This window comes from Canis lupus, chromosome 8 (genome assembly GCF_011100685.1).
Source record: "Canis lupus familiaris isolate Mischka breed German Shepherd chromosome 8, alternate assembly UU_Cfam_GSD_1.0, whole genome shotgun sequence".
Lineage (NCBI taxonomy): Eukaryota > Metazoa > Chordata > Mammalia > Carnivora > Canidae > Canis > Canis lupus.
The window spans coordinates 32511305-32655483 of record NC_049229.1 but is presented as its reverse complement, the minus strand read 5'-3'; the positions used below and the strand labels follow the sequence as shown (position 1 = coordinate 32655483).

Genomic DNA, 144179 nt, shown 5'->3' with positions numbered 1-144179 from the left:
AGCTGGGTGTAGAGATTACATAAAAATAAAACAACAACAACAAAAAAAAGTAAAATGGAACAGGTGAAATTAATAATACATTTTTTTGCCCCAATGTATGAAGAAATGATTATTTCAACATGTAATTGTGACATAATAAAACTGAGATATTTTACATTCTTTTTTGCATATGGAATCTTCAAAATCCAGTGTGTATTTTACATATACAGTCTATCCTGATTCAGTCCAGTTCAATCCAGCCACCTTGCAAGTGCTCAACAGTCACACATGGCTGTCCACAGTGGATAGCACTGGTCTAAAGCCCTGCCACTCTTATTTGTTCCCTCCTCACACTACCACCAAAAAGTTAACAACAACAACAACAACAAAAACTACTCTAGAATAAACTAGAATAAACACTCAGGCATCCTTGAAGGAGACAAGCCACCCAAGGATGTCCAGGTGAAGGAAAATTCTCCATGGTTACTTAGGCAGGAGTGGGATAGATTGAGGCCTGTTGGTACATTTTTCTCCAATTTCACACACCCATCCGCTTCTCAGTGGTTGTCTTTCCATGTCGGATCCCCAATCTATCTTAAGGAAAGCACTCTACATAAAAATTCAGATTTGCTAAGGAGCCAAGTGGCTATTCAATTTAAATAAGAGTCTGCTTTACCAAAGGATTCACTTTAGAATTGCTTAAGCTAGAGCATTTCTCTTGTGTATTCCAAATACGTCCATTTAATTTTAAAAGATTTAATCACATTTCACCGACATCTATTGAATGAAATAAATTATCCCTACACATGAAGGCTTCCTGACACTTGATTTTGGGGATGAGCATGAACAGAGAGGAAATACTCTAGAATGTTAGGGCTGCAAGAAAACTTTGAGCTCACAGACTCTAGTCCACAGATGGTGAATGCAAGCACCTGAGCCAACACTTCTCATGGGAGACAGCATGACACCCTCATGACACTCCAGTGTGGCCCCAGGCATCTTGTCTCCATCTCTCTCTAGGCCCCTGCTACCAACAAACCTACAGCAGCAGTGAAGTAAGATCTGCTCTGTTCTTATAGCACATAGGAGAGCTGTGGGATTACCTGCTGGGCCTCTACCAGTATTCTGAAATTCACCTGGGCTCCCATTCAGGGTTGATGGGTCTAGAGGGGCCACCTGACCTAATCTAGGCTGGAAAGCCCCTTCCCAAGAGTTCACACTTAGGAGACCGGAAGAGCAAGTCAGTGAGTCTCTGGTGGCTGAAGCTATGAGACAGAAAACTGAGGAACTGTCTGGGCTCTGCTTTTTCACCAGGGTAGGTCACGGCCTCTCATTTGTTCAACTCTCCCTTGGCTTCCATGATACCACAGTAACTTTCCACTAAATTATCTTTCTGAGGAATGAGTGTGACTTGGCTTCTCTCATTTGTAAGCCTAGAGTCATAACTGATGTATAGAGCTAACTTTATGGGTCTGCGACCTGGGCCTTTGCACAGGGCCCCATCCTTAGAAAGGCACTGTGCTGGGTTTAATGCTCTGCTGTCGCCATCTTGAAATTTTTTTTTTTTTTTAAGATTTTATTTATTTATTCATGAGAGAGAGAGAGAGAGGCAGAGACACAGGCAGAGGGAGAAGCAGGCTCCCCATGGGGAGCTTAATGGGGGACTCAATCCCAGGACCCCAGGATCACCATCAGAGTCAAAGGCAGATGCTCAACCACTGAGCCACCCAGGTACCCCACCATTTTGAAATTCTTACTTTTTAAATAAAGGGCCCTGCATTTTTATCTTGTATTGAGACCCATAAATTATGTAGTTGGTCCTATGAACATACTTTCATTTCATAAAACGAGGTAATTAAGACTGAGATGAAGTCAGTAAGTCATCCAAAGTCACAGAGCTGGGTACAGAACCCATGTGCAGTCCAGTGGAGTCCAGGTTGGGACTGAGAAACTGACATAAACAAGTAGAAAGGGGGAGAGGAAAAGAATTTTGTTTCTGTTGCTTTTTCCATGAAGCTCCCTAACCCCAAACCTTAATGACTATTGTTTTGCTTCTCAATTTTCCCATAAATAAGCAGAGAAAGGGTAAGTATGAGAAAGCTGGCTGGTGTCACAGACCGATTGTTCTGTTCGGAGAGAAGGAAACATTTACCATGTTGCCAAAGCCGACCTCATTTCCCAATTTCCCAAAGACCCAATTTCCCCAGCTGCTTTGTTGACATAGCAACAGTGAACTCTGAAAGGGTTGTTATAATATTAATATGTATTTCATGGTGGGCTGGCCCTGTGTTCTTTCCTAACCTTGTGATCCAGGGCTGAAAAGAGGCGCTTTTGGCATTTGGCCACTGAAAATAAGAAACCTAAAGCCCAATTCTCTGAGTGGGATAAGAAGTAAGTAAGGAGCAAGCGCCTCCGTCAGCACATTCAGACAACTAGTGGAAAGGTGGGGTACCCCAACCCCCCAGGCTTCTCAGCCTTCCCTAGGGTGAAGGGGCTGACTATGTAGATATTTTAAGTTAAAGCTGCACCTTGGGATACGTTTCCATCCTCCTACTACTCAGGGTGTTAAATGTAGCACCTGTGAGCCATTGTGTAGAAAATCAATTATACCTTGGGCCCAGTGATAAGAATTCATCCCCCCCTGAGCTCAATTTTCAAAAGGCTTCAAAAGGCCTCCCACCTCTTTCCTTTTTTCCAATGCAAATGAGCAACACTCAGGAAATTTGCATGCCAAATTCCAACAAGGGTTTCAAGCGAGTAAATGGTCATATTTATTAGTAATAGCGGTAGTAGATGAGTAAGAGGTATTTAATAAATGTATGTTCAATGCATAGCATTTTTGTAGCACTTAACAGTTTTCAAAGCTCCCCCACCCCCTGCCCGCCCTCTACATCATCTATTTGATTCTTAAACAAGCAAACAAACCAACCTAAAAGCTCTGCGATGAGTATAGAGGAAGATTATTATCCTCATTTCCCCATGAAGAAAATAAGGCCTGAGAAAGATTTTATCTTGGCTAATGTCACATAGCTGATTCATAATGGTCAGAGTTATGATTAGAAGTTGAGGGTGATTCCGGCTGGCATTGCATCACCACTGTACCATTGTACCACATGGTCTTTTAGAAGCGACAGAGGGACAAAACAGAAGTTGTATCAAGTAATTCCAGGAAAGTGCAATCAATAATAGCTAAAGAGTATTAAAGACTTACTATGAATCTGTCATGGACATCAACTCATTTAATTCTTTTAATTAAACTTTTTAGTTTGAGATAATTGTAGATGCGCATGTAATTGTGGAAAAAGAGGGAGAGCCTGTGTATCCTTTACCCACTTTCTCCCAGTGGTAATATCTTACAAAACTATAGAAAAATATCAGGGATCCCTGGGTGGCGCAGCGGTTTGGCGCCTGCCTTTGGCCCAGGGCGCGATCCTGGAGACCCGGGATCGAATCCCACGTCGGGCTCCCGGTGCATGGAGCCTGCTTCTCCCTCTGCCTATGTCTCTGTCTCTCTCTCTCTCTGTGTGACTATCATGAATAAATAAATAAAATCTTAAAAAAAAAAGAAAAAGAAAAATATCAGAACTAGGATATGGACATTGATACAGTGAAGATACACAATATTTCCATCACCACTCGGCCCCTCGTGCTGTCCTTTTATAGACACATTTACTTCCCCCTCGCCCTCTCCTCTCCTTAACCCCTAGCAACCACTAGTCTGTTTTCCATTTCTATAAATTTGTCATTTATATAAATGGAATTATGTAGCACAAAATCTTTTGTGTTTTTTTTTTCTTCCACTCGGCATAATTTTCTGGAGATTGTCCAGATTGTTTCATGTGTCAATAGTACTCTTTAGTGCTGAGTACTATTCCATGGTACGGATGTGCCACCATGTGTTTAACCATTCACTTGGTGAAAGAGATCTGGGTCGTTTCCAGCTTTGGGCTATTACAAATGAAGCTTCTATAAGCATTCGGGTACAAGTTTGTGTGTGAACATAGGTCTTCATTTCTCTGGGATGAATGCCCAGGAGTAATTATTGGGTTGTATGATAGTTGCATGTTCAGTTTCTTAAGCAATTGCCAGAATGTTTTATATTCCCATGAAGAACGTATGAGTGATCCAGTTTTTCCACATCCTCACCAGCGTTTGGTATTGTCACTATTTTTTATTGTTCTGGTAGGTGTGTACTGATATTTTATTGTAGTTTTATTTTACATATCCCTAATAATGGTTGGCAGAATTTCAGGTGCTTATTATCATATCTACATATTTTTGGATGAACTATCTCCTCAAGTCTTTTGTTCATTTTCCATTGAATTTTTTTTTTTTTTTTTTTTTTTACTGTGGAGTTTTAGATATTGTAGGTACTAGTCTTTTTTTTTTTTTAAGTTTATTTATTTTTAAAATAATCTTTATACCCAATGTGGGGCTTGAACTAATGACTCCAAGATCAAGAGTCACATACTCTACGGACTAAGCCAACCAGACACCCCAATACTAGTCTTGATTGGATACACAACTTGCAATATTTTCTCCTGTAACTTGTTCTTTCATTGTCTTAACAGGGTTTTGTGCAAACTTTAAAATTTTGATGAAATCCAATTTATCAATTTTTCCTTTTATGGATCATGCTTTTGGTATCAAGTCTAAGAACTTCTGGACTACCCTTAGATCCTAAAGATATTTTTCTTGGGTTTGCTTCTGAAAGTTTTATAGCTTTCCATTTAGGGCCAAGATCCACTTTAAGTTAATTTTTGTATGGGATGTGAAACAAAAGAAGGGCCTTCCCTGCACCCCATACCCAAAGGATGTCCAATTTCTTCAGCACCAGCAAATTTGAAAAGAGTACTTTCCTCCTTTTAGTTTTTCTTGTGTCTTTGTCAAAATTCAGCTGGGCATATTTGTGGGACTGTGTTGCTGGGTTCTCTGTTCCTCCTTGTTTTCCCTCTTGCACTAGGTATTATTGTTATTTCCACTTCACAGATGAATAAACTGAGGTGCAGACTGGAAGCAAGGCTTCTATCATCCAATATTTGCTACTGCAAGGGGTGATCAATGAACACTAGCAAACACTTCTGCTTATAAAGAGAGAAAACTATATTAAAAATGGGCTCAGGTTGCATTGGAAGTTTTTCTACAATGAATCAAATCAGAAAAAAGTGTCCATGCTTCCTTTGGAGACCTCACCCAGCTTATCAGAAAAGAACCAAGACACAAAATAACTAATCTTAGACACAATAAACTGACTGCAAACTGAATTTATCATTCTATTAGGCTCAATAAACATCACTTTGTTTTCCCTAACAAGCTAATGAGACCCATTATTTGTTCAATAAGGTAACCATCAAGTGAAGAAAAAAAAAAAAACATGTCAGCAGGGGGCCCTTACCTGTTGACAGACTGCTGTGATGTGAAACCTGGCACTGTGTTGTGATTACTTGAGAGACTATAAAAATCCAGATTATGGAGCCACATACTATAGCTATTCAAGCAGAGTCTCCAAACTGGAGCTGCTTCTATTTATATTTATTTATTTACATGTTCCCCCCTGTTTGTTTTAAAATCTTCTTCAAGAATTTTAATGCCGCTGATCACTGGATGGGTGAGAGGGCTAAAAGAAGTTTTAAAAAATGTGGCAGACGCTGCCTTTTGGAGAAGAGGAGTCCAGTTCCATTTTGGGAAATTTAGGAGACATGATGAACCCTTTACAGTGTCCTTGGTTTGGTTTTGTAGGAAAAAAAGAACTTCTGAATGTTGCCTGCCTGCTTCTTTCTTATATCCAGGCCTGGGTGTGATTGTAGAGATTTAATGGATTTTTAATTTAACAGAGATTGCTCTGCAGAGTCGAAAAAGCATATTTTATGGACTCTCAAATATTCAGTTATGAAATGCAAATGAAGTCTGATGTAAAGAAATCTGTATCTCCCAATTGAAATTATTTAGGCAGAAGGGACTTTTCAAGGTAGAGGGTGGTGGTGTGTTTAGGTAAGATTCTAACACAGGTACCTGGAATTGTCATTCTTTTCTCTGATGATCAAATTGAAGATTGGGTAATCAAATGTGTGGTCAAACCAGAACGACCTGCTCTTTGATTTCTGCATCATTTTTAAGACTCTCAAAGGTTTATAGTTGTTGTCTCCTTAGTATTCGAACTACCTGGAATAGATATATGGTTCAGTCCCTAACATCCATCCCATTCTAGATCAGCCTAATCTTGCTACACTGCTCGCCTCTCTTCGATCCCCTCACAAACTGGGCAGGATAATAGAGATAGACTTTCCAGCACCTTCCCTAAGTGGTTCTATAGGCCTTCCCTAGGGCATGAGAAGATCACACTTGTCGGCTTGTGGTTGGATGGGCTGTATATCTAATGCGCCGTGAAGGAAAGTGACAAGTATCAGCCCAGGGTTCAGCATTAGATTGTTGCACAAGACCTTCCACCACCCTCTTCCTCTGCCACAGTGATTGTGGAAGAATGTTTGGAGAAGCAGGCACCACAGGATTTCTGAGCCAACCCATGGAGATCACCCTTCTGGAAAGTCTCTGGACTCATGAAGCAAAAAGTAAATGTTTGCTCTGTGAAACCAGTGAGATATGAGGGTCTGTCGCCTCAAACAAAAGTATAGACAGCCAGACAGAAAAGAGAGAAATAAGCAAAGCACGCCCTAGAACCCGCAACGCAAAGCCGAGCCCCCCAGAGGGGCCGGTATTTTTCGTTTCTTGCGTTCTTTCTTTCTTCTTTCTTTCTTCTTTAGTCTTTTTCTGGTTCTTCGATTCTTTGACCTCCCTTGCTCCTCTTCTCCTCCCCCCCTCCTTCTTTCTTCTCTTTCTTTTTTCTTTTCTTCTTCTTCTTTCTTTCTGAGAAAGGCAGACTGCTCCATGCAGCGCCTTGTTTGGATGTATCTGCAATCTTAGAAGCTTGACTGACCTCACCTTCTACAACTGGACCTTAGAGCTTGTTTGGAAGTTCTAGCAGGGGAGTTACTGAAATACCTTTGAAGAACAATCCTCCTCTATCAGATAAGGTTGCCCTCTTCCACTGAGTGGGCAGCTTTGGGAAGGACACATATGGAGCCCTAAGGGAGAAAGGGGATAGCCAGATCAGCCAAATCAACCTTGGCCATCAATGGGGTGAGAGATGTCACAGCCAGGTCACCCTCACATCCTGGGGATTATGTCTTACTAGAGTACAATTCAGCTCAAGCTATGACCCTCTTCTAGATATGAGATATGAGATAAAGTCAGATGGGAGAGCTTTGGGAAATGTTTCCTTTCTCCTAAAAGAAACCACTGGATGAGGTTGTCTCTTTTTTTCCTCTGGATCACGGGCTCTGGGTGTGAAGCCCAGGACTGACTGCTACAACCTTCTCACTCCCTGAGATGAGGTCAACACTTACCACGGTGGAGTAAAGAGGACTTGGTCCTTGATGACATCTTTGAGCTGCTGACTCAACCAGCCCAGGAACTTAACATACCTCCATTATGTAAGGTAATAGATTTCTTATTTCAAATAGGCTTGATTTGGAATTTCTGTTACTTGCAATCAAAAGCATCCTATCTGATAAACCATGGCTGTTAGCAAGGCAAGATTAAATTTACTTCAATCTGCCACAACTACTCCTCTTGTAGCAGACATTGCTAAGAGCTTCCTTTCTTGTTTAGACGGGAACTAAATTTAAAAATAAGATCATGTACAAACTTGCTGTTGTTTCAAATGCTTTATAGTAAGTAAGCTTTAAGACACTTAAATGAGCGAGAGAATCTGACTTCCAGCTGTGGGACAAAGGTGCTGAGCCTTCCTGGCTACAGAGGGGTGTGTGGTCACCCCAGCTACATTCTCCCATAGAGGTCTGCCTCCCCACAAATGCCTGCTGAGCTCAGCATCTCTCTAGGGGTTGTTTACAGGTTGCAGAGGAAAAATCATCATGGTTGCTCAGAAGCTTCAGACCTGAACAGAGCTTGCTGGCACCCTGAGACACCTTTCAAGACATGTTTCTGTTCTTTGTGCCAGCTTCCTAGGATGACTTGGTCTTTTGTTACAGGAATTCAGATAAAATATGGGGGCCATATGTCTTGTCACCCCAGTTCTGGGTGATCCTAAAAATTCATAGAAGAACTGAAATTCTTGATATGACTCCCTTATCCCCTAGATGAATGTCTGAAGGAAAGGCTATGCAGATCCAAATTATACCTAAAGAATCGCCTGGGAAGGCAGATAAAAGATCAAGTTGGGACTGGCTACTCAGCTACAAAGCAAGAGGCTCAAGAATGATGATGATGAGGGAGGGGAACAAGTGATGACAAAAGTGTTCTTTGTGTATGTGAGTGTTTCTTCCCCTGAAAATGTACCTTAACTCTGTTAGACTATTTTCATATTATATTACGTCTATCTTTTGGGGGATGCAAATGTGGTTAGGTAGGGTGAATTGTCAACTACATGAAGTAATACAGGGCAACCATGGTTCCCTTGCACTCACACATCCATTCATTCTTCCATCTGTCAAGAATATGTTTATTAAGTATCTACTTCATGCCAGACATGGTGCTGGGCACATGGAGACAGAGGAAACACTGTCCCTGAATTCAGTCTATTGGAGGGACATACAAATAAGCAGGCCGTGACAATCTAATGTGACAAACGCCAGAAGAGATTATGCCTTGGTAACTCTGGGAGCACAAGGAAGAGCCCAGCCCCCAACATATATCCCACAGCACAGAAATTCTACCTATGGAGGTGTATTGTTTTAGATTAAGAGAGTCTTTGTTAGAAGGCCTCTGTTAGAAAGGATGTTTTGCCTTAGGTTCTCCCCAAAAGGAGTGTCTGAGATAAGGGCCGAGGTGCAGGTAGTTTATTTTGAGAAGCAAACTTGAGGATCTAGAGGGAGAATCAGAACAAAACAAGGAGGAAGGGAAAGGCAGTCCAGGGGGTGTATTTGGGAGCTGGCTACCACTGTGGGCAGGTGGCTCAGTCCCCTAGGGGGAACATCTGAAGAATCGTGAGAAAGACATGGGAAAGGAAGGTTTTACCCATGGCCTCTTGTCTCTGTTGGTCAAAGTCCGCTCTGGGTAGTGCTGACTCTGGTACACCTCCAGGTGTGTGCATGTGTGTGTATGTGTGCCTGTGAGGACAAGAACGTGCGTATGCATGGCTGGGCTGGTTCCCACAGGCAGCAAGGTGAAAGAAACCTGGGGGCAGAACTCAGAGGAAAGGAAGCATAGGTGAGGAAAGGGGCCACCAGGCTGCCACGGGACACAGGTAATGCCCCCGTCACAGCTGGAGCAAACAGGTGGCCTGAGTCCATGTGAGCAAAAGCACCAAACCTGTCTGGCATAAAGGAAACGTTATCTCTGGGGGAAGAAGTCCCTATTACATCCGGCTAGCACTGATGGCTGAATGAATGCATGCATTCAATTCTAATCAAGCTTTTATTAAGCTTTCTACTAGGGTGCCAGGATGCTCATTTAGGGTCCTCCTAAGAAAACACAAAGGACAAAGGACACGTAAAACTTGATAAGCCAATGGGAGGAGAACAGTTTGGGGGCAGTGAGTGATGATGGAGAGAGGAGACCCATGAGGCCGATTCAGGTCACCAACTGCCTGAGAAGAGCATGGCAAGAAGCCTGGGGTCCCCCGTGGAAAGTGGGAGAAGGCACCCAAAGTGAATCACTCCAACCTCACTCAGGAGGACTGCCTCTAGGAAGAGTTTGGATGAAGATGCTTAATGACAGGAGGGCTTTAAGGACTTCAAGGAGAGGTAGGCTGACAAGTTTTTGAGAGGTCTGAGAAGGCTGCGTCCTTAGCCTAAAGTAGGCTAACACCATGCTGCAAAACCAGGCCATTACACATGCCTGAAACATAAGACATGTTTCCCCAAAAGGTGAGGCCAGTTTCTATAAAGATTGGTCACGATGAATAGCCTTCTCATTGCTTCACCAAACTTGGGTTTCATTGGAGTTGAGTTACTCCACTGCTGCTTTGAACACACATAGCTGGGAGCTGACACACCGCCTCTGTAGCCATAACTCTGCATTATAATAGAATAACTGTCAGAACCACTAGGCATCAGTTCTGACTCCCCTTCCTTATTGGTGTTAGAAAATATCTTAGATGTGTTTCAAAATAAATGCCCTAGTATTTTGCCTCGGAAGGCTAAACATAGCCTGGAATTCCTCAAGCACCCTGGGCCCCCGCACATCCCACTTGGTTTGTTTTGTTGAATGTGCAAACCTATAGTTCCAATGATGCATATGCATGGCTATAATTCCCAAACCAGGAGAGCATAAAAGAGAGAAAATTATCCACAAAGAAGGAATCAGAGTTTCAAATCTCCCAAGCCATAGACATATTTATTAATTAGAGCTACTGTTTATCAAATACTTACTCTGGGCCAGGCCCACACAACTTGCACTCATCCCATCCCATTTGGCTCTCCCAAGACAGCATGAAGTAGGGTTAGTTTTACTTTTTCCTTTTTTTTAAAGAATATATTTATTTATTTTGAGACAGAGCATGAAGGGGAGGAGGTACAGAGGGAGAGAATCTCAAGCAGACTCCCCACTGAGTGAGAAGCTCACCTCAGGGCTCCATCCCACAACCCATGAATAAGATCATGACCTGAGCAAAAACCAAGAGTCTGATGCTTAGCTGACTGAGCTGCCCAGGCACCTCAATTTACCTATTTTACAATTAAGGAAACTAAATAAAGTAACTCGCCCCAAATTGTACAGTTTGAAGAGAAAGAGCCAGGACTCACACTTGGGTCTGATTCTGAAGTTCAGACTTCAGACATTGAGTTGGGAAAAAAGTGATTTTTATGGGCAGCCCCAGTGGCTCAGCGGTTTAGCGCCGCCTTCAATCCAGGGCATGATCCTGGAGTCCCGGGATCGAGTCCCACATCAGGCTCCCTGCATGGAGCCTGCTTCTCCCTCTGCCTGTGTCTCTGCCTCTCTCTCTCTCTCTCTGTGTGTGTCTCTCATGAATAAATAAAATCTTTAAAAAAATAAATAAAAAGTGATTTTTATAAATAAGAATAAAAATATAATCCATGAAAACTCTCTCTCTCTAAAGGGACAGAGTTGGTATTTCTGTATTCTTTTTTTTTTTTTAAGATTTCATTTATCTGAGAAAGAAAAGAAAGACAGAGAGCACTCAAGCAAGGGGAGGGGCAGAGAGAGAAGCAGACTTCCCGCTGAGCAGGGAGCCCCACGCAGACTCTGGCAGGATCCTAGGACCCTGAAATTAGGACCTAAGCTGAAGGCAGACACTTAACCAACTGAGCCACCCAGACACTCCAAGTTGGGACATTTCTAATAATTTGTCAAAACTGCTCCAGGTTTGGGACACCTGGGTGTCTTAGTGGTTGAGTGTCTGCCTTTGGCTCAGGGCGTGATCCTGAGGCCCTGGGATCGAGTCCCACATCAGGTTCCCCTCGAGGAGCCTGCTTCTTGCTCTACCTATGTCTCTGCTTCTATTTATCTCTCATGAAAAAATAAATGAAATCTTAAAAACAAAACAAAACAAAAAAACAAACCTGCTCCATGTTCTTGGCTTCATGAGCAGAGATGTAACCCTTTCTCCTCGATTATTCTTCTACAAAACCAGCCAACCAGCCACCACTCCCCTACCCCCCAGCCCCCCAAGCTATAGTCAATTAGTTCTACACACTCCGGCTAATTACACTGTTATTCAGGCCCTTTTGGAGCCAGAGAGAGTGGTGGGGCCAGCTGATCATAAAATCTCTTTTTCCATGAGGAATATTCCTCTCTGGGGCTGAAGACTATTCTTGGCTACCCAGAGCTGAGGACATAGTAATGTCCCTGAGCTGGGAAACTTTTCTTTCCTTTTTGACTTTAAGGGATGTTTGATTGCATCCCATGGTGCTGAAAGAAGAACGCACTGGGTAGATCCGTTGTCAATTTTGACTCTCCTTGCCGGTTCGGCTGTGGGATGATTGATTTGCCTCTCTTTATTACAGAGACTTCCTCTTTCACACACATGGATGCCTACTGAACCCTTTGGAGGCCACTTGTCAAGTAAAATGAGGCACTTGAAAACAACTGAGTGAACAACCTTCTTTTTCAAATTTTAATCGATTCTTTCATTTTGCCCTTGCCCTTGGTGGGTGACTTAGCATTTTAAATGCACACCTTTTCTTCATTGTACCCTCTTACCTGTTCTTGGTATCTTTCACCTCCTTCTCACAAGGCGGGATCAATAACCTGTTTTTCTCTGCCATTTGGATGTTACTTTGGGCAAACAGTAGGGTTTTTTTTTTTTTGGTTGTTGTTGTTTTAAATAACATCAGGAGCTCTGCTGTCCACACAAATCAACAACGAGAAACAAGAAGTGGATTACTACTGAAATCCTTTTTGTTCTAAATTGTAATCAACTATATTGGATGCGAGGTTTGTCCATTTTAAAAATTTAATAATGGGTTTTGGTCCTCTTGGTTCTATAAAAAGGGCATTTATAAATATTAATATGGAATACCAGGGAAAGAACAATACATAACAATAATGAGAATCACAAAATCCCATCACATTTGACACTGTCATATCACCAGCTTAAGGATTAGCAGGTTAACCTTAGAGTTAAAAATATTGCTTCATGATTAAAAAAAAAAATCTCAGCATTAAAAGAGCTCCTTGTTGCATTATATATTCCTTTTGCCTTCCTTATTTTTCTTCAGGTTATGGGATCACTGCTTCGATTAACATTTTTGGGGAGAGTGGGCTTAGGGGAAGGTGGTGGGTTGAGTTATCTGTGTTCTTTCTTGCCCACGTTGTGCTCAGCTTGGCTTTTGTATAATTCTAACCCCTGACACTGCTTGAGTCAAAGGCCTGGCGACTAATACCCCCAGTTTAGCGGTTTGGGTGTTCTTTTTTTTTTTTTTTTCTATCCACCCGAAGCACCATTTTAAATGATAAAGTTACCCAAGGTGTCAGTTTTCACCAGTATTTCTAAATACATCTAGTAAAAATGCAGCAATTTCATAGCAAATCCAAGCTATTGAGATCTAATCACGGCTTAAGCTGTGGCTTTATTCAAATCTGGATCACCAATATGGCTTAAGATGTAAATGAAGTGCAGAGAGAAATAAAGCAAGAAAATCTGCGATGGCCTTTCTCTCTGCTGTTTGATGCCCAGCCCTTATCTGTCAATTAATGCCGCTCAACTTGGCGGCAGCCTCGGCGGCACAGCCCCAGCCCCAGCCCCAGCCCCGGCCCCGGCCACCGCCGCCCTCCTCCAGCCCGAGCCAAACAAAACACACTTTCAGTAGCCTTAATAGGAAACGGGAAGAAGGTCAAAATAGACGGGCTTTGCCAAATAAATCCCGAAGATCCATTCTAATTTCCACCCGTGGATCTTTTAAGTCGTCCTGGATGCTCTTTATGATACGCTGATCCACACTTGGTTTCATTAAAACTTTGTGACTTGGTATTTTTCAACCTGATCGCGTCCCTAAACTAGTTCTCAGGGTGCTCGCTAAGCCGCTGTGCATAAACCGACTTTGCCGTCACGGTGGCTTCTAGTATCCCCTAACTGCAGGCCGCGGCCCTTCTGGAAATGAACCGGCTCTGCACGCATCCCGTCTGAGCTCGGGAATCACTGCTTTGGCTCTTCCCGGATGGCTTAGGAGCAAGAGGTGCTGGCCCTGCAGCCCCCACCCTGGCTCTCCTGAAACCCAATGCTAGATTATCTACCGCCCCGTATTTGTTCTGGAAGCCATCTACACAGAACACGGCTTTTATCTGCTAAGGTTTCCAACTGGGATTAACAGATGCTAAAACATTTGGGGAGGAGGGAGAGAAGGAGGGGCCCACGGAAGAGAAAAGAACGGGAGGAAGGTCTCTTCGGACAATGGCCTGTCCGGCGAGGGCCCAGGAGATTCAGACTCGGCTTAGGGAGCCAGGGGCTCCTCCGAGGGGCGCACCGCGAACCTGGCTTCACTGACATGAATTTTAAAACGGTGAAGGGAAAAAAAAAACAACCCAACACCCCCACTGGGGGCTCCCGGCTACCCTGAACATTACCTCAGAGCGGCTGGGTGTCCCTCCTGATTAACGCCACCTCGGCTTCCCTCTGCACCCTGACGTCTGACAGAAGCCTTTATTTCTTTATCAGTTGCCCGTGGCCAATCTACGTCACCGCAGCCAACAGAACTATTGGCAAAGGGCTTCAAAAGAGGTGGAGATCGTTTTTTGCCGGTGAGAAAGGGATCCGACATAAAATAAATAAATCAGCAAGGCAGGGTAACAGACTGCCAGCTCCAGGTGAGTGTGAAGTCCCGTGTTCAGGTAACACGGCGAACCCCCAAAGTTCCAGCCAGCACGACGGGAGGATGGCCCCGCTCAGCCCCCACCTACTGGGATGACGGGGGACAGAGCAGTCCTCCCTTGAGCTGGCCTTGCCTCCTTCCGTCAGCTTTGTCTCAGGCTGTGAAAGGTGTGGGCCAACATCCGACAGCAGGCCTGCACTTACATTCATAAATGGTCAGGCGTTGCAATCAAATCAACCCGGATCCGAAACCTGGCTCTTGGGGCTCCTAGCTTCTCTGGGCCTCAACTGCTTCATCTGGAGCTGAAGACCGGAACAGTGCCCTCTACTAGAGTAAGTTCAATGAGATATTTTGTGGGAAGCACCTCGACTGGTGGCTGGCACATGCTTGACGCCCCCTGACACTTTATGTCATGAAGGGTCTTAGTGTCCTGGTGTGACTCTGCGAGTACTGAGAGTACTGAGAGCTGGCCTGGGCATGACTGTCCACGAGGCCTACTGAAGAAGACGCCCCCCCCCCCCCCAGGCATAAACCTCCACTTTGCTACTGTTGTGAAAGGCTCTCACCATAACCACTCTGCCCCAGGTGTGCCCCCTTCCCTTGGGAGCCCAGGATATTTAATTCCATACCCTGCCCATGCCCTACCCCATCACAGGATGTGGGAGAAGGACAGGAGAGCCACGGGCAGGCTTGAGGACCCAGGAATACTGGGACAAAGTGAACAGGCCTCTAGAGGAACTCTGAGAACCCAGCACGCTGTGCTCTGCCTCCCTTCTGCTCTTCGCTCGGCCCAGGGCATCTTCCAAGATGCCACAGTTGCTCTGCTTACAGGACCCCAGCCCGCCAACAGTTGCAGATGATGCTCAGTTCTGCTCTCTTTGTTGAGCAGCTCTAAGCTCTGGGAAGCTGGTTCAGAAAAGTGATGAGAGATGGATGGGTGTAAGGGCCAGAGGGGTGGAGGAGGAATCAGCCACACGGTGTGTTTCCTATAATCCATAAGAATCCAGTTTGGAGGTGTGTCTTCAGGTTTCCAGAAAAGGGCACTGATTACCTTTACTGATGGATGAGAAAATGAGTTGCCTCCTTGTTGGTGGCATCAAAAAGTTTCTGAAGACCTGAGGTGCTGGTAGAGGCCTCCTTCGAAGAAGAGTAGGTGGAAAGAGCATTGGGCAGAGGAGTCAGGGACCCCTGTCCTTGCTCTGCCACAGAATCATGGACTTCAGCTCTTTGAAACTCTAGCATCCACATCTTGAAAATGAGGGTTTATCTCTGAAGGGTAAGATTACATGAAGAGCTTTCACTCCTCACTTTGAACACCTTTACTTGTTAAAAAATATATATATATTTTTAATAGCATACTTGGATTACTTTTACAATATAAACTTTTTTTTGAAGTATTTTATTTTATTTTTTTTTAGTATTCTCTACACCCAACTTGAGGCTTGAACTCATGACCCTGAGATCAAGAGTCACATGCTCTTCCAACTGAGCCAGCCAGGGGCCCCTACAATATAAACTTTCCATTGAAAATGAAACTAAAGTAAAAGGCTAGGACTAGGGATGCCTGGGTGGCTCAGCGGTTGAGCATCTACCTTTAGCTCAGGGCATGATCCTGGAGTCCGGGGATCAAGTCCTGTATCGGGCTCCCAGTAGGGAGCCTGCTTCTCCTTCTACCTATATCTCTGCTTCTCTCTCTCTCATGAATGAATAAATTAAATCTTTAAAAAAAATTAAATAAATAAAAGGCTGGGACTAAAGGTTTTAAGAGATCCAGATTAAATGGTATGTGTGGACTGCAGAGGTGACCAGGTAAAGATACAGTTTGGGATAGCTGAGGAAGCCATCTCTGAGCTCTTGTCAAGCCCGGACAAGGTAGGACCTGGAATATTAACACCAAGGTAATCAGATGAAAAATGGGTCTATAAAACCCAGGTCCTACTGAGACCTACTTCTTGCAAGCTGGACAATCGTTTGACCAACTCAGCCCCTCCCTTCAGTCTGTTGGTCCTTTTAAACATTCCCTGGTGCCATGAAATGGGATTTTAGAGAGAAGGGGACTAATAGGGCTGCAGCTGTCCTGCAGTCTCTCTTGGTTTGGAGAATGGCCCCTATTGCTGAGGCTGGGTTTACAGGATGATCATTTGAGGTGAAGGTTTGTTTGTGCTTTGCGAAGAATGACCCTGCTTTCCTGCAGCTTTGGTCTATGCTGAGAAGCCGAGGGCCTAACACCGTGTGATGAGCCTTTTCTGGTCCAAGGTAATCCTCCTGGGTACCCCTGCCTTTCTCCCCACTTCATGCCCATGCTCTTCATTGCCATGCTCCTGGGATCGAGTCCCACATTGGGCTCCCCACAGGGAGCCTGCTTTTCCCTCTGCTTATTTCTCTGCCTCCCTTTGTGTGTCTCTCGCGAATAAATAAATAAAATCTTTAAGAAATAAATAAATAAAAGGTCAGCTAATGGTTTAGACCAGTCATTCTGCCTATCAAACCTGGCTGCATAACAGAAGCACCTGGGTAGTGAGTTAATAACACAGATTCCTCTGAATCCTATCCCAGGAGGTTCTGGTTCAGTAGGTCCGAGTGGGACCCAGACATCTGCAGTTATTATGAAGTGCTCCAAGTATGTCTGACGCCACCAGGCCAGTATGGTGGTACCCATGTGCCATCACCAGATGCTTTCTTCAGGGCTTCCCGGGGGCGGTGGTCCGGGCCTGAAAACACAGTCACCCACGGACAAACCATCTGGGCAGGTGAACTGAAGACTAATCCCACCCGCCAGCAGCACACCACACTCAGGGGGGTATTGGTGATGGAAAGCACATGGGCCACGGATGTTTTGACTCTCCTGAATACCTCTCCTCTACCCCTTCACAGCACATCACCCCCCTTCTCTTTCCCTCCGCCCAATGGCAAGTTAACGCACAGATGGAACAAACCTCTGAAAACAAGCTCTGCATGAAGTGCCCTTGGCTTTGGAGAATTCAGTCCAATTTGCCACCAGTATCTAGGCTGGCTTTTGATTATGTTGATGATGAAGACTGTAAACAAAACAGCCTTTCTCTACTAATTAATTCCCTTCGAAGAACTCTAAAGATCTTTAATTACACAGTTTGAAAAGCAGCGGTTACCCGATCGGGCTGATGGGCCTCAGCACTCCTCTCCCTGCCCACCTGAACGAAATATTTTCTTGTTTTCTCTGCTTCACACACCTAGGATGGGCTGGCAGTAAATCCTGTCAACTAAACGCCTGACAAAAGTGCTCTGATGTCAAGTATAAAGAATGCCACCTACAGCTTAATGTCTGAAAAAAAAAATCCCAAGGGCTGCAAACAATGAAGGTTTTTGTCTTCTTAATGCCCAGTATGCAATCGAGTGGAAATGCTACTTCCATCCGTAATTTACAAATGAAATTAAAGTTGTTGAAAGACACAACGGTAAACCAGAAGCCTTTGTTTCTTTGCGGAACAGGAAAAATTTAAACCACTAAATGTTTTAGCAGATTTACTAAATTTCCAATTAAATCATGAAATCTATTATTGCAGAGCTCTGAGAGGGCAGTGTGTCTTCGCGCGCGCTCTCTCTCTCTCTCTCTCTCCCCAACACTCACATATGATATCAGCAAACTAAACTATGTCCCCCATAAATAGGCTCATTCTGTTGAGCGGGGGAACTAGGGAGCAGAGAGAGGCACACAAGCTCGAAGGGGAGTGAGGCCGGTTCAACCATGATCTGGGGGCACGGCCCAGGCCAGCTTTTAGGAAAAAACCCAGCAGTTTGCCCAAGTGAGGGTTTCAAGGCCCCCAGCTGGTGGAGGCAGCCCCGCCAGAGCGGGAAAGCAGGGGAAGAAAGCACCAGGAGTTCATTTGTGGGGAGGGAGTCAGATCTGCAATACAAGAGCACCCTCTGCCAGTTGGCACGGAGGGCTGGCTGGAGAGGCCTGTGGCCCAGAGGTGGGGAAAGGGCACAGGACCCTGAGCCTACAAAGCCAGCGGGGCTGGGGGCCAGGCAGGAGAGAGATTCTATCTTCCAAACTAGACCGAACAACTCACCTCTGGAACAATAGCTAGTGCAGGCAGGGTGGATGCTGATTTTCCAAGGGCTCTTCACGTTAATCCGCCCCACCAAATCCAGCCACTAGGAGCCTGAATGGTCCTCCAGACACCCATTCAGTAGAAAATGACGGGTGATTTTTGCCCTTGTCTCCGGAGATCTCTGGTGAGCACTGCTGCTCCGGCTGACATGTGTTTGTAAAGATAAAGCACCAGGCTACTTTGGGGGCCCTCCCAGGCTATTACAAAGAGCAAGTGGTGCCAACTCGGGCTCTGCATGGCTTTTTAGAATTGAGCTGTTAATTTTTTTTTTATACACACCTCTCTCTGAAAAGGATTTGAAGCAACTTACAATAAAGGCAAACACAATAAGGTCATTCAACTAAAATTAGAAAAGCAAAGCCATAGAAAGGAGAAAGAAGCAAGCAGTGACTGTCAGGTGTAATAGAGTTACTATGATTTAGCTGCAGATTAGGTCTGAGCTTCCTGGCAGCCAGGGCAAAAAAGGATACCCAGTTAGCCCATACAACCTACTAGTAGGAAGCAGAACAATTCTCCAAAAGAAGTGTCCTTTTTTTTTTTTTTTCCAGGCATTAAGTTGATCTAAGGAGATTTTGTACAGCAACTCTAAAAGCATCATATGGTGTGTTTTGACAATTTTTTATATAGCAAATATAGAGGCAATTCTTTTTTTTTTTAAGATTTATTTATTTATTTATTCATGATAGACATAGAGAGGGAGAGAGAGGCAGAGACACAGGCAGAGGGAGAAGCAGGCTGGCTCCATGCCGGGAGCCCGATGTGGGACTCGTCCTGGGACTCCAGGATTGCACCCTGGGCCAAAGGCAGGTGCTAAACTGCTGAGCCACCCAGGGATCACCATGTAGAGGCAAGTGTGATATAGCTATTTCTTGCTATAATCTTTGGCAATTGTCAAGAGCATACATCAATAATAACTCAATAATGGTAAATTTTAATGGTGGGGAACAAAATGGAATCGGGAGTAGCTAGACAAGTATTATTCAAATTTTGGCTCCTGGGGCACCTGGGTGACTCAGCGGTTTGGTGCCTGCCTTCGGCCCAGGGCGCAATCCTGGAGACCCAGGATCGAGTTCTGCGTCGGGCTCCCTGCGTGGAGCCTGCTTCTCCCTCTGCCTATGTCTCTGCCTCTCTCTGTGTCTCTCATGAATAAATAAATGAAATCTTTAAAAAAATTTTTTTGGCTCCTGAGTATTTCATTCACTCATCAATTCATCAGATATTTCTTACGTCAGGTTCGGATGTGGGGGATAGAGCAGAAAATAAGCAGGCAAAATCTTATTCTCAGATACTAAGAAAAAAACTTCGTATCCTCAGAGGGATGGGTGGATACATGGCAAGCTTCCTTTAGCTTACTTGCTGATAGGGGCAGTTTTAACAGATGAATGTACCTAACAGATGTAACTCTCAGAAATCCCACCTCAAACTGCCTTAAACAATGAAGAGATGTGGTTCTCTTGTTTCAGCGGCTCAATGACGCTCTCTCTATGCTATATCATCTTCAATGTTGACTCCATCTTCAAGCTGATAGCAATATGGCTATTGAAGTATTGAGAGTCACAAAGGTAGGACAGCCTTCAGAGCAAATCAAGAGGCTATTTCTTCTTGTGGCTTTCACTTAGGATGGAGGAAATGTTTTCCAGCCTCTGTACCCACCCCATTCAGCAGACTCTTTTGTCTCAGTGGCCAGAATTGGTGCACATGCTCATTCTCAGTCCAGTTCTGGTGACATGGGTGAGGTCACCCTTAGACCAATTCAGCCACTGCTGGAGTTCAGGATAGAGTAGCCTTCCCCTGTAGTATTTGGGCAGGTAGGAAAGGAAGGCATTTGAGCGAAATTGGTATTGTGTTAGGCAGGAAAAAAGGCAGAGAATAAATGGATGTTGAAGTAGGCAGCTAATACTGCCATTTTGATCTTTCAATGTCACCTCCCTTGATATATCAAGGCTTTTGGAAGGTCTGCTTGGCTTTCTCCAGAAAAGAAGATCCTTACTATTTGCTGTATTTTTCAAGCAGGACTAACCATTTCCCATACCTCCTTCTACTTCCTCAGGTCTTTATTCTTCTAGTACACATTAAAAAAAAAAAATTCTCTTAAGCAGCCTTCCTAGCTCCAATTTTATTCAAACTGAATCTGTCTTCCACATTGTTAGTAGAACAATCTTCTTTTTTAAAGAGTTTTTAAAATATTTTATTTATTTATAGACACAGGCAGAGTGAGAAGCAGGCTCCCCACAGGGAGCCCGATGCTGGACTTGATCCCCGGTCCCCAGGATCATGACCTGAGCCAAAGGCAGACACTCAACCGCTGAGCCACCCAGGTGCCCCAGTAGAACAATCTTCTTAAACATAAATGTACAATACCACTCCCCTCCTTAGCAACTTCTTTCACTTCCTATCATGTACAATATAATGTAAACTATCTTTGCGTTAGCACACAAAAATGAAATATTTAGGTATACAGTTAACAAATGTGTACGGGATCTATAAGAAAGGAACTGAAACAACTCCAATAAAAGAAATCAAATAAGATCTAAATCAATGGAGAGATATTCCATGCTCATGGATAGGAAGACTCAATATGATTAAGATGTCAGTTCTTCCCAACTTGATCTATAGACTTAATGCAATCCCAATCAAAATCCCAGCAAGTTATTTTGTGAATATTAACAAATTGATTATAAAGTTTATATGAAAAGCAAAAGACCCAGAAGAACCAATGCAATATTGATGAAGAATGAAGTTGGAGGACTAAACTTACCATAAAGCTATAGTAAATTGAGATGGTATGGTGTCAGCAAAAGATGAGGTAAATAGATCAATGGAACAAAATGGACCCACAGAAATAGACTCATACAAATATTGTCAATTGATCTTTGACGAAGGAGCAGAAGCAGTTCACTGGAGAAAGGACAGTCTTTTCGATAAGTGATGCTGGAACAAATGGATATCCACATGCAAAAAAAATGGATCTAGGGCAGATTTTATTTATTTATTTATAAATAAATATTAAAAAAATAAATCTAGACACAGCTTTACACCATTCACAAAAGTTAACTCAAAATAGATCATTGTCCTAAGTTTATTTTATTATTATTTTTTTTAGATTTTATTTATTTATTCCTGAGAGACACAGAGAGAGAGAGGCAGAGACACAGGCAGAGGGAGAAGTAGGCTCCATGCAGGGAGCCTGATGCGAGACTCAATCCCAAGACTCTAGGATCACGCCCTGAGCCAAAGACAAGCACTCAACCGCTGAGCCACCCGGGCACCCCCATTGTCCTAAGTTTATTTATTTTTTAAAGATTTATTTATTTATTTATTTATGATAGAGAGAGAGAGAGAGGCAGAGACACAGCAGGAGGGAGAAGCAGGCTCCATGCTGGGAGCCCGACACGGGACTCTATCCCGGGACTCTAGGATGGCGCCCTGGGCCAAAGGCAGGCGCTAAACCGCTGAGCCACCCAGGGATCCCCCATTGTCCTAAGTTTAAATGGGAAACTATGAAACTTTTAGAAGATAACATAGGAGAAAATCTAGGTGACCTTGGGTTGGGTGATGACTTTTTAGATATAATACCAAAAGTATGAATATGAAATAAAAAGATAAGTTAAATTTTATTGAAATTAAAAACATCTGCTCTGCAAAGGACATTGTTAAGAGAATGAGAAGGCAACGTACAGACTGGGAGAAATTTGCAAAACACATCCATGGTAAAGGACTTTACCCAAACTATACAAAGAGCTCTTAAAACTCAACAATAAAAAAACATACAAGTCGACTAAAAACAGGCAAAAGTTCTGAATAGACACTTCGCCAAAGAAGATATACAGATGGCAAATAAGCATATGAAAAGATGATCATATGCATATGCATATGCAAAGTAAAGTGAGCTACCACTATAAATCTATTAGAGTGGCTAACCACTGACAGCAGGAAATGCTGGCAAGGATGCGGAGCAACATAAACTCTCATTCATTAGTGATGTGAGTGCAAAATGGTACCGCCACTTTGGAAGACAGTTTGGCAGTTTCTTACCAAGCTAAACAAAGTCTTGCCACATGATTCAGCAATTGTGCACCTTGGTATTTTACCCACATGTACAGTTCCATGTGAGTAGCGTGCCCATTCTACAGGGTAGTAAGTGAGGCTCAGGGAAATTCAAGAATTTAGGTAAGGTGGCTAGAAGATGGCAGAGTTGCTATTCAAACTAAGGACTTTAGAAGAACAGAATTCCTAGTATTTGCTGGTGGCTTCATCACAGACAGCCCAGACAGTAGCCTGGTAGGGAGTTCATTTCTGACCGGGGGCTGGTCTGCCGGAAAAGCCGAGCTAAATCTAGTAAGGTCTGTCAAAAAAAGAGAAGGATTGAAAAGATTCTCCAACCACATGAATAAATGGAGACACTGGATCCAGTCTCCTTAAAACCTCCGTGTGGCAGAGGAGGCCATTGTTAGGTTTCACGCTACTGCATCCTCTCTGCCTAGTATCGTGTCTGGCCCACAACAGATGCACTTTAAATATCTGCTGGCTAAATGAAAATAAACAATATTTTATTTTCTAATATTATTAAGTGCTTACCTTTTTTAAGACACTTCCACCTGCATTGCATCTGATGTGCACATTAGCCATAAGGATGGTGTCAAACAGAATTCACAACTCTCATGCTGTGATGAAGGATCCAGGGCTCCTCCTGCCCAGGGCAGGGCACATCCCCTGTGTTTCAGAGCTGCCCTCGAAGAAGCAAAGGCTCAGTGAGTATAACAGGTCAAGAGAAGGCACCCGATATTGTATTACATAATTTAATGTTCATGCAATCCTGGGGTGGGGGTAGATATCAATATTGCCATTTTAGAGGTGAGAAAACTGAGGCGGGTTGGAGGTCATCACTTGCCTAAGGTCACAAACTTAATAGGTGCCAGAGTCTGGGTTCAAACCCAATTCTATTGGACTCTGAAACTCATGAATTTTCTTTATTTGACGTCAAGATACCTCCCAGTTTTCTAAGTTAGGAAAATTTGAAAGGGTTCTATAAAATAAGTACATTATTTTTGGAATGGAAACTGTCTTTCTGCTATTTATTTATTTACTTACTCTCTGCTATTTAAATAGCAGTGAGGCAGTGGTTAATGCTCTTGGCTGGGTGGAGAGTAGGTTCAGCTGAGGCTTGCTGATCTGACCCAGCAGTCAGCAAAAGGAGGGGCCAATTCACTGCCTACCTAGCCTCTGTGCTACTCAGCTTACACTTGTGGATTTGGATCCATTTCTGGAAGCCACCTTTCAAGCAGAACGTTGACCTTTAACCCCATGGCCCCAGAAGTGACCACGATGGGTGGTATGACCCTGTGGTCTTTTTTCTGGTCTTTTTTTGGTAAGGTGGAGGGAGGTGTGTATTTGAAGAGATTAGTTGTCTTTTTTTTTTTTTTTTTAAGATTTTATTTATTTATTTGACAGAGAGAGAGAGAGAGAGAGCACAAGCAGGGGGAGCGGCAGGCAGAGGGAGAGGGAAAAGCAGGCTCCCCACGCAGCAGAGAGCTCCACACAGGTTTCGATTCTAGGACCCTGGGATCATGACCTGGGCTGAAGGCAGACATCCAACCAGCTGAGCCATCCAGGTTCCCTGAGAGGAGTTGTGTCTTACCTGGAGAAGACTGAGGGAGGCTTTGTGCTTGATAAAATATGGAAAGTACTATCAGAAGCCCAGTAGTGGATTCACCCAGTGTGCTCCAGGAAGCAAAACTGTGACCAAGGTACAAGAATGCAAACTTCAGGCCACAGAGAAGGGTGCCTTCAAATTAGGGAGAAAGTGAGGATCAGTTCTAAGTTACTGGGGCCTCAGAGGCTACACCGCTCCCTGGTGGGCAGGGGCAGGCGTGAAGAGGGCCTGCGGCAGCTGGGGTGTCATATTCGGTCCCCAGAATGTGACCGGCTGGGTTTGGGGCCTCGGCTACCTGGCTCAGGACTTTGGGCTTTATCTCGCAGGCAGGGTTTGGAAAGAGGAGCGACATCATGGCAGCGCCATGTGCGGAAGCTGAACCTGGTGTCTCGCGGGACCACTTGGAGGCCGTGAGGCTGGTTGGGAGGTACGCGACTGCACCAGGGCTGGTGGCAATAAACATGGTGATGCTAGCCCCCCCCACCCCCCCAGGCTCCATCATTGTCTCCATTCTTCACCTGCTCCCCCCCTTCACAGCCTTGCCTTTGGGGGCTTAGTGTCTCTCCCCCCACCTCTTGACCTTGAGCTTGGCCAAGTGACTTGCTCTAACCCCGGGATGTCAGCAAAGGCTAGAACCTGCTTGTGCGGCTGGGCTCTCTCTGCTGGCTTCTGCCATTGCCATGAGAGCACCGTGCTCCCCCGGGCCCAGAAAAATGAGAGGTGCTCTGCACAGCCTGGATCGGAAGCCAGCAGTCTCCCACCTGATCAGCCGAACCCCAGTCTCATTGCAGATGCGTGAACGAGAAACAAGCCCTTACGGTTCCAAGCTGCTGCCCGTTTTTCTGCGACTCCTGCTCCGCGACTCGTGCTCCCCGGGAGGACTAGTCTCTGCCTCTCCCTGTTCTCTCTGCTGGCTCAGGCGCCTCAGTCTCAGCTGAATCCACAAGTTTCTCTTCACTTGCTCCTCTGCGGCACTCAAGCTGCCTCTGCCATCTCCTGTCGTTACACCAAAACCTCCCTGTTGACCCCTAGCCCTCCTCCAGGAATCGGCCCCCTTGCCTCCCGAGAGGCCCCCGTTCTTGGGCTGCTTCCCCTCCACCACACTTGACCATGGGCCCTTCCTCCCTGCCGTGCTCTCTCCCCTTGGTCATTTGATGCCACATGGGCTGCTGCTTCCTGGTCTCCTTCCAGGGCACCACTTTCTCCGCCCTTCTTTCAGGACCCTCTGGGCTCTGTCCTACTCTCCGCCCCACCTGCGGGAGATCACATGTGCCCCAGAGGCTTTTCACACCATCCAGGTGTCCACGGCCTCCAGGGCTCATCCTTAGCCCAGAACTCACTCCCAACAGCCAGACTCATTAATCCAGATTCCTCACGCAATCTCATTCCTTCATTCAACAAACATTTTCTTGAGGACTCCTAGCTGCCAGACACGATTGTCTGTACTGGATATGTAGTAATGAACAAAACAGACAGAAAGCCCTGATTTCATGGAGCATCTATTTTACCAGAGTAGAGGAAGCCAGGCAATAAATAGACAAAATAAATAGTATGCTAGAGCCACTGGAAAGTGGTGAGCAGAGGGCGATGTCATCTGCCCATGTTTTTAAAGGCTCATACTTGGGTGGCTCAGTCGGTTAGGCATCTGTCTTTGGCTCAGGTCATGATCCTGGGGTCCTGGGATCGAGCCCCACGTTGGGGCTCAGTGGGGAGTCTGCTTCTCCTTCTGCCCTTGCCCCCAACTCATGCTCTCTCTCTCTCTCTCAAATAAATAAAATCTTAAAAAAAAATATATATATATAAAGGCTCATGCTGGTTGCTGTATTACAAACAGATGGGGGCAGGGTGGAGGTGGAGTGGGGCAGACAGAAACAGGGATACCAGTTGGTTGGCTTCTATTTTTGAGTGGGCTAGCACCTCAGACTCAAAAGTCTGAAACTGAACTCATTATCTTTCCCCAAACTTGCTCTTCCAGTGTTCTGCAACCCAATGAAGGGTGCCCAAATCCCTGACTCTAGCCAAAACCTGGAATCCCTATCCCCTCCCCTCCCATCTAGCCAGTAATGAATCCTGTCCATTCTAGTGTCTGAATAGACACTCATCCATCCTTTCATTCATTTTTTCACCCATTCACCAAATATTACTAAACACTTACCAAGTTTCAGACCAGGATTAGAGAGGTAAACAGAAACAATCCCTGCCCTCTTGCTGCTTAAAGTTTAGGGTGGGAAAGAGCCGATAAAAACAAAAATGAGCCAATAAATACGTGATTTCCTCTCACGATTAGGGCTATAAAGAAAATGAACTAGTTTCAACAAAGAAAAAATACAAGAGAAATCTATAATAAAGTGGCCAGGGAGGACCTCCTGAGGAAGACACAGGGCTGAGAAGGGATGGGTCAGGGAAGAATGGGGTCTTCATTTCCTAGGGCTGCCATAGCAAATTACAAACTGGGTGGCTGAAAACGACAAAATTTTATTCTTATAGTTCTAGAGGCCAGAAGTCAGTAATCAAGGTGTCAGCAGGGCCATGCTCCCCCTGAAGGCTCCAGGAAAGGGTTTTCCCTCGCCTCTTCCCAGCTGCTGTGGTTGCTGGCACTCCTTGGCTCCTGGGCTGGTAGAGGCACCACTCTAATGTCTGCCTCCATCTTCACATGGCCTTCTCTGCTCTGTGTATGTATATTTGTCTGTTCTCTCCTCTTCTTCTAAGGACACCTGTCATTGGATTTACAGCCCACCTTAATCCAGGATGACTTCATCTTAATTACAGGCCCTCAGGCAGCAAAGGGCTTGGAACATTTGGAGCTAGTGAGGCTGAAATGTGAAAGGACCCAGAGGAGGGAGCTTGGAGAGAAAGGCAGAGCTGGATCATGGAAGGAGGGCAGAGAGAGAAAGAGAGACAGAGACAGAGAGGGTATGAGACACCAGTGATGCAGAAGAGACACTAAGGAGCAGAGTCCTGGAGAAGGCGGCCAGCACAGGATTTCAGGTTATCATGGGGTTGGCATGTGATGAGAGGTGGTGTCATGCCCATAAAAGGGGAAAATGGGCACAGAAGCAAGGTGGATCTGATGGTGATGGAGAGAGAAATCCTTTCTAATGCCTTCTGTTTTCTCAACTACATATTAGACAGTTAAGAGGTGGGGAAAGGGGGCTGGAGTTGAAAGGAGAGAAGCTCGTTGTACTGGGGGTGCGAGACCAAGCTTACGGGGGTTGCTGGAGGGCTTGTGGCTCCCCAGGACACGCACGTTCCGTTCATGCCCACTGCCCCCCAGCTCAGGCCATGCCCGAACCTCTACCCGATGGCAATCACCTCCCGTGGACTTCTCTTCTGCCCGCCCTGCCTCTGCTCCGGGGCTATTACCTCCACCGCTGTCACCGTGATCCCTCTACATTCACAAGGCATCCCACCCCAGTTTGCAACTTCCAGTAGGGTCCCTTTGCCCTCAAGATACAATCCAAACTCTTTAATGAGGCTCCTAAGATCCCTTCTGAGCCGATCCATGACACTGCTTCATGTTCCTTCCTGCCTCTTCCACTTCCAGTTCTGCATCTCACCAGCCAGAATTCTTTTACATTCCGGACAGCGCCATTCTCTGTCTCTCTCCCCTCCAAGGCTTTGCACTTGCTCTGCTCTTCCAGCAATACTCTGGGCAACTCTCCTGCTGCTCGAGCTGCCTCCCCTCCTCCGCTGGCTAACTCTCCTCCCCCAGGCCTCTCCCCCACCTCTTCCCAGGCCCCTCCCTGGCACAGCCTCCCACTCTGAGTCTGGGTAAGTGTGCCCCATAATTCTCTATGCTGCCTTTACTACAGCAAGTCACCACATTGTAATGTAATTGCTTCTTTGCTTACCTGTGGCCCTCTAAAACTATAAACCCCCTGATGTACCATTACCTTTGGTTTTCAAATTACTTGACATATAATGAATGCTCAAAAAACCCCACAATCTGTTAAATGAGTAAAACAGTTCATGCCTATGCTGAAGGCCTTAAGTAACTCGGAGCTTTAGAGGGGGTGATCCCACTTGCCCTCCAGGCACAATGCGACTGCACTTTATTCTGGTGACATCAGGCAACCGCACTCTGCGTGGCTGTCCAGACACTGCTGTCTGCTCTTGCTCTCGTTCTTGGATGGACTTGTGAGTGTCCATCTGAAATCACATTAAGCTTTGTGAGGTTCGCCCAGGATAATCTCTGCCGTGTCTTGCTGCATCCTTTGCCTCCTGTCTCTTCTGCGATCCTTGGTCTCTTTTATTCAGTTGTAGGTGTTGCTTTTCTTTTGAAGGGGCCTTCCAGCTTCTGAAAGCCTTGGGATGGTGTATGTATTGGAGTTTCTTGGTCATTTGATTTTGAGTTCCCAGAAATTCTTTTTTTAAGCTCTTCTTTTCCTGTAGCATCATCCTAGTTCTGATACTTGAGGGGTACTTCCTTAAGTACCTTCCAGCAATGTCCCAAGGATGGACTTCCACTCACTGCCCATGATGTCCTAACTTGGCTTCTCAAGTGACGATGGATGGGGAAGGAGCTCTGGTTTCTGTTTTGTGTTTCTTTCCTATAGGCAGGCCCTCTGATCTTTTTGGAAGCATGTTGATTCCATTGCTCACGCATGCAGACCCAATTCCTACGGACGGCCATGACCACTTTATATCTCTAATCCATTCCATAAACGATGCAATTGTTCCCTTTCTCACTTCTAGTCTTCACAGCGGGAAAGTACCCACCAGCCTCCATGTCATTAGTGGGTAAAATCAGCTGCTTCTTGCCCTTCTGCTCCATGTTCTCATCATGTACTGATTACCATCACAGAAAGAGACACAACACATTGATCTTTGCTAATTCCTCTATTGCTAGAACAGAGAAAATAAAATAATTCCCACCCCCCTCTGCCCTTTTTGTGCCGACCTCAGTACCTATAAATTCCTCTTGGAACAATCCTGCATTACTGGTTTGTCCATTTCTGAGTGCACATTTATTTTTTAGTTAAAAAAACCTATTTGTTCTTGTGTACAGTTTATTAATAAGCTTCTTAAAAAAAGCATGTCTTCTCTGTAATTGGAGTGTAGCAAATATAGTGTGTTAATGTTCCATATTTACTCCAACTCTACCTTCTCAAACGCTTTCTGTACTGTGGAGGCTGGGAAATAAAAACTGCATTTCCCAGATGCCCTTGCAGGTGGAGTTTCAGATGTGAGCATGGCTCAGCCTTTTAGATGCACTCCATGGGATTTGTAAGGCAAGAGCAAGACATAGCCCTCATTTCTGCTCATTTTGCTGGCAAGCCCAGTCAGGCACATTACGTTTCCCTGTATCTAATCACTAGCTTTTCGAATGTTGAGAGCAGCGGTGGGCCAGCCATTTGCTGACATGGATTCTAGTGGGCACTGGGGTGGATCCCGTTATAGCAGGTACAGGGACCTCCCGACCATGGTTGCTTCCTGAGGTTGACAGTGATGTTGAGGTTCTGGAGTTGAAGGCAGGAGTAGTAGCTTCCAATTTTGACAGAGAACTTCCTGGTTGTGGAAGACTATAGCTTTGATGGTGCTCAGGTTCTGCAGAGCAGTGCTGAGGTCATTCTGGAAAGTTAATGAGCCTGACTCTTCAGAACTCCCTGCAATCCTGAGAACCATTTAGTACCTGTAACAGTCCCTCTCTTGCTTCCCTAGCTGGCATGCATTCTGTCCTTTGCAACAGGAGCCCGATCATATGCCATGGGGGTACTTATTCTCAATATTAAATATAGTTTCTGATTAGAAAGATCTCAAAGGTCATCTAATTGGCAGCTGCAGCTATATAGAAGCCAAGGCTTTTGCCATTTTGGGTGTGTATATGATATTCTGTGACAGCACCACCACTAGAATTTTGAGGCATGAGTGGGAGGCAGAGCTCTGGAGACCCTAACTTTCACATTCCTTCAGTGTCATCAACTATTCCCACAACACATACACATGGGAGGAGTCCATTTGTAAGGAAACCTTGCACTCTAAATGACACACCGAAGTTTCCAAGGAGACATGATGGATCACAAGGTCTGCAGGAGAGCACATGCCCAGGAGAAAGGGCCATTATTCCTATATGAAAAGGAGAGAGTAGTTCCCACAGCAGGGGGAGAGGCTGACAAGAACAGGTCTAGGAATGGGCAAGTCTCTCCTTATCTGTAGGTGTGGGTTCCATTTCGCTACAATTTTAAGATCAGTCAACACTTGTTCAAGGCATAAACTTTGCAGCTGGAAAGGACACACAGCGAATCTCCCGTTACCCCTGAGCCCTCACTCCTGGTTCCCCCCACCCACCCACCCAGAGGCCAGCTCTGTGGTGAGTTTCTTCCCCAGCCTATTTCCCCACGGGGTGCCCCTGCGCTGGGGGTGTGTGCAAAGCTCCAAAATGGTGGGGAGGAGCTCTAGAGGGAGAAGAGTCTGTGGCGGGGCCTGGGGTGCCGGGCCCACCAGCTGATGCCAGATCACACATGTGGGCAGGACCCCTGCATTTGCCCATTCTTGGCCACCCCTAGGGAGGTGGCTGATGTGCCCGCAGGAGGCAGGCCTACGCCTTTCCCGTTAGCACCATGGCCTGTTGGGTTCCCTTCTGCTATGCCCCATCCCCACAGCTGTCCCTTTCGCTGCAGGTTACTGCACTTCTGGTGTTTGTTTGTATATGCCATGTCATTCATTGTCCTTTCAGGTCGCAAGGTGCATCTGACGCATAAAACCGTTTGTGTTTTAAACTAAGTGGAACTGCCAAACACCCTTTGCCTCCATCGTGGAAAGCTGCCCTATTAGGAGTTTACACAAGAAAAATCTGTGCCAGTTATAGCAGGTATTGAGAAGGAGAGAGAAGAAGAGAGAAGAAACCTGAATAATCCTTTGAAAATGCAGAGTGTGACACAAGATTCTCTTCCTTCTTAGCGATTCTGTGCCTCGCTCCTGATAATTTTAGGGTCTGCTATGTCTCTTGCTATGAGAATTAGCATCAGCAGCTTTCAAAATGACTTACCAGTTAACCCCTCCAGAAATCTTAAGACATTATTCTTTTCTTCTCCAAATTTCCCATCCCTAAGCCTTCTAATTCTCCTTCAAATTTCCATCTGTAAAGTTAATACAATCCAATAAGAAAATAATGTGCTCTTGAGACGTTGACATGCTCAGAGCCATTTTATCCTGCCCTAAAGCCTGGAAAGTTTGAATTTTCCTTAGGATAAAAAAGTAAGAAATAATAGAATAATTCACTGTACTGTAACAATTAAATCCAGCAATTTAACATTGCGCATTGGTAAATATAATGCTCGCAACAACCAAAAGTCTCCCATGTATTGACAGACAAAAACAGAGTTATAAATCTAAACCTCCTATTCTGAACCACATTCCTAAATGTAAATAAGCATCCAAGCATGTTGCTACATATCTTTACAGAAGCAATTACAAACAAGCCTTATCAGTCGCTAAGTCACCAACGCACACAACGCTTATCTGCTATGCCCTCTGCTGGATAGAGTACACAAGGCAAGTCGCATTATTTCCAATTAATTTTTGGCTTCATCACACTGCATCTGCTTTAGGAATGCAAGGCGTGAAATTTATAGTAGCAGGTTTAATATTCCATCCAGCCAAAATTATTTCGCTACAAGGACTTACCTTTGGTGGAATATTTGGGGTTGGATTTCTTTTTTAATACATCGATTGCTTCTCCCCTTCTTGCAACCCACTGTCCAAACTCTCAAGCTGTCACCAAACTCAGTACGTGGCAGGAATAATTTCATGCTGAGTAAAATGTGTTTAATTTCACATCCTGTAAGAATAATTACTTAGCATAATGCCACTTAAAATGTATTTCTATCTGCAAATGCTAATGAAGCTACAAAAACCTGAATCATCTTCGGAAAGAATTAGGGTATTAAGGGGGCTTCTCTTTCACTCCCTCTTCTCCTGTAGTGACTGCCTGAAGAGAGAAACCGGGACCACAGGAATAATCCGAGACTAGATCCTGCTGTCTTTAAACTGGGTGAGTCCAGTGGCTTGCAGGGAATTTAATCCCACAGACCTCTGCTGAGCCTCCCTAAGATGCTGGAAACCGAGCCAAAGGCTCCCTGGAGATGCCCAGTCCTCACCCAGGTGCCAATGGACAGCTGCTAGGGGGGAGCTCAGGGCCAGAGCCAACGAGGGCCACCTACCCTAATGGCAGGGCTGGTGGCATGCCTGTGGCCTCTGTCCTTAAAGAACTTGTCTCTTGATCATTGGTGAGCCCAAGTAGTAAAGACCACTGTTCTAAATGCTGTTCATCTTGAAGCTTAAAACAGGCAACACAGAATGATGAGGAGAAAGTGGGACTAGGAGCACTTTGCCTTTAAAGAAGTTAAAAAATAAAAAAAACACGTTTTTATTTTGAAATAATTTTAGAATCACAGAAAAGTTGCAAAGATAGTTCAGGAAGCTCTTGAATACCCTTCACCAAACTTTACCTAATTTAAGGTCTTACATAATCACAGTACAAGGAACCAAACCAAGAAACTGTTAGTGCAATACTGTTAACTATGCTACAAACTTCAATTCGAATTTCACCAATATTTCCACTAATATTGTTCTTCTGTTCTAGGACCCGAGCCAGATCCCATATTGCATTTAGCTGTCATGTCTCTTTAGTGTCCTTTAATCTGGAATATTCTGTCTTTCCTTGCCTTTCATGACTTTGACACTTTTGAAGAGTGTTGGTGAAGTGTCCCACCATTTGGGTTTGTGTGAGGTTTTGTCACAAGGTTATATATTTTGAGCAAGAACACTACAGAGGCGCTGATTGCTTCTCACTGCTCTGTAGACGTGGGACCTGTTCCTTTCCTGCAGTGAGGCTAACTGAGGGCACATGTGGAAGGTCCGAATGAATCAGTACACCTCTAGAAACTTAGTGGTGGGTCTCAGGAGAGGTAGGCACCCAGCCTAGGAACACTTGACAGGCTTCTCTGACCTCTCTCCTCCTTTCTCTGTTACTAAGGGTGGCAATGGAAGTGAGAACATTTCTTTGCTATATGTGGACAGCACTAGTCTTAGTTTAGTTTAGTTTTTTTTTTTTTTTAAGTCCTCTTTACACCCTACATGGAGCTCAAACTCACAATCTGAAGATCAGGAGTCCACATGCTCTACTGACTAGTGTTCCTTTAATCCGGTGCCATTGAAATTTGCAGGACAAGGGATAGCCAGGGAAGGCAGAGTATTGTGGCCAGTGGTGGGGTAAAGGGGTTTAGGAAGAGGAGGACCACATGGCAGTGGGTCCAGTGCAGCCCTCTGTGGACTCAGCAGGGCTCTAGATAACCTGAGAATGAGATGCAGACCTCTCCATGGGTGGGAACTTGTTCATTTGTATGGAGGGGGTGGCAGTAAACAGTTTCCAATCAGCATTTGTAACAGTGAAAAAACAGGTCTGATATTCTCAGTGGGGTTAAAGAATAGTAGTGGTGGAGAAAAAAGGATCCTTGGGCAGATTTTTAAGATTTGCATTTTGGCTTTCTTCTCCCTGCAAATGGAAGCTCCATAGGGGCCAGGTCCTTGTCTGGTTCCCCCCTCCCTCAGAAAACCTAGTACCCAGGCCTGGCACTTTGTAGGAACTCAAAAAATGTGTTTTGGTAAAAAAAAAAAAAAAAAAAAAAGTGAATGGATGCAGTACTCATCTGCAAAACATATTGATGGGCACTCCACTCATCGCCTCTGGGAACTCTATGACTCTGTCCCAAGCCTAGTTTTAAAAGCCCAGCAGCGGTCTTGAGTTCAGGACTCCAAGCTTTCTGCCCCATGTCAGTCCTCTAAGTGCTCTAAGAAGGTGTGTTGGGAGAAGACTATTCTTTGAGAGGTCTCTGGGACCAACAGAATCCACATTGGTTTTGGGGAAGGTAGAATCAGATCCATATCAAATGTGTAGATGGCAAAATCTAAGTTTTGGGAGAGAAGGCAAATGGTAGTAATGTTGAAGCTTCCTTCCATGGACCATGCTTTGGGGAAGCCAACAGGAAGAGGGAAGGACCATCATGATCCTGGAGTCACATGGAATAGGTTGTATTTGCATGTGTGCCCATGTGCATGCACACCTTCACAGGCTTAGATGTGTTGCTTATTAATGGTACTGATTTCAACTCTTCATCTGCTCAGTGCTTCTTGGTTATTCTCTTACAACTGCCAGTTTTCCATATAAATTAAATTAACACATTTATAGTTATCATTGTAATTTACTTAATTTTTAAAGATTTTATTTATTTATTTATTTATTTATTTATTTATTTATTTATTTATTTAAAGATTTTATTTATTTATTCATGAGAGACACAGAGAAAAAGAGGCAGAGACAGAGGCAGAGGGAGAAGCAGGCTCCATGCAGGGAGCCCGACGCGGGACTCGATCCTGGGTCTCCAGGATCACGCCCTGGGCTGAAGGCACATGCTTAACCGCTGAACCACCCAGGCTTCCCAAGATTTTATTTATTTATTCATGAGAGACACAGAGACAGAGAGAGGCAGAGACACAGGCAGAGGGAGAAGCAGGCTCCATGCAGGGAGCCTGACATGGGACTTGATCCCGGACTCTAGGATCACGCCCTGGGCTGAAGGTGGCGCTAAACCACTGAGCCACCAGGGCTGCCCTATCATTGTAATTTAAATTGAACTATTTAAGTTTTCCAGACACATATTTAGTGAGGACTTTTTAAAAATATACAAGAGAGAAGCAAAGCAGCATGAGGCTCTTTAGACTTGTTTTACTCTGGTGTAATAAATGGATGAGAGCTGGTTTTACTGGGGTGTTAATGACAACAGCTGGCACTGAGTAGTTGGACTGTGCCAGGTACTCTTCGAAGCACTTTATACATAGCAAGCCACTTCATCCTTCATTCACCAGACCTATCATCAGGTGAATCAGGTGAATCTCTTAGATCCCCATTCTACAAAAAAGGAAATTAAGGCACAGAGACACTTGCTCCAAGTCATCCAGCTAGTAAATGGCAGAGCTGGGAGTCTAGCTCTGGACACGATACCATATAGTGCCTCTAGTGCAATTTGCAAAAGGCCTGTGCTTTCTGGAACAATGTGTAACCTAGGAGAGTGAATGAAAGAGTCGGGAAGGACTAAGCTTCTGCTCTTTGCTCTTTTAGGGACAAAATGAGCACACCAGGCACACATCCTTGCACGTTCCTCTTCATCCAATCAGAACTAGGGCTGCCCTTCCCTTAGTGGGAGGCCATCGCAAGTTCCTGGGAGAAATGACACATTGTGATGGATGCTTTTGGGCGCAAGACAAAAGTTTTTGCTAAGGTATTTATTTAATCCTGTAACAATCCTGCACTGTAATAAAAAAGGAACATAGAATCTCCATCTTACCAACATTTCATGAAACTGGTTTAAAATAAAGTTCTAGTTTTGATTCTTGTGTAGCTTCCTACAATTGCTTTGTTCACACATTACCTTGTTATTAGCTCATAGAATTCAACAGCTTCTGGTTCTGTAGATCAACTACCTGTTCACACTGGCAATGGAAAAGGAGAAAAGTACTGTCACATAAATGCTGAGCCTGTGACATGGGTCACCTTTATCACATGCCAAGAGTGCATGCAGCATGGTTTGTGTGGTCTTTGTCTCATGGGTCATACCAAATGTATTTGCCTCCCAAAGACAAAAGGCCAAACTACTTCCTTTTTTTTTTTTTTAAGATTTAATTTATTTATTCATGAGAGACACACAGAGAGGCAGAGAGAGAAGCAGGCTCCATGCAAAGAGCCTGATGTGGGACTTGATCCCTGGACTCCAGGATCACACCCTGGGCTGACGGCAGGCGCTAAACCGCTGAGCCACTCAGAGATGTCCTGCCAAACTACTTCCAACTCTGACAGTAACTGCAGGAAATTTAGGTGATTTCAGATTGCTGCAGTCATTCAATGGATACTAAATAGAATTAATTGTTTTATAACCAACAATAATATTCATATTACTGTTATTATATATTTTTTACAAATCATATATATGACTCAAGAGCCAATTTGGAAGAAATCACTTTTACCTAAACACTGAATCGGTAATGTTCACAATTAGGAAACCAGACATTTAGGTCTCCAAAGAAGAGTGTGCCTTTCTAGACACTTTAAAAAAATATAATAGAGTGGCTGAACCAAATAGAACAATCATGAACACTAGCTCTAGTTCATGAACAATCATGAACACTGGCCTTAGTTTCTGGGAAGAAAAGTCAAATTTTCAACTCAATGAGCATTCCAGTGGACCTGGGATATATTTCCTTCGGCAAAACACAGAAATACTATTGTTTTGAACCCTGCTTAGGAGGGGTAAGGAATATATAAGTTAGTGCAACATTTTTCAAATGGAGCTTTCACTAGCTAATTCAGCTGGAATATAATCTATTATGCTAACAAATTCCAAGATTTCAAAGTGAAATCTTTTTTAAAAGATTTTACCCATTACTTTGAGAGACAGTGAGCACACATTGGGGGGGGGGGGGTGGCGGACGGTGGCTGAAGGAGGAGCAGACTCCCCACTGAGCAGAGAGCTGGGACTCCATCCCAGGACCTGGAGATCATGACTTGAGCCAAAGGCAGCCACTTAACTGACTGAGCTATCCGGGCTCCCCAAAGTGAGTTTTTCTTACTACACTTAAAGCATTTTAATTTGGATATGTTCCTAAATCCAGAATGGGTAGGGAAATCTCTGTCAAAGGCCAGGAATACAGGCTTTGTCTAAAAGGGAAGGGAAAAAAAGAAATTATATCTCAGGGGTCATGAGAAAGGGAAGAAAGCAGCTCATTTTATGGCTTTTAAACGATATCCTACAACATAGTTCTCAATTTTATATACCATTTACTTCTAGGAAGGTTTATCATAATTTGAATATGGTCACATTACTTGGGGGCTTTAATGTGACACACAGTGGACAGTGGAATGTAGCTGGTTTTATTTAACTGTAATGGAAATCACACTTATTGAGCCAAATAACTCAATAACTATTGAGCCAAAAAGCTCATGCTCTAGTCCCAGCTCTGCAATTGACTAGCTGGGTGACACAGATCAAGTCACTTACTTAGTGTAGGACTGTTTCCTCATTCACTAAACTAGATTAGTTGTGCTAGTTATACTAGATGATCCCTTACTAATTTTTTGGCTTTCATGTTCAATAAAGTGAGATGAATTCTCCTCAGCCAGTGGCTTTCCAATTTATACTTTTTTATGACCCACATTAAGAAATATATTTTATATTATGACCTAGTTCACATACATGTATATATTCATATGCAAGTGCTTTATACATGCACACACAATACACAGCATGATGTATGTGTTATACACGCAACCACACACACATATATATAAGGAACAAAACTGAAAGTTGCATGAAAGAATACTAACCCTTGTTACATCGGATGCATCATGATATTTTTATTCTATTCCATTAAGAGAAAAATGGTCAATTTCCACTCGATTTACTCCATGACCCTGGTGACAAACACCATAACCAGGCACAAGCCTGTACTCTGAAGAATGGTCTCAAGGGGAACACAGGTGATCACACAGGTTAGTGGTTAGAATTCTAATTACTGAGGGGCCTGGGTGGCTCAGTTGGTTAAGCGTCTACCTTGAGCTCAGGTCATAATTCCAGGGTTCTGGGATCAAGTCCCGCATGGGGCTCCCTGCTCAGTGGGGAGTTTGCTTCTCCCTCGCCCTCTATGCTTACTCTCTCTCTAGTAAATAAAAAAATCTAAAGAAAAAGAATTCTGGGGATCCCTGGGTGGCTCAGCAGTTTGGCGCCTGCCTTTGGCCCAGGGCGCGGTCCTAGAGTCCTGGGATCGAGTCCCGCGTCAGGCTCCCGACATGGAGCCTGCTTCTCCCTCGGCCTGTGTCTCTGCCTCTCTCTCTCTCTCTCTGTCTCTCATGCATAAATAAATAAATCTTTAAAAAATAACTGAAAGGAAAATATAAAAACTGTAGATACCAGTCCACATATTGAAGGAATGCATTCTAATCTTAGTGAACAAATTATGACACACTAAATAAAAACAACCGCTAAATACAAGTGCTCCCCAGGTGACCTTTCCTGTTGTAATTGCTGCATAGTTGAACTTAAGGTTGACATTCTTTTAGAAACAAAACTTTTTGAAACTTCTTGCCTGTTAGGCTGGCTTTTAACTCTTTAGTCACAGGAACCCTGGTGTTTTAACAAATGAATCATCTTGAATTTATAAATAATCCCTTTTAAAGTTTCTGTAGCTTTTGCTAGAGTTTTTTTTTTTTTTTTTTTAAAGATGTTATTTGAGAGAGTATGAATGGGAGGAGGGTCAGAGGGACAAGCAGACTCCCTGCTGAGCGGGGGCTCAATCCCAGGACCCCAAGATCATGACCTGAGCTGAAGGCAGACCACTTAACCGACTGACGCACCCAGGTGCCCCTGCTGCAGTATTTTAAAAGAGCCCTTGTTTTTTGTGTATTAAATTTTGAAAGCACTGAAAGCACTATAATTATCTAATGTTTTCCTTCCTCTTCTGGAACGCATCTTGAGGGGAGATGTTGTAAGAAGATTCTAGTCCTTGCGTCTTTTACCCTGTCATCAAATCCTAGATGGCCCTCTGGATTAGTTTTTGAGTTCACATCTTGGCATGCTGGGATGTCATTGGGATTTCCTGAGCCTTTAACAATACTCAAGGATCTAGGGTACCAGGTGACACATGTAGGTCCCATCACGATGAGAAAATGGTCTCACTTCCCAAGAGTGTTCCCTTTTGGGTCTAATGGCTCACACTTTCCTCTATATGCAACAAGGGAAATACCCTTCACAGGTACTTCCAATGGTTCAACCATCTAGGGAATAGTTCATTGAGATGAGAGAAATCTCAAAATATCTTCTTTAAAAGGTTATATTAGAAAATAACCTCTTTTTAGGCAACACTTCTAAACAGAAGATGATTATGTGTGCATATTTTAAAAAAACAAGACATAATGTCCACTTATTCGTTTATAATCTATAATATATTAACTTACCAATATAAGGATTATACTCCATCTATTGTACTTCTTTCCCCCAATACTACTTATGTAGATTTACAGCAAATTATAAACAATTGAAATTACGAAAGCGTTAAATCTTAGCTTTGGATTTCTATTTATCTTTTATTAGAATGTCATTTAACATCATCCTCCCTTAATGGCAACTAGGTATAAGACAAGACGACTGGGTGGCTGGAGAAGCTGGTCACCAGGATAGAAACCTGAGCCAGTTATTTGCCTTAATGTTCGATCCATATCTTGAAAGTTCCTCAATCTTAGCAATTCAACTTTTCTAAAATCACCATAATACCTATGTCACTAACCCCAGTCACATTGTTAACTCCAACCAATAATTCGTGGGATCTGAGGCAAAGATCTAGATAACTGCATTTATAGGTCAATAATTGCAGGCTTCATGTTTATAGTTTTGGAACCTCTACCCATTTCTCCCTCCCACTTTTTTCTTTTTGCAATATGACATGAGCTAACCTTTCCTGCACATATGATTTCCACCAGATATGCATTACAGTGTTGAAGAGCAATCAGAATTTTTTCCAGAAAAATTCTTTTCTCAAGATATTTTCCTATTAGTTTGCTTTCCTATATCCAGGTAAGCACATTGTGCTATTTCTGAGGCTTTTTTTTTACACCATTCTATGCTGATCCAAATCAAACAAACCTTTAGAGGGTACTGACAATGATGTCTTCATTGAATATGATCGCTGCTAAATCTGTAGCTCCCTGTTTGCTCTGTAATGCTGTGCCAAGATCTTGGCCTTTAGATGTTCCCAGAATCCCTGGAAACATTACTTATTTGTTTGTGAGTATAAGCTCTAGAATGATTTTGTATTCACAACAAAATATGAGAATGAATAAAGCAGTGTGGCTTTTCCTAGGCTGGAATTTTTTTTCTTCACCTAACCATAGGACTTGGAGCCACTTAGAAGAACAGTAATACTCTACATTGGTGCATTTATAAAATATACTAGCATTAAAACAAAGTAAAAGGATCTGCTGTAACAGAATCCATTTTTTTTCAACCTTTGATATTAAATTTTTTTTTCCTATTAAAAGTATTAACATTTCTAAATTCCGAGGGATACTGGTGGGAACTGATTAAGGATTCACATTGTTTAGCTTTTAAAATACACATTTAAAAAACTAGTCTTCGGGGCACCTGGCTCAGTGGTAGAGCATCTGCTTTTGGCTCAGGTTGTGATTCTGGGGTCCTGGGATCGAGTCTCGCATCAGGCTCCCCACATGGAGCCTGCTTCTTCCCCTGCCTATGTCTCTGCCTCTCTGTGTCTCTCATAAATGGATAAATAAAACCTTAAAAACACACACACACACACACACACACACACACACACACAACAAAAACTAGTCTTTATACCTAACCTGATGACGTAAGGAAATCAGCAGGGTATCAAAAAAAATCACCCTAACACTCCAAATGGGCTTTTAGATATCATAAAGGCTAAGTAAACACCATGGTTCCACCATCAGAAAATACTAGGAATATGGACAGAGATAACATATCACAATTTCTATTAGAAGATCTCAAGAAAGTCTACTAGTAATTGATCCCCTTCCATTTAGGCTTTATTTTGAATAACAGGACAAAAGCATTCTTTTAAATGGGAACTTTTGAGAAACCCAAAAGAGGAAAGTCAACGGTAAGAACAGGGCATAGCTTCCATCAGTGGCCATGGGGCTGGGGTGGGGGGTTGTTAGAGGGCACAGAGCTGCAGTCCCCTGCCCTGCTCACCCTCTGGTGTGCACCAGACTCGGTGCTGGGCAGGAGGGCACCGCCGCGTGTGGAGAGGCAGGCAGTTTTGCTGGCTCCCACTTGCTTCTCAGGCCAAAGTCCAGGCAGAAGTTGGCCTTGTGGGGTTCCTGTCGTCCTGCCAACCCGCGGCACTCCGGGGACATTGCTGGGAGAATCCTGGCCAAATCCTGCATGAGAAGTCACCTCCCTCACATGCTCTTCCATGTCAGGGGGTTAGACTAAAGGAGACCCCTTCTGTCAGGTTTTATGGTGTCTGTGCCCTAGCCAAGGACAAGAGAAAGAAAAAGAAAGCAACTTGTTTAACCTCACACAAGAGAAAGGAAAGAATCCTTCAGTATAAAAGATCTGGGAACAAAGCCCACTGTGCCCAAGTTTCAGGTCAGTTTGTTGTTTTTTTTCACATACTGATGGTTTTTAGCAATTCAAATAATTATGACCCCATGTACTCTGGGCCACTATATATATATATATATATATATATATATATATATATATATATATATATATATTCATTGCTTTCTCAAAGAGTGGTCCACTGCTGCACAAATACTGTACATAAGAATCTATGCACCATTTGACAAGTCAATACACGAGGTATATTCATACTTACCTAGGGAGCCCCACCACCTAGACACAAATTTAATAGGCAAGTAGTCTCAAAGAGAGGCCTCCATTTGCCATTCTTAAGGCCATAAATAGGAAATATTGCTTTTCATGAGGTTCTTCTGACACCTCGTGAATACAGATGCCCAAATGCATATTCACGGCCACATGTCTACAGATGCTCCATCACTTCACATATATGTGCCATCTCTCTCCTGAACTGATAAACACAACACGTGTCCAGAGAATGTTCATTTGAATTTTATTTGTCCTGTTCTTCTTTGAGAAAAGTGGAAATCCTAATCTCACACGATTTCTTTCAAATGGATACACTTAGACAATTTCTCAACGCTTCCTTCAATTTTTACACCACACTGAACCCAACCGGTTTTTGTTTTAAGGTAAACCAGGTTTTGGGTTCTTCCCTGTGGAGAAGTTACTTTCAAGTCAGTGAAAGTTCTTGGCCCATGATTAAAAGTCTTTGCCAATTAGTACTCAACGACTCCAATTCATTTTTTTCTGGTTCAAGATGAGTAGGAGCCTAATAAGGCTGTGATAAAAGGGCAAAAGGCACCGAGAGCCAAAAGCGGATTAATGAGCTCCTCCATTTATTTGTCTTCCTAACAGCTGAACTGTTACAACTATTGACACTCTTCAAAAGGTTCCGCTCTGAACCCTGTCCAGGCGCTGCAGGCTCCAATGGACATCTTCAAATCCAGAGAATGGAGAGGCAAGAGCTTCCCCTGTGTGATGCCAAAACCAACAAAGCCCCACGGATCAGGTAATGAAACTTCAGCTTCTCCCCCTTTGAGATTTATTTACTGGCAGCTGACAAGGGGCAAATTCAGCTCGGATTGTGCAGTCAAGGCCCTGTCAAGCTTTGAGAGGCACCCTTGTCTTGAAGCACCTTCATGACTGGCATTTCACTCAAAAGCCCTCGGCACTGGTCCTTCACAGCTTATGACATCACAAAGGACACTCCAGACAGATGCCTACATGGCATCCTGCAGCATTTTAAAAGAGAATTAGTGGTTTTAATTATGGTCGTCGTATGAAAGGGAACCATGCAAGCTCCACGGGAGACCTTTGATCAGACCCTTTTGCTAGTACAATGCCGCGGAACTTTGACTATTCCTGGTAAGAGGCCTTTTCTCGCTGAATGACTCACCAGTGATCTTTGAATGCAGACAAGCTTCTAGCCCTCCCTCTTCATTAGTGAGCATTTCTATACAGGGGCCTATATAGCGCTTGGAGTCTCGGAGCTCTACAATTGGGGGGAAGAGAATCCCTACGGATTCTGGCCTCTACTTAGGAAGTGCTGAAGGACTCGGAGTGACTTTATTCATTAAAACAGGTTGCTATTAATTAACTGTCATAATAAAATAAAGAACTATTATTTGCATTTCTTACTCTGTTCTCTTTAGTAATATGTATAAAAGATGCTTGTCAAAGAAATGAATTTATTGAACCACTTCCCCATCCCCCCCATCCCCGCCTTTTTTTTTTTTCCTTTTTTCTTTTTTTTTTTGCATTTTGGCAGCAGGAGCCTACTAATTATTGGACCCGGATTTATGAGCCCAAACAGAAGTAAAACATAAATATAAAATTAAGTGAGGAAATACAAAATCCTTTTTATTTGCCACTTTATGCAACTGAAAGAGAGCAAACAACAAATTAGCTTTATTTTTTAATGATTTCAGAGAATTATCAAAGACAATAAAACTCCAACTTTTTAAAAAATATTCACTGGGTTGGTGTTTGGCTTGCATTGTGAAATTATGTAACAACCATAGCCACTTAAAAGAAAAAAAAAGTATTTTAACTTGAAGCAGAGCAAGATTCACTCTTAAAAAAATCGCTTTTGGGAGACAGAAAATGTGTCTTTGGTCTGGTATTAATATTTTAAGAATTTAATCTTCAAAACTTATCCCAGTAAGCAGGGGCCCTTAAAAGATTTGCAATCGATGTTGAAAGTACTTGAAAATCGTCCATTCTCTTCTAGCATCTAACCAAGCAAAGTCATTAAGTGAAAGACTGAGGAAGTAGGAATGTTTTCTGGAAGATTCTCACTGAAATGCTAATTTGGTGATGTGGGATAAACAGAATTTGCATACCCACCACATCACAATAACTAAAACATCCCACTAAATAGTATTGCTTAGTGATGGGAGAGGACTTAGTCTTTCTTTCTTTCTTTTTTTTTTGCAATTTTTTTTCTTGGAGGAAAAACTTCTGGACTTCGGAATTTTGGAAGCTGAATGATGAGCAGGTTTTTCACATTCTGCTGCCTCAGACATTTTTCATATTTCTCAGACTTTGCAGTTCTTTTCTTAAGTGCTTTAGAGCAATTAAAATATCAGGCAGCTGGGGATCATTTGGTGCTTTCTGGGTGTAGAGACGGAAGTGTCTGATGGTTTCAGATATCAAGACTTCAGGGTCTGTGCCTTTTTCCTGGAGGCGTAACATCCGCTCACAGGCGATGGCATAGTTCTTGTGCCAATTCACTGGGTGTTCCTTTTGTAAATAGACAATCTCCTTATAAAGCTGAAAAACAGCAAAGATGTTGGTATTCCATCGTTATTCCTTGACTTTTTTTTTCCCCCAAAAAAACAGAAAACACAGAGGAATTAATCACACAAGAAGAAAAATCCAAGCAGACTATAGTAAAAATCGAATCGTTGCCAGGCCATGCAGAAAATGCAAGAACGTTACTGTAATTATTACAGTGGCAGGAGGCAAATGGGCTTCATCTAAAACTGCTTCTGGGGTTTTTCGGATGTTGCAGAGGGAACCTAAGACACAGTGTGTCAGGACAAAATGCTCTTCCTCCAGAACGATGTTCTGGGAAAGGGATTTAGTTCTAATTCATGGAAAGCTATTTACTCAACAGGCAAAAAGGTTGAAACTCTAAATTTAGCTGTTGGGGGGAAAAATAAATTTCTTTAGAAAACTGCATGGAAAGAGAACTTGAAGGAATTAAAATTTTGAACCTCATTTTGACAAAAATTTCTCTTTACTTTAAAAACAACAGTAATAACAATAGCAACAATAAAACAGCTCAAACGAATCCATCATCGAATAGGCTGAGCATAAGAGAATTTAAGAGCCATCCCTATAGCAAGATATTAAAAATCTTTGGAGCATCCTGTAATCACAATTTTGACAGTTAAAAATTTTCCCACAGAGATCAGGAATTTTGTTTTGCAACATCAGAGGTAGTATTAACTGGACAGAGTTTGAGTCTTTGATACTGAGTTTTCCAGGGAGAAACAGCAAAATTTAACAAATAAAGTCGACCCAAATCTGCACAATGGAACACTAGACTTGCTTACTGGGTAATTTCACAGCCTTCTTGGGGTCTGGTAAATTGGTGTCGGATCTGTGGGAACTTGAGGTCAGCAACAGACTCGGTGAACACACAGAACAAGCAATGATGCCTTCTCCAGGACCAAGGGCTTTTGCAGTTAGAACTGTATTCATCACATCATTAGGTTGAAAGGGACCCAATATATTAACTATTGCCCCAACTTCTACTCCAAGGCAGATAAATGCATACCCACCTAACCTACTTTTAAATAGCATCCACAGGAAAAATCCCAGAATTCACGTTTGATGTGTCATCTCGCTAGTTAATAACCTTCTGCCTTCCAGCTGACTTTTAAAGCCGTTTTCCCCTTCACTTTCACTCCATCACAAAGGAAACAGTCCCCTTGCACTTGCATGTACATCAAAGCTATGAAGCTAGCCTCTCGCTCTTCCATTCTTTTGGTCAAATACCCAGTGTTTCTCTACCTTTCCTCGTGGGTCTTTTTACTCTAATTGTTCCTCCTCTTCCTGAGCCTCCTTCCGATCCTCCGATGAGGGACACGTGTGAAGTGTACGGCTTGCTGCCTGCCACAGAGCGGGCGCTCAGGAACTGTTCAGGTTCTTAACTTTCCCCAGTTCTCAAAATCCTACCAAGTTTCTGGAGTTTGAAACAGGCCAGCCCTTCAGTGAGCATTCCCCATCAGCTCAAGAGAATGACAGGCTCAGTCGTGACCTCCCTGTTGTGTCGTCTTTAGCTATTGGAACCAGCATACTACCTGTTTGCAGAACACTTTGTTGTTGACACATCATCGACTTATTCTGGGTGGCCTATTAAGCCACGAGTGCTGTATCTTAAGAAGCCAGTCATTTCACTTCACCTGTAATTCTATTTCCTCCTCTATGTGTTACTATCTTAGCAGACTCTATTCTATTTACCAGGGACACCAATCTAACAAATGTATTCCTAAATAGGGATAATCCCTGCTCCCCCTCTACACCTGAACTTAATGTCCCCTCAACTTCAAGTTCTGTTTAAGTTACTGACTGGAATACTTAAATAATAACAAAAATGTCTTACACCTAACAAGAATGTTCTTGAAAAACCAGTACGGGGCGGGGGAGGGGAGGCAGGGGTGGAATTGCCTTGCAAGCAAGGTCACACATCTGGAGACATCTGCAAAGAAGAGACCTATGGACTTGTGTCCACTCAAAAGAGTAAAGTTTAGAGGCCTAGAGGGATAGTAAATCTGTGAATTAGTTTCAGTAGTGGCCTAGCAACTGACCAGGGAACAGGTCACTGATGAGAATATGACATAATAGTAAATCTCCTATTTCTCCCAACTAAATACTGCTTGTGTTTGACACCATCACAGAGTACTAGAGATGAACAGGATATGCCATGACAAGGACATGAGAGATCACTGCTAATGCTTAAAGCCCACTTTTATATTTAGAAGAAATCGAGGCCTGGAAAGGTGAACTGACTTATAGTTGACAATTAATGGTGGAGCAGGCCTAGAAACTGGACTTCCCGAATGCCAGACAGAACTCCAGCTTGCTGGCTCCCATAATTGATCCCTGGCCATCCTCAAGTGGGTACCTGGGAGGGTTCTGCCTTTGTTCCTGTGGCCTGTCCTCCCACACCCATACTCTCACTACTCTGGCCCCATCATGTGTCTGGCTAACTCCCTCTGATCTTTCAAGATGACACTCCAGGGCACCTGAGTGGCTCAGTCAGTCAAGCATCTGCCTTTAGCTCAGGTCATGATCCTGGAATCCCCAAATCAAGTCCCACATCTGGCTCTCTGCTCAGGAGGGAGTCTGCTTCTCCCTCTGCCCCTCACCCCACTCAGGCTCTCTCTCTCTCTCTCTTCTCCTCTCAAATAAATAAAATCTTTTTTTTTAAGATGACACTCCAGTGACTTCTCCAAAGCCTCCCTCCCCTCCTCACCACCCCCTCTCTGGAAGGGTGTACACATGCACAGCCTGCTGCCCCCATGGCACCTCTGCAAATCTTACAAAACTGAATGTAAAGGAGGACTCTATTTCCTGTCTCTTTCTGCAGGCTGCTACTACCTCTGGTAGCAGGGGGACAATGTTTGGTCATCGCCACAATATTTGGTACAGACTGGATTCTCAATAAATGCTCTGTGAGTAAATGAATAAATGAATAAACGATGGATCCATGATCCCAAAATTTAGGAGTAAAATGAGTCATACTGACTGGATGCCATGTGATCTGGACATAGCGTTGAACCAGCGCCTGGGCTGAGCAGACCCACCACAACCTGGGATGGCCAACACCTCAGGTGCTCACACACATGGCTCTGGGGCTCTGGTCTCATTGGCCTTGGCCAGGACATCCTCCGATGTCCTCATCCTCTGACAGCCTCCGTTTCCCAGACGGCATCTGAAGAGCCCAGGGCTATAGATTACAGAAGAGAAGGGGCTCATGAAAGCAGGATACCAGCAAGCCTCTGCTCTGTCCTTTTGTTTTCCATTAGAGAGGCCCACCTACCTGTGCAAGAGCCTCTCTGTGGCTGGGCCCTCTGAAGGCTGCTTTGGCCTCCTGGGGCCACAGTCACAAGTCAGAGCCACTCTCTAAGACCCTTCCCCTTCCTCATGAAATCCCAATCAGCCATAAACCTATCGTTTCAAGTGCAGCCAGGGTCAGGACTTTTGCACAGAGGGCAACCTGTCAGAACTTGTTTGGTGGTGACATTTTCTGTTCCAATTGTTCTTATTTGTTTCTTGTTGCTGTTGTAACAAATCACCACCAAATATAGTGGCTTCAAGCAATATACATTTATTAACTTATGCTTCTGGAGGTAAAAATACATAAAATCAAGGTTTTCATAAAACCAACAGGGTCATGTTCTTTCTGTAGGCTCTAGAATCTGTTCCTTTGCCCTTGGCTGCTTCCAGAGGCGGCCTGCACTCTTCAACTTGTGGCCCCATCCCCCACCTTCCAGGCCAGCCACACAGAGCCTTCGAATCTTGTTCTCTGACTTCTGCTTACGTTATCACCTCTCCTTCTCTGACTCTGACCCTCCTGCCTCCTTTTTAGAAGGGCCATGCGATTACACTGGGTCCACCTGGATAATCCAGGATAATCTCCCCATCGTAAGATTTTTAACTTAATCACACGTGCAAAGTCCCCTTTGTCATGTAAGGCCTTCTGTTCACAGGTTCCAGAGATGAAGACTTGGACATCTATGAGGAGGGGTATCACTTGCCAACCACACCATTTACTTTAGAGATTATTTGTGATACACGAGTAGTTTTCCATTTATATCACTTCCTAAAGCCAAATAAAACTAGAAACAAAAAAGCAGAAACTCTACTGTGATACACACACTCCATTCCAATCACCACCACCTTTTCACCAAACATATTCATATATATGTGTGTATATATATATATATGTATGTATATATATATAAAAGTGTACCATACGTTATATGCGTAAGTGTAGAGTTGAGCCTTCACAGCTGAAGGGACGCTCACACTTTCTGCCAGGTTAAAGATGAAGAATGGTGTTTTCATCCTGGGAGAAGGGGAGGTGGGAACGTTCATTAAAATCATGTTGTCAAATTTCACATTTAAAGCTACATCTGTCAGACTCTTCCACTGATAAAGAACATACAAAAAAAAAAATCCCTTTATTGTATACTTTTCCTCTCTCATCTTCATAGAAGCGTACTCTGAACCAGCAGCACCTCCTTTCCCCACTGCCAACATGCTGCATTCACACTGCTTGCCAAAGCTTTTAGGAAAAAGCTTAAACTCATCATCACTATCACACATCAGTTCTCCTCCGGATGTATATCACTGTCACTCAAGAGCAGCCGGGAAGGGACAGACTTGCTGGGTTTGTCAGCACACCCCTGAAGGTACCCATCGCAACTGCTCGGGCCAGGTGTGACTAGTTCTTCAGAGGTAGTTAGACTCTTTGACCACATGAACTCGTCCAAATTGTATTCCGCACACCAATTAAATCAATACCTGCCTGAATAATGACCTGCTTTCTTCTTTTATGTGATTTCTTCCCCAGCCTCCCTACATTCAATCACACGGAAGAACTGTGCGAACAGACGGTGCATCTTTGATCAGTTCTTCAAAGCAAGCATTTGTCCCTATAACTAGGGAGATAACTTGAATATGCTGTTTTCTGACTTTTCAAAAACACTGATGTAATAACCATAGTATGGCTATTTTTGTAATTGCTATTTTGGAGCTCTATTTCTTGACATTTTTTTTTAAAACCTCTTTAAACTTATGTAAATCCTTTCTATCATAACTCGATCCTCAGTGCAAAGCACAGTCTCTGGCTCAAATTGGGCACCATTTCTCTGTGGAAAGAAATGCTTCATATATACTTGGTATCCTCTTCTGTAGGCCACTTAAGACTTTTATATTATATTTAGGCCAAAGTCTGTTAGTGTTATATATTTTGAATATTTTATTTGTTTTTTAAAAGATTTCTTTATTTGAGAGAGAGAGCATGGTGGGGAGGGACAGAGGAAGAGGGAAAGAGTCTCAAGCAGACTCCCTGCTGAGGGCAGAGCCCCATGTAGACCTTGATCCCATGATCCTGATATCACTACCCCAGCTGAAACCAAGAGTTGGGTGCCTAATGGACGGCATCACCAAGGCACCCTAGGTATTCTGAAGATTTTAAAATAATGACAGGAACCAAAAGCATCCATTGCATCACCACAAAGTGCTCCGTACAGGGACAACAGGAGAGTATAGCAATTAGCACATTAATCCTCAAGTTTCTTCTAACAAGTGGGTCTGCTCCATTACACTGGAAGCTCCTTGAGGGTAGGAACTGGGTTACATGCATACATAGCTTCTAAACCTAGCATGGTGTCTGGCCTTTGGGAAGTATTCAGTAAGTGCTTACATAATTAGCTAGCACATTAAACATGGATTCGAGGCATTATCAACTTCTCTTCAATCAATTATACTCACTTTGGTTTAGATGAGGCCAGAGAGCACAGGAGCATAGCAGTATTCCTGAGTCAGCTGGATGTGAGTTCCAGACTCCATCACTTGTCGCTATTTGGCTTTGGACAAGTAACCTCTCTACTTCCAGTTTGTCCTTTTGTAAAATGGGGATCGATCATAGCAACTTCTTTACAGGTTTTTATGAAGGTCAAATGAGATTATTGAATGTACAGTGACCAGCACAATGCCTCAAACAAAATGACTGCTCATGAATGTTATTTTAGGGGTGTGTCTAGGTGGCTCAGTCGGTTAAGTATCTGCCTTTAGCTCAAGTCATGATCCTGGGGTCCTGGGATCGAGCCTGGCATCACTGGGCTCCCTGCTCAGTGGGGAGTCTGCTTCTCCCTCTGCCCCTCAGCCTGCCTATGTTTTCTTTCTCTTGCTCTCTCTCTCAAATAAATAAAATCTTTTAAAAGATGTTATTTTATTATTACCACTGACCCCAAAACAAACTGCAAACACAAAAGTGTGGGCTAGTCACCTTGCTTGCCACATCTCTTCATTGGCCACAGACTCCCAAGAAGACGCATCAAACCTGTAATTACAAGAAAACAGTGACATTTTTCTGCTGCTACATTTATTGCTACAGACATGTAATCTTTGTTTTATAATCCTACGAGGCAGATAAAATAGGTTGGATATTGAAGTACTGATAGGAACCAAAATAATAAACTTATTCTCCTAGAAAAGTCTGATCGTTAGGAATTTGAGATTTTCATAAATGTGTTTTTAATCTGCATAATGAGCCCCAGTGCCCCATGGGAGCAGATGAAGGATTAGTGGGAAGAGGCTGGAGGCATCTGAAGAGCCAGCTGTTCCTAAGAAGTGCTAGATGGGCAATGGGGCAGGGGCGAAGCCTGGGTCACTCTACAACCACAGCTAAGAGCCAAACAGCTGAGAAGCAAGGCGATAAGCCTGAGAGAGGGGACTCCTGGCTTTGCTAACAGCATTGCTCAAGCCAGGATGCTGCTCACAGAACATGGGCTAAACCATCTGCTGAATTTTTCTTTTAATTAAACTTCCTTATTATGTGTCTATTTTGATGGAGTGGATATGAGTGGTGTTGGGTACTTGTCCTTTGGTCAATTGTTTGCAGAAAAAGTTATATTCTTTCTTTTCATTTTCTTCTTCTTCTTCTTCTTCTTCTTTTTTTTTTTTTTTTGTGAGTTTTATGCCCAACATGGGGCCTGAACTCACAACCCCAGGATCAAGGGTTGCATGCTCCAATGACTGAACCAGCTAGGTGCCACAGAAAAGATTATTTTCCAACTTTTCCTCATGCTGTTCATGGAATGCTTTGATACAGACCTACTCATTCATCTCTGTCTGGTTGGTGCAATGTGGTCTGTTTCCTCATATAGACCCAAAATTCCTCGTAGCATTTTTTTTTAATATCATCTTGCCTGTTTTTGAATTAATATGCAATAGTGATCTAATCTTTAAATAATTCATAATTTTAAAAAATGGCAAGGGAGGCACGTTTCTATAGATGGTGACTTGATTTCCAACGGGAGTGAGTCAGCTCTGTAGAGATGCTTATAGTAAGACTGATCATGCCCCAAACAACCTAACCAGGCTAATGACAACTGTGAAGAACGTTACCAAGGGCCAGTCTTCCCCAGAGAGGAATGACCTGCCATTCCCGAAAAAAACAAACAGGGTAAGTTCATGCATGTGCAAGCTATCCCAAAACACAGAGTACCTATTGCAGCTCTACTGCAGTTAATGCATCTCTTCCACTTTTAGGACAATATAGTGTTATAAGAGCTGGAAGTGGAAGGTGCCATGCCCCAAACTGTTGGGGAGCCCACTCCACCACAGCCCTTCCTGCCTTTCCATCACCCTACTGTTCTTCAAACACGAGAACCAGAAATACATGCTCTCTATTATGATTCACGTGGGCAGCAAATAACAGTATTAATAACTAATAAAAAAAATCAAAAATATGCACGGGCATCTCAAAATTTAGTTAAATTTTTTAAGCACACAAAACTGCTGTGCTCTGATGAAAAACACAGCCGCTGTCCATACCTTCCATATTCTTCGGTCCAGTTATAAATATTTCTTGTAAGTTTAATCCACTCCTCAGGGTTGAATACAATCTCTGAAGGAACTAATTTGTCACAAGAGCCCCAGGGCCACAGTGAATAGTTCTTTTTCCACGTTGGATCACCTTCATGAATTCCTATGCAAACAAATGTTTTTTTCCTATTGAAAACAGGAAAAAAAATGTTTAACTCAAAGTTCTAAATGTTAATAAATATAATACACGAGGGGCTATTTTTGACTCCTTAAACCATTGTTACCAATAAACCATTTAAAACCTTTTGGTTTATTTAAATCTTTCCCAAATGGACTGTTTAGAATTTACATTAGTGTAAAAAAGCTTGCCGGGAGGAGCTGGGGAGAAGTTAACAAACATAAATGATAAAACCGATCTGTTCATAACACTAAGAAATCACTTGGGGGGTAGCCCCAGTGGTGCAGCGGTTTAGCGCCGCCTGCAGCCCGGGGTGTGATCCTGGAGACCTGGGATCTAATCCCACATTGGGCTCCCTGCATGGAGCCCACTTCTCCCTCTGCCTGTGTCTCTGCCTCTCTCTCTTTGTGTGCCTCTATGAGTAAATAAATAAAATCTTTTTAAAAAAAAAAAAAGAAAGAAAAAGAAATCACTTGGGGACAGGCATTGTTAGAGTGAAAGTTTCTGTGGTCCTGTCTCATATGTAAACATATACACTATCTGACACTTTTTTTTTCATTTTACAGGTGGAAATATAAGTCTTCATTTGTTTTCCTACTTAGAAGTAACGTTTCCTTCCTCAATTCCCATTGCACTTTATTTTTTTGTCTCTTTTATTATTATTGTGTTGTACTTATTGTTTGCATTCACATAGCTCCCCGAGTAGCCCAGAAACATCCTGAGGATAGGCTCTCTATCTCGGAGTTAACTCTGAATCACACATAGCACAATGCTTAGCTAATTCACAATATTTGCTGAATAAAATTAGTAGGTTGAATAAACTATTAGGAGCTTCGATACCTGCAAGAATTAGTAATATAAATGTTTTAAATAAGCTTGATTCACACTCACTGTAATTGAATAGTTCTATTCTAATTTGCGGTGTATGCCTGAGTAGCTATTATTAATTGTGTGTGTGGGGGAAGCATATTAGAAAAAATTACTTGAAAGTATAAAATGTCATGAACTTTGAAACAAGATACCTCTGACTTAGATTTTAGATTTTTTAAAAAAGATTTTATTTACTTATTCATGAAAGACACACACAGAGAAGTAGAGACATAGGGGAGCCTGATGTGGGACTCAATCCCTGGACCCCAGAAGGGGTCCTTAGCCGAAGGCAGATGCTCAACCACTGAGCCACCTAAGTGCCCCAGATTTTAGATTTTTTCCCACCATTTATGACCTCTATGATTAGGAAGAAATTACATAACTACCTGTCCCTCATCTGGGAAATGGGTATAACCCTTTCAGAGCTGTTTAAGATTAAATGAGGTATCTAATACAAAGTATAGTCTTAGAACATAGTAAGAGTTCTGGTTCCCGGGGAGATGGAGCAAGCACACTCTATTCTGTCTCTCCCACTGCATACTAGACTTCCTGGACAGAATGCATAAAATTTGAGGACTCTGGAAATGGTAAATGGAGTAAAAGAAGAATGGGGAAAGACACCAGAATTCTGAGTTCTACCAAACCTGTAGTGAGCTTACCATTTCTCCCCTTCTGGTATTGTCTATCCTGGACTCAAGGGAAGCCTAAAACCTGGAAGTACATACCAAATGAGGACAAGAAGAGCCCAAAGAAAAGCCCTTTCCTTCTAGCCCAAGGAGGAAAGGGAACTCATAAACTCTGCAGAGAGCAGGGAAAATCCCCTGGCTTTTCCCCATTCTCTGGGAAGATCCCCAGGCACCAGGCAGTACTATGCCAGCAACGGGGCAGCAGCATGACGGCAGTGGCAGCAGAGCAGGTTCCTACAATTCTGAGGGAAAGGAACATTTCTCTCAAATCAGAGGAGCTGTGGTTGCAAGAGCTGGAAGCAAATCCTCACTGCTCTTTACCTCTCTGTGTCCTCTGGAAGCCTGGTTCTAGACATAGCCACAGTCATAGGAAGTATGTGGCAGAAGAGGGAAATTAAAGCCCTAGTTTTCTGGCCAGAGAACTGGAAAGAAGGCTCCCAGGAGGGGGAAGGGCCAAAGTGATGACAGAAAGGAAGGAGGTCAAGAGAGCAATCCCATAAAGTTGTGTATGAACTCCTGGCTTATCTCTGAGCTCAGCATGCATGGATCTGACCCTTAATAGAGTTTGAGAAATGAGCTACTAGGCAGATGGCCACCCTGGTCCCAGACTCGGCAATGGGCAGCAACAGGGATTGATTCAGACAGCACTGCAAATGCTTTGAAAACATAACCAACACTGGAAATATATATAGTCCTCAAAAGGCAGGTCAGAACTTGGAGCTTGAGATTTACCTGGCTGGCGGCCTGCTAAACAAACAAATAAACAAAATCAACATTCTCCTTAGGATTTAAATAAGGCCCAAATATTCAAAATGTCCAGGATACAATCCAAAATTATTTGGCATATGAAGAACGAGGGAAATCTCAACTCACAGTGGAAAATACAATCAATAGATGTTAATTCCAAGATGACACAGATGTTAGAATTGTCAAACACTTGAAATTATGTATTATAAGCATATATCAAGATGTAAAGGCAAGTACTCTTGAAATGAATGGGAAAAAATAGAGAATCTCAACAAAGAAATAAAAGTTATAAAAAGGAACCAAATGGAAATTATAGTCCTGAAAAATACAATGATGGAAATTAAAAATTCACAGATGGGCTTAATATAAGGAGAGAGAGAGAGAGAGAGAGAGAGAATGAGAATGAACCAGCAGGTAGTGAACTTGAGGACAGATCAAGAGAAATGATACACTTTAAACCAAGAGCAAAAAGACTGAAAAAAAGTATAGTCTCAGGTACCTGTGGGACAGCACCAAAAGGTCTAATGTTCATGTCATCAGAATTCCAGATGAAGAAGAGAAAAAATGTAAAGCAGAAAAAGTAAAGAAATAATGTCTGAAAAGCTTCCAAATTTTGTGAAAGACACAATCTTACAGATTTAAGAAGCTCAGTGAACCCCAAATGATTAAACTCAAAGAAATCCATGCCCAGATACACAATAATCAAACTGCTAAAAGCTGAAGACAAATAATCTGGAAAGCAGCCAGAGAAAAACAATACATTCCACATAGAGAACAATGATTTGAACAACTGTGGGTTTCTCAAATAGAAATCATGTAGGTTAAAAAGATGCAAGATAACATTTTTGAAGTGCTGGCAGGGGACAAAAACCCAGAACTTCCCAACTAGATATATCCTTCAAAAACAAAGAAGGAATAAAGTTATTTTCAGATAAAGGAAAACTAAGAGTACTAAGACTGCTAACAGTCTTGCCCTAAAAGAAACACTATAGGAATATCTTCAGATGGAAGAGAAATAATACGAAAGGGCAACTGGACTATCAGGATCAAAAGAAAGACGCCAGATCTGGTAAATATCTGGATAAATATCATAGGCTATTTTTTCTCTTAAACTGAAAAATATATGTATGACAATTGAAAATAAAAATTATCACGTGTCTGATATTATATGACAACACAATCAAGGTTAAAGGGACTTACATGGCAGTGAATTTTCTATATTCCATTTGAAGTAATAAAATATTAATCTTGAGTAGACTATGAAGAAGTATGTGTACCATGATTCTCAAGGTCAACCGCTAAAAAAAATTTGCCAAAGCATATAGTAAAAATCTCAAATAATTTAAAATGGAGTACTAAAAAAAAAATCAAATTTTCCAAAATAAGGCAGGAAAGGGGAAGCAGTGGATTAAAAAACAGAGGGAGGGGGATCCCTGGGTGGCGCAGCGGTTTGGCGCCTGCCTTTGGCCCAGGGCGCGATCCTGGAGACCCGGGATCGATCCCACATCGGGCTCCCGGTGCATGGAGCCTGCTTCTCCCTCTGCCTGTGTCTTTGCCTCTCTCTCTCTCACACTGTGCCTATCATAAATAAATAAAAAAAAAATTAAAAAAAAAAAAAACAAAAAAAACCCAGAGGGAACAAACAGAGCAAATAATAAAATAGTAGACATACATCTAAATATGCCAATATTTACGTTAAATGTGAATGGTCTAAATACACCAATGAAACGGTAGACTTTGTCAGAATGGATAATAAAGCAAGACTTAAATATATGCTGTCTATAAGAAAACCACTTTGAATATGATACAGGTGGTTAAAAACAAAAGAATAAAAAAAGATATGCTATGAAAACACTAATCAAATTAAAACCAATACAAAATTGAGAATAATTTTTTTTATAAATCCAGAGAAAGATGCAAATATCATTCAAGGACATTTTCAGCAAATATGAGGACAATCTGACATATATATGCCAGAAAGAAACAACAAAAAACTCCTAAGAACCTTGTCTTAGTACCCTGTCCTTTATGAAAAGTAACTCAAAGTAGATCATTGATCTGAAATGTAAAACATAAAACTATTAAACTCTAAGAAGAAAACATGAGAAAATCTTTATGACCTAGCATTAGGCAAAGAGCTCTTGGATATGACACCAAAAAGAATGATCCGGAAAAAAAGGAAAAAAAAAAAAAAAAAAAAAAAAGGAAGTATGATCCATAAAGAAAGAAATGATAATTGGATTTTATCAAAATAAAAAACTTTTATCTGCAAAAGACATTTCAAAGAGAATAAAAAGTCAAGCTACAAACTTTATGAATCACATATTTGACAAAGGATTTGTACCTAGAATACATAAATAACTCTTAAAACCCAATTGTTAAGAAAACAAACAATCCAATAATCCCATCCATATTCACACACAAACCTGTACATGAATGTTTATAGCAGCTCTATCTCCAAACTGAAAACAACCCAAATGCCCTTCAATAGGTGAATGGATAAATAAACTGTGGTATATCTATACAATGGAATACTACTTAGCAATGACAAGGAAGAGACTATCAGTATGCACAACTTGGATGGTTGTCAAAACCATTATGCTAAATGCAATATGCCAGTGTCAAAAGGTTACATATTTTATGTGTCCATTACACGGCATTCTGGAAAAGGTAAAACTATAGCAATGGAGAACAGAACAGTGGGTTTTGGGGTGGAGGTGAGTTAGGGCCTTGGGAATAGTATGACTACAAGGGAGTTTGGGGTCATGGGTCTGTTCTGTATCCTAATTGTTGTGGGGGTTATGCAAATGTATGTATGTGTTAAAATTCATAGAACTATATGTCAAAAAAGACAAATTTTACTGCATGTTAAAATAGTTGTGTTAATATTAGTTTCCTTCCTTTTAAAAAGTATCCATTTAGAGAGTTTTCATAGGATGCTGATGGTTCAATGCTTTGGGAAAAAAATCTCTGTCAAAAGCCTTTCAATTGTTCATGTCCTTTGACTTAGTAATTTCACTTCTGAGAATCTATCCTAAGAATTCAAACTTCCATTTCCTCCAAAGAAAAACTATACACAAAAAATCATCTGATGTACTCTATAACTTTATGATAGTTAAAAATTAAGGTATATTAAATATCTACTAATATTTCCATTCCTCTATTATTAAAATATAGTACATGTACCTACTAAAAATATTTACAGTTTGTAAAAACATTAAAAATGGTTTTATGACATTTAGTGAGAAAACAGGCTTTTTCTGTAATATGCTTTCAAATTTGTAAAAAATGTATTTTTTATCTATTTGTATTTGAATGATAGAACCATATTTTTCTAGTTTAAAAAAATAATTTCTTACTCTATAATGAACAATGGTACTTTTTAAACTAAAAATTTTATTTTAAAAACTGATACCAATAAGCAATATTAATCTTGAGGCCTTGGGTAATCCAAAATATTAACAAAAATTGATGGCCAAAAAAGTTCATCACCATGCTGTATTATAATAGCCAAAGTCTAGAAACAACAAAAATGTCCAAAAATGAGTATTTGTTAAGTCATCATGCATCCATATGAGAATATTAAATAGTTAAGAAATGATGGTAATAAAGGTATTTTTCTGAGTACAGGTGGAAATCCTCATGACATATTAGGCAAAAAGAAACTGAACAGGAAACTAAACATGATCCCACCTAATATAGTATGAGTGTGTGAGAATGTATATGTGTTTGCATAAGTAAATGACTGATGTTAAAACTGAATGGAATTCCAAAAAGTTTACCAACAGGTTAAGACTATGACATCTGTCTTAAAAGACAGATGATACTGCTCTTCTTTACACTTACTTGTCTGTAGTTTTTAGAATTTCCAAGGAGCATACAGCATTTCCATAATGAGGACATGCCTCATCCATGTCTGTGGGATAACATCCTTGACAATCTGGGCCCCACCCTCCCTGCACACTCATCCCTTCTTCACCAAACCCTCTAAGCCCTGTGCGCCACACTTTGCTAGAACTTAGCGGGCCTTTTCCAACACTTCATAAAAGCACTTCACACAAACACTTCCCTTGAATCTGCTTTCTCCCACCCACTTGGCAAATTCCTACCTAGTCTTTAAGTCTTTAACATTTTGTCCATACCAACATTACCATGTTTACCAGATGACAATGTAATTTATCTGCTTCATATGTTAGGCACCACCTGAAACCCTCCCTGAAAGACTGCAACAGGAGGGGCCATGTCAAGCGTCTACAGCAGACAGTTGTTGGGGTATCTTGGCCGTTTGATATATGTTAAATGTGGAATGATTGCTCCCAGGCAGAATTAGTTGCTTCTTCATCCATGCTCCCAGTTAAAATCATCCATTCAGGAAACACATATTGAACTGGGTATTACACTTGACAAAGCTTGGCTAGCATAGAGCTTACCTCATTACATTATAGTCACTTATACACATATCTATGTATATATGCAACTAGATTGTGTGGTCTATTTGAATTTGGAACTGAGTCTCACTTTACTGCCAAGGCCTAACATGAGATGGAACATAGTAGATTCAATAAATGTGGGGTTGAATTAAATAAAATTCACCAAAAAAATGCCTACTTATGGATGTTAATGGATCTTGACATTTTATTCCAAAATAGAATGATTAAATGTTACTCTCACAGCACACTAATGCTCATTACTTATTACTTCATGAGCCACAGTAAACTCAGGCTCTGAACATCAAAAGTCCCATGTTATCATATTCTTAGTAAGGGATAATTTAACTTTGGAATTCAGAAAGAATTTCTCAAGTCCCCTCTGTAAGAGAATAGAAGTTATGAAATAAGTTTTCTTCTTCATATTCTGGACAATCCCAAGCATTTCATGGATAGGAAAAATGTTCAACACTCTACCACTGAGGGAGTTATTCATTCTTGACCTTAACTATGAATAATTTTATGTTCTTAAGTATAGAATTCACAATTCTCATATGTTATCTCAGCCAGCATAACTGTAGGTGTTTTCCATATTTACAAAAATGCCTTATCCTTTATAAAAAAAATCCTTAAGCTATTTTTATATAGTGATTATTCCTGGAAAACGTTTGCTTTACACTTAAAAGGAGGCCACGGTGTTGATCAGGGGAAGCTATAATTGTTTGCGATCTACCTGCAATGATTTCAAGTAGACAGGCACATCTCTAATTTCTCTGAATTGTACTAAGATCTTATTTGCTATTCTTGTTAATCTGTCTTTATTTTTCCTTTACCCAGAACAATAACATTTATTTCTGCCTGGCCTCATTTATGCACAGATATTCAATTTAATTACAAAGATAATCTCACTAGTGACAATGAAAGAGGTGTAGAAAATTGGGTCTTTTGGATAAGGCACAGCTGCTACATAAACAATTTTAGAAAAGCTTAAGATTTTAGAAAAGCTATTATATGAAAAGAATGCTTACTGTTTATTTATTTCAAGAAAATGATAAAGATTAAACGTGACCATTCCACTAGGTAATATTCCTTCCACAGGATTCCATCGGTTTCCAGGAAAGTTGACACCAGGTAAATGCTTTGCCATCTTGGGTAAATACCACTCATAAGTCATCATCTATCAGAAAAATAACACATGATGTCATATTTTTGATATACTTCTTCAAAAAGAAACAAGTTTATCAAGTACAACAAAAAAGTTCTAAAATGTGGATATACTCATGAAATATTAGCATCACTGAAAAATACAAATGTGCACAAGTGACGCATATGGCACTGACTATTCCTCAAATGACTTAAACCTTGGATTTCATTTCTTAAGCTGTAACTATTATTGGTAACATAAGCACCTTGTTTTATCTCACCTCCATGTAGACGGACTACCCAGAATGACCCTCCCCCATTCTCACAGCTAGAGAATGTGTACCCAACTTTCAGACCGAGCTTAAGTATCACTTCCTCTCTGACGCCCTCCCAAGGTTCCACAGTAGAATGATATACTCCTATAGCACTTGGTACCTACCTCTGTCCCAGCTCAGACCCTACTCCTCACTAGCCTGTGAGCTTCTAGAGGGAAGGGACTGTATGTTTTCAGCTTTGTGCCTCTGCATCTAGCACAGTGCCTGGCTGTTCTCAAATTATGTTTGCTGCAGTTGAAATGTCTATGGTGGCCAAACTAGGAGACCTGCACAAGATACAGAGACGTGTCATTATTCTTTTGTTCATCCATTTACTCAAGAAACAAGTATAGCTCAACTCCAAGAAAGAAGATAAAATCCCTGCCCTTGAGAAGCTCAATGTATGAGAATTTAAACCTCAAAGAGAAAAACCCTTTGGCTAATTTATCTGAGTTTACTAGTATGTCCAAATTAACTACATATCCCCACATGTCCTTTTGATTAAAACAAATCATTAATATTGGGAAAAATCACTTGTTCTTAATTCTATACTTTATTTATACTTAACTATACTTTTATATGCACAGATTTACTTTTTCTTTTAAGGAAAAGATTCTCCTATTTACACTTTCAAAGTTTTGTTATCGTTTAGACATCACCTTTTGAGCAATTATGCTTATTATGTCCTACTTGCTTCCTAAAAGTAATTTAACTAGGAAATGACAAATTAATTTTAATCTAGGGTACATTATAAATACTCAAAACATACTTACTGAATTAAATTTTATGACACAACAGTTTCAATTCTTAGGGATATTAACGTTAATTCAATACCTTCTATATGCGATGACCTCAATATTTCTCATATAATTCTCACAGTAACCTTATTGTATGAAAATAATTACATTAGATATTGCTGATTGCCCACTCAGCAGCTAATATCCTCTTCTTCCTCACTAACACAATCCTGACTTTGATCAGGTGGTCCAGGGCAGCTACATGCTTGGGTCTAGTTTTTCTCCACGTTTAAGTAGTTTAAGAATGGGCATATGACCCAATACTGGTTAGGGGGACCCAAAAGGAGGTCTGACAGGGGTTTCTGGGGTTCATGTTACTCTCAATAGAGAGAGAGAGAGAGAAGGGTGGGGAGAGAGAGAGAGAAAGAGAGAGAGAGAAGAGAAGAGGAAGGGAGGGGGAAAGGAGTGGAGAGGGCAGAGGAGAGGAGAGAAGGGGAGAGGCATTTTCTTCATTGTGCTGTTTGGAACCAGGCAATCATCAGTTCAAGATGGATGTGGAAAAGTGGCCCTAGAACACTGACATCACTGAACCGCTTATATTATCCATCCTAAAACCTCCTATCTTCAGACTACTTCTTATGTGAGATTAAAAACGCCATAGTTTAAGCTACTCTTAGGTATTTTGTTTCCTGCATTCAAAAGTATCCTAACTTATATGATGATCATTTCCATTTTATAGATCAGGAAACAGAAGCTCAGAGAGAAAAATCATTAGCCCCATATCACACATCCTGGAAGTGACAGAATGAGGACTTGAATTTAGGTCTAATTAACTTTGAAATCCATGCTTCTCACTACAGTTGCTGCCATCCTAAACAGTATTTAAAATCATGATGGGATACCACATTAACAACTAACAGCCTAGCTTTTGTCAGAAACTAGACTGAAGATCAAATTAATCAATTTGTGTAGATGATATAAATGCAAACTGCTTATAATAATATGTGTAATTTGCAAATTTCCCTATATTTGCAAATCTGTTTTAGTTTTCTCCAAAGATTCTAATTATTCATTCATTCAACAAAATTTATTAAGTATTATGCCTAAAAATTTGCTCAATCAAACTAATCATAGTATTAAGATTAGTATCAAGATTAGGAATTTCTCTTTCCCTGATGACTGCTCTAAAAACACTAGTGATAGATTTGTTCTTTTTAAGGTATTTACCATTTAAATAATAAATCTTTTTTTTTAAATTTTTATTTATTTATGATAGTCATACAGAGAGAGAGAGAGAGGCAGAGACATAGGCAGAGGGAGAAGCAGGCTCCATGCACCGGGAGCCCGACGTGGGATTCGATCCCGGGTCTCCAGGATTGTGCCCTGGGCCAAAGGCAGGTGCTAAACTGCTGCGTCACCCAGGGATCCCTAAATAATAAATCTTATAGTTAAAATACATTTCTTCAGTTCCAGTGGACTATTTTAAATAGACCTGGAAATTTTCACAAGTCCTCTCCAAACATAATTTTGTTGTAAGACCAACAAAGTTTACACACAAATTCTACAGCAGAATCGTGGTTAATAATTTCGATTTTGAGTGAAATGTTTACTTACCTGCAGCATGACTTATTTTATATTCAATCTAATGTATTTTAATCCCCAGACCAGTGGGCAGTGTTAATTTGAATGGCTGGGTTGGTTGAATTTCAAAGAACTATTTAAAAATAAATTTGCAATACAGTACTTTCATGGTTTGTCATATGAACTACAGACCTAGATTATTATTTGATTCTAACATGAAAAACATCAATTCTTAAAACATTCAGTTTAGATGAGAAGGAAGCAATTCATATGACCTACTTATACCATTAGTTAAAATAAACAAAAAAACATGATATATATTCTAAGAGTGTGAAAACTGTATCTATCTACTGTTAAAAAAATATTTGTTTTAAAGTGATTACTATGTTTTAAGTTTTTTTTTTAATTTTTATTTATTTATGATAGTCACACACAAAGAGAGAGAGAGAGAGAGAGAGAGAGAGAGAGAGAGGCAGAGACACAGGCAGAGGGAGAAGCAGGTTCTATGCATCGGGAGCCCAACGTGGGATTCGATCCCGGGTCTCCAGGATCGCGCCCTGGGCCAAAGGCGGGCGCTAAACTGCTGCGCCACCCAGGGATCCCTGTTTTAAGTATATTTTTTATATACTTACTTCTTGATCCACTAGTGAAATATCTGGCCTCAGTCCCTCGCAATAATGCATGTAACGGAGAGAATTCCCTGGCAAATCTCCTCTGAGTAAGATAATTGCATCACGAGGCATAGAAGCTAGAAGGTTCTTTGCAAATTTATCAATCACATAGTTGGTCCTTTGGTCACAAATACTAAATAAAAAGATAAGGAAATATTAAAATAGCAACATAGTCCTACAGTTTTAAAGAGAATGTGTTTATTTTCTGCTCCATTCTTTGTATGCAGTGTTTCAAAGTATTCTAATTTATGTCTTCTAAGAGGATATGGATATTTGAAAAAAGAATGCTATTATCTGCAAGAAAAAGAGGAGGAACTAATTGTGCCGCTGAATAAAAATCCGTGTACTGTTTTACTTTTGGAATTTATGACCATTTATATAAAAAGGGAATTGGTTAGTGCTCAAGAGTAAGTTATTTTTCTTCCTGAAAGGATATCCAATTTCACTAAAAGAAGTAAGGCTTCTGATTTCACGCAAAATTCAAGGTAATTTCATGTCAATTCCATTTCAAATAAAGGAATTTTCAGAAATGCAAAAGGAAATCTGCCAATTTTTAGCTTAACTTTGTATGATACATTGGTCTGACTCTCTTGCATGCAAGCTTGATCCCTTCTGCCACTTCCCTAAACCGTAGGCTCCCTGTGGTCTTCTCTTCCTTCTAGGCGGAGAAATCATAGGGAATGAGACCAACAAGAAGGAAGGGAAAGTTGTTTACTTCTCTCCAGGCATTTTTTGCCTATTGCCAACAACAGCAGTACAACTCCTTTCAATCATAGAGTGGACTTTCTAACTTCAAAGAAAACTGGCATGAATTCTGAGAGCTTCCCATGAAAAAAGAAAAAAACTATGAGAGAGTAAAAGCACCAAAAAATGGAACAAGCAATGTCCTTCCTGTTATTATCAGGTCTGTTACATGTAATGGTTCTGAGAAACACAGCCTAAAATTTAATCATTGGGCTAGCATCACAAAGCAAATGAACACAACTAGGAATAAAATATTAACCCTTGCCTTTGTAATTGATGCAATTGTTTCCTACTGTGATTCTCTACTTTGCAGGGTGATGCCTCACATTTTGCCACCTAGCAAAGTTGCTATTGCTCTGGGACAAATAAAACAAAACAAAATAAAACAGCCCAGCCTGTACAAGCATCCCTGGTGTTAAAACTGGAATACCCTAAAGATCCAAGTCAGGAGAAGATTGGGATAAAAGAAACTTGGGAAACACGGTGGGGCTTTGAAAGCCCTTGTTGAGCTAGCTATGGAGTTGTATCTAGGACTTGCATCCCCTTTCTACCGGACCTCCTGATGACGCAGGCTTCTTAGCACTGGCTCTACCCTGCTATTATAAAGAACATCAATTTTTAAACTTAAGTTGAAAGGGACATTCAAACGCCTGGGTGGCTCAGCAGGTTAAGTGTATGAGACTTGGTTTAGGCTCAAGTCATGATCTCTGGGTCGTGAGATCAAACCCTGCATTGGCCTTGCCACTGAGCACAGAGTGTGCCTGGGATTCTTTCTCTTCCTTTCCCTCGGCCCTTCCGCCCACTCATGCTCTCTCTTTCTCTCTCTCTCTCAAATAAATCTTTTTTAAAAGGGGGAAATTGGACCTTTTAAAATATCAATCAAATCTCATTATAATGAAATTCCAGTGGACTCTTCCACTGCTGTAATGTTTATTCAATATTGCTGGAAATCAGTGAACTATCATCTAAAGCTATCATCTAAAGCTTTATGCCAGACTGAGATTTTTATTGGCATGGTTATTAAAAATATTTTGAAAAATACATATAGTGCTACTAATGATGCATAAGGGTTAAGAAACTTTTAGAACTTTGATTATTTCAAAATAGTTAATATTTACTACTATGGAGTGAACTAGATAAGGGCCAGGTGTTAGTTACTCAAAAGATGAAATCTGGGATGCCTGCCTGGGTGGCTCAGTGGGTGAGTGTCTGCCTTTGGATCAGGGTGTGATCCCGGGGTCTTGGAATCGACTCCCACATCAGGCTCCCTGCAGGGAATCTGCTTCTCCCTCTGCCTATGTCTCTGCCTCTCTCTGTGTCTCTCATGAATAAAGAAATAAATACAATCTAAAAAAAAAAGGTTGAAATCCTCGAAGTATGAAAGGGAAATATTTTAGGACATACAAAAAGACCCAAATGTCTTTACTTCCATCTAAGTGATATTTAGATCATGGACTTCTACATAACCTCCAGATCCTACAAAATATCTCTGGGATTCCTTATAGGAAAATACACAAATAGTTTATATGTCCCACCCAAGCCCTTGTTGGCAATGCTCTTTAACCACACATCATGCATGCTGAGATCCTGTTCAAAAGTTTAAGAAGCACTGTATTCTGACTAAGCTTTCTTACTCTGAAAACCAGTGGAGGTTAAAGGTCAAATAAATTCCCAAGAATCTAAATATCTAAGTATCTCTTGTTTGAGTGCAACTTTTCATAAAAATAAGCATGTGTTACCTGAAATTGGAATATATTTGGTAAATTATAAAAAGAGTTGCTGAAAGCCATTCCAACCACTGAAGCCCACTGGTGTTCAGCACTCGCTTACTCTCAGAAACAAGCGCAGCCAAGCCGAGGCCAGCAAGGACAGCCACCACCGCATTGCTCTGCATCCAGAATCTTTCCACCTGCGACAGAGACGTGCAAACAGGACATCCTGCTGACCGGTTTATGTAATCAGTCAGGTACTTGTTCATTTAAAAAATACACTGTGTACACCCACTGCTTATGCCTGCTGTCACTTGGGTCTTGTTCACTGGCTTCCCCAATCCAACTCCACATCACTTTATTTTTCGGTTTTCAAATATGTCTCCTTTCCAGTTTGACACATGAATCTCCCTTTGTGGATCCACACATTCTTTTCAGTTCTGGAACGTGCACCTTGAACTTCTGCCATTTCAATGAGGGAGGAGGTGGAGAAATGCTTTTGCTTTACTCCTGAGGTCTCCTCCCATGTGGGGAGGCCCCTCCCAGTAGAACACCCCTCACTCCTTCCTGTAAGACTCGAGGCCCTGAGCTGAAGGGGAGTCTGAGAGCTGGGAGTGGGCCTGTGTGGCCCTCCTCTTTCCTCTTTCTTTTTCTGGAAAGTGACCTGCTGGTAGGAGGCATGTGTCCAGGGGCAGACCACATTCCTGTGGCGACAGGGGGCGGGGGTGGGGGTCGGGGGGGCCTGCCCTGTGCAGCCCTGCCTGTGGCGAGGGGGGTAAGTCCATCCATTCTGGGAGGCAGTATGAGGAAGACCCACCTGCCCACAGATATAAACTACATTCCCCAATCTCAGCGTTCTCAGTATAAAGGTGATTCACCTGCTGTAGTTGTCCTGGTTTATCCTGTTTCTCAACTAATTCAGAACTCAGAAGATCAAGTAGGGTATTATTTACTAGGCCTCTTAAACACCCACACAGAAAAGAGTTGTTTTTAGCCAGTGAAAAGGAGCTGTCTTCATTTATAGTTTCTACTACAAAGGAAGAAATATTCTAATTTCAGAAATGGCAGCCAGAGGAAAACAGGCCTGAGACCACTGAGGTAAAAACTATAGGAATATGTGGGTTATGAATCCCCAGCTACAACCTTTATTTCTTTGCTATTTTTAAAAAAATTCCAGGAGGTCTGCAATAGTACTTATACCTGGAATCACACACATAAAATAACTAACTTAAAACTACCTTATGTTTATTTTTCTACCTGACTATTGTGTTAACTAAATGTTGCATTTTTTCCCCCCAAAAAGAAGCCTCAGTCTTTACTGGTTCAAGAATTTAACTTTTTATCTATTATAATGTATACACAATTTTAACTATTTCTGAGATAAGTTGCTCTTCTACAAGATTCACAAGGACAACTCTGTACACTCTTCACCAACTTTCTGATCAAAGGATATATCTAAGTAAAACTTACCACACCCATGAAAAGTGGCTTTGAAATATCTAAATTCGCCCTCCAAGCAAAGAACAGTGAATAAATGCAAAACATTCCAGTAAAAAGCCATACTAAAGATGGAGTCTGTCTGTCCCTGTAAACAAATCAAAATGTCCAAAATTATTTATGTGCATGAATATTAATAATAATATTGCTTAGTTTTAAACTACAGGAAAGAAGTTAGACCTATAAAACTTTCCATTTTTTTTTTTTAAAGATTTTACTTATTTATTCATGAGAGACACAGAGAGAGAGAGAGAGAGAGGCAGAGACACAGACAGAGGGAGAAGCAGGCTCCATGTGAGGAGCCCGATCTGGGGCTTGATCCTGGGTCTCCAGGATCAGGCCCGGGGCTGAAGGCGGCGCTAACCGCTGAGCCACTGGGGCTGTCTCAAAACTTTCCATTTTTAATTACAGACAAATAAAGGTCCCAGGTTAAAAAAAATTGAGCTGGAATAAATAACCAAAACATAAGAATCACCTATACACCACACTACACCGCAGACAACTTCACTTGGAACTGTGTAGCAAAGACGGGAAGTTAAAATTCAAAGAAATACAAATCATCGATCTTGTTAAAGATTAATTTCATGTCTCAAAATAATATTTTAAAATGGTATATTAGTATAATCTTCAAGAAAAATTGATTTGATAATATATATCAAGAGCCTTAAAAGTAATCATACTCATTGACTCAGTTATTTAACATGGAGGCATAAATCTTTAAGCAAAACCAGAAATGTGGATAAAGATAAGTCCATAAAAATGTCTTAATATTACTTAAAATAGTAGAAGAAGTAGAAGCAATCTGAAGATTCTCAAATAGAAAAACATTTAGGTTAATTCTCCTAAGTCAGAGAATGGAATTTTATACAGACATTTAAATAACTTCAAGTCTTTTTATATAGGCAAAGGCTCACAATATAATGTTAAGTGTCAAGGAAACAAAACTATAAATGTGTGTACATATATAAATTTACATAAAACAGGCTAGAAAGAAAATGAACAAAAAATTAATGGAGGTTAAGAGTGCCATATTTTTTAGATTTTCTTTTATCATCAGAGGTTATTTTCTTCTTCGGAAGAATTCAAATAATTGTTTACTTCTTTTGCAATGCAACAATAAGTAGCTACGGGCAGAATAAGAGATCCAATCAAAAGTTTAAGACATTAAATGACTTGCTTACTTAGATTGTAATATATAACTCTTCCAAAATCATTAATTTATAATCAGAAAAGAAAAACTAGCAAGAAAGCAAAACACATTTGCTATAACAGAAGTGGTTAGGGTCATTTATTTGGAATATAAAATAATACTGGCAATGTTCTTTAATCACATATTAAAATATGACTCGAATTAATGAATATGGGAAAAATAACAGAAAAATAAATTATATTACTCACTTTCTTGCTAAACATATATTTGCCCAAATCGCAAGGGCTTGAATGTTGAATGAGAGCTGGGTCCTCATACTTGTTACTTGAGAACTGTAAAAGACAGAATCTAACTTATCATGGGTAGAAAACAAACTTAAGATAGTTCCAAATAAAACATTCTTTGTATAATACATCTGACTGTGCAGTGAATAGTTTTAAGGGCTAGAGGCAGATTTTAAAGTTATTTTGTCTTTTTTTTAAATGTAAGAGAAAAAGTATAAGAGTTAAATGGTTCTAAGATGTTTTCCAATTGTAATATTTGATTACCAATTTACATTATTTGGGATAGGATTAGAGCACATAATTCTGTATTTATAATACTGGTATGCTGTATTGATAATATATACCAATTTGGATCCCCCAGTTGGTTTTGTAGGAAGTTGTCTCAAATCGGCTTTTGAACTCTGTCAGCAGTGTAGGCATGGCCTCCTTTGATTTAGCGATTGAAAAACAAAATGTGGGGTGCCTGCGTAGCTTAGCCGCTTAAGCACCCAACTCTTGATTTCAGCTCAGGTCATGATCTCAGGGTTGTGGCATTAAGCCTACTTGGGATTCTCTCTTTCCCTCTGCCCCTCCATCCCACATCTCACTCTCAAAAACAAAAAAGAAAGACAGAAAACAAAATTAATGCAAATAATTTTCTGGAGAGCTAATCATAAAAAAAAAAGACAAGAAAGGTGATCTCCAACTCTTCTTCTAACTTAAAAGGCTTCCTTGTTTTCTAGGTGTGCCTGGGTGGCTCAGTTTAGTATCCAAACTCTTGATTTTGGTTCAGGTCATGATTTCAGGGTTCTGAGATCGAGCCTCACCTCGGGCTCCACACTGGGCATGAAGCTGGCTTAAGATTCTCTCTTCCTCTGCCATCTCTCCAGCTCCCCCACCCCCGCCCCACCTCTCTCTTTCTAAAAAAAAAAAAAAAAAGACTTCCTTGTTTTCTATATTATTTGGTTCAAAAATGTTTAAGCAATCTTAGAAATGTATTTTCTCCCTATAATTAAACTAAATTCTTCTATTAACTAATAAGCATTTTCCCAAGTGTTATTTGAGTTCTGAAATAGCTCTAGCAGTCTCCAATTTTATAAAAGAAATGACTCTATACACCATTTCAAAGAACTTTCTTTTCCCTACTGGCAATTTTACTGGAGAAAATGTGATGCCATAATTATGGAAACCACACAATGTGTATTTTACTAATGGAGACTCATCTACTATGAGAAGATATTCTTACTCATTTTCAAATACACTTGAAAAATTGATTCCAGCATGAGGCCCATTTCAAACCATTCTTCAAAAGGAATGAAGTCAGTCTCAAAATTAATTCTTGGAGATCTGTTGCTTAAATGTAAGCTCTAAAACATGGTCACTGCCTAGGGTTAGATTCAATAATTTCCTTGTACAGGATTGCAATTTAGAGATATGCATGGGGAAAGAATTTAATTTGCTTGACTGGAAAAGGATAGATGATTAGGTCCCATCATTTTGAAGGATTTTCTAGTAAGTTAATTATGAGTTGCTTTTCTCAACACTCCTGTCCACCTGAAACAATTAAAGACTAGAAATTCTCTCACTCAATCAGAGAGTGCTAGGATTATGCCTTCATTCTACATTATGATTTGGTTTGAACAAGTAATGTGGGTGTGAGTGGTCATCACCTTTGTCTTCTTTTTTCTAGGCATATCACCTAACGGCTATTATTTCAATATAAAGGAGGCTTTTATGTTCCCCAATAGATGATGCAACTAATAAAAGTTAGATGTATAGTGCAGCATTACTCTTGAGAGTTCTCTGGAGTTCTTGTGGGATTTCTTAAGGTAAAATATACTAGCAATCTCAAATGTGATAATAGCCCTGTAAGGTATGTAGGAAGAGCAGGCAGTGAGTCATCTGGCATGGAGCAAAGGAGAATAAAGTAAAAGCCCACAGACATCGGTAAAGCTTCCTTTATTACTGAACTTCTTGCTGCCTTTTCCCCAACCAAAAAGAAAAAGCCACAAAAATTTCAGGCAGACATTAAAAAAATACTTAAAATCAGTTGTGAGAACCAACAAAAGGCTACATGAGAATAACTGGTGGCACGAAAATGTTTTCAAGATACAGTATAAAATGAAACCCAGCTGGCTAATAAAACAGTATGTACACTATGATCCCATTTTTTAGAGACAAAAATATAAAGAATATTGAATGGATACAGACAAAAATGTTAATGGGTTAACAATATTGGTTCTCTCTATATGTTAGCTTTTAATTTTCTTATTTTTAATTTTAATTCTTATTTTTGCTTACCTATATTTTCTAAACTTCCTATAATGATTATGTATTGCATTTTGGGAGCAGGGGAAAGGGACATTTCTTTTTTTTTTTTAAATATTTTATTTATTTATTCATGAGAGACACACACAGAGAGACAGAGAGAGAGAGAGAGAGAGAGGCAGAGACACAGGCAGAGGGAGAAGCAGGCTCCATGCAGGGAGCCCGATGTGGGACTCCATCCTGGGGTCTCCAGGATCACGCCCTGGGCTGAAGGTGGCGCTAAACCGCTGAGCCACTGGGGCTGCCTGGGACATTTCTTTATAAATTTTTAAAAAAGATTTTATTTATTTATTTGAGAGAGAGAGAATGAGCTTAACCAAGTGAGCTAACCAGGTGTCCTGGAATGGGACATTTAAAAAGAAAAGAAGGAAGGATGGAAAGAAACAAACAAGCTAGCAAATAAACAAGAGAGAAATTGGGAGAACTTATGAACTACCTCAGACATAGAGTTGAAATATTCTACCCATATCTTAAAAATAGGGAGAATCCCAAAAGTCCTGGGAATCCCAAAGTAATAATTAGTTAGGAGAGATCACTTTAGGTTATAGAAGACTATTCCATAATTTTATAGAAAAATATTATAAAGATAGTACAGGATTGGTATGGGTATTTTTCAAGTTGTCTTAATCTATGTCGGTTTTAGAGCAAATATTAACCCATTTTTCTTTTTCTTTTTTTCTAGATTTTTTTATTTATTCAAGGGAGACACTGAGAGAGAGAGAGAGGCAGAGACACAGGCAGAGGGAGAAGCAGGCTCCATGCAGGGAGCCTGATGTGGGATTCAATCCAGGGTCTCCAGGATCACACCCTGGAAGAAGGCGGCACTAAACGGCTGAGCCACCTGGGCTGCCCTTAACCCATTTTTCAAAGAAACCTTAGTAGGTAATACAGATGAAATATATTTGTTTAACCAGCTGTAAAAAAGGTTGGATATTAGAAATATTTAAGTCAAAAACAGAGCTTAAAAACAGCTGAAAGACAAAGTCTTAAGAGACATTAAATGAAGCTTTAAATATTTAGGAACATAGCTCAATCCTAAAAAGAAAATAATCAAATGCTAAGTACAATGTTAGAAAACGTCTCTGAAAAAGATGAAACCAGAACAAAGAATAAATGATATATAAAGCAACACTGCATTGGGTAATTTCATATCCAAATGAAAGTGGAAACATTTTAGTTTTATAGATTCTATATAGTCTACTAATAATTATTGTATTTATTAGTCACTTTAAGCTTTATCTTACTGAAGGAAATGCTAGAATGTTTGACAGTACACCAAACAACTGATAACCATACTGGCAAAAGCTACTTCTCAGATAGCTACTGCTTCACAAAGGGACAAGTCCCGAAATCCCAAAAATCACTTATAGAACTAATACAGTATTCACAAAAACCAGCTTCAGGAGTGCCTGGGTGGCTTAGCTGGTTAAGTGTCTGCCTTTGCCTCAGGTCATGATCCAGGGTCCTGGGATTGAGCACCCCATCGGGCTCCTGTTCAGCAGGGAGTCTGCTGCTCCCTCTCCCTCTCCCCACTTCAAAATAAGTAAAATCTTAAAAAAAACAAAAACAAAAACAAAAAACAAGAAACATGGGCAGCCTGGGTGGCTCAGCGGTTTAGTGCTACCTTCAGTCCAGGGCGTGATCCTGGAGACCTGGGATTGGGTCCCGCATCGGGCTCCCTGTGTGGAGCCTGCTTCTCCCTCTGCCTCTCTCTCTCTCATTAGTAAGTAAATAAATAATCTTAAAAAAAAAAAAAACAGCTTCAAATATTTCATACTCACAGCAAAATTTTAGACATACTGGATCCTATTTCAGATTTGGCCTAAACATAAAAGAGAAAAGTTTATTTGTGTAAGCCTTAAACTGCAGCTTTGTTAGGCTATTGTATTTTAACTCTCTTGATTTAAAATACACATGTTTTAAATAGACAATGCAACATCTCTCTTCATTCAGTCTTTACCTCAGAGCCTTACTGAGTTTTTGAAGAGAAGTCAGTGGGTAGTAAACACAGACATCCTTTAGGAAGAACTGTAGAAATGACGATTGGCTAAAAATCAGTTAAACTATTTCCAGCAAGAATGATTAACACATTAATGAATTAAAAGACTTTACACTTTTGTTACAGAGTCTCTTTAAGGCACTTTGATTAGAGCTCATTATCACATGTTAGCCTATAATTTCACAATTATGTGTGAATTATACAAATTTCAAATCTGGAATGGCCCTCAAGCAATATTGTAATAGAATAACCAATATAAGTAAGCCAGAGTATAAAATTCAAGTATCAAACTCTCTATGTCAAGAAGTAATTAATAATTATCCTTTCATTAAGCTATTTTATTATGAAATATCCCTACATACAAACAACACTTACAATGTATATTTAAGGAATAAAGAGTTTTTAAAAATCTATAGAGCCACCATTCATTTAAGAAACAGAACTACACGAATACCATGAAGTATCTCACAAAGCATTCATAGGACTCACTTTTCTCACCCCCTAGTGATAACTATTACCTTGAACTTTGTGTTAATTATTCCCTTACTTTCTAAAAATATATGGTTCTACTCCTTTTGTATGAATCCTTGAGCAATAGGTTGTTTAGTTTTTTCATGGTTTACAGTTTTGTCTCAATGGTGTCATATAATATGTAGTCTTAAGAAATTTGCTTTCTTGCTTAAGACAGAAAAAGCACAAACCATGAAAGAAAAATCTGATACAACTGTCTCTATTAAAATAAAAAGACGTGTTTGTCCTTTTACTTTTCAGGTAAATCTTTACTGTAACCACATTCAGTGTTTTTCCCTTTTATGTTCAGGGAAAGCAAGGCCTTTTGAACTTAAAAAAAAAAAAAACCAACACTTTTAGTGAAATTATATCTTATAAAGTATTTACACATCAGTATTACATCAAATACTGCTGTGTACACTATCTGTCAAATACGAAAGAAGAAAATGTTTTGGTCAAGGTAAATTAAAAATTTTGAGGGTTTTTTTTTTTCTTTAATCTTTTCCAAATATTTTACATCATAGACCAAGGGACCAAAGTCATAGCCAATGCTAAGAAGAATGAAATGTTTCAAGGGCTGGCAGCAGAGTCTTTTTAATGTTTGTTATCTTGAAAAACATACTCAGAGATACAGCATTATGTCATGAGGTTAAGTGATTCCAAGTTTTTCCTAATGTATGTTAAAGGCCACATTCCAAGGAGCAAGTTTGTTATATAAAAAACTGAAATGAAAATGCTGTTGTACTGTCATTGATAAACATTGTTTTTTTTTTTTTTTTTTTTTTCAGTCAAGACCCAGGCAGAACACTAAAGTTACACCACTTACTTCCCTAAAAGGGCTTTAAATATAAATTTACCAGACTGAATGTTCCATATTCTTCCCTGAGAAAATGTGTCAAAAATCCTAGCAATGTTGTCTGGTCTCCCCAGGTCCAACGGGCTTGATTGAGGTAGGATGAGACAGGAAGGTAGACGTAGGGCAGCAAACCAACACAGAAGTACAGACTTAACTTCAACAAAGAGCCCAGGGAGAGTTCCTGCATCAAAGCATATTGTGTTGTAGAACAATGTTTATTTTTCATCAATTCATCCTGGAACTTCAAGAACACATCGAGGAACACATCAAAATGTTTACACAGAGCTGATCTCTCAATTTATATTAAGTCACCACAGAATACTATGTTAAACCTTCTGAGTACTGTGGATTACTAGAAAATTGCATCTGCCTGAACTCCTTTGCATGGCAGGTGAAATCTGAATGAAGCAAATAATACAGGGAAGACTCCAAAGTATCGTATTTATATTTAAAACCATGTCATGACATGCAGCATTACACAGCTGAGATAACCCACTGGAAATGACTATTTGGCTGACTTTGAATATACCCAAAACATTGTTCCAATACGATTCCCTTCATCACCATCACCAGGAGCAGACTTCAACTATATTCTCTATTACGATTACACACTGACAATATGATTCTTTTGACAAGGGTTTTGGGTATTTCATGGAAATATTTGGCACAAATGAAGTTAGCCTTTTTTTTTTTTTTTAAGATTTTATTTATTTATTCATGAGAAAGAGAGAGAGAAAGATGCAGAGACACAGGCAAAGGGAGAAGCAGGCTCCATGCAGGGAGCCTGATATGGGACTTGATCCTGGAACTCCAGGATCATGCCCTGGGCCTGAAGGCAGGCACTAAACCACTGAGCCACCCAGGCATCCCTGAAGTTAGCTTTTGAATAACCTTCCAGCTCATCCAAATGTTCCTTTTCCTCAACTTACATATAAGATGGAGTACTGATGGAAATTTGTTGTACCTAACGATGTTGCCTCATATGAGACTATATTTCTTATCTGCACATTTCTTTTTTAAAAAATATTTATTTACTTATTTGGGTGAGGAGGGGCACAGGGAGAGGGACAGAGGGAATCTCAAGCAGACTCCCTGCTGAGCACGGCGCCTAATGCAGGGCTTGATCCCAAACCCTGACATCATGACTTGAGCCAAAATCAAGAGTTCGACGCTTAACTGACTGAGCCACCCGGTGCCCCCTCATCTATACATTTCTAAAATAAAGGACAATATTGACAAAGTCTTATAAAAATTACATCTAAAAGAATTCTTGTATACTAGAAGATTTAAATAGTGGGTGCTTTAGTAATTAGGAAAGGGTCTCTTATAAATACCATAATTGGAATATGTCAACTTTTCCTTTACAAAAAAGGAAAATTCATATGTGACCATGAATACAAGAACCAAGGTTCACAATCCCCAGAAGAATAAGCAGTTGACTTATATTAGCATTTTCAAGTAAACACTCTTAATTGAAAATGAAGTATTCTTATTATAGTACTGATTTCATTTGATATTTCTATAGTAATGAGATGCATAAAAATAATAGCATAAAAAGAGTATAAGAAATAACTAATTGAGCAACATGCCTTTGTTATTCTTAAAAGTCATTTTAAATAAAGCAAATGTTTATATTTTGACAGTTTCTGCATGTTATAAAGTTCCATTTAGAGTGGCATGATGGAATAGAGAATTTTTCTTTTGTGTAGGAAATAAACAAGGAGACAATTACATGAGAGCTTTTTCAGACACTGCAGGAGAGTGGCACTGAGTCCTGGCTGTACATACATTAGAATCACCTGCAGAGCTATTTGAAAATATCAATGTTTGGGCCTTACCCCAGACCAATTAAATCAGAATTATTTTGGGGTGAGATCAGCATAAATATGCATACATATACAAAAATGTATGTATACATCTGTACATACATTGACAGACTTTTTAAAAGCAAAGCATCTCAGATAATGTGAGTAGCCAGGATTGCAACCAACTGACTCAGGACTTCTTACTCTGCCTTAAATCATCTGACCAGTAAGATCCCACTACCCTATCACTTCATTGGTACACCTTATTTTCTAGCCTCTGCTATTGAACTAGTGAAAATGCAATGTCCTTTGAAGAGTCATACTTCCCAAAATGTCATCGTTCATCAGTAGCTGACCTAAGGACAGAATAAACAGGCCCTTGGACTACGTTCCTACCTTGTCAACTTTGAGTCTTGCATGTTTTATACAAAGCATATGGTTCCTCTTTCAATTAACTAACCCAAAATATTTACTTTTTAAGTTTGTGTCAATGTACCTCTCTGTTATCTGAATGCACCTTCTCTGACATCAGATGCCCATCTAGGAATAGGGCCATCAAGATGGCAACATAGATCATTCGTGATTCCAGTCTTCCCCACAGGAAGACCAGCTAGCTACTATCTACAGACAAAACATCATTGAGAAGAATCCCAGAATCCAGGGGTGAGGCTAAAGCACACCTTGGACCATACAGACTAAGAAGAACCACATCAGAAATAAAAAGGAGTCTTCTGACTGCATCACCCCTCCCTCACGTTAGCACAGCATTGCACTAACAGAGCACCCCTAGGGCTACAGTTTTTCCAGGGGGAAAAGAGAGTCCAAGGTGGACATCCAGCTCCCCCAGCACTGCAGGACACTTTCCAGGAGGCTCATTTGGGTCTTCACCTCATGACGACCATGGAGGGAGGAAGGGGTCTGTTGGGCTCAACCCCTGAGGATCACACAGACAGGAAAGGGGCAGCAGGGCTTTCAGTAGCCAGTACTCAGATCTGACAGAATGTATTCCTACTTGCAGCAGTGCCCAAAGCAGAGATCCAAGCCAGCTGTTTTGCCCATTTGTAGAGCTGAGCTGGTAGTTAATTCCACCCTAAAATAATTCTGATTTAATTGATCTGGGGCATACTTTTACATGATAAAGTCCACATGTGACAAGTCCATACCTAACATCATACTCAATGGTAAAAGACTGAAAGTTTTTCCTCTAAGATCAGGAATAAGACAAGGGTGCGCACTCTAACCAATTCCTGCTCAACATAGTGCTAGAGTCAGGGTATTCAGGCAAGAAAAAAAAGAAAAAAGGCATCCAAATCAGAAAAAAAAAGAAGTAAAACTGTCTCTATTTGCTGATGACATGATCTTAACATGGAGAAAATCCTAAAGACTCTACCAAAAAACTGTTAGACTCATAAATGAATTCTGTAGAGTTGCAGGATACAAAATTAATGTACAAAATTAGTTGTGTGTTTTTATACACTAACAATAAAGTATCTGAAAGAGAAAGAAAATTATCTCATTTATAATAGCATCAAAAACAATAAAATACCTAGCAATAATTTAAAAATGCCTAGCAATAAACTTAACCAAGGAGGTGAAAAATCTGTACACTGAAAACTACAATACATTGATGAAACTGAAGAAGACACAAATGCATGGAAAGATACCCCTTGTTCAGTTTGGAAGAATTAATATTTTTTAAGTCCCTATTACACAAAACCATCTATAGATTCAATGAAACCCCTATCAAGATTCCAATGGCAGTTTTTAACAGAAACAGAAAAACAAATCCTAAAATTTGTATGGAACAAAAAAAGACCCCAAATAGCAAAACAATCTTGCCAAAGAGGAATGAAGCTGGAGGCATCCGCTTCCTAAATTCAAACTACATCATGAAACTATAGTAATCGGGAGGCAGTTCAAGATGGCAGGGTAGGAAGATTCTGAACTCACCTCCTCCCACAGACACAACAAAGCTACAAAGACCTAAAAACTATCTGAACAAGCACCTCCATGTCAAAGAATAAGAAGGCTATATGAAAATGGGTAGGAGAGGCAGAGACATGGTCTCACCGAAAACCCCACCCCAGGGATGCAACCCACAGCCAGAAGAGATCTCAGAAATATAGGACTTTTCCCTGAGGAGCAAGGGGGTTGTGCCCCACATAAGGCACCCCAACCTTTGGGTCCTGCACCAGGGAGATGACCCCCCCCCCAAATATCTGGTTTGAAAGCCAATGGGTCAAATATTCAGGAAAATTATAGGGCTGTAAGGGACAAAGGCTCTGCTCTTAAGGACTCACTTGCCCCAGAAACTGGTACAGAAGCAGCAGTCTGGAAAGTGCTAGACCAAAAGTAAAGGAGATTCATTTGCTAATGTTCAAATGTCTGCTGCAAGGACAGAAGTCTGGTATAATTCTGTCTGGGGACAAAGACACGGGAGGGCGCCATTTCTGGCATCCTTCCTCTATCCTGCTAATGCCAGTGAATGCACCCACTCCTGCATGCCACTCCATCAAGGCTCTGTCAAAGCCAGCTGGGCAAATGCCCAGCCCTCACATACCACTCCACCGATGGTGCAACCTAAGTCAGCTGGTGTGTAGAGCCCACACAGGGCATGCCCCATAGGTGCCTGGATCTGGTGGCCAAGGGGGATTGCATTTTGGTGTCCTATGGGTCTGAAATAAGTGGAAGGACAGTGCTTAGCAGGCTGCCAGCCCCAAGGGAATGCATTGACAACAGACTAAAACAACCACTGGTCTTCTTCTGAAAAAACTTCAGCCTGAGGGGTGGGTTTCACATTTACCATACATCTAAAGACTTTCAGGGAACATAGGCTGAAGGATAACATCTTTGAATTCTCACCTTGCCTCACTACAGCTTGCTGGCACCTCCCAGAAAGCGGCTCATATACTCGTCTGGAACCCTGAATTTGCAACAGTCCCTAAGGGAAGACCTCCAGATCAGTTGTTCTGGAGGCCAGGAGGGTCTGTGACTGTAGTCTCACAGGACTGTATAAATGTGCATACCTTAAAGATGCTGAGTGAGGAGCTAGTGTCCAATCAGCCTGAAACTAGGTGCTGACTAAGATCCCTCCCTCTGGAATACTCCCAGGTCTTGACACAACAACTGGAACCTGCCAAGAAAAACTTAGGCTGCTTAGACAGTTATAAAGGTTTGAGAGACAACCAAGAGCAAGTTAAACAATGATGTTCATCTCCTACACAAGGCAACTCCTGCAAGACCGGGAGACAGCTATTTTGCCAATACACAGAAACAACCACAGAGAATCAAGTAAAATGAAGAGATAGGGGAATATATTTCAAGTGAAAAACAAGAAAAAGCCCTGGGGAAAAAATCTTAATGAGACAGAGTAAAGTAATTTGCCTGACAAATAGTTAAAAGTAATGGTCCAAAAGATGCTCACCACACTTAGGAGAAGAATGGATAAATACAGCAAAAAGTCCAGCAAAGACAGAAAACATAAGACAGTACCAAACAGAAGTCACAGAGCTGAAGAATACAATAACTGTACTGAAAAAATACAGTATAGGAGTTCAACAGCAGAGTAGGTGAAACAGAGAGAATCAATGAGCTAAATCACAGAGCAATGGCACTCACCCAAACCAAGCAGCAAAAAGAAAAAGAATTTAAAAACTGAAGATAGCTTAAGAGATTTATAGGATAATTTCAAGCAGAATAACATGTGTATTATAGAGGTCCCAGAAAGAGAAGAGAGAAAGGGGCAGAAGCTTATTTGAAGAAATAATTGCCAAAAACTTGCTTTACATGGGAAAGGAAACAGACAACTGGATCCAAGAAGCCCAGAATTCCAAAGAAGATGAACCCAAAGAGACCCACACCAAGACACACAATTAAAATGTCAAAAGGTAAGAATAAAGAGAGAACTTGAAAGCACCAAGAGAAAAAACAACTCATTACCTATAAAAACATCCTAAGGACATCACCAGACTTCTCAGCAGAAGCTTTGGAGGTCAGATGAGAAGGGCATGATATAGTCAAAGTGCTAAAAGGAAAAAAACTCCTAAACAAGAATACTCCACCTGGCAAAGTTATCACTCAGAGAGATAAAGAGCTTTCCAGATAAAAGCTAAAGGAGTTCACTGACACTCAACTAGCCTTATTAAGAAATGTTAAAGGAATTTAAGCTAAAAGGAAAGGGTATTAATTAGTAATAAGAAAAAATATTTTAAAAATATCACTGGTAAAGTAAATATATAGTAGTGGTTTAATCACTTATAAAGCTAGTATGAGGTTACAAGATAAAAGTAGAAAAATTACTACAAATACAGTAATTAGTTAAGGGATATACAAAATAAAAAGATGTAAAATATGACATCAATAAATCACAGGGCAGGGGGAATAAAAGTATATCTTTATTTTTTTTAAAGATTTTATTTATTCATGAGAGACACACAAAGAGAGGCAGAGACATAGACAGAGGGAGAAGCAGGCTCCCTGCAGAGAGCCTGATGTGGGACTCGATCCCAGGACCCCAGGATCACAACCTGAGCCAAAGGCAGATGCTCAAACACTGAGCCACCCAGGCACCGCAAAGTATAGTTTTAGAATGCATTCAAACTTAACTTGTTATCAACTTAAAACAGCTTGTTTAATATATATATATATATATATATATATACACACATATAAATATACATATGTACACATATATATACATATATATATGTGTATATATATGTACATACATACATACAGGCTGTTATATATGAGCCTCGTGGTAACCACAAAGCAAAATCCATGGTAGACAGACAAAAGATACTGAGAAAGGAATCTAAGTGTAACACTACAGAAAGTCATGAAACCACATGGTAAGAAACCAAGAAAAGAAGAAAGGAACAGAGAGAAATTATAAAAGAGATGAAAAACAATTAATAAAATAGCAATAAGTACATACCAACAATTTCTTTAAATCTAAATGGACTGAATTCTCTGATCAAAAGACAGAGAGTGGCTGAATGGATAAAAAAATAAGACCCATCTATCTGCTGCCTGCAAGAGGTTCACTTCAGATATATGAACACACATGGATTGAAAATGAAGGGATGGAAAAAGATATTTCAAGCAAATGGAAACCAGAAGAAAGCAGGGATAATTATACTGCTGACATCAGACAAAATAAATTTAAAACAAAGACTGTAATAACAGATAAAGATGGGCATTACATAATAATTAAAAGGTCAATCCAGCAAAAGATATAACATTTGTCAATATTTATGTACCCCATGGAGAAATACCTAAATACATAAAGCTAATACTAACAGACCTAAATGGAGAAATGACAGCACTAAAATAATACTAGGAGGACTTTAATACCTCATTTATATCACTGGATCGACAATCCAGAAAGAAAATAATAAGGAAACATTGAGCTTAAACAACACATTAGATGTAATAATGAATATATACAGAACATTCCATCCCAAAGCAGCAGAATATACTTTCTTCTCAAATGCACGTGGAATATTCTCCAGGAGATATTATATGTTATACCACAAAACATGTCTTAGTAATTTAAGACTGAAATCATATCAAGCATCTTTTCTGAACACAATATCAAACTAGAAATCAATTACAGGAAGAAAACTGGAAAAATCATGAATATATGAAAATGAACATACTACTGAACAACCAATGAGTCAATGAAGACATCAAAAAAAGAAATTAAAAAATACCTTGAGACAAATGAAATGGAAATGAAATGCACCAAAAAAAGAAAACAAAAGAAATATAGCACACTAAAATCTATGAGATACAACAAAAGCAGTTCTAAGAGGCAAGTTCATAGAAATAAAGAGAAATAAAGTAGTTAAGAAGAAAAATCTCAAATTAACAATCTAACTTTACACCTAATGGAATGAGAAAAACATGAACAAAGCCCCAGATTAGAAAAAAAAAAAAAAGGCAATTATAAAGATCAGAGTGAAAAGAAGTGGAGACTAAAAAGACAAAAGAAAAGACCAATGAAACGAAGAGCTGGTTCTTTGAAAAGATTAACAAAACTGACAAGCCTTTAGCTAGACTAAGGAAAAAAGAGAGGCCTCAAATAAATAAAATGAGAAATTAAAGAGAAGTTACAATTGATACCAAAGAAATCCAAAGGATCATAAAAGACATCTATGAACAATTATACACCAAGGAATTGAACAACCTAGAAGAAATGTATAAATTCCTAAAAACATACAATCTTCTAAGACTGAATCATGAAGAAACAGAAAATCTGAAAAGATTGATTACTACTAAGGAGATGGAGTCAGTAATTTAAAAACTCCCAACAAAAGTCCTAGACCAGACAGCTTCACTGGTGAATTCTACCAACCATTCAAAGAAGATTTAATATCTTTACTCTTTATTCTCTTCCAAAGCACTAAAGAGTAGAGAATACTTCCAGACATTTTATGAAGCTAGCATTACCCTGATATCAAAACCAGAGGACCCCCAAAATATAAAAAAAAGATAAAAAATTGTGAGTCATATCAAATATCCCTGATGAACATAAATGCAAAAATCCTCAAAAAATATTAAACTGAATTTGACAATACATTAAAAGGATTAAAAAAAAAAAAGGATCATACTCCATGATCAAGGGGGACTTTTTTTAGGGAGGCAAGGATGGTTCAACATCTGCAAATCAATCAGTATGATACACCACACTACCAAAATAAAAGATAAAAATCATATGATCCTCTCAATAGATAAAGAGCATTTACAAAATTCTTTTGTGATAAAAATTCCCAACAAAGTAGGTATATGGCCACTGAAAGGCCATATGATAAGCCCACAGCTAACATCATACTCAACAGTGAGAAGCAAAAGCTTTTTCTCTAAGATCAGGAATAAGACAAGGATGCCCACTCTCACCACTCTTATTCAACATAGTATTGGAAGTCCTAGCCAGAGCAATTAAGCAGGAAAAAATATAAAGAGCATGCAATTAGGAAGAAGTGTAACTGTCACTACATGTAAATGACATGATTTTATATAATGAAAACCCTAAAGACCACCAAAAAACTGTCAGAACTACTAACTGAATTCAATAAAGTTGCAGGATACAAAATCAATACAAAAAAATCTGTTGCCTTTTTCATACATGAACAATGAACTAGCAGAGAGAAACTAAATTTATTCTGTTTATAATTGCATCAAAAAGAATAAAATACCTACAAATAAATTTAACCAAGGAGGTGACAGACCTGTACACTGAAAATTATAAGACACTGATTAAAGAATTTGAAGAAGATACTCATAAATGGAAAGAAACTCCACATTCATGGATTGGAAGAATTAATATTGTTAAAACATCCAAAACAAGCTATAGATTCAAGGCAATTTCTAACAAAATTCCACTGTTATTTTCACAAGTAGAACAAGTAATACATTTAAATGAAGCCACAAAAGATCCCAAATAGCCAAAGCAATCTTGAAAAAGAACAACAGGGGCACCTGGGTGGTTCAGTGGTTGAGTGAGTGTCTGCCTTCAGCTCGGGTCATGATCGTCGGGTCCTGGGATCAAACCCCGCATCAGGTTCCCCGCATGGAGTCTGCTTCTCCCTCTGCCTATGTTTCCGCCTCTCTCTCTGTGTCTCTCATGAATAAATAATTAAAATTCATGAGAGACACACAAAGAGGCAGAGACACAGGCAGAGGGAGAAGCAGGCTCCATGCAGGGAGCCCGAGGTGGGACTCGATCCTGGGATTCCAGGATCATGCCCTGGGCTGAAGGCAGGCGCCAAACCGCTGAGCCACCCAGGGATCCAAAATAAATAAAACCTTAAAAAAAAAAAAAGAAAAAGAAAAAGAACAACAAAGCTGCAAGCATCATGCTCCTGATTTCAAACTATACTACAAAACTATAGTGCTCAAAACAGTGTGGTATTGGCATAAATACACACATAAATCAGTGGAACAGAATAGAGCTCAGAAATAAACCCATGTGTATACGGTTAATTAATTTATGACAAAGAGGCAAAAATATTCAAAGGGAAAAGGTCAGTCTCTTCAATAAATGGTATTAGGAAAACTGAGAGTCATATGCAAAAGGATGAAACTGGATCACTATCTTACACCACATACAAAAATGAACTCAAAATGGATTGAAGACTTGATTGTAAAATCTGAAACCATAAAACTTCTAAAAGAAAACATGGAAGACATATATCCATATGTACATACTATGGGGTATTATTCGGCCACAAAAGGAAGGAAATCCTGCCATTTGCAAATAACATGGATAGAACTTGAGGGTATTATGCTAGATAAAATAAGTCAGACAGAGAAAGACAAATACCGTATGACCTTACTTATAGCGGGATCTAAAAATAACCGAACTCACAGAAACAGAGTGTAGATTGGTGATCCCTAGAGGTAGGGAGTAGGGAATGAGGGAAATGGGTGAAGGTGGTCAAAGTGTACAAATTTCCAGTTATAATATGAATAAGTTCTGGGGATGTAAAATACAGTGTGGGGACTATAGTACTGTACTGTAGTTGTGAAAGATGGTAAGAGAGTAGATCTTTAAAGTTCTCCACACACACAACTGTAACTGTGTGAGGTGATAGATGTGTTAACTAACCTCATTGTGGCAATCATTTTAAAATATATCCATGTATCAAATCATCATGTTGTAGGCCTTAATCTTATGTTTATGTTATATGTCAACTGTATCTCAATAAGCTGGGGGAAAAAAAAGAGAAATAAATGAAGACTGGAAAAAAAAAGAAAAAAAGACTGGATTTTAAAAAAAAGCATGGCTAAGGTAACTGATAGCAGGATGTTAATGCATCCCCATTGATGCATCCATCAATCCATAGGAAAAATATTTGGGCCTCCTCAGGTTTGTAATCTATAGAAAAGTCTTCACTGAATTGTATTTTTTATGTTACATCTCCATTTTTAAAAATCAAGGGTTTATATTATAAAAGACCAGATAAACTACTTTTAGTATATTCTCTAAAACCACTGTCAGAAACAGCCTGTATGCTGTTTAATATCCCTCATATAAGGTTGTACATGATTGACTTAACAGAATTCAGTTCCAAGAGAAAATTGACCTTTGCTGTCACTTGTTATTTCCATTTTTTTAAATCACACAATAAGAATGTTATAACCTTCATGTTATCCTTTTTGCTTTGTTGTCAGAAGCTAAAAACAACATATATCCAAGTACGGTAAATACAATTACCGTTTTGGTATAATTTCCCTATTTCTGTATAAAAATTTTACGAAAGATATGTTTCCTAATATAATTCTGACTATAGCAACAAATAATGAAATGATAAATAAATGCAGCTGAGGTATAATTAACAAACAAATAAACAACAAATTAAGTAAAATGACTCCAGTACTGGCTCTGTATTTATTGTTTTAACTTCCAGGAGGAAGACTGACAGAAGAGTAAAGGGCTTCTATCTTTCCAAAACCTCAGCTCCACACCTTTTTATGTCCATCTCACAATGCCTTACATGCTATAGTAATTTCTCATAATGCTTTATACTGTTATTTAAATTAATGATCATTTTTCCTTTGAGAAAAAGGGAAAACTAAAATAAATTATTTTTAAATTCTAGAGAAATACATTCTGAGAAAACAAGATTGTTATTTACTGGAGATTTTTACTTGGTTCACAACAGCAGTGATGATGTCTGTTTTGTCAGAAGCTGAATCTCTAACACCTAGAGCATCCGGCACAGAGCAAATATTCAACAAACAACTAGATGAATGAATAATCTATTATTAACACACTATCCTTCGTCTTAGGACATATATTAAAACAATCAAGGAAATTTTTTATTTCATTTTAACTCCTTTTAGCCTATTGTTATGATGCTGTTCAAAATCAGTAAGGAAATTATGAAACAAGCCAGATGTCACTGCAATCAATATTGCATAATTTCTGTAAATCCTATTTTTTTTCAGTCAATGTTGTTAGAACCTAAGGTCACTTATACTTTATATAAAACTAAAAAAAAAAAAAAAAAAAAAAAAGAAGCCCCATGTTTTCTGATGCCAAAAATGTTATATCAGGCCTTAAGAAAATATTACAAATTTTCATTAAAAGCACCCAAAAACCTACCTTCTCTTTTAAAAGTCGAAAGAGAATCCATGGTATTATGCACAAAACGTAGAGTACTATTGTATGCTGATTACATAAGCTAAGGCCACAGCAGAAAGCACCAATTTTAGCTATCTGAAAAAAACAAAAAAAACAAAAAAACCTAAGTTAAATATTTACCTAAAACTCTTAAGTAAACACAATAGTAAAACGTTATTCTTTATATGAAAACCAAGCATTTGTACCATAGGTCAGGCTAAATTCAACCTCTTAAACACACAATCTTGCTTCCACAGACACTAATATTTAGCACTATTATTATTTTTTTATAATATTGTCCACTCTCACCACATCATTGCAGTTTTGGCCTTAAATGACTGCCTTCAACCTAAGTTTTAGAAAGTCTGTGTGATGACTAGATAAGTCTCACTAGTAATAGAATATTGTATAATTCTTAATAAAATGTGTAACTAAATAAATAAATAAATCTTTAAAAAAATAAATAAAATAAAATGTGTAACTAAAACTCAGGCATCTTTTCCATTTTACTTTTTTCTATTAAATTAATAAAATTGAACACTTTATTTAGAAACCAGGTTATGGGTGCTGTTTTTGCTCTTTTTGAACATGTGTAATTTTCATAATCAGAAAAAAGTTTAGAGAAAAAACTCTAATAGCACAGCTCTGTTTATGGAAACCACTGATAAACCATGGTGCTCTTCTCTTTAACAACAAGAGGCTGCCTACACTAAGATGGTTTGGTACTTCCCAATGATTAGACTGTAAGCTCTTAGAAGACAGGGTTCCTTCACATTTCAAAGGATCTTGATATTAGTGTTTACCTTATAATTCATTGTAACTTCTTCTGAACTACTTCATTTATCCATTTGACACCAAAAAAAAGTACAAATTTGGTCTTTTTTTGCAATTAGAGAGTAAGTCAATGTACCATAATGGTATATAATTTAAGGTGGTCAATCTAGAGCTTGGCATCTTACAATCACACACACACACACGTGCCTGTGCAAACAAGCCTATCTTGCCCATAGGACTCAGAGGGCATTTCAATCCTCTCATTCTCCAGAAAACTTTTGAACTCTGGTAGAGAAAAAAAAAAAAGCCCCATGTTTTATAGAGGCTATCATGGTTCACAGTAAAAGAACTCAGAATATTTTCTCTCTCAACATGCCTAGCTTGCCTTGACAGTAATCAGAACAGATAAACAGCATCGAAACTTAAAAAGAAATACAGCATCTGTCTAAAAATTAAAACAAAAAGTGATTTCACTTTAATCAAAATCAAAATAAGTTACCTTTGATCTTTCTTTTGCAGTTGCTGCCTCCTCAAAATGTACAGTAAGAGCCATAAGCAGCCCCACAAACAGATTGTTTAAGCTAAAAACCTCTGCTGCAATGGACCACTGCCATGTTAGACGAGAAAATGAAAACACCCCCGCAGCAAGGATTCCTCCAGCATATGAGCCAGAAAGCCTGCAAATACAGATAACATGAAATCTTCTTTCCCAACAAAAAGAACCGACTTTCTTTTCCTTTTTATAAACTGTAGCAGCAGAAATTATGACAGTCACCCAGCACTATCCCAACACATTATATGGTTAATACATTACTTCGTATAATAATTTCTTCCAACAGATTTTAATTAGGAAGTCCATATATTAACTTATTAACAAACAAATGAACAAACCTGCTTGATCTCCTATGGATTGAATGAGGTTAAGTTCTCAGATGGAACCTCTAGGATTCAAGCCAGTTCAGAAAGCCTGAAGAGATAGTAGCTGGAGAGATAACAAACCTGTGTCACTTTTCTTGCTCTATCCACAAATTAGAATGATGGTCTGGTTAAGACCAGAATTAATGAAATGGCAAAACAGCTATTCAGGAACATTCATTCTCACTTCTTGTGGAGTGTTTGGGCCCTGGCACTTCCACATGACCACATTAAAGTTTATCTCCCAACATATGGCAAAGATGTCATCACAATATTTGGTGATTTAAAGATCTTGAAAGCCAAGTTCTTAGTTTCTAGAGATGTCTTCTTTACACAAGGTTGAAGTTGAAAAGTGATGTATTTCTTTAAAGGGGGGGATGGGAATGTGAATTCCAATAACACAAAAAGAATCAAACGGCAGGGATCCCTAGGTGGCGTAACGGTTTGGCGCCTGCCTTTGGCCCAGGGCGCGATCCTGGAGACCCGGGATCGAATCCCACATCGGGCTCCCGGTGTATGGAGCCTGCTTCTCCCTCTGCCTATGTTTCTGCCTCTCTCTCTCTCTCTCTCTCTCTGTGACTATCATAAATAAATAAATAAAAATTAAAAAAAAAAAAAAAGAATCAAACGGCACACTTGGAAACAAACATCTCAATGCCAATGCTAACGAGAGTCAGACATTTCAAATCAATCAGGAATCTAGATCTCAATTCCAAGATTTGATTTGAGACAGTAATGTGGTGGATAGAGCAAAACAACTTCCTATTTCACCACAAATCTAAAATAATAAAAAAGCTATTACCAAATATTTCTAACAAGTCTTGTGATTCAGCAAACATTACCATGTCTAATAGTCAATAATAATATATGGCCCTAAATCATCACTTTTATACTCTATTGTTTTGGATAAAAAGTTGTGGAGTCATTCTATGGCTTTTAATCAAGCATCATAGAAAAATAAAAATTAAAGTTTTGTTATCACCAAACTTGGTTTTGAGTTCCTTTTTGCAATATATTTTTCTTTCCCTTATAAAAATCATCAGTTTCCTATTTCTTTCAGTTTGCCATTCTCCCAGTGACCCTGATTCATCACATTGAAGGCATTTCTTCCCTCTAAATTACTTTCTGGATTATTTTCAACTTGTATTCCTACTACCTTAGACTCAGTTAAGCTTCCCAAGTAGTCTTCTGCTTTCCAATCTATTCTGCAATATAACATCACATTAAATTTCCTAAAACATACTCTTTATGATTAGCTAGCCCCCCAATTTAAGGACTCTTCATGTCTCTAGGAAATATTCTAAATGAGTCAGGCTGGAATGAAGCTCCCAATAAGTGTTACCTAGCCACTAATCACCAACATTATCTCCACCAATCAGTTAGGCTCTTCAAAATTTCTTAATAAGACATGCCTATTCCCAGCACCATACCTTTGCTCATGCTGTACCCATGAAGTGAATGTCTTGTCAGATTTCTTCTATTTATTCAAACTCTACTCTTTTTTCAAAATTCCCAGGTTGCTAGCTCATCTTGGAACCTTATAGCACGTAGGTGCCTATAATAATTATTCTGACGTTGTTTCTGAAATGTGAATTTGAGTTAAACTTCATTTATATTGGAAATCTTTAGCCCTAAGCACAGAAAGGAAACTTAGTGAATGAGAGAATGAATTAATCTTAAAGAACGAATAACATTTTAAAAGGAATCTCTATGTTTCATATGTCAGTATTACTTTGGAAAGTCAGCATCTTTAAGATACAAGAGTCCTTCCTCTATGTAAAACATAAATTAGCTTCCTTGGAAAAATGGCTGACTCCAGGTCAAGGGTATCTCAAGTACAAAATGAATCTAAGTATCTTGTGCCAGAAAGTAAGGAAGGGTTCAAAAGAGGACATGACAAAAGGACATGGAGCCAGCTTAAAGGGGTCAAATCAAGGATAATATGAACATCAGTAATTATAATAGTAGATTGTAACCCAATGAAAAAATAATCTATGAATCTATAGTGATATAAATAAATGGGGGAAGAGAAAGTCAACAACTAATAGCTGTAAAAGAAATGATGGAATTTAGCAGCCGTTATCATCATAATAATGGATTATCAAAATTATTGGGTAAAAGTTTTACAGAAATACATATATAGTCAAAACACATCCCCCTCTAAATAGATTAACTGCAGAGGAAAAGTGGTAGCTTTACAGAAGAAAACCTGGCAGACACAATCTTAACTACAGGATCAAAGTTAAAGCCCAATAATGGGACAAACTTCATATACTTCCCAACCTATTCCAATGAAAAGAATAGAGCATTGTTTCTATGGTATTCTTGCAACACATATTACCTGAACCTACAAACTCAAATTGAAGAACATTCTACAAAATAACTGGCTAATATAGATTAAAAAAAAAAAAAAGCCAAGGTCTTGAAAGACAAAAACAAAGCAAAAGACCATGAATCCATACGAAACAGACTAAAAGGATATAACAATAGAATAAAGGCTTGGAAGAGTCCCACTCTCTTGGAAGAGTCCCACTAATCTCTTAAATAGGAGTCCCACTCCTATTTAACAGAAGAAAATTCGAGATTCTTTTCATTGGAATAGATTGGGAAGTATATGAAGTTTGTCCCATTATTGGGCTTGTAGTAGATTGCAACCCAATGAAAAAATAATCTATGAATCTATAGTGATATAAATAAATGGGGGAAGAGAAAGTCAACAACTAATAGCTGTAAAAGAAATGATGGAAAATTATTTTCTTCTGTTAAATAGGATATTATCAGAACATTTGACAAAATCTTAATCACCTCCATAGATAACAATGTTCTATCAACAATAATTTCCTGACTTTGAGAACTGCACTGTTGGATATGTAAGAAAATGTGCGTGTTTTTAAGAAACATACTTTCAAGGATTTTAGGGTAAAGGATACTATCTATGCAGTTTACTCTTAAATGGTTAAAAACAAAACAATACACACATATTTGTGGCTAATGATATTGGGCCTTTCTTCAAGTTTTATTATTAGCTATTTCATGTCTTCATTGGAGAAGTTCATTCAGATCCACTGCTCATTTAAAATTTAGGTTGTCCTTCATGTTATTGCAGAGTTCTTCTCAACTTTTAATACACTTCTTCCCTGCTGAACACAGCCAGAGTCCATTGCTCGCACCCAAGAGCCCTGACAGAAACACACTGCCTTCCCTCTTTGTTATTCCTATTAAGTTTCCAAGGCAAACTGTGAGCAAATTCTGAAAATAAATGCTGAAGAGGTCATAGCTTTGTGAAAAATAGAAGAGAGGGCAATGTGTCTAAGAACAGAAAGTTATGTGTGCATCCAAATATAGGGTACGTAGAATAGAAAACATTTGGAGGCCTCATCATTTTACTATTTGATTTGGGGTGTTCATAGTACTCTGTATAAGCTAAGCTTGTATGAATTTCATTGATTTCAGCAGCCTCTTCTGAACTGTGACTGTCCATTAAAACACACGTATTTTAACTTACTGCCTTTACAAAGTTTGCTTTATGTTAAGATTTAGAATCAGTCAACAGGGCAGCCTGGGTGGCTCAGCAGTTTAGTGCTGCCTTCAGCCCAGGGCGTGATCCTGGAGACCCAGGATTGAGTTCCGCGTCAGGCTCTCTGCATGGAGCCTGCTTCTCCCTCTGCCTGTGTCTCTGCCTCTCTCTCTCTCTGTGTCTCTCACGAATAAATAAATAAAATCTTAAAAAAAAATCAGTCAACAGTTACTGTGTAACATGTACCAAGACTAAGGAAGTGAAAATTCAGAACATCTGTTGTGAAAAACGTCAAGTTGAGAAAGGGTACATACAAGGATTTGAAGGTAGCAACAAAAGCCCAGCTGAAGCTGAAGTCACTGTGGATATGAAGTCGCAGGACCTTCAGCATGGCTATCGAAAGGTCTGAGGCAGCTGGCCCGAAATGGCTGGAGAGAGCCAGGGTTAGCGGCTTTGCCTCGCAAGTAGGACTGGACAAGAGGGAAGGTAGTTTGTAATAAGCCGTGAGGCCTAGATTGGACAGGGAAGGTACCAAAGCAGCAGGGGGCTGATGAAGGCAATAAAAAAGGATGAACAAAGGGTTCTAGGTCTCAGTCAGATGGAAGACAAGTGTAGAGGCATCAAAGAAATGAGTGAACTGAAAGCTAAAGTTATGCCAGGTAGTGAAAAGTGGGTCGGGGAAGGGGATGTGGAAGGGTTAAAGGATGGAACAGTGAAACAAGACTGGACTTTGTTGCTGAGGGGAGCCTGGGATGGGAAAGAATTTAATATAAAGCTGTTTTCAAAATCATAAGATTTTCATTAAAACTAAATATTTGTCCTAAAAGACAAGCAATACAGTATACATTACTAAGTTTGCAAGTTGAGTGCTATATAGGAAGACAGGGGTGCGGCATGGCCAGGACACCATATGCCTGTTAACAAGGAGATGTGATGGCCCACATCAGCACCCTGCAAACCGGGTCTGTGATCTGCTGACAGGCAAAGGACGATGTCAGCAGTGATAAGCATGAGACTTTTCTTTTTTCTTTCCTTCTTTTTAAAAAAGATTTTATTTATTTGAGAGAGAGAGCAGAAACAGAGGGAGAGGGAGAGGTAGACTCCCTGCTGAGCAAGGAGCCTGATGTGGAGCTCAATCCCAAGACCCTGAGATCACAACCTGAGCCAAAGTCAGCCACTTAACTGATAGAGCCACCCAGGTGCCCCAAGCCATGAGGACTTTCTGAAGACTCTTTTTATTCACTGACTGTAGGTAGGTAGGTAGTCTCATTATATTGTGTAAGGCATATTCCACTATCTGAGCTTGCTTCATTTCACCCTAATGAGACAGAGATAAATGACTAAAGAGAAGCTGAAGTCAAAGATGACTTCATGAACAGTTCAGGATCATAGTGAAGGTCAGTATTAGCTTCCTGCTGTCCGCATCTGTAGCCTCTATTTTCTGTTCTCTCCCTAACATTCTATAGAAATAGCACACAATTACCATCTAACTGCCAAATACAACAGGCTCTCAGGACCGCCCTGCTGGATTGATCCCCCACCCCCACCCCAACTCTACTGAGTTGACCAGGGCTCTACATCCCTCAGATGTTCCCTGTGTGGTTCTGGATCTTCTTTCAGTGTTTTCTCTGAACGGTTCCTCTTCTTCCATCATCTCCTTTAAAGCTGGTGTTTCCAAGATTTCATTCTCAGGCAATTCTTCTCACTCTTACATACTCCTCCTGGGTGGCCTTATCTGCTATCTTGATGTCAGCTGCCAACCACAAACCGAAGTAACCAAATCTGTCCCTAGTGCTACCTCCCCCTTACTCTCAAACTGACAGATGTCCAATTGACTGCTGTACACCTCACCACAAAGCCATTCCAACTCTAGATGACCCACAGAACCTTAATATCAACACGTGTGAAATTAATTTCTCATCCACTTCCCTAAATGATTCCTGTTCCCATATTCTTAGTAACTGCCATCAACTACCTAGTTACATAAGTTAAGAAACCTAAGAGTCATTGTCAAAGCTCCTGTCCTTCTCTCCCCCCCAAACATACCACATACTGCCAATTTTACTTCATAACCATTTTGAAAACTCATCCTTCTCTCCACCCATACCACCACTGCCCTACTTTAGCTCACACCAATTCAACAGCTTCCTATGTGGTCTGCCTCCAGCTTTAGGCCCACCATTGCCACCAGAGTGAAGGATCTAAAACATATTTGATCTTCTATTTTTTCTGCTTCCAACCCTATAAGGCATTCTCTTTCATTATAAAACATATTACAGGGTTGCCTGGGTGTCTCAGGTTAAACCTCCAACTCTTTACTAAATCTCTAACTCTTTGTTTCAGCTCAGGTCATGATCTAGTGATTGTGAGGCTGACCCTCGCATGGGGCTCTGTGCTTCAGATTCTAATCTCTCCCTCCCCGTCTCACACATAGACACTCTCAATCTCAAATAACTAAAATCTTTTTTTAAAAAAAGTGTATTGCAACCTCTTCACTACAACAGACAAGACCTTTTATGATCTGGCCTCAGCCTACCCGCAGCTTCATTTTTTGACATAACCCAACTCATAGTTTATGTTCTAGCAACACTAAATGAGTTGTAAGTTCTTGTTTTTACAAGCTATTTCTCCATCTCTGCATTTTTTCTGCAGATGAGGAATGCCGTTTTGCCTTTGCTAGGCCGACTCCCACTGATTGTTTCCAAGTCAGTATAGGCATACCTTTCCAAGAAGTTTTTCCCAAAGTATTTTCATTAAAACCAGGGTGTTTGCCCCTTCTCTAGATCTTATTAAATGAATTAAATGGGTACTGAAAAGACAGGTTTTTCTATATTTCTTAAAATTTGCAATTCCAAGAAATAGAAATTTTAAACTGCAACCTACTCAAAATATAGTAAAGAAATCAGATTTGGGGAACTTAAAATCCTCTAAATAAATTACAAATCCAATGAATTATTTATTTATAAATGAATTTGTATGTAAATTATAAATATAAAACAAATTATAAAATAAATTATTACTTATAGTGAAATTTTTTTGGACTACTGATACCACTATACAGTATTCATTTCAGCATATTTGTGCATTCTAAAAATTTAGTCAACCTCACTTCACAATGTGTTTCTACAGTAGAAAAACCTTTTGAGTTTTTGAAAACTAAATGTTTTCCACCTATGTATTTCAGACATACTTTATCTCTAGTTTCTAATGTTCTTCAAATAACAATGGTTTCTAATTATCTCGACCTAAGTCCAAACATTTCCAAATAATGCTTTATTATAAAGTTACTTATGCCATTATTTAGAATTTATTCTTTATTTTTTTAAATGCAAAAAAATCGAAAGAAAAGACAGTTTGGTAGTGGGATAAATTTTAAGAACCATGTCCTTTTTTGTTGCTGTGCTTTACTATTATAAAAGTGCTGTCTTAGTAACACATGAAATTGAGGGAAAAATTAAAGGATTCATTTTGACTTTGTTATACTAATTTTTATTATATTAATTTTTGTTACATTGATTTTTTAAAAATAAAATGATATCCATATGGACATATCTTACAGAAACTAAGGAATAATCATTTTTCCACCCCATACCTTTTTTTTTTTTTAAGGTTTGAACAAAAGAAAGAGAGAGCATGCAAGTGCAGGGGGTGGGGCAGAAGTAGAGGGAGAGTCTTAAGCAGACTCCTAGCTGGGCACAAAGCCCAAGGCAGATCATGATCTGAGCTGAAACCAAGAGTTGGAAGCTTAACCTGAGCTACCCAGGTGCCCTTCCACCCCATACTTTATTTATTTATTTGAGAGAGAGAGAAACAATGAGCGGGGGGGGGGGGGGCAGAGGGAGAAGCAGACTCCCCACTGAAAGACTTGTTCCCAAGATCCTGGAATCATGACCTGAGCTGAAGGCAGACACTTAACAAATTGAGCCACCTGGGCACCCTCACCCTGTACTTTAATTCAAGTGTTTATAATCTTTTGGCAAGAGTATAGAAATCATAATTTATTTAAAAAATTTTTATATTACTTTATTCCTTGTCTATAAAAAAATTTCAAAGGAAACGACAAAATATGGGTTTACAGTTACTCATATTGCCTTTAGTATACTGATGTGTAAGGTAAGTCCCTTAATTTTCTCATGTTTTTCTGAAATTTCAAACAAAATACTCAAAACTTTTCATCTTATGTCTTACTGAGCAAAATATCAATGAACCCTCTTATATCAATAAACCACTGCAAGTCTAAGAGAGAGGACATTAAATGTGCAGATTTACCTAAGTAATGCTGTAAATATCACATTGATGAATATGTCTGAAGGCTTATCTAATTTTTAAACTTGTTAAGCAAACAAGATGACTGAACAAACCCTTTTATTATCTGTTTATGAGTATCTTTAAAAAAGTATTTTTTGTATGAATCCACAGAATACCTAGAGTCTCCAATGAATCCATATTCTTTCTGACTGTTGGTGTCTCCATTATTTTATGAGACTGGCCAAATATGATCCTTTTCAATGGAGGGTGTCCCAGAGTGAATGATAGACAGGTTAGTTGTAATCTCATTTGGGTAATAATTCTAACCAGAATACATACTCCACAAAAAAATTTTTTTCCTGTAAAGGCAATAACATATATTTATAATTTCGAAGGGTGGGAGGGAGGCAGATTTAAATTATGTAAGTAGAAGGAAATACTATTCATGTACCTCACTGAATGCAATACTGTTAATTGATAGTCCAGATTTCTGGCTAAGTAATCTTTCTTTTAAAAAATATGGAAGGAATGTCCAATCTGACATTCCTTAAACATAGGTTTTAAATGAAACTGTTGTTCTGAGCCCACAAAATGAGCTGTTTGGAATCATCCATAAAGTCAGATGTAGAGATAGACTATAAATATAAGTAGCTCCAAAATAGGCAAAAACAATTATCATCTACCCACAGACTCAGTCTGATGATTTTTCTTTTCCAAATGAAAATGAACATCACTGTTTTCACCTGGTAATCCAAGAGTCCTACTTTTCATTTTCATTTTATTCTTTTGAATAAACATGCTTATTATTTTTTACAAAGCAACTAAGGAGTTGGTGAATTTAATTACACTAAATGTGCTACAGTGGCATCTTAAAATGAGCTCACTAAATTAAAAGATACACATTTTTCTACTGACACTGATGAAACTACTTCATCAAAAAAGAAAGAGAACTTCAAATGAGGTTGCAAATAAAATAAGTCTTTTCACCAGAACTCAAGAATATCTTGCAAAATAGTCTAAACTATTTTCCATTTTAATTTAAGGACAATTTATGATGAATCAGATTCAATATGAGAAAAAATGTTTTCTATTCTCCATTTGGTTCTCACAAAGCCTCATAGGAAATCAAAAAAGACATTTCTTTGACTGGAATACATATGTTTAGAATCTAACTTGACTTAGAAAGGCAACATCCTATGAGGTTATATGAAGAAATGATCACATACTTAAAACACCATTACTGTGATCATTTTAATAACATAACCGCTATATAGTAAAAGATAGTCACATGTCAGTAGTAACAATCCAAATCAAGATTTTACACTGGGAAGAGGTATGCTGAATTTAAGGGCTCATATTAATAGAGTAAAGCAATGATACAGATGATTCATAACATTCAATAATCTAAAAGTCACTGAAGTCTGTTTCATGTGAATAAACATTTTTATGTTACCTATGACATATATTCACCAGTATATTTCCAGTAAATAAATCTTCCCAGAGAAGTTCCACCCGGATAACACAAATAACAAAAATTCTCCACTAGGTAAGGAATATGGGGTAAGGATTACAATCACCCGAACGAATGTGAAGCTCAGAATTCTATGGGTAATATATAATTGCCTTATTTTTGGTCCACAAAAATCCATGAAAGCTAGGTAAGATTCCTAAGAAAGGTACTGATTGTACAGGAGTTTTCTCACTGATGGAACACTTTTCATCTGTTGACACAATGGATAAATCAGGAGGTTACAATTTACACCACTGACACAGGTTTGCTATTGATGATAAGGTATATTTTCCTTTCCACGACGTGGTATTTGATTTTCATGTGTAGTCACATGTTTGTCTAACCCTCAATCAAAAGGCAAATAACAGAAACCTGAAATTCTTTCAGAACACACATTTGCTGTGCCTCATAAAATTCATGAACGTATTTGTCTTCAGTGCTACTTGCATGCAAAGGACCCAACATGGAGGGTACGCCACCCTCCTTCTATGCTGCAAACTCCTGCTCAATGGAAGTAGGATCGAGTAGGTAGGCCACAATGCAGCATCTAAGACTGACTGTTAAATAAATTACTATTAGTGTCATTCATAATGACGACTAAAAAACTGTAATGGATTACAGAAAAGAAGTGAGGTAAAGCAGGACACAATTAAATAGCAAATCTACCACCCGCATCCTCCCAAGTTCTAATCTTTTTGTGTCTTGTTCATGAAAATGTGTAACTGTTACCTTCTGGCTCTATCACATAAGCAACACCGATATGTTTATCTCTTCTGTGTACCTGGAAAAAGGTTAAACTGGGAAGCTAGCTACTGCTGAATCTCTCTTTCCCTGGCAGTTCACTCAACCCAGTGGCAGCAAATACACATTGAGCATCTAATATGTTCCAGATACTCTGTGGGCAAATTATAGTCAGTGGCCATTTAGAAAACAGTAGAACCTAAATTTTTCTGCTCATTTTAAAGCTGGACCGAATTAACATAAACCAATCATTTAGGGCATGGTATATTAAAGCAACACTTGGAAGCTGCCACCACTGCACCTAAAAAAATGTAAGACACGTCCATCTTTAATAAACTTGCAAGTAATCCTTTTTTCCACATTTTATAAAAACTCCCTTTCGCTCCAGATAAAATCCTACCTAGGATTGTTGTATTTCATTTAATCAAAAGGAAAACTGAGTCTAGCCTGAATTTTCTTTTTTTTTTTTTTTTTTAATTTTTTTTTTTTATTTATTTATGATAGTCAGAGAGAGAGAGAGAGAGAGAGAGAGAGAGAGAGGCAGAGACACAGGCAGAGGGAGAAGCAGGCTCCATGCACGGGGAGCCTGATGTGGGATTCGATCCCGGGTCTCCAGGATCGCGCCCTGGGCCAAAGGCAGGCGCCAAACCGCTGCGCCACCCAGGGATCCCCTAGCCTGAATTTTCAACTGCATAAATACCAACTACCAGTACACAAAAAGAAAAAGTATAAAGTATTATTCCCGATCTTAAGCCACTAAATAACATTGGGAAAAAAACTGTAGGTCTTCAAAAAAAACAACCGAAATGGAGGAAGATTATGAATAGCTTCTGTAAATAGGATATCATCCCACAAGTCCCATTAGAATTCAGATTTATGCATTAACTGATAAATAAGAAAGTTATTCAAGGTTTAGAACAATTCCTTTTGTTATATCTCATCAACTTATATCTAATTACCTAAAAGAAAAGACGCTGAACTGGGCTTTCTAGGAATCATCATCATATAAGTTCTCATGGTGTGCCAAATAACTGCATAACGGGAAACAAGATCTTCTGAAAGCAAAGCCTGGCTTAAAATTACTCCCAAATTACAAATTTTCATCATATTTTGTTTGAAATGTTTAAAAACACAGAAGACCTCAAATTAGCTTGTTACTCAAGCTACATAGTGTATTTTGTATTCAGTAGCAAACCTGAATGGTTAAAAAGTCTATTCCAGCATCTTGTTCTCAAAGGCCCTGGTCGTGGCGTGTCATCTCACTAAGTCCCTTTTAACTCAAAACTTAGAAGTTGCTGCATACTTTTTAAGACATTAAGATAACTAAATGTATATGAGGTAAGTTTAAAAGACCCAAATAACTAAAATCAGCAGAATGAGGGTATGAAACTATTTTCACCAGCATCACTACTCAATTCGATAAACAACAGAGATTTAATATTAAGTAGTCTTATGCAAAGTTATGAAACATATCTTAATACTTCAATTCCTTTAAACTGCTTTGTTTTTATGGCTTTGAAAAGTAGGAAATCTATATGAGTTACGATCTAGAATTTTACTCGTAATTTTAAGAAATATATGCATTTATTATACCATAATGACTGATGACTAGTTCCAGTGGCAAAATCTCGGCAGGAAACAGATTTAGCAATCTGAATGTTTTATAAGTTTTTGTAATTGAGGAAACTTCTCATAATCTGACATTTGTTAAAACCACTTATTAGAAATTATGCAGCACAGTAGCTGTGGAAATATGAGCTAGCTTCACAATTATAAAGTCAGCCTATGTAGCCCTTTCCTATTGTATATAGTGGCATAAACCCCACAGCGGCCTATCAGCTAACTGGCAGGCAGGGGGCTGCTCTATTCAAAGTGAGAGATACAAGCTGCAGGGCAAAAACCTGGCAGCTCCCATCTGACCCCACAATCCCCTACTGGTGACAGCTCCAAGCTCCATGGCAAATTAGGCCTTCTCATATTACAATTGGAGAAGACAGATTCCATTAGCAGTATCTGAAATTGAGTGGAGAGCTGCACTGTTATCAGACTTGACTCATAAGCACTGCTATTAATCAGAGCTATGATAGCATTTATATATTTCAAGCTATCTGCTGCCGCTGTGATATTCTGCTACAAAGGGTTGATGGGACTTAGGAAAGTGAACAATAGAGCTTTCTGGGAAAAGCAGAGTAAATCAAGAAAGTCTATGACTTCCGCACATTCTGAAGGGATTGTGGTTTACATAAATTTTCTCCCAATTGGAGATTGAGCTCTTCCTCATCTTACACATGGGATTTAGTTGTCACTCAATGGTAACAGCTGTGAAAAGGTGAAGCGGCCCACCGCTCAGAATATTGCCTTCGCTTTTAAAGCAATTAACCCATGAACAGGAGGATACCTGGTGATATCAAAGGGATTAGGCCAGGCAGTGCATTATTAACATTTCCTTGAACTAATTCTAACTCTGACTAGCTGTCAGAAAAGACTCTACAGTCTTAAAAAAGAGTTTTTGCCCTGCTTTTTTCCCCTTCAAAATGAAGTGCTGCTATTTGAGCCTAATATGTCCCTCTACTTAGAAGAAAATGCAAATGAACCAAGCTCTTAATATGCTTAACCAGTCTGAGTCAATGCAATTTTAATACAAGTATGAGAGAAATATATGATCAATTAACCAGGGATCAAGACAGATATTCTCCTGAATGGAAATTAATGCTCCAGTACTTTCCATTCTTCTTCAACTACAAAAACTTGGTGACTATTTGTTACTTATGCATAGTTACCTCTGAAATTAGGAAGAGCTTCATATTATTCTCTTTGGCAATAATCTAAAATACTCTTTGAGCTGGAAAATCCAAATGTCCCTTAAGCAGGAGATTCTACATTCTCTAAGGTATGCCATTTTAATTTTCTATTCTTTATTGAATGGAATCTGAGCTGAAGCTGTAAGAATCGCAGACACAGTGCTCAGAATCAAATATTCCTCTTCCAAAAGTTTAATCAAATTAATTTTTAGCAGCAGCGTAATATTTAGAAGTATATAACTTACAAAAAAATAAAATAGCCTGTAAGTAAAATACTGGCACAAAATAATCTGCCAGAAGATATTTAAACATCATTGAAATTGGTTGTAGGTTCTTTGTAGAAAGCAGGCATAGTTTCGATATGGCTTTATTTATCATTAATATTCATGTTCTTGGTAACCCGGTTGACATTAAGAGATCCAATGTTTTACTGTACAATGTTAACAATGTTAGAAAGTTTTTTATGCAAGTTTTGAAAAAGAGTACCTTCTAGAAAAAAAGTATTTGAAAAACTGTTTATTCAGTGGTTAGTCACTTTGTTTTAATTTCTTTTTTTTATTATTTTTGTTTTGTTTTGTTTGTTTTAATTTCTTTAAAACAAACACTGAATTTTGATTAAAAAAACTAAAATAGTCCTACTTTCGATTCACAAGAGTCCTCAACAAACACTGCTGAATGAATTCTTCTATACTTCCATTTAGCCCACAATAGTGTGGAAAGGACATGCTGACTCTTCCACCTATTGAGAAAATATTTCCTGTGCTGTTCCTACCAAAATAAATGATACAAGATCAGACCATAAGCAATTTAAATCTTCCCCAGGATAAAGAATTTTTATACAATCCTATCAACACACTCCATTCTCTTTCAGTGATACCAGAACATAAGGTAAGTATGCTGACATTTTGCGACAGTGATTTCAGTGCGCCTTCCTTATTAAAGTATATAGGACCTAGTTTGAGGCTGCTTAGAAAATAAGTTTGAAATTCAAGTACTAAGCAATGTTAAGTCATGTTCATATTAGTGACTTACATGAGCTATAACTTTTTAAATTTTGTATTAATAGAATTTGAGAATTTCAAATGTGACACTTTAGATATCATACCATCAAACTTAAAAATCATTTACTTCAATGGCCTTGAAAGAGAAAATCCCAGTTCCTACAAATCACTGTGTTATATAGTCTTAAAAACACATTAAAAGCACAGATGTACACATTAATAAAATGAATACTATTTCATATAAATGAAACATATTTGATTAAACTCCCTTCACATAATGAATGCTGAAAAATACTCCTGAAGGGGACAATACATAAATACATACAGAAACAACTGCCACATCTTACTATATTAATTCAATAAAGTATAGTGATGCATACAGCTTTCTACGTGCTGTTTTACTCATATGCTTTCTACATCAGGGCAAAACGAATATACATGAGTTCTTGTCAACCATTAGGAAAGACTGACAAAAAAATGCAGTGTTAATGACATCTTACAGCTCTTAAAAGCAAGAGAAAGATGCAAGGAAAGCAAAAATTACATAGTAATTGGAAACAACGAATAAATTGTTCTTTCAATCTAAGTCATGTTTACTGAAAAAAAATGGAGCTTTTTACATCAACACATTTAAACAGAAATTTGCTTTTAAAATACAATCTTTGTTTAAAAGGTACAGAAGGTCTTTATGTCCACCCCAAGAGCTAAATATAGTGAATGCTATGTGAACAATTACCTGAAAAAAACCTAAACCTGTTAAAAGAATTAATTTACTGCACACCAGTCAGCACTAATCCTTCATGTACAGTAATGTTCTCTTAAGTGATGGGAGGAAAGAAAGAATAAAACTGTTTCCTGGATCAAAACCCTTCAATATTCAACAACAAAATGGAACGATGATTTGGCCTGTAAATGAATAAAGTAGTAAAATGTCGCCTAAACAAATTCTGATAAAGGAGTCAACCTGCAAAGGAATACATTTACTATACGCTGGACGGGAAGAAAGCTGTCACTGTAATGGCTGTACAAAAACTGTGTCCTGCTGTTGGGTTTATATTCACAGAAGAAAGGTTTTAAAGGTTAAGTTCAGGTCATACAACAAATGAAATTGTAACAAGCCAGCTGACATTGTATAATGTCTTCTTCCACTCAATCAATAGGCTACTGTTAGTCCTATTACCATAGAGATGGCTTGCTCTTTCCTGAAGGGTGTCTATTGTTTGACAAAACAGATTTGCCACTTGAACTACGTTGTTCCCAAAGGACTTGTACCTTGTCAATTATTTGTGTTCAAAATAATGAAGTATTTTCATATTAAAATGTATGTAAGAGATAATATTGTTAGATCCCTTTTCGGAAAGAAACTTTCCCAAGTACACTATATTAAAGCATTATTAAGATCTCTCAAATATCCAGGTTTAGTCATATTTAGAGTTTTTGATTTAAAGGCATATGTTAGCAGATATACAAACTTATCATTAAGATTGTATTTTAAAAAAAGGTCACAGGTTAAGTGTGCTAATCTAAAACCTATTATAATCAAGCATGATAATAAAAGCTATTTTAGAATGTAGACAACTCAAAGGAAAATTATTGTCCAAAGCTATTTGGATTCTGTAAAGAGAAAGATTTTTATGTATGATTTTTACAGTAGTTTTTGTGTGGAATGGTATCATCCATTAATATACTGAAAAGCATGGAAAAGTTTTAGAAAACAAATCACTTTATTTGCATAATAGCTTTTTATAGCGACATAGCATTTAAATATATGTTATGGAAATGATCATCTAAAATACAGATAAAAAATTAAAGTAAATAAAATACAGATGAATTATCAAATAAATACAAGTATTAATTTTCTTTAAATGCCTTTGTCTGAAATGCCTTGTGAAAATTATTAATTCATACATTCAATACAAGGCAAGTAGTTCTATATTTCAACCTAAAGATTTTAAAGATCAGTTTTTCTCTCAATAGAATAACAACAGATTCTTTTTTTTTTTTTTTTTAGATTCTTAATTATAAAAGACTCGGGAGAAAGAGAAGATTATTTTAATCATTTAGAAAAAGAAAGTATTCATGATACTAATCAATCCAAGCAGAGATGCTATTTTCAACAGTTCATACTGAAAGACTATCACTGAAAGAAAACCTGTAAAACTGAAACAAAAAATGAATTAAATAATATAGATACAAATGTAGTAAATGATCAACAAATGATCAACATTTGAATCTGAAAGCCTACCACAAACTTAAAAGCTTTAGAATTATAATTCTGTTAGCTTTTATCTTTCTATAAATAGAAAGGTATTTTATTCTATAAACAATTAAAAAGGAAGTTTAGAAAGAGTTTAGTCACAGGGCAAAATATTATGACTAACACAAATAAATACATTAGTCTCCAAAAGTGGCATTTGAAGTTGTCTCTTCTAGTTATACTATATTTACACACAAAAAATGTGTTTACAATAAAAACTGCAGTAGTTTTTGAAAGAAGTCTTTTAATTTGGTTCTTCCTTTGCAGGAAGTATAACTTGAATTTTTTTACTATAATCTTCTTAGGCATAGGTTAGGCTGGTTAAGAATGAAGAAGACAGGAGCAACACAGACAAATAAATTTACCAACATCCTAAACTAATGACCCATTTTTTTTAAAAGCAAGGTAGCCTTCCAAAGTAAGAAAACCTTCCATCAATGAAGTAGGGTCTAATTTGCCTATCTTCCCTACAGATTTAATGGAACAAAATGAAGCCTTACTAAAACCATATCCCAAACTGATTTCCTTAGTTAACGGCCTCATTTCAAAAAGTCTACAACATGTGCATATTTAGAATACAACATAATTAGGTATTAGCTCTGGACCTGATAGGCAGCTGCTCATCAGCAACACTGTGAGTAATTAAATGATATTTACCATTTACCAAAAGATGAACTTCATATTGTTGAATTAAACTGGTCCATCTGCATCTTAATAAAATGACAAACCTTATTAGTTCTGCCTAACCAGAGAATTGTGATAATGAACTGGTGACACCTTTACTCCATGGTAGGAAGCACAATGAACTGTGTAATCATCTGAGGGGTCAAATGCATATGAAATTACTAGAAATTAAGAAAGTGAAATCACAGGAGTGATTAGGAAAGCCATTCATGCAACAAAAGTTTTGGGTTTTTTGGTTGTTGGTTTGGTTGTTTTGTGTGTGTGTGTATGTGTGTGTGTGTCTGTGTATGTACTTAGGCCATCACAAAGCTCCATCTCCAATTAGCCAAAATTAATTTTAACTCATCAACTACTTTACCTGAAAACGGTGAAAAAAAGTAATGATGCAGCTACTGCTCCAAAGAAGCCACACAGAAGATTGACGCGGTAGGCAACTGAACCAAAAGGAAAGAGTATAATTGCTAGTTTAGCCACCAGAGTGAACAAAGGATAGCCAGGAGGATGGGCAACCTATGGAAAAATCAGCAAGTCAGAAGGTTTTCACCTACAAGACAGTCACAATGGCTTTAATTGAAAAGTAGCCCTTTTCTCAGGCAAGTTTAAGAGGCGATGACTACACGTTTGAATAGTGGTTTTCTATTGTAATCCTTTTGTGCCAATACAAATAAATATTTTCTTTAGCGGATTTGGCAGCGTCTATCACATGGTGTGTCACCTAGAGAAAGGGTGACATATTTCATTGTCAGTTCTTAAGTAGTTTGTTCTCTGGGTTCACAGTACATTAGGGTCATTTAAAAGGCTATTGAAAAAAAGCAGGTTCTGAAATTTTGTATTGGTGAGAAAGTTGAAAGACCACACTGCTATCGGATTACCACCATGCTGACAGTCCTAAGGTCTTGCCTAAAGGGATCATGCACCATAATAAAGTTTATTAAATAATAAACTTATTAAAACTGTTAACCCGATTTATTTTATTCTCCATAGCTTATACAAAATTTGGGGTGATAATAAGCCAGCTACTGTATATATAGGAAAGGCTTTGCTTTATAATTTAGTTTAATTGGATTTAAAACTTAAAGTAAATTGTCACGTACTGTACTTATAAGTTACTAAAAACTGGGGTTTGAAAATAAATTAATCTACTTTACTCCATGCTTAATTAAACTTTCTTAATTCCTAAAACTGTTAATGAGAGCATTGATTAAACAATAAAACTAATACTTACCCCAAGCTCATGTGCGGCTGTGATCAGTTCCCCTGTGAAAAAATAATGTAAAACCAATAATTACTATTAGAAAATGACACTCCTCCAAAGTTTTCAAAATCCAAATGCTTGCACTGGGGTTTTGCATTAATTTGACTGGATAAAACTGTAAATCTGTAGAGATTTAACAGCATGAAACAGTCTAAGGATATTTTCTCCCTAAGGTCTTAATGAACAAATGATCTTTGATAGTTTTTAATAACTGGTCAGTGGAAATATAGGTGAATTCTGGTTTTTAAAAAGGGCTCATTTTTCTGCCTAAGTTGTACACACTTGCAAATATATAAAAACCCTTAGAGAGTATTAGTGTAACACGCTGTATTATCCCTCCAGAAGTTAGTATAAAAATGTCTACAAAGACACAACTTCATGATAATGTAAAATGTGCAGACATCTGAGGCTTGGACACTCCATTGAATGTACCATCCTGCCCTACACTGGCATTTGAATGCCTTCTCTACATTCATTAGTTGGATATCTTTAAATGATCACCGAATACTTATTAGCTCCAGGTTATTTTGGTAAGCTCTGACTACCATAATACATTTCTTCAAACCACTAAATCATTATATTTACTTACATAGCCCTTTGTAATTCCTCACCATCAGTGATTATTTCTAAAATTATGATGCAGGAATTCAATGCTTATTTGTTAATATTTTAAGTATCCAGAGCACTCTCCGGGGACTATTTCTGACTCATTCCTATGTACTGTACTATATAGTACAATGTAAGAAATCGATGATGGCTTATGAAAGTTACTAGTATCTATTAGGAAATGTATTAATGTCCATTTTCTATCCTTCGATGGGTATCAATGCTCCTTTAATTTCTACTGTCTCAGTCACGATGTAGATCTTTACCCTCTGGCCTGGATGACAGCAAGAGCTTTGACCAGTTTTCTACTTCAATTCATCTTCATACTGAAATCACCTCTTGCCACTCCACTGCCCCAGAACAGGTCGGATTGTATTGTTAATCCATAATTTCTCAATGGCTGCTCTCTGCTCGGTTTCCTCAGCACAAAATGCTAGCCCTCTAATGGCTTCAAGGTCCCTTTACAAGGCATACATCAATGAAACCTATGCTCACACCAGTCAAATCTGATTACCCACTGTTCCTCTGGAATGGTTCTTTTGCACCTCTTATCACTCATTTTCTCACCCAGTATTCTCTTCTAAATCCTTCCAAGGCCTAGTTCAATTGCCACCTTCTCAGTGACACATTTCCTTTGACATACCCCTCCCCAACCTACCCCATTAGAATTAATCACCTCTTCCTCCTCCATAGAACCTGCTCTAAGCTCTCTACTTAGCACTTCTTTAGATGGCCTCTTATTCTGGTCGTTTTCATTTCTGTCTCTTCCACTAAGTCGCAAATATTCCCCTACCCATTTCAGGGGTTGGTCAAGACACCACCACTGGATTTCCCTCCTCTGGTCACACAAAGAAACTAATCAAGTCCTGCACACACAGGTTGACTAAGACAAATCATATTGTCATCCTTGCTACTCAGACACCCCTATCTTAGGGTAAATGACTCCTTGCATCATGGAAGCCCCGTAAGGGCTCCCAAGACAGACACTGCTCACCTAACTCAATCACTTAAGGATACCTTTAAAGTTTTCTGGAGATATTCAAAGGCGCTTTGGAACCCAAAGACACTTGCTGTATCCTAGAGACTTTAAAAAAAAAAAATTGTGGTCTAAAAATACTTAAAGCTCACTTCCCGTTGTAACTATAAGGACATCTTATAGTTTTACTCCAGAATGGATTAGCTGCAGTCCCAAACGGTTTCAATTAGCTTTTTGATATTTCCATATGGTATGATGAAATATAGTTAAATTCACAATTTAAAAGCCATTAATTACTCTCCTCCATGTAAAATGTATTTAGAATTGCATTTAAGATTAAGAAAAATGGCCTTTCTCTAATTTCTTACTATTAAAAAGTCACAATGTTATTCTTTATTAGAGTTCTGTTGGTATAAAAATCGGGAATGTGACAAACTTCCAATACCTACTCTTATCAAATGTTAAACTAAAATATAAATAGAAAAAATGGCTACTATTCAAAGTCTACAAATGTATCCTTGAAATAAAGCTAAAGGGAAACATTACTTTTAAAACTGAATATGAGAAAGAGAAAGAATGTGACTAGGAAGGGGAAAAGAGCCTCCTGGATGATTATTCCCAGCCCTTTACCCTAGGGTTTCCTGGATTTAAGTCCTACTACAACCTGCACCAGAATTACCTGAATGTTTTAAAATGAAGATTCCTTGACCTAACCTACCTATATTAAGACCCTCTGGCATTGGTGCTCAAGTTCCCCAAGCAATTTTGAAGTATATTCAAGTTTGAGAATTACAACCTGAGATGCAAAAGGGTGGCAAGCTCAGAGTTGTGAGATGTTTAACCTTTACAAAAACCCAGCTCCTTCTGTATTGTATTTTTTTATATTACATGATTATATTCTCATATATAAAGTCTGTTAAAGACGGTATCCTTAAAATACATAAACACCTAAATAAGCTACTTTATTTTTCCCAAGAATAACAAATAGATGTGTAGGTGAGATGCCCACACTCTCCTTCAACAAATCATGAGTATTCCCGCCCATAAATCAAGTACGTGTATCAAATAGTGCAAAAAACAATTTTGGCAGGGCTACACAATGTGATAGATTTATGGAGTATAATTCAAGAAGAAAAATACATACTTTATATTGGTTTTGAGATGTGTTCTGTTTATTGATAAAAAAATATATTTCATAAACACAACATTCAAGGAGGACAATACTTTCAACATATAAACAAGATTATCAAAGACAGGATTATACAAATTTTTCTGGAAATACTTGGAAAAGTTTATTTATCATTCCCAACAATGAACACCAAAATATTAGAAGCCACCAGCATTTAGCATCAAACTAAACCAATCAGAACACCTACAAAGTGTAGTAACTCAATGTGGATAACTTTATTCTACTGGGAAAAAAATAAGAGGCAGTATTAATAAAAACAGCAATTAGAGATTTTAAGTAGATTCTAAATATCACTATATATGTGATGATGGATTTAACAAAGAACTTAGAGCAGAGGTTAAGCCAGTATTTTCTAAAGTCCATCTACTTGAGTTTCTTTCCTTGACTGCCCCTACTTTCTGTGTGATTCTGGACACCGCGTAGCCTTACTTTTGTCAGCCACGAAAGGGAGATACTGATAGTACCCGCCTCACAGGGATAGTAAGTGGATTAAATAAAGCAACAATCCAGGTAAAGCACTTGCAACAGTGCCTGGCACAGAGTAAGTGCTCAGTGAGTGTTATTTTTATTCATCCTACTGGAAAACTTCAGGCTCGGGGAAGGATGGTAATTGTCAACGTTTTTTCTTTTTCTGTTTTAAAGGTACAGAACTCCTCAATCTTTGAGTCATGTTCTCCACTATCAAAACTCCCACAAACGCTGGTTATTTCTATTATGTAACGTAAGCCTTGGGAAAAATGGTTAACTCTATTCCCGACTATACTAATGCAACACTGCTTCTACTTGTTCAAGAGGACCTGAAAGAAAGAATAAAAGCAAGGATTGTAAAAGGAGCATCAAGGATCCTCAATGTGGCAGGTAGCCTGCCCCCAGTGATCCCCAACTCCTGGTGTTCCGTCTAATCCTCTCACCCTGGGGCTGGTGGGCTGTGTTTACATACTCATTGCCACAGGGCAGTGGTGTATCCATCGCGTCCAAGACTAGGTGTATGTAAAGACAGAATGTCAGGCGAAGGTGGAAGGTGCCGTTTCTTCCTCTTCCCAAGAGTCAGCTTCCCCGAGAGACCCACGTGGCAAAGAACTGGACTGAGGTTCTTAAGAAGCAAATCCTCACCCAGGGTGAGCCCTGAGAAGCCCGCAGCCCCCTGCCCACGCCAGGACAACACCCCTGTCCTGACCAGCTAGCCTGCACCTGGGCTCCTGATGCACACGGGACGTGAGACCACTAACATCTGTTGCTTTAAGCCGCTAGACTTGGGGTCATCCTGTTACGAAGCAAGAGATAAGCAGCACGTCATTTTCTTTCTTTCTTTCTTTTTTTTTTTTTTTTTCAACCTACAGTTTCACTACCTGAAGTTAGAGCACTACTGGCATCACTGGACGATCATTTAACTGGGCAGCAAGACAAAAACCGAAAACCAACCGGGCTCTTGATCCTCATCCCGAGTATGTCAACCATCCCCGTTAACAAATACAGAACGACTGCTTGTGTGATGTTAACTGGGCTGTGCTTTTCTCTTTAATGGAAGCAGTTTGCTCGAAGCCGCGGCTGGCTTCCACTCTGTTCAGTGCTCTCTCCTAAACACCCTGCGTGGCCGGCTCCTTCTCAACATTCAGGTTCCCACTAGAATACCCCGCTGGGAGGCCTTCCTCCCCGCCCCCCCCCCCCCCCAGCCACCCCACATTTCCCTCCCGCACTGTTTAGTCCGGGGTCTGGGGACCGTCTCTACACGCACTACAACACTCTCCACGACACCTGATCGCCGCCACTGTTACCCCTTTAGTCTGGAACACAACAAGGACTCAGTAAGTGACATATCGGGGAGGGGGGGGGGGCTAAAAAGAAACGGAAAGAGGAAAATTCGGGTCCCGAAAAAAAAAAAAAAAAAAAGGCCTGCCCGAGTAGGGGAGGGTCGCTAAGTCCCAGCAGGTGGAACCCAACACAGCCCCTTCTCCAAAGCCGGAGAACTCCAAGACCCGCGCTACAGGAACGGGAAACAGAGAGGTCGATCCTGCAAACGCAGGAACCTCGCGCTGAGCCCGGGCTGGCGGGCAGGGGGCGGGGGCGGGGGCGGGGGCGCGAGCTGAGCGGCCGGCCAGGCCGGCGGGAGGGCGGCCCTGAGATACTTTACCCGAGTCTCCCCCCGGCACCGAGGGGGGCAGCGTGAGGGTGAACACGGCGGCCACGGCGGCGAACACGGCCAAGCCGCCGCGCAGGCCCCCGGAGCGCCGCGGCCCCACCCGGGCAGCTCGCCCCCCCGCCGGGCCCCTGCCGTCGCCATGGAGACCCATGGGCCCCTGGGGCCCGGGGAAGGAGGCCGCGGCAGGCCCCAGGACTCCGGCGGCCCGGAGCTTCCCGGGCGAGAGGCGAGCGCAGCCCGCGCGGCGGCTTCCGGGTCGGGCCTCGCGGCCCCCGCCCCCGCCCCCGCCCCCACTCCGGGCCGCACCATCCTCCGCCGGGCGCGGGGAGAGGACCCGGCCCGCCTGCCACGAGGCGGCCGGGGGTTCTGCAGCAGCGCGCCACGCCGTGGGACCCGCGGGGTTATAAAGGCCTCACAGTCGCCCGCCACGAGCCAGGCCCTTCTTTTACGAAAGCAAGCCGGGGCGCGCGGCCGCCGTCTCTACGCCCTCCCCCCGTCCCCCGCCAACACTGACTTGGTCGGGTCTGACGGAGAGAGCGGCGCCGCCACCCCGGGTCGCCAGGGCCGCCTCTGCCCCCGCCGGTGTGGGGTGGAACTACACCCGAGGGCCGCGCCGGCGAGCCCGAGCCTGCGCTGTGCAAGAGCGCGCAGTGCGGCGCATCCATCGCACGCGTGGTCCCTCCGACTTAATTGCAAGCCCGTGTGCGAATTATGAAGTCGCTCGGTTATTAGAGATTAAAATCCGCTACTTGGTCTCTCTCTCTCTCTTTTTTTTCCGTATACCTCGAGGAAAACTCAACTGATGAGTTGAGAAACTTGAGTTTCGCCAGTAATTCATAGGCTGCTAAAGTTGTCTCCTGCTTTAAGGAAGACGGGATATTGGGGTGGAGCCGTGACCACAGCCTGGACGACGAAACGGACCCGCCGTGCGCTGGCCCCCGGTTAGCAGCAGTGCGGAAAAGAGCGGGGACGATTGTGCAGCCGCGGAGCACAGCTCATAGGGAGATTTTTTTTTTTTTTTTAGGCTGACATTTTACATTATTAGAGTAATTATTCCGGAGTGGGAGGGAAGGAGGGCATCCTCTGGAATGCATCTCAAAATACACCAAAGCTTAGGGACAACCTAGAACGTGTCACAAAGTGATCTGGCAGGAACACCGTGTCTCCACTGTAGGGTGAGATACCTACACCTACCTACATAGGTTGGTGGTTGCTACCTTAGTCTTTCCCAGGTACTTACATATGTAACTTTCTCAGCCACGTTGGGGGTTCCTGGAGGGCAGGGGCTGTGTGGGAGGCAGCTTTTAAAATAGCTCCCAATGATCCCCGGACTGCGGTGTTCATTCCTTTTTGTAATCCTTTCCCTGGTGTGGGGGCCAGAGCTCTCAGTAGCATGAGGCATGAGTGATGGATGTCACTTTGCAGATGAGGTTATAAAAGCCTGACTTCCATCGAGCCAATACAGGCTGCTTTCTATTTCTTTTCCGAAGGAGCATGCTAAGGATTAATACCATTTCCATCGTTTGCTCATGAGCTTTATAGAAAGATACTTTTTTTTTTTTTAATCGTGGCAAATTACTTTCAGAAGGGCATAATTCCTTGCCCATGTACGGGCAGTAGAGATCAGTGTTGGAAGTAGGAATTCGGGAGTTCTCATGCAGGGATGAGAAGGATGAATAAGTCACAAGAGGCATAGTGTATTGAGGACAAGGTTAAGGTCAAGTATTAGCCCATATCTTCATTTCTGGAACAGCAGGAGAGGAGGAGAGAACAGGGCAGAGGGGCATGTGTCCCAAGAAGCTAAAGAAGAAATGGTGACAGTGAAGTATATGTGGTCGGGTTGTCACAGAGGGGTGAAGGATGGATGAAGAGGGACAGATCTAGGTTTTGTGGGGCTTGAGTTTATACAATTTGGAGAATCCTTTAAGCAAAAAGTACAAAACTGCAGATATAAAATTAGGTACAGGCATTGGAAGGACAGGCAGTGAAACAGCTTCGTTAGCCTCACAGTTAATCTCTGGGGGTGAAGTAGGGCCAGTTCCCTGTCTGTGCCCGACTCTGCCTCTGTGGATGTAGGCTGACGCTTCCACCTGGAGCACTGGCTGCTCCAGGCTTCTCTGATAGCATGCTGCTTTGCTCTCCTCCTACCACTGGCCTCCCTGCCCTGGCTCTGCTCTGTCAGATCTCCAAATATGGGAGGGTGCCAGGGCTTACTTGTAGACTTATTTTTTTTTTCTCTTTCTGTCTTCTTTCCCAAAATAGTTTTACTGAAATTTTAAGTAGGAACTGTAGTCTAATAGGTCCCAAAACTACACACTGCCATCTTTTCCTTTATGCTTCTGCTTTAAAAAAATAATAACTGCACTGTGATTTCCCTATTTATATATCTAAACAACATTTCCAACCTGGCAGACTTTGTCTGTCTTATTTGCACTGTATACCATGCCTAAAATGGTGACTGGCACAAAATAATACTTAACAAATATTCGTGTAGTGGATGGATACATGCACAACGATAGATCACTGGTGCCTCTGTTAGGGTTTGCATTTTAGCTGCTGTTAACAGAGACTCTGCTACAGTGTCTTAAACATGCAAGCATTTATTTTCTTATGTAGAGGTTTATCCAAAATTATGAAAGAAGTCAGTCCAACATTCATTTGGCAACTCTCTCGTGTCATTAAGGAAAAAACTGAGCTCCTTCTGTCTCTCTGCTCCATCCTACTCAACTTATGTCCTCATGGTCACCTCTTGACCCATGATGGATGCCAATGCTCCAGACATTTCATCTGTATTAGAGGAAGCAATGGGAATGTCCCATCCTTTTAAAGAGTGTTATGGAGGGCAGCCTGGGTGGCTCAGTGGTTTAGCGCCTGCCTTCGCCCCAGGACATGATCCTGGAGTCCCAGGATTGAGTCCCACGTCGGCTCCCTGCTCCCTGCATGGAGCCTGCTTCTCTCTCTGCCTGTGTCCCTGCCTCTCTCTCTCTCTCTCTCTCTCTCTCTCTCTCTCTCTGTCTCTCATGAATAAATAAATAAAATCTTTTAAAAAATAGTGTTCTGGAAATGCCATTCTACAATTAGGCTACATTTCATTGGTCACAGTTGAAGAACAGGCCATTCTTAGGGGCAAAGGCAGTTGAGAAACATACAATTGCAGCTAGATGGCTATTGGTTCTATTACCAAGGAAGAAGAGGAGAATGGATATCAGTAAGCAGCTAGCAGGGGCTGCTATAGTTAAATTTGGTGAGCTGGAAGTATTTGAAACTTGAAAGTTCAAGGAGTGAGTTTCAGTAGAGTAGCAGATATGGAAACCAGGCAGTAGTGGGTAGGAAATGAGGAAATTGAAGAAGGGAAAATAGGATACATTTGTAAGAAGTGTGGCAGTGAAGGGAAAGAGAGAAGTAGTATGGGAATTAATAGGGACTGAAGTGTCAAATGAGTTTTTTTGTAATCCAAGAAAGTGTTTGGAGAGACATAGTGATGAAGTATACAGGAGGCTGGTGGGGGTGGAACCAAGGACGAAAGAAGAGGAAGGATGAAGATAGAAAATAATAGAGTTTATAAGGGAACATATGACAGCTGAACTTGATTCTTGGGGAGACTAGTGAAATATATTAGGAACATGTACCTGTTATACATGCTCTGGTTCATTCCACAATGAGTTAGAGACAGCTACTGTAATACATACTATAAACTAGAAAATTTGTGTACCACTTAGGGTTCAATCAGAGAAACAAAAGCAGTAGGAAATATATGGGTGTTATGAATTTTATTGCAAGAAAGTGTCTCTTGTGATCATAGAGGCTGGCTAGGCAAGTATGAAATCCCTAAAACAGGCCATCAGGAAGGACAGGCTGGAAGTCTTGAGCATGGGGTGAAGCCGCTGTCCACAGGTGGAATTTCTTCTTCCTCAGGGAATCTTCCACTCTGCTCTTAAGGCTTTTCAACTAGTTGAATCATATCTACCCAGATAATTTAGGATAATCTCCCTATTTTAAAGTCAACTGGTCACAGACTCTAATCACAACTACAAAATACCTTCACAAAAACACCTAAATGAGTGTTTGATTGAAAAAATGGAAGAATGTAGCCAAGCGAAGTTGACTCATCCAAAGAACATCACAGTATATATGATGCAAATTCAAGGTCAGGGAACATGTGAATTAGAAATAGAGTATCAGATTGAAGGAAAGAAATACATGAATGTGTGGACCAAATAAATAAAAGCAAAACAAAAGGGAAATAAGATCATTTGTGTGGCCTCTTAAGTCCCCAGGGAAAGTAAAGTCTTCCTGGCCCTACCACTAGCACCTAGCCTCTAGGGACACCTAAGGGAATGGCTCCTCAATACAGCTGGGCAGACATGGGCCTTCCAGCTCCCCACTAGGCCTCCATTGTACTTCCCTAGCTGGGCAGGGAGTGGGGAGGTATATGTGTGGGGGTAGGAGCATCTTATTACTGTGACCTCTTCCCCAGTGACCTCTGCTGACATCAGAGTGAGGAGGAGGCAGAGCAGAGAAGTGGCCTCCTTTTTTTGGGGTGCTGGAAAAAATCCCAACTCTCCTTTAGGCTCCATCTAATACTACCATATCAGGGAGAGAAAGGGGCAGCTTATTATTGCTGGGTGGGGGGTGGAAGTCTAGGCTTCCCATGTGTATTCCACTGACACCATGGAGAAGAAGGGTCCCATTACTATTTAGCCAGGATGAAAGTTCTGACTCCTTCCTCAGCCTTCTCCAACATCACCCTGGTGAGAATTTGGGGATACCTGGAGAGGATGGAAGTTTAGGTCCCTACTCAGCCTCTGCTAGGATGGGTAAAAGCTGGGGCCATAGTTTTTTCTTTGGTTTTTAGCTATAGTAGAGATGTTACTTTCTTAATGTATCTGTCCTGATACTTTCCCTGTCCTTTGACCAGAGAGAACATGCTTTCGTTGGGGCTTTTTGGTCTGTGCCCATTGATGTCTCTGGTTTGTCAGCGTCTCTAGCAACCAATCTAGGATCCATGAGGCAAAAAGAAAACCCAGGGAACTTACCAGCATGTTGTTCTTCAACTTCTGAGGCTCCTATCTGGTCTGCCTCTTTCTCTCCACTTTCCAGTCTTCTTATCATTGTCTTGCATGTAATGTTTAGTTTTACTTAGCAAGAGGAATAGGGAAAAGTGTGAAAACTTCGTCTTTTGGGAAGCAAGAGTCACTCTCCTTTGTTTATTCTTTCTGAACATTTACAGCAGCTTCATAGACGTTAATGCACTGAAGTCTGCCTTAAAAATTGTCATTTAAAAGTCATTATTACTACTAAACCTCACTTACAATAAAGCCAAACATGTCACTCTGTCGCGGGCCCCTTCGTCTGGCCCAAGGCTGCGACTCCGGAGCGGGCTCGGGGTGGCCCCCCTGCGGCTGCCAGGCCCGGGGTCTGGGTGTCGGATGTGTGCGGGGCAGCAGCGGCCTGAGCTCTCCGCGCAGGAGATGGAGTACACATCAAGGTTGTAGAAGAAAACATCATCTCACTGAGGAAGGCTTTAGGAAATACTGTTATCCATCTACACTTTGATCAAAATAAAAATCTTCCAGAATTCTCAGGACACACACCAAGCTAGAACCAGATTATCACCCCCCTAACAATTAGAAGGCCATCCATATGAGTGACATCTAATTGAGGATTTCCAGAGCCTACTCAGGCTCCAGAAGCAGATGACACCATGAAGTAGGCAGCTTTGTCCAAGATCTTGAATCAAGAATGTTGTCTTCATTTATCTTCCCTTGAAACCTTTTTCCCTGTCCTGGAAAATTCTCTGACCTAGAAATTTAAAAATAAAAATTAAAACAAAACAAAACATGTCTTAATCTTACTAATATCTGTAAAATCTTAGATTCAGGACTTTAGATTAGAAATTAGACTTGGAATACCATCCAATAAACCATCCACAATAGGACAATACAAGAAGACATAAATGTCCCTATACAGTGCCTTCAAAAAATAATTTTAAACACTCAAATGTACTAATAACCAAAAGAATTTGAAATAAATACCAAAGTAAGCCATTTTCAGTCTCTCCGATTGTTGAAGACATTTCATATCTATGGAGTGTTAATAATGAAGTAATTTGGTATGACATTTTAGAGGGTAATTTAGCTACATGTATCAAAGATCTATAAAGTATTTATATAATTTGACCCAGAATTGTTAGTGAATGTACGAAAATATGTTCAACCACATTAGTTATTAGAGAAATGCAAAGTAAACCACTATGGGATACTACACACCTACCAGGTTAGCAAAAATAATATTTAATTTAATAATATTTAATGTCAGGGAGTGTGTCGAACAACGGAAGTGCTAGAAGGAGTGTAAATTGGTACAACAACTTTGGAAAGGTTAAAAGTGGTTGCCTCTGAAAAAGGAGACTAGTGGGAAGGGAGAAGCAGGATGGGAGATAGTGCTTTCATTTTATGTTGTCCTGTACTATTATATATTTTGCCATGTGCATTGTATTCCTTTGATAAAGAATAAGAAAATAGGGGGATCCCTGGATGGCTCAGTGGTTTAGTGCCTGCCTTTGGCCCAGGGTGTGGTCCTGGAGTCTTGGGATGGAGTCCCACATCGGACTCACTGCGTGGAGCCTGCTTCTCTCTCTGCCTATGTCTTTGCCTCTCTCTCTGTGTGTGTCTCTCATGAATAAACAAATAAAATATATATAAAAAAAGAAAATATTTGTAAAGGAATAAATGAGAGTGAGAAAAAGACAAAACCACAGCTGTTTTGAATTGCAGATTATATGTATATGAAGAGCCTGAAACATAGGAGCCACATAAATGTTTGCCCTGATGTTGTCCCTGTTTGAATTACATTTAAAAAAATTCTTTCATTTAGCCATTCTACTTTGATTGGCAAATATAATTGTATCCATATTAGAGAAATTAATTGTTCATAAAGTATTTTGAAATTCTTTGTTCCAGTTATCTGCTTTTGTGTTAAAAATAACTGCCCTACGGGGCACATGGGTGGCTCAGGTGATTGAGCATCCAACTCCTGGTTTGGGCTTATGTCATGATCTCAGGGTCGTGAGATGGAACCCTCTACCCCCTGTTCCATGCTCAGTGGGGAATCTGCTTGAGATCCTCTCCCTCTGCCCCTGCCCCCACTTGCATGTATGCTCTCTCACTCTCTCTCAAATAAATAAATAAATCTTTATAAAAAGCTAAAAAAATTTAAAAATTAAAATAAAAAAGCAAAACAAAGCTACCCTGAAACTTTGTGGTAACAATAACCATTTATTATATCTCACAATTTTGTGAGTGAGAAATATAGAAAAGGCTCAGCTTTAAGTTTCTCCTGTTTTGAATGACGGACTGAGATGACTTGGTGGTATTCAGTAGGTAGATGGTCTGGAAGGTCCAAGATGTCTTCCTTACATGTCTGATGCCTGGGTGGGGATGGCAGGAATGCTGAGCTGAGCTGAAACTTTTGCTCTGAGTGGTCATAGGTGGCTTCTCCAGTGTTGAAGTCTTAGGGTACTTGACATTATTCCTGCTCAAGTTTCCTAAAGAATTATGAGAGGCCAGGATGGAGGCTGCAGGGGTTTTGGTTTTGTTCTGTTTTGTTTAATGTCTTGCCTTCAGGAGACACAGAATGTTGCTTTTGCTGTATTCCATTGGTCAGACGAGTAGTAAGGCCAGCCCAAATTCAAGGGAAGGGGAGTTAGGCTCTACCTACCAAAAGGAATAGGAAAGAAACCACAGCCATCATTAATATTCCCTCCACTAAGACCTTTAATACAAAAATTAAGAAAATATATGGGGTAAATATTATTTTGTTTTTCTGCCTGACTGAAGAAAACATGTTTGAGGCAGGATGGCTGGAAAAATCAGACCATTAACACAATATGGATTTAAGGAAAGAAATGTCTGGTTCCAACACAGAAGAGTCTCATAACAAATATTATGGTACCACTGTTTCAAAATTCTGGTGGACTTATACCTGAATAATTCAACTAGAGTTTTAAAAATCCTTTAGTTCTAATTCAGAGTCAAATAATAAAGTTTCTTACATTCAGATGTAGAAGATGTGAAGATGATATTAAAATGTACCTATCCGATTGAATATGGATATTGAATACTAACACTGTGGATTTATCCCAGTGCCTATCAGACTACCTAAATAATCAGTACTCCAAAAGTTGATGATTGGTAGTAGAAAGGTCATACAGGTTGTAAATACTGCCAATTTGCCAATTGTTTTCAGAAGAGATTATCTCTAAACCACTCACTCTAAGGAAGATCTTTCTTAAACCAGACTGAAGATATAAATCAAATGATAAAAGAAATTTAAGAGACATAGAACTATACAGCTAATTTAGAAAGTAATTACAGCACATATATGACTTTAAGCATTTTCATAATAGTTCAGGGAGCAGCTTGTGTTAAATCCTGGCTCTACTAATTATCCCTGTGATTTTGAACAAGCTTCTTAACTTTTATGGCCCTCAGATTGCTCACACAAAAAGAAATTAAATAAATAGAATGACGATATTGCCATCCTCATAAATTTAGTCTGAACGATAAAAAATAATAATAAAAAGAACAAAACTTGATTCATTGTGAGTCAAAATAAATATTTGCTATCATTGCTATTATCTAAATTTGGAAGAAACACTCAGGGATATGATTTTAAAATAGGGCAAGTAAAACTTACACTTTCGCACTCCATTTCAAAGTTAATTTATTAGAAATTAAAATATATGAAAGAAACGAAGCATTCATTTGCAGCCTAGATGTGATCTGGGAAGCTCCTTGCTCCCTGGAGACTTATTCTAACTTGGATAAACACCTAATTCCATGGTCTATGGAAGTCCAAACCTCTTCCTAATATTCCAGAGTGGGAAATCTTGTCACCATGTTCTCTTCTGCCTCTAGCTCTTTGGTCATGCTGCATCAGCCCAAACTCAGCCCTTTTTCCAGTTTCCATGGAAATCCACTCATGCCAAATGAGTTGATTCTAGAAGAATGGAAAGAAGTGTTCCATCAACAACCATTACCTCAGCTTCGGACTTGCTCTCCTCCTCATCCTCCTCTTTCCCAAAATTGACTCTTGCAACTCCAAATTCTTCCTGCTTTTTCTGAAAAGCATGTAAGTTTGCCCAAACTAGCATACCCAAAATCATCAAAGGCATTTAGTTAGTAGAATAAAGGACCTTCCATGTGACAAAGTTTACAAGCTCAGAATGCAAAAATAACGATCTCGTACCTGACCCTTAGCCTAGTATATTTTCTTTCTCTCAGGATTCCTGCATTGATGCTTTAAACATCTAAAGAAAAATCACTTAAGTATAGATATGTAACATTTTGAGGAATTTAACATAGTTGATAAAATGAATTAAATATTTTCATTTATATGCACACAAGTAGTGATTCCACATACAATTAAAACTACAATGAGATATCACTTCACGCCTGTCAAAATGGCTAAACTTAACAGCAAAGGTGTTGGTGAGAGTGTGGGGAAAAGGGAACCCTCTTACACTGCGGGTAGGAATGCAAACTGATGTAGCCACTCTAGAAAACAGTATGGATAGTCCTCAAAAAGTTAAAAATAGTTACATGTCAGTGGCTTAGTTTATTAGGCATCCAACTCTTGATTTTGGTTCAGGTCATGATCTCAGGGTCATGGGATGGAGCCCCGCATCCAGCTCTACACTCAGCTCAGAGTCTGCTTATCCTTCTCCCTTTGTTCCTCCCCCCTGGTTTCTCTCTCCTAAATAAATAAAACCCTTTTTTAAAAAAGTTAAAAATAGGACTACCCTACGATCCAGCAATTGCACTACTAGGTATTTACCTGAAGGATACAAAAATACTAATTTAGGGATACCTGCACCCCAATGTTTATAGCAGCATTGTCTACAATAGCCAAATGATGGAAAGAGCCCAAATGTCCATCAAACTGATGAATGGATAAAGAAGTTGTAGTACATATAAACAATGGAATATTACTCAGCAATAAAAAAGAATGAAACCTTGCCATTTGCAATGATATGGATGGAACTAGAGAGTATTATGTTAAACAAAACAAGTCAGAAAAAGACAAATATGATTTCACTCATATGTGGAATTTAAGAAACAAAACAAATGGTCACAGGGGGAAAAAGAGAGAGACAAGCTACAAAACAGTCTCTTAACTATAGAGAACACACTGATGGTAACCAGAGAGAAGGTGGTGGGGGGATGAATTAATAGAAAATGGGGATTGGGGGGTGCACTTGTGATAAATGCCTGGTGCTGTGTGTAAGTGTTAAATCACTAAATTGTATATCTGAAGCTAATATTACACTGTATGTTAACTAACTGTAGCTTGAATAAAAACTTTAAAAATTAAAAAAAATAAAGTCTACCTACCATGGACTATGCAATGGTTTCTCTGGCTATAGGCCATGGAGTCCCTGGATGGTACTCTTGAAGGATCAATAACCCAAGACCCTATTGGCCAGTCAGGCTGTGACCCTGCTCTTTACTTCTCCCTGACCTGAAATTCTATGATTAGTCACTCAGCCACACTAAACACCAAAGTTGGGGATGATTGCCTTTAAAAATGACAGTTTGCTTGTGATGATCTAATCTTGGAAGTTAGGGTGAAAAAAAAAGCAAAATAGATTTCAGACTATATTTTAATGATTTTTTGAGACTGACATTTTCCTTTCATGTTAGAAAATAGCCATACACTTATAGTTGGGGTTTAGAAAAAGGCAAACATTGGCTCAAAATGTTTTGAGAGCCAAAGGACAGCTTAGTGTTTCACGACCCATCAGAAGAGTGTCTTGTTAAATTTGTCTAAGTAAAATAAGATAGATCATCTTTCTTCTGTTTGGACCTTAGGAATAAAATAGGATGAATGAGGGAAAAGCCCCTTATTTCTCAGTTAACAGAGCCCAGAGGGAAACTGGGTTTTCTCTGAAGGATGGGAGCTCCAATAAGTACAGGGGAGAAGGGGTGCTTCTGGAATCTGAGCCCCACAGATTCTGGGGCTGGCTTTACATCCTGTTAGATGATGGCCAAGATCTATCCCTACTGCTTGTCTCTCTGAGATGGGAAAGGTGAGGATGCTGAGTGTTGTATCCTCACCTTGGGAAGATAGTAACAGCAAGTCCAAGTGAAGTCAAAGATAAGCCTAGATGAAGAACACCTGAACACATGACACTTCTGTCAGGCATCAGGAGAAGGAATGTGGCAGACTGGGGAGTTAATGCCATTCTTAGTGTTTTATTTTTCCACAAACCCAGTAAAAGGGCTTTACTTTTTTGTGGGAATATATCATATCAAGTGCACCATTAGACTGAATTGTGAGACTGGGTTCAGGACATTTGCAATAAGCTGACTATAAATGAGTGGAGTTAGGTGAGGCACCACCTAAGGAACAAATGAGACTTTTCTCCCCCACGCATATGAAAGAAGATGGATTTAGGAGGTTTTCACCTTAGAAGGCAATATCCTAGACACAAGGGTAGTACATAAGTACATTTGTTTGTAGAAATGAAAGAAGGCTGCAAGAGCAGTAGGAATGGGGGCATAGAGTGAGCAGACATCATGCCTGCATTGCAGGAAGTGGTCATGAATGGTGAGATGGGCCTCTCTGATGAATGGTAGTCTCACTGGAGTCCAGGAACAGGTGTAATCTGGCCTATCAGCATCCATGCTCCTTTAAGGACTAGAAGGCAATGGTTAACTCCATGGGCTTTGGTGTTAGAATGCTTAAGTTCAATCCCACCATGATCACTTACTAGCTGGGCAAGTTGCTCAATTTCTCTTACCTTATTTTTCCCATTTATAAAATGGGAATATTATGAGAACTAAATAAAACTACCTAGGTTAGGGGCTTAGCAGCCAGCCTGGCATAGAGTAAAGACTCCAGCAAATGTTTGTAACAACATTTTTTATTATAATATTATTAACAATAATTATATATTACTAACACTACTATTATTATTCACCTCAAAAATATCAGTTGGGATTCTATCTACTGCGTGCCAAGTTTTGTGTACCAGTAAACAATTAAAAGTATGGCAGACATTATTTCTGTTCTCCCAGAGTTTACAGACCTTATTGTGAAAAACAGTAAATAATCTGGCTATTACAACACCATGTGGTGAGGGCTATGACTGGGGACATGCAGGATGTTATAGGATCACACAGGTGGCTTTAAAGAAGCTGAGACCTGAAATGGAGAAAGAGTTGGAGGTTTGCCAGATAAGGGCTGCCTGGGGGAAGGAGAAGTTGGGCTGTATGTGTGAACACCTGGAGTTGAAGATGACGTGGTGTACTCAAGCAAACAGGTCTGTGGGCCTAGAGTGCAGAGGAGTATGCGTAATCTGGCCTACCAGCATCCATGCTCCTTTCAGGACTATAGAGTCCTTAGAGTAGGCTATAAAGGGTAAAGGGTAGGTCCACGGGGGATATATCATGCAGAGATGGTAACCCAAGTGGAGAAGAGACGGATTTTAATTCATAAGAGTACATTGACTTTATTTCAATAAGTCAAACTTAATCTATTTCGAGTCTTTATCCCACTTGGTTATCAGGAAATTTACCCAGTCATTACTTGGGTCCCTTTCCACTTTATCCAGGTCATTTTGGGGCTTACACAGCCACAACATACTGGACTTAATCTTTATGGTGGCCTCTACTGGTGTGCCCATTGTCCAAGGCCACATTTTCCCTTGAAGGCAGATGTCATCAACACCAACACAAGCTTGGGCCTGAAGAAATATTCCCCCTGGACATGGAAAACATATCTCTGTGTGTATCTAGGCCCATTCTTGTTCCCTTTATCCACCTCCAGCATTCTCCATCAGTGCTTAGACTCAAGTGTTGATAAAAAGTGAACCCGGGTCTCTACCTGCTTGAACCTTTGGGAATCTGATCTCTTATCTCTAGAAATCTCTCTCGCTTTTCTAGTTTGGCCTCTTCTGTGTCTTAAATCCTCAGCAATTCTGCCCTTCCTCACCCTCTCTGGGACAAGCCAACATTCATGAGCCCAAATGTCACATATGAAAACTGAGCCCAGAGTTGTCTTCTTCCTGGTGACCTCTCCTTTCAGTTCTCCAACACAGAGCCAATTGAACACAGATATCTAACTTCCTTCTGGGTATGGAGAAGGAAAAAGTGTCTATAGCAGCAAAAACAAAATTCAAGCTGGCCTCATGTTTCATCTGCTCACACATGATGTACATGTACTTCTAAGACCACTTTCCTAAAAACCTTAGGAAATTGTCAAAGAGTTGTATGATTTATGCTATAGACAGTTCACTCTGCTGCAGAGTGGAGAAGAAAGACAAGTAAGATGAAAGGCAGGGAAAATGGTTAGCAGTAACCAAACTAGTGATCTAAGTGAGAGCTGACTTTGATCCTAAGGAGTAATGGTAGTGGAGATAGGGAAAATGTAATCAAACATATTATAGTATTTATATTTAAATAAAGTGCTTTCTCAGGCAATATTGAGATTTATCAATGTGTTTTTCTTTTTTTCCCCCCATTATTTCTTCTTTCATTATGCTGTCTCCTTCAGAGTTCATCTTTTTTTTTTTTAATATATCTTTAGTAGTTTCTGAAACTCTATATATCTATGCCTGTCTTTCATTTCACCCTGATTCTGAACGATGATTTAGCTAGGTATAGAATTTTAGATTTATCATTTTCCTCTCAGCACTTTTATCACTATTTTTTCCCCTGCTGTCTACTGCTGAGAAATCCACTTTCAATCTAAGTGTCATTCTTTTACCTATTGTGCCTTTTTTGCTCTTGGCAGTTTTTGGATTTTTTTCTTCACCTTTATTGTTTTTAAATTTTCTGTGATACATCTCGGCATAGAACTTTCTTATTCTGTTTGGTACTCCTTTGTTCTTTTGGTTTCAGAAAATTATTAGCTATTATATTTTTCAAAGATTGCTTCTTTATCATGTTATCTTCCTTTTCTTCTGGAACTCTAATTGGATTTCTTCTTGTTTCTAAGTCTCTTTCATAATTTCCATTTCTTACCTCTCTGAGCTACATTTTGAGGGATTTACTAAATTCTTTCTTCCAATGTACTAAATATCTCTTCAGTTTTAAATTGGCTACTAACAAGCTTATCTAATGAGTTTTTTTTAACAGTTTATATAATCAACTGTGTTTTTCACTTCATGATTTCTAATTACTTCTTATTTATTGTCCTATTCCTTTTTCATAATTTTAAGTTTTTTTCTCACAACTTCCAGTTTTTGTTTTATGCTTGCTATTTTCTTCTTAATGTCCTGAGACTTGCTCTATCATATTTCTTTCCTTGGTTATGGATTTAGATCTGTTGCCATTTCTTAGATCTATTAGACACTCATTGGTCTTGAGATTATTTGCATGTATATTATGTTGTGACTTTCTCCCCATGCATATTCTAAGATTATATCATAGTTGTTTCCCATTTAACATGGAGGATCCACAGCTTCAAATTAGGTCTGAATAGCTTAGCCCAGGGTTCTACCATAAGTGACATTAGTGATAAGTCCTTAATTCTGATATTACTTTGTGATTCATCATCTGTCCCTAGCAATTACTTCATTTTCTTCTCTTCCTTTCTCTCTCCCTCCCTCCCTTCCTTCTTTCCTTTTTTCCTTACTTTTTATAATGGAATTTTTTAAAAAAATTTATTTATTTTATATATAGAGAGAACATGAGTGGGAAGGGCAGAAGGAGAGGGAGAGAGAGAATCTCAAGCAGACTCCATGCTAAGTACAGAACCTGACATGGGGCTCAATCCCATGACCCTGAGATCACGACCCAAGCAAAAACCAAGAGTTAAACATCTAACCGTCTGTACCATCCAGGTGTCCCTATAATGGAAATTTTCAAACATACATAAAACTATGGAGAATAGTATAATAAATCTCTAGTGCCCATAAGCCAGTTTCAGCAGCTACCAATATATAGCTAATCTTGTTTCATGAATAACTCTCTCCTACTTCTTACCTCATTGGATTATTTTAAAGAAAATTCTAGACATTGTATCATTTCATCTATAAATACTTCAATATGTGTCTCTCAGAGATATGGTTTCTTAAAAAAAAACAACTGTATTACCATTGTAACACCTGAAATTTAACGATAATTTCTTAACATCAATCATCTTATTAGTGCTAAATTTCCCTGGTTGTCTCACAAATGTTTTTTAATAGCAGACTTGCTTGAATGAGGTTCATGTAAGATCCAGATACTACTTTTGGCTCATATGTTTCTTTAATCTATAACATTTATAGATTAAAGCCTCCTTTAATCTATAACATTTCTCCCTTCAGAATGTGGAGAATTCTACAGGACAAGAGAAGAAACTGGATTATTTATCCCATAGGATTCCCCACATTCTGGCTTTTGTTATCGCATCCATATGATACCACTTAACATTTATTTTATGTACCAGTCATCTGCTGCTTCAATACTGCTGTGTAAGAAAACACTACAAAAGCTTAGCGAGGGCAGCCATGGTGGCACAGTGGTTTGGCACCGCCTGCAGCCTGGGGTGTGATCCTGGAGTCCTGGGATCGGGTCCCACGTTGGGCTTCCTGCATGGAGCCTGCTTCTTCCTCTGCCTGTGTCTCTGCCTCTCTCTCTCTCACTCTGAATAAATAAATAAATAAATCTTAAAAAAAAAAAAGCTTAGCAATATACAATAATAAGGCTTTATGTTTGCCCACGAGGAAGTTAGTATGGTGACTGTTGATCATGGCTGAATTTGCTCACAGGTCTGAGAATCTGCTGGCTGCTAACTGGTCTAGGATGGCCTTGGCTGGGAGGACTGGCATGATGTAACTCTCTTTTGTGTGTCTCTCAACCTTCATCAAGTCATACCCTTCTCATGGTAATGATAGAAGAGCAGAGAGACTGTGTAGGGTTAAAGACACAGAGGTCAGGAAGGAAGGCCTTATAGGAGAAAGCTCTTAGGATATAGTCAAGTCCTGGGGGAACTGGGTGAGTAGACAGGGGGGTAAGATGGGAGTCTCAAATAGAGAATAATGCTGAGTCTGGCTGAAATTGGACTATAAGATAAAGGAACAGTCACAGTATACAAAGCAAAAGCCCAGATTTTGGATTTTCTTTAAATATGTATTCAATTTTTACTGTATGCTAGGCACTTTGGCAAGCACATTACATACATTGTAGAGTAGTAGCTGCTGGATTTTGAGCTGCCTTACCTGGGTCTGAGACTGCCTTCCACCAGTGAAATGTATTAATGCATATACAATGCTCACAACACTGCCTCCTGCACAATAAGCACTCAAAAAATGTTAGCTGGGATATATGATCTCATTTTGCATTCCCAGCAAACTGTGAGCTAGAAATCATTTTTATTCTCATTTTTCAGATGAGGAAAGGGTTATGGAGAGGTTAGGTAACCTGCTAAAGCCACACAACCAGCAAAGTGGTAAAACAAGAGGTCAGACCCCCCACATTTCATCTCAGCCCCCCCCCCCACCAACTTTAAACCCTACTAGGGTTGGTCCTGGATCTTGGGTGTGTGGATGTGTGAGGGGAGGGGGGTGAGGGGCTGGTTTCACTTGGATAAGTGACTTCATCCATGGGAATTAGTCAGCTGCAGGGACAGGAACCCAACCAGTAAGAACAGTGTGGGGCTCCCAGTGGAGGAAGGACCTGAGGACATAGAAGGAGCAGAGGTGTGTTTTTAAGGCCACAGATGCAAAGGAGTGTGTCATGAAATCCCTGATCAGGGAGCAGGAAGGTAGTGGAGGAAACCAGGTGAAATTGAGACATATTTTTAAGTAGGGTGAGAAATGAGGTGGGTTAAAGAAAGACCAAATGTGGCCAGCTTTCCAATGAGGCATTCCCTAAATCTGCAGATCATCAGAAACATGTGGCAGAACTTTTACAAAATGTGGAGTCTTAAGCCCACCTGTGAAGATTCTAATTAGCAGTTCCAGGTAGAGCCTGGATATCTGCACGTTTTCAAAGCTCCCCAGATGATCCTGTTGAATAGCATGATCTGGGGTTCACTGATCTAAAGTTAGAACTCTTCATTTTCCTGATAGAGAAGCAGACACCTGGAAGGTTAAGTGTCTCACCTGAGCCACACAGCTGGTTGGTTGATGACAGAACTGGAACTTGGCTTTTTAGTCCAATGTTCTTCCACAATATTCTATTCCTGCCATGATGCTCAAGGGGGGAAATACTCCCAAATATAAGTGCGTTTGTATTGGTATGAGATCATCAAATAGTGTTCTTCATCATAAACTGTAACTATAATTTTGCACAATAAATTCTATTTAACAATCTCTCTTTATGGTCCCTAGAGGTGTGGTTCTATCCTGAGGTGGAAGGAGAGAGGCTCAGAAATTGGAACCACTGTGTTTTCGGTTTTGTTTTTTCATTTTTATATCCCCAGCTTCTCCCATGATACATTTAATAAATTTCAGGTAAGTAATTATAATGATTCTGAAGAGTCAACATATATGGCATGTTCGATGGTGAAAATTCAATATCATGGTAGGAAAATATTTATTTTTGCACAACTCTCAGAATTCTCTTTTTCTTTTCATGTCTGGTAGCCCCTTGTTGCTTTGAAATTATGGCTTATTCAGTAAGTAATGCAAACCAAAGAAGGAATAACACATGACTTCCTTTTTAAAGGCACTTTGGATGAATGTGATCTGGTGAGCCATGTGCAGATGAGCTGATCAGTGATGCATCCAGCTTGCCCCATTCTCTGCCTGAATCAGTAGCACAGATTTTCCGTCTTGGGGTATCAGTTCATCACACTAAGCCTGGTTCCCATAGCGCCTCTCCTTTATTAAAAAAAAAAATAAAGGAAACTGAGGCTTAGAAATTTGGAACAAATTCCTTCAGTCACACAACTGACAAGCTGAAGAATTTGGAGCCTGTGCTCTTTCCATCCAGGATCATGCTGTTGCCCAAGTGAGAAGTAGATTGCTAGATTTCTATTGTTTTTTCCTGACCAGAGACTGTCTGCAAGTCATATAGATGCAGAGGCTGAAGGAACTTCAAGAGAGCAAGTGAAGAGTCAGGGTTGGCTTGGAGGCTTTGTTAGCACACAAACCACCTCCGTGAGTGTTCCTAGAAGCCTATGGGGTATCCAAAAGTGGCAGCTGGGGGGCTCCTGGTAGAATCGGGATCGGCAGCAGGACAGATGACGTTCATTTGCTACGGGAGGCTTAGAATCCAGTAGGGACTGGCTGCCCTGGGCTTCTGGGAGGGGAGTCTGCAGGACTGCCTGCCCAGGAGCCACCTCAGAGAAAAGATGGCTCGTGGATGTCCATAGGTTGGGGCTCTGCTGGGAGTCTGAAGAGGCCTCTCATGACATGGCTTGGCTTAAAGTTGTACATACATAGCAAGTGCACTCTTTTTATTTAGATTCTGCTTTTATTTGGAGTGACTTTGAAAGGGGCTAGGTGGAGATTATTGTGCACAGGGGTACGAGGTCTCCCTGAAATCTCCCAAGCTATCTCCTCGTGTATAAGAGATATCTTCAACCGAAGAGATGTACCACCACTGCCAGGTTGCAAAGGGCACTGGGAAGCTGTCTATTCCCAGGCTAACTTGGTTCATATGGAGGGGGGGCACATAGTCCCACACAGGTGCTGGGGTCCCGCCAGGCCCATCCAGCGGCAAAGGAACCCTGGCACCCTGGCCACCTCCGATGGCTCTCTGGGGCTGTGGTCCCTCTCAGGCCAATCTGCTTCAGAGTGGCCTCCAGAGCTGGAACGGAGCTGCACTTCCATCTGTCCGGGCAGACCCAGGCACATACTTCTGTGAAAGAGGTCTTGGGCTATCTTCTGGTCAGAGGTTGTGTTCCCTGAAGCCTGAGCAGAGAGTCTTATACATCTCAGGGAGACAAGTGGCCCCAGCTATAAGAAACTTGCAGACTTTGCTGGAGTGACCTTGACCGAGCCCTGGAGAAGGAAGTTATATTGGGTCTGAAGTTATTTAAAGGACCAAGAGCAAAGAGACTGTGAGTCATGGAGACACAAGGGGAAATGGAGGAACTAGGGCGCCAGAAGGGAGTCTCAATGATCTGTTTTCTCTGGGGGGAGAAGTAGAGCAAAAGCCAGTGCTCTGTCCAGCAGGGGGCTGAAGGACAGGGAGATGCTGCTGAAATTTGCTAGAACCACAGGGAGGATCACGTGCAGTCCTCCAGCTCGGCTAGACTCCCAAGTGGACACCTGCTGAGACTGTGCTCTCATCACTCCCCTGCGGTCAAGGTTCTGCAAGCCACGTCTGCTAGGAACTTGCAACAAGGGCCACCAACACTCAGGAGTTCATTCTTCCCAGGTCACCCCACCATGTATCCATGGTAACACACTCTTATAGATGAGGTGAGAGAGTTATTGCCTGGAAATATAGCTTGCGGACCAAGGGGGAAATAATATTTCTTACCACCCCCACTGGAGCTAAGCAGAGCTAATTCAAATACAAAAATGAACCCGCGCCAAACCCTGTCATGTATTAAGACTGAAGGTAAAGTCTTCAGTTCCACCTTAATCAAATCCATGAACATAATCCAGTCTTACCAAGACTCTTAAAGGGACACTTACGCAATTAGACAGAAAGAATTTTTCTAGGCATTTCAACCATTTCCCTTGCCAACCATCTGAAGGAAACATTCTGAATCTTATGGCACTAGAGCACACTCTAGTGGTGGTGGAGCAAAGCAGACACTTGCAAACTACTAAATTTATCCTTGGACAGGGAGCATTAGATAAATATTCCTTGTTTGGGCAAAAGGTTAGGTAGGCTTGCCTGAAAGCAGCAAAGGAAATTAATAGAACATTGCACGAGCACTGCAAGCCTTATAATTCTCCAGTAAGAATAAGGCAAGTTCTGTGTTATTCAATGTTCAATGCCAAGGGCAAACAAACAAGAATTATTAAAAATCTTGAAACAATCTAAAATAACATCCTACCCAGTGAGGTTTTAGGAAAGCTTTTGATTTTTTGTTTCTTCTTAAATCCATGCTACATACAGACTTTCTCCTCCGAGATTCTGTTTAAAGAAGAGAGAGGAAGCAGATAATAGATATAATACCTAAAACAAACTCCCTTCAGCCATGACAGCGTTATTACAAACTTGAGTGAGTGCCATTATTGCATATAAATAAAAACAATGGACCAGAACCAATTTTGCAAAAGGAAATATCATTCCATTTCTCTACGAGCCTTGGTTTAGACTTTCCTCTGGTTTATCAAGTGATGGTTAATATAAAAAAGAATGTCTGTTTTTGCTTAAAGATGGCACTCCTGTGAAAGCACACATATACCTTTAACCAAGTAAAAATGTTGCCATTTTTTGTGTATGTGTCTCCAAACAGAAGGAAATATATTCACTTGGTTTGAAATGTAAATTATACTCTTAATATCTAACACAAACTGGAAGAAAAAAAATCCAACAACACATATGTAAAAAAATAAACTTTTTTTTTTAAAGCTAGAAGCTTTGTGCTCTATTGTGCTTAGACTTAAAATATGGAACTATTTAGAAAGAATTAAAGAGATTATGTTTATTTGATTTCAAGTTATCTCAGCAAGAAACACATTTTTCATACCTCTTTGGAAGAACAGCAGGTCAAATGACACATTTGTGAGTGACTGTTTGAAATATTTCAGCCACACCGCAGGGTCCACCTGACCTGAGCACAGCAGATACAGGGAACAAAGGCCTGTCTTTTAAATGTTCCTTTAAGAGCCTTTCTGGGGAGTTGGGGGGTGGTGGTAGGGGTTGCAGGAAGCAGTTGCAGACCTTGCTTTTTATTTTTACCCTATGACACTATCAGTTTAATTATATTTCTGACCTGTGACTTAGGATCATAATGAATTTTCCCAAATGCAAACATTCTATAGCAAAATTCTGCAACTTTGCGGGAATGATACTGTTTATTTCAAAGTCCCCACAATCCTGAAACTCCAAAGTTTCCCAATATCTGCAAATTCATCCCTCTCTTTGAGTAGATTTCGTTTTTGAATCCATTCAGTAGCAAAGGTAGGTCTTTCTTCTTAATACTAGAACGAGGAGAACAGATTTGTAAGAGAGGAGAAAGTGATTCGCCTTATTTGACTAAATGAAAATCATGCATTCGTGTAAGATTAAATGGAGCTGTGGTTTGCTTATTAAATGGAACAATTCATATTACAAGTGCCTGATGACCATGCTTGAGAGGACCTCACTGACCATTTCCGAGAGTAATTATTCCAAACATAGAGCAGAACACAATCCCTTTTTTTAGGGTGTAACTTAATATAAGGACTTCTGAGTCAAATGTTGAGCCCCTTAAAATTACAAACCTTTGTCTGTGGCCTTATTAAAGAAACTCTCCCAACTCCATTTAAAGGGATAGATTGCCCAGGCCTAAATAAAATGCCAGGACCTAAGATGAAAATGGTCTGACCTCACTGCTACACCTGATACTTCCAATACTGATTTCCTCCAAGCTCCCCTTTCTTCACCTCCTTTGCCCCGGGCTTTCATAAGGCAGAGAGAGAAAAATGAATTTCACTTCCCAAATGCTAGAATTGCTGGTGCAGAACGTAACTAAATATCAGCAGCTGTGCCAGGGCACCTGGGGCCATATAGGGAAACCTGACAAAAGACTTCGTTATGAACAGGATCCCTGTTCCCTGTTCATCTTGGTTTCATGTGCTTTAAGAAGGGAAGGGAGAATTGCAACGATGCTCTTAAAAAAAAAAAAAAAAAAGTGTGTGCACGGGGAAAGTCTTAGGAGAAAGGGAGGAATAAAACAGATGTTCCTAAAGCAACAACATGGGACATGAGTGATGCAATATTGCTCATGACCAATGCTTCCAAATGTTAATATAGAAATGTATCACTTGGGGATGGTTTAGGAGGCAGATTCTGGATTACTGGGTCTGGGTTGGGGGGTCTGAGGATCTGCATTTCTGAAATTGTCCCATAGGCTATTGGTGCCGCTGGTCTGAGGACCACTTCGTATGGTTTTTTTTTTTTTTTTTTAAGATTTATTTCTTTATTTTAGCAGGGAGGGGTAGAAGGAGAGAGAGAGAGGGAATCTTAAGCAGGCTCCACAACCATTGCGGAGCCCAATTTGGGCCTCAACCTCATGACCCTGAGATCGTGACCTGAGCCGAAACCAAGAGTCAGATGCCTGAGCTGAGCCACCGAGGCTCCCCAGGGGACAACCAATTGCTGGATCAATTCTCTGCTTTTCAAATAACCTCCTTAACCCCATATTACTCTTCCAAAGTGGTTTCATTTAATAGTTGTTGCTCACCTCACCAAAAGATTTTCCGAAGACAAGCACTGTGTATTCTTTCTCTCTGACACATCCCCTAGCAACTAGCACAGCACCGTTATCTGAACGAGACAGACGAAGTACCAACAGAAACAGGGGCAAACATTTTTCAGAGATAATGGCAGGACAGCTGTAAGGAAGGACACAGGTTCAAAGGCAATCACACAACACCGGCAGAGGAGGGGTCAGAGGCTTTATAATCTCTCGTGAAGAGTGTTTGAGAAGACGATCTCTGGCCTCTTTCCACCTCTCTTTTCAGAATTTGAAATGGTGGTGGCTGTCCTGCCAGGACATATAACAGGAGAAGATTGGGTTTGGAGGGGGGGGGATGGGATAGAGCCTCTGTGACCTTGATTCAGCTGTGAGGCTTAGTTTACTTCTCAAAATGAGAGGAGCATACCTACTTGCAGGTTGATTTTTAAGGATCAGAAAGGATCCACATAAAGCACCCAGCACAGTGCCTGGGAATAGTAGTTGCTCAATAAATATTAGGTGCAGTCAATTCTCCTTCATCTGGGCTTGCCCTAACCCAGGGGTTTTCAACCCAGACAGCTACACACTAAAATCACCTGGGGGAGCTTTGAAAAAATCCTGATCTGGGGATCCCTGGGTGGCGCAGCGGTTTGGCGCCTGCCTTTGGCCCAGGGCGCGATCCTGGAGACCCGGGATCGAATCCCACGTCGGGCTCCCGGTACATGGAGCCTGCTTCTCCCTCTGCCTGTGTCTCTGCCTCTCTCTCTCTCTGTGTGTGACTATCATAAATAAATAAAAATTAAAAAAAAAAGAAAAGAAAAGAAAAAATCCTGATCTGCCCCTCCAGGCCACACCTCAGCCCAGCGATAATCTTTGAACCAGTAAGTGGGGCCTTTTCAAGCCCCTAGGTGGGTCCAGCATTCAACATAGGTCTAGAACCACTGGTCTAAGCGTAAGGAGCAGTCACTTCTTTTTGGCCTAGGAACTGGCACGGGCTAATGAGCCTCCCCCCCGAGGTGATGGGGAGGGAAGGGAGGGTAACTGACTTCCCACTTCCCTCCCATGCACACCTCCAAGGCTTGTTCCTTTTCAAGCCCCTGCAGGGACTGCAATCTGCCAGCCCTCAGTGCTAATTGGTTTCTTCCTAGTGATCTGCCCTTCGGGACATCAGCACAGCACAGTGCCATCCCTCCATCCTACCCCGTCCCAATCCTCCGGATAGTTGAGCCTGGACTACTTTCTATATCTGCAATTCGTGGTTATCTACCTACCTTCTCCTCAAGCTGGTATGATTATTTCATTATCGTCACCCACCCTTAATACACTTCTATTGCTTTACTCTCTTTTGTCTGTGAGATTCATTCTTTGACCCCGTGAGACAAAAACCGAGCTCTCCTGCTTCGTTGTCACTCGCATTTTCTGGGGTTTCACCAACAGTGACATCAAATGGGGTCACATGAATAAAATGGCCACCAGAAAAACTCACCCTAGTATTCAGCCCCTGGAGAGCTCACCTCACAAGTGTGTCTGACGTGTCCTGATGCCTCACATGTGTTCTTGAACAAAACCAGTCAACTACCATCCTGGTTTCTGGCACATCATAGCCATGAGATCAAACTACCTCAAAGGATTGTGAATAGCAAACAAATAATATCCATCAGGTACCTTTGCCTAGTGTTTGCAACGAGGTGCATTTTCAATAAATGTTAAGATTTTTTACCACTGAGTAGGTGGCGCCCTTGCCAGGCACTACCGCCTCTGCCAGGCACCACTGCTTTTTTCCGTCGCTGCTGGTTTTTCCCCATCACATTGCTCTTCCGCGGAGCTCCTACCATGTCTGGAGCCTGCATAGGGATTTGTGGCAAAGTTGGGCAGAGTCCTACCCTTTGGGAGACACATTGTGTTACTGGCTTCCGGGCAGTATTGCTTGGGCCTCAAGGTTTCACAAAGATTTACCTGCCTTCTTTTTCTCTTTCTGACTCGAGATAAGTCCCTACCTTGTACTTGAGCAACGTACTGCCCTTTATTCCTGGAATGTTGCTACTAGGTCAGCGCCCAGGCTTGCAATCTCTTCCCCCAGTGGGCCTGCTGCCCTGGGTCATAAGACATAACTGGGTCTCTGCAGGAAGAACAACTGGGGCCCAGCCGGGACAGTGATGTGCTTCCCTACCATGAGAGGAACCAGGCCCATGGGGGATGGTGGTTTGCACACAGCCATCCACATCCTCTGCTACCAACTGATAAACAATCACTGCACACCTATCATTTGGTGGGTGAGGGATGCCAGACCCAGTCCTGCCCTTATTATGTTAAGTCTGAGAAGATACAGGATATGCAGGAAGGAGTAATTCACACACTCCAGGTTGTATTTAAATAAGGCCTAATTAGGAGAAACGGATTATAATGGCCATAGGAGATCAACCTTGACATAGGTTGGTCAAAAAGACTCTATAGATGAGATGAATCTAAGAAAATGTTTGAAGTAAGAACTGTGGTGTCCCAAGGGTGGAGGCTGACCAGGATGGTCAGCCCAGGGTACAGGCAAGATGGAGGTACACTGTCTGAAGCGAGTCTAAAAACAATAAAATCAATGAAAAGTAAGTCCATTTTTATTATCACTGTGCATGAGAAATTCTAGACAATAAAAGACTATCCTGGTAGTAGTCCTTTATTGCCTTAATAATTCTTACAAAACATTGAGCTGGGTGCTTTCTATACACTCTCCGAGAAATCAATAGTCTTTTTGTCTTAAGCATTTGAACTTCCATTTCTTCTGTCAAATAAGTTAAGATTTGTATTTTAAATCTCCCACTTCATATGGTTCCTAAGTGCCTGGTACTTTGGGGGTCCTTTCTGGAAAGTGCAGTATTTGATAAAAGGTCAATTTCTAATTTAGAATGAAAATGGGACATCAGAGAGGGGATTATGGACACAATATTTGAGGAATGGACAGTGGGTCTAGAATCCTAAACTTCCGTCTTCAGCCTTTATGTTTATGACTCCCCTAAATGAGCCTGTTGTTCCATAGCTCAAATCTGTCAGCCCATGGTTTAGTGGATGGTTGGAATGCAGACTCCACGAGGGCAGGGGTCTTTTCTTTGTACTGTTCACTGATATCCCCAAAGCAACGGGATTATTGTTGGGCCAGGGGAAATGCTCAATAAATATTTGTTGTGTCAGGAGAAACGAAATTGTTCAAGTATTTCTAATAGAGGTTAAAGGCTTTATTCAGCTGATGCAAATCTGGATCTGAAGACACATTAACAGTCCAAGATGATGCAGTTTGGGATCTTCTCAATTGAGAAGGACAGGGTGTATGACCTTGTGGTCTGGCCCAGGTTACAATTTTTTTACCTCTAACTGCTACAATATTTGCCTTGCGGTAGGTAGTTGGAGATTGCTCTGGGTTTTCATGACTCTTGCTGGAGATCCCAGGATCAGTCTCATTCCAGGAACTGTCAGAACAGTTCCTCCAAAAGCTGTTTTTGTAAGCTTGGAGGTTGTCCATTAATCAAGTTTTATGGGAGGGGAGGTAGTCAAAAAAGGAGGTGGGAGAGAAAATAAAAGAGAGAAAGAAAAAGGAGGCAAGGATTGAAGCAAGAAGAATGAGGTCTATTTTCATCTTTTTATGGCTGAATGAATGAATAAACGAATGGGCAAACAATCTTTTCTCCCCCCTCAGTCACACATCTGCACTTGGAAAAATTGTTAGAAATACTGAAGTCCCATTAATTTCTTTAGATCCACACTCATATCCAAGGAAGCTGCCACAAAATGTCCCCCTTAGAGCTCTGATCTCACACAGGAGATTTGCTACTGCTTTCGTTTCCAAAGCTCCTGTTTCAGCAGTCATGGTGAATTAAAGTCAGAATCACCAGAGGCATTTTAACATTTCTTGAGCGATGAGATCAGGACTTGGGGTCCCCACTGAACACTTCAAACGTATAGCTGAGAGAGAGCAAATCAGCCAAGTTTTACCAAGTTTTAAATCCCACAATTCTGTGCTTGTATGTAACTTTGATCTGTTCTGGGAACACAGCCTGTGCTTCTAATCTGGGCCCATCATCTGGCAAATGTGTGTCCTGCTCATAAGAGATGCTGAGAAAGAAGGGGTAAATTGATCAGGCTGAGACTCTCATCACCTGTGGGGACAGCATCTCAAAGGCACTGATGATGCTAGATCACCATTGTCACTCTTAATAGGAAGGGTCCTGAATGTAGTTTTCAAAGGTAATTGATTTATAATTAGGACTGAGCTTGAATTTGGGATTGATGGTAGAGGGGAGGGTGGAGAGATAAGGCAAAATGCTGTTTTGCTTCGAGAAGGACCTAAAACCACGCCATCCTTTCTTTTTTTTTTTATACACTATTGAACTGAATGCATCTTCACCACTTAAAAATCTCCCATTCAGTAGTGTTGGAGTCAGCTGGTACTGGCTCAAAGAGCCAATTGTGAGTGTCTCTCTCTCATCTCATGATCAATGATGTAGGTTGGTACCTTCAAATCAGCCACAATGGGGGTATTTTTGGAAATTGCAAAAACTACAAATCAGGATCTCCAGCCCAAGAAGTGGGGAATTTTAGCACTCCCTGGCCCCTATCCATCTTTCACAAGCCAGTTTTATATCCATTTCCTCATAAAGTTTCAACTAACTACTCCAACCCAACAATAATTTCCTGCCTGCCATAAACAGAGAGCACTTACATGATCTATTCTACTTGAGCAATATATTGTGGCTTAGATAATCGATTTTGTGTTATTTTAATATGCCACCATTTAACTTTTAATGATTCTTCGTGTAGATTTTAAGTTCCATGAGAGCAGGAACAATGTACTATGCATCTATATACCCCATGGGTTTTGTCAGAATGAAAACAAATGGCAGCAGCTCAAAATAAAATGTGTTGAAGAAATAAGTAATAATTAGGTGTTGGAAAAACCTAGGCAATTGGACAGAAATGAGATACATTTTGAAATATGTAAAATTGTAGTTTTAGAAAATAATTTAAATTAACTACATATGTAATGCTACTTCCAATTTGTTGATAATTGAACTGTTCATGGTTTTTGGAGACTTTGACATGACTTTTGTGCTAATTACAGCACCATTTAGTCATGAGATCTGAACACTAACATGGTTTGCTTATGGCAGATATCCTTCAACACTGCAGTTGGACAGTTTAAGGCAGAGCAGCAAAATATGTCACAAGGTACCTTCTTTTTATTTTTTTTAAAGATTTAGATAGAGGGGAGGGGCAGAGGGAAAGAATCTTCAAGAAGACTCCCCACCGAGCATGGAGTCCATTCAGGGCTCCATCTCATCAAGCCTGAGATCATGACCTGAGCCATAACAAAGAGGCAGGTGCTGAACTGACTGAGCCACCCAGGCACCCCGAGGTACCTTCTTTTTAATTTGCTATCTCACTAATCAGTTCTTAAACGGCCATCAATCTTTACTTGAGAAGGTGATATAAGTCATAATCTGTATCCTCAACCCAACTTCACATATAGTCATGATTTCTACTAAATATTTTTGGGGTCAGAATATATCTTAATACCAAGAAATAAAGCCTCATACCTAATGTTCCAGTAATGGATACATATGTTTTTAAATATTTGTTTTTAATACTAATGTCAGATTAGTTAGGGCCTAATCCATCCTGTTGACTGGACCTAGTGTAAGTGGAAGGATAAAGATTTCTATCCCACATTAATACATTTTATGGGTTGCAAAGCTACTTTTTCTCCACTAAAACATAAGGTCATGAACTAATAGAATCCTCACTTTCTGAGGGTTTCATTTGGCTTAAAAAAAAAAAACAGTTTTAGAAAAGATTAATCCACAGGGTAGGCTTGTAGAAGTACTGGGTAAATAAAACATCTGAGTTTTGTGAAATGTTACTCTCAAACCAATGTCTGCTCCTCAAAACATTTATGTTAAATGGAGTAGAAGTAAATGTTAAGAAGCACTCTGCTCAAAGCTATTTATATAAATGTGCTGTCACAGATTAAAATTAAGTGATTTGTGGCAATCTCCCAAAGAAAACAAACAAAAAGACTAAAAGACTTTTGGGTCTCTTCCTATCCTTTCTCCCCCTTTAACTTATGGCCATTAATAGTTGTAATGCTCTATGATTTATTGCTACTGGATTTCATTGTCTGGTTCATTTTCTGCACTAGCCCTAGAGTCTTCTCTGTGCATCTGTTTTTATATCAATAAATGACAATTTTATGGGTTAAAAAAAAAGGTAGGACAACATGATTAGCACTTTGTTTAAAAAAAAAGATGGTCTCTCCTTTATGTTCAGTTACTGCCAATCTCCTGCCTTATACTAAAGAAAGTTTTCTCTTTAAATTTTTGTTCTCCTTATTTCCAGAGTTCTATTACAATCTACTGATTTCTTGCTTCCCCAGAATAGCCCATTTGCTCTTTTTTGCCCATTGGGGGAGAATGGGGTGAGGAAAGGGTAGAGACTGTCTGAGCCAGGTAACCTGACCGTGTATTTACCACCTGTCCTTCTTATCTTCTGCTCAGGCTCCTGGTGGCTGATTCAGGACTCATGGCCTTAGACCAACAGATGGAGTCCATCTTCTAACAGAACCTGGAACCAGCAGTCTCTTTGCTTGGTGTTTTGCTCTGACTTGTACCAAGATGAATATGTTGCAAATTTACCAATCTCAGAAAGAAAAAGGTACTTGTAGGGACATTACCGGAACTGTGACAAGTTTCACTTGCCTAAGCAATTGTATCTGCCCAGCAGGAACATGGTAAACACTGGGTTTTAGTTTTCAAGGAAAAGGAAACTCTAAAATTTTACAGTTTTCCCAATGAAACACTGGAGATCAAGAAGCATGCTTGATTTGTCCAAGTAACTTGGTATCATCACTTCTTTTTAAATTGTTATGTAGCATAAGTCTCCCCGTTTGCCCCTATGGCATCTCTTCACTGTCCCTTCCTTTCCATTCCCATTCCTGGGGTGTTTTCTTGCCTCTGTTGCTACTGGCCTATCTGTATCCAGTCAAAACCATCTTCTACATAGCCACCCGAGGGGTTTTCCTAAACAGAAATTGTGTTATGTCATTCCACTTTGTAAAATCCTTCAACCTTTAAGTCCTAGCTCTTTAAATGGCAATCAAGGGCCTGGTCCTTTGAGAAAGTAAAAAGCATCACTGGCAGCTAGCTATTCCCAACTGAAGCCAAGCTGTGCTCACAGGGCAAGGATGAGACAACTTCACTTCGCGACCATATCTGAAACAGAGACGAGGATACTCTGCAACTACAAAATGACTATCCTATCTCCCTCTCCCCGCTAAGATGGAAGACTTCACTGTGGATGATATTAGTCCCATTTTATCCTTCTATCTCCTGGATAAAATGATTAAACATCCAATTACCAAATCACCCCTGCTTGTAATGGCCCTCAATACAGAACAGGCCTATATTTTCTTGGATGCTGTTTAGAATCACCCAGCAAGATCCCAAATCCTGTAATGAGCCCTTCCTAACTCTCCATTACAGAGCTATTCCATGGACCTTCTGCTGATCATTCTCTGTTGCTACAATGAGCTAAATAAATTTGTCCTTTTGGCCTGAGATTATTGATAGTTTTGGGTCATTGCTTTAACCTATCTCTGCCCTCCACAGTGTGTCCTGCAGTCAGAGCAAGACCACATGCAGTTTCCCACACATCTGTCTTTTAGCACCTTGGCTTCTTTTTTCTTTTTCCACATAGAAAACTATCCTATTTTCAGAATCCAACTCACATGTCAACTCATGTGTGAATACTTCCCAAACCCTACATATCATCTTGGGCTGAGTTCCCATTGTTTTGGATTAACTCTAGCCAGATCCCATGAAGTAGAGGCTCACATCTGTGGACACTGGAATGAGAGAAGACCAGATTCAAGTTGGGGCTTTGGCAATGTATGACCTTGAGAAATTTACTTATGACTCAGTCAGATACCATTCCCCCAATTAATTCTATTTAATCATTAGGACACATTGACACTTAAGAAATGACCCTGAAACCAACTGTGCACATATTAACAGTCCTGCAGCTTAAACAATACATCTTTTCATTATTTGGAGCTTAATAAGACAATGTCCAAGACTGACAAATAAATCATGCTCATTTCTTTTGCTTCTTTGCTTCTCTCGTTTTCAAACTAGGACTTCTCAGATTTATTCTAGAGTACAGTTGCAAAAGATTTATGAGGAATTGTCTCTTAAGACATGGCAGCAGAGGGTCTGAGGATTGAATTCAGGTTCTGACCACTCAAACAAACCAGAGGGTCTCTATATGGAATTATGACAATACCATCTTTCTCTTAGGGTTAAGAGATGGGATACACAGATGTTCTAAAGTAGCGGTTCTCAATGAATGAGTGATGCATGTTATTGGTGATGCATATTAGAATCACCTAAAGAGCTTTTACAACATACTCATGACTAGATCCTACCCCTCAAAATTCTGGAGGAAGCCTGGGCGTTGGTAATTTTTTAAGGTTCTGTAGGTCTAATTTGCAGTTGATGCTGAGTATCGGTGGTCTAGATCTGGGCAGAAAACTTCCTCTAAAAACATAAAGCATTTCCCAGTACTGGGGGATAGAAAGCATAGAAATATAAAACTACTAAGTGATGACTGATAAATGATCAAATTTTATGAAGACCCCAGGCATACCTTCACGAGGCCAAGACTCTTCCAAACTAAAAGGAAGCAAGTAATGCTTAAATTCAGGCTGTAGAAATTTAAAACATTAACAAATTTGGAAATGTATACTGTTGCACAGATCAGGGAATATTGAAATGAAATGGGGCCAGAAGCTAATTATATGGAAATATTTCTATTTGCACATTTCTCCAGAAGGCAGAGATGGCAACCAATATATCTATATAAGTGACAAGAATATTAAGTTTTCTTTCATTCCCTGAGTACGGTACCTTTCTCAGCATGTATTCTGTCCTAGTTCTTGTGAAGGTGAGAATAATATCAAACTCATTAATTGTCTACATTTTAGATACGATAAGACTTTAGTGGATGGTGTTAATTAAACTACAAAACAACCCCTCTTGCTGCGGTGTGCATTCCAAGTTAAAGCAATTAATTCACTCACTTAAACTGATCAAGATTTAATTACCATCACTCTGTGCAATTACTCCATAATTAAAGTAATTTGGTTCATTCCACTTGCTGACAGTGTCATTGAACAGCCATTCACAGAACCAAAAGAAGTGATAATTAACTTAAAGAATAGCTCAGGGCAGTTTTACACAGACAAGTTCACTGTTAGTTATTCCTCAAAAACCTAGGATGAAGGAAGGTGTGGGGAGAAAATCCTGGCATAATTTTAAAACAAAAATAATGATACAAATAAACAACGCATTAGGGCTTTTTCTTTCCCCAAATTAAGGTCTCTAGCAATTTAAATAGTAGCCATTGTTATAACCTAACCATGAATTAGAAGCATGGGCAAAACAAATAGAACTAGAAAAAAATTAAGCCCTTAAATATTGGTTAGGGCTAATCACTGTGGGGGATTCATGCCTGCTTGGGGGTTGGTAGGTCTGGTACCAAATACACTGGTATATATATATAAAAAAACAAAAACAAAAAACAAACAAAAAACCACTCAGGAGACTCCAGAGAAGAACCAAAAAGGTGTTTCAGGATTACCAAATTCAAGTTTGGAAGAAGTTTTGGGAAATATGCACACACACTCAGAAGCTATGAATAGGAATAGTTGTCTCTTTTTTTTACCTGTGGAGTTATTGTTTCATAGAGCAGTTAATTGATTAGTTCTCCAACCAGGAAAATATGGTAATATTAGTTAAGGACTTGGGTTAGAGTATTACTGGGAAGTGCTAGAACAGATCATGGTTAGACAGGGAATGGAACTTGTCTGAGATCACAGGTCTAGAACAGAATGGGGAAGCTGAAGTCAGACCTCTCCTTCCTCAGAAGGCACACCCAGAGGCAGATTCTACTGAACTGAACAAAACTGAATTAAATTGAATTTCTGGGAAAGGACTAGATGGAATCTAAAGTGGCCTCCTCACCAAAGGGCCAAGTGGATCAAAATACACACATAATAGGGTCTCTGTTAGGATTTAGCAAAAATTGAGAATTATTTCTGAGAGCCCTGCTTCTATAGTAAGTAGTCACAGAGACAGTAGCCTTCCATTACACTCAGAGGAAAACATGAGCTTTTGAGGGTGGTCCTTTAGAGTCTGTCTGCTGGGTATGACACGTGGGGCAGCTTCTGGATCCCATGTTCTGAGTCAGGTAGAAGGAAAGGCGCACTCATTCATCTGTTCTTCTCTCCACATTATTTTGATACAAGTTCAGCATTTCTATCTTTAGCAGTGTCTGATGGAGCCTGTGAAAGATGCCAAGAGTGAGACTTCCTTTCCTGTGCAATTGCCTTAGATTGTCCACACTAGTGGTGTGGTCCCAGAACTGAGCCCTCTGGGGAGGCCTTGCCCATCTCTTCACCATTACACCCACAAGAAAATTAGTTGAACTAAACAGCTCCCTTTAAATCCGTAGACCCGGGAAGCAAGGAGACCACCAAGATCACAGGTATAGATGGTGCCAGACCTGGAGCTGGAATCCTGTTTCAAGTCTGCCTAGACCGTGTTCTTTCGCTAGACAATGGTTAATGCAAACTAATGCACAAGGACTCTCTATTAATGAAACCAGTGTATTTCCCCATTCTTGACATGTCCATGTATATTTGGAACACTTACCTTGATGCACTTCTCAGCCTTGTCTCCTAAAAAAAATTCCTTCAGAAATCCTTTTTCTTTCCTGATCCCATTTGAAAATATTAGAAGGTGCATGGTGCTAAAATACCATTTAAAGGATAAGACATATGTCCCTGAAGATTTTTACTAACAAATTAGTAAATCATGTATATATTATCAAAGGTATTTCCTGACTATAACTAAAAAGCTTACAATAAGAATCTATATCATGATAGTCTCAAAGTATAATCTCAAAGTGAGTAGGACCATAGAACTCCATGGCTAGGGACGCCTGGGTGGCTCAGCAGTTGAGCATCTGCCTTTGGCTCAGGGTGTGATCCTGGAGTCCGCGGGTCGAGTCCCACATCAGGATCCCTGCGTGGAGCCTGCTTCTCCCTCTGCCTATGTCTCTGCCCCCATCTCTCTGTGTCTCTCATGAATAAA

The 144179-nt window shown here is 40.2% G+C and overlaps 1 protein-coding gene and 1 long non-coding RNA gene across 3 annotated transcripts; one reads left to right on the top strand and one right to left on the bottom strand.

Annotated features, from left to right (window-relative positions):
- Positions 1-40623: 40623 nt before the first annotated feature.
- Positions 40624-110958, bottom strand: TMEM260 (transmembrane protein 260). Of its 2 annotated transcripts, none has more exons than XM_038544803.1 (16): positions 110701-110958; positions 105769-105800; positions 104902-105053; positions 87369-87546; positions 86078-86191; positions 74163-74342; positions 72578-72618; positions 68454-68537; positions 67029-67143; positions 65589-65758; positions 63067-63238; positions 59688-59836; positions 51761-51937; positions 50211-50264; positions 48173-48263; positions 40624-41067 (listed from the first exon to the last, which is right to left on the bottom strand). In XM_038544803.1, the coding sequence occupies exons 1-16, from the start codon at positions 110858-110860 to the stop codon at positions 41026-41028; spliced, it is 1911 nt and encodes a 636-aa protein (XP_038400731.1). In that variant the 5' UTR covers positions 110861-110958; the 3' UTR covers positions 40624-41025. The 2 variants fall into 2 exon arrangements, with proteins under 2 accessions (XP_038400731.1, XP_038400730.1); XM_038544802.1 differs by lacking the exon at positions 40624-41067 and adding an exon at positions 43017-43954.
- Positions 110253-140578, top strand: LOC119876492. Its single transcript, XR_005363306.1, has 3 exons — positions 110253-110374; positions 138144-138201; positions 139527-140578. It is a non-coding gene; the product is annotated as an uncharacterized LOC119876492 (long non-coding RNA).
- The last annotated feature ends 3601 nt before the right edge of the window (positions 140579-144179 follow it).

Coding starts and splice junctions, on each gene's coding strand:
- TMEM260 (XM_038544802.1), bottom strand. CDS start 110,860: ATGGGTCTCCATGGCGACGGCAGGGGCCCGGCGGGGGGGCGAGCTGCC. Junction 65,759..67,028: donor AGCCACTTTTCATGGGTGTG/GTAAGTTTTACT, acceptor TCTCTGTCGCAG/GTGGAAAGATTCTGGATGCA. Junction 59,837..63,066: donor TTTCACTAGTGGATCAAGAA/GTAAGTATATAA, acceptor TTTTTCTGATAG/ATGATGACTTATGAGTGGTA.